Source organism: Xenopus laevis, chromosome 3S (assembly GCF_017654675.1).
Source record: "Xenopus laevis strain J_2021 chromosome 3S, Xenopus_laevis_v10.1, whole genome shotgun sequence".
Taxonomy (NCBI): domain Eukaryota; kingdom Metazoa; phylum Chordata; class Amphibia; order Anura; family Pipidae; genus Xenopus; species Xenopus laevis.
Genome location: NC_054376.1, coordinates 4,683,305 through 4,795,045, shown reverse-complemented (window position 1 = coordinate 4,795,045; position 111,741 = coordinate 4,683,305). Strand labels below are relative to the sequence as shown.

Here is a 111,741-nt window from a genome sequence, read left to right as displayed (position 1 = left end):
GGGGCCCTGGTGACTGCCAGGGGGGCACTTGGCGTTGCAGCACAGGTGGGCCCCCAATGCTCCAGTCCGACCCTGTCCATCTCGCTCCTCCCCTGCTTGCACAGCACCAAATAACTTATACCTCCTTACTGCTCCTTGACTGCTGTGTATGGGATGAGGGAGCATCATCAGCCTCCACAGGGAGCCACTCTGGGTTGGCTGGGCCCATAAAGGATAGGGACCATTGGGTTTATTTCTTGGTATCCTCCAACCCAGTCAGACCCTGCTGATGTTCCTCCAACCCAGTCAGAACCTGCTTATGTTCCTCCAACCCAGTCAGACCCTGCTTATGTTTCTCCAACCCAGTCAGACCCTGCTTATGTTTCTCCAACCCAGTCAGACACTGCTTATGTTCCTCCAACCCAGTCAGACCCTGCTTATGTTCCTCCAACCCAGTCAGAACCTGCTTATGTTCCTCCAACCCAGTCAGACACTGCTTATGTTCCTCCAACCCAGTCAGACCCTGCTTATGTTTCTCCAACCCAGTCAGACCCTGCTTATGTTTCTCCAACCCAGTCAGACACTGCTTATGTTTTTTTCCAACCCAGTCAGACGCTGCTGATGTTCCTCCAACCCAGTCAGACACTGCTTATGTTCCTTTAACCCAGTCAGACCCTGCTGATGTTCCTCCAACCCAGTCAGACGCTGCTGATGTTCCTCCAACCCAGTCAGACACTGCTTATGTTCCTCCAACCCAGTCAGACACTGCTTATGTTCCTCAAACCCAGTCAGACCCTGCTTATGTTCCTTTAACCCAGTCAGACCCTGCTGATGTTCCTCCAACCCAGTCAGACCCTGCTGATGTTCCTCCAACCCAGTCAGACCCTGCTGATGTTCCTCCAACCCAGTCAGACCCTGTTTATGTTCCTCCAACCCAGTCAGACCCTGTTTATGTTCCTCCAACCCAGTCAGACCCTGTTTATGTTCCTCCAACCCAGTCAGACCCTGTTTATGTTCCTCCAACCCAGTCAGACCCTGTTTATGTTCCTCCAACCCAGTCAGACACTGCTTATGTTTTTCTCCAACCCAGTCAGACCCTGCTTATGTTCCGTAAGTCTCCAGTCTGGAATTTAGGCTGCAGTGTGAATGAGAGATGGATAGGAGAGGGGCTGAATAGAAAGAAAGATGATCACCACCCTAAGACCAGGCAGATCTCACATCAAGTGCTCGCTGTACATGGACAATGTGACCATCTTCTGTGCAGTTGGTGAGGGCTCTCATTGCAGAGCTTCAGGTGTTAAAGTCAACTGTGGGAAGTCAGAGACCCTGCGGAGATTGGAACCTCACTTCTGACACCGTCCCCCTCTCCATCAAATCCAACTTCATCAAAATCCTTGGAGTTTGGTTTGGTGGTGACAGGGGTGATCCTGGGGTTGCTGCAGCCCCCCTCTCCCACTCCGTGCTTGAAACATCAGTGTTGGAGCAGCCTCCGGGCCCCCCAGTCTAACCCTGCATCTGCCAAAACGGAAAAGACTAAGGACTCTGCTGGCAGCTCAGTGTCCTGCTTATTTCTTCTCTCACTCTGGTGCTTGTTGGAGTGGGACCACTGGATCAATTCTGCCCTTACAAGTTACAACTGGAACACCCGATGGTTTTTACCAAGGACTAGAGAATTTACACAAAAACACAAAAAATTTTTAAATTATCTTTTTTGTCTTTGTGTCTTGGGCTGAGGGGGGGGGCTCATGATCTGATGAAATGTTGAGTTTCCTTTCTCCTGTTACTTTCGGTTTCTATTCTTCTCTCAGTCCCCAGTAGGAGGAGGCGGAGAGAGAGAGCTCGGAAGTCATAACAAATGAATAGACTGCTGGGAAACAAGAAGCAGGCGACGGGCAGAGAGACAGAGCAAAGTCTGCCTGCGAGTAACACAGAAAAGAGCCTGGATTAAGGAAAAGGCCAGAATCAATGGATCAGAAGTAGAAAAATCGGAGCAGATCCAGCAGCAAAAGAAGGAAGAGTCGCAGAAAAAGAAGGGTCACAGAGATCCAGCAGAGAAAAAAGGAAGGGTCACAGAGATCCAGCAGAGAAAGAAGGAAGGGTCACAGAGATCCAGCAGAGAAAGAAGGGTCACAGAGATCCAGCAGAGAAAGAAGGAAGGGTCACAGAGATCCAGCAGTGAATACAGAGGAGGAACAGTGCAGGAGGGAGGAAAGATCAAGCCTAGGGAGGTGCAACAAGGCAAAATAAAGAGGTATCAAGTTGGATCTGGAGAAATCCAGGGAAAGCCACAGAACCGACACAGAAAGAAAAAAAATAAAAAAATAAAATAAAAAAAATAAATTTAAAAAATAAAATAAAACAAAACGATTAAGAATTGCTGCTAAACAGAGAGACAGACTAAGGGTACAGGGGACATTACCATCATTCCACATGGGGGCAGAGCAAACAGTTATGGTCAATACCGAGGGTCTCGCTGCACGGGTGGCTCAACAGATTTGTTCAGCAGGGGGCAGCATGGAGCTGGGGCAACTGGGACGCTCTCTGGGGCTAAATGCCCAGCAGCTGGAGAGACTGGTGGAGGCGGAAGAAGGCCGCAGCTTGGTGTTCCGGGTCCAGGAAGGTGACCAGAAAGTGGCCGTGTATCGCAGTGCTTTGCGCTTATGCCAAACCCCGAAATGTGCCGGGGAGTGTGGTCATCTCCATCTGTGCCGCTACTATGTACTGGGCAGCTGCAGCAGGTGAGTGGGGCCAGGGCCATGGGCATTTGATAGCCAAGTCATTTATTAAACTGCATGTGCCACTCACGCACCCAACTGTGTTACACTTTCTATAAGTGATGCTGCTGCTGTGGAAGTACAACTCCCAGCACCCACTGACAGCCATTGATGTTCTGGGAGTTGTAGCCCAACAACAACAACTGCTGGGCCTGTCCTGGCATTTCTACTTTGTACAGAAAGATAGCTGTCTTTTGCTTCAACAGTCAGAACCAGTAGTGCATGAAGCGACAGACTATCAATGTACGGTGGAACCACATACAATAACATATTTTATTCTCTTTTGCTTGGGTCAAGCAGCCCTCCAAGTAGAAAGATGGTTGCTACGGTAACAGGGACCCTAGCAACCAGGTCCCTTGTTCAGGTCATTATAGTATATATATATACAAGGTGTATATACACCTTGTGTATTACTCCCTTCCCTTTAGAGTGTATGCCTATACATAGGGCCTTCCTCACCTTTTTGTACCGGTATTGATTGTGATATATGTAACTCCATATGTTCTATGTATAGAATTCATGTGACTTAGTTGTATAATCACATTTACTTTACAGCGCTACGCAATATGTTGGCGCTATATAAATACATGTTAATAATAATAAATGCATGAGCACAGGTGTGCTGTCCCTTTAATTAAATCCTTTAACCACTGCCACCTACTGGACAGTCCTTGCACTACAATGGACCCAGGAAAAGGGCCACGTAAGTGTCCAAATACAAGGGAAACCAGGGCCGGACTGGGGGGTCACAACCCCAGAGTTCAGGGAGCAGCACTAATAGGGGGGGTCTAAACCTGGGGGAAACTGCCTGAGTAAAACACTGAACCCTCAGGATCTCTATATTACAAAAATAAAGGCATCCGACCCTTTCTTAAAGTATTCCGATGTATCTGCCGGTACGACTTCTTCAGGGAGAGAATTCTACAGCTCTCGCTGGCACCTTTACAAATACGTTTCTCTGCCCTGGTGGATCAAAAAAACAGCTGATAAACCGACCGAACAGAGAATTGACTTCTGCTACATTGTTCTAATAGAGAGAAACTGTGGATTAAGCCCACAAGCAGGAAGCAGCATAAAGGATCAAAACTCCCCAAAACATAATATTCAACGAGATCCCCTTTGTAATTGCCGCCGACAGTTATAAAAAAGGCTTTTTTTTAATAATTGCTGCTTTGCCTCTGCAGGTCCCCCTGTAAATTTAATCACTTCATCCGAAACCAGCACAACCTCTCGGTGCTTGAGAAGCATCATCTGGACTCTGTGCCCATCGATGATCTGCGGCAACTTCTGCTACAGAACGACCCCAACCTGCTGCCTGTTGTGAGTACATTCCTGATTGTGTCTGAAATAGTTTAAATGGGAAATAAAGTCTTTTTCACATTTTTTCATATGTATGCGCTATAAAAATCCCCTAAATTTCATCACTCATATAGAGAGATCCCATAAAACTATGGCAGCATAGGTATTCCCTGTACTAAGCACAATTCAGCAGGAACAACCCCTAAGTTTGCTCATAGTCTGTACAGAGAGATCCCATAAAACTATGGCAGCATAGGTATTCCCTGTACTAAGCACAATTCAGCAGGAACAGCCCCTAAATTTGCTCATAGTCTGTACAGAGAGATCCCATAAAACTATGGCAGCATAGGTATTCCCTGTACTAAGCACAATTCAGCAGGAACAGTCCCCTAAGTTTGCTCATAGTCTGTACAGAGAGATCCCATAAAACTATGGCAGCATAGGTATTCCCTGTACTAAGCACAATTCAGCAGGAACAGTCCCTAAGTTTGCTCATAGTCTGTACAGAGAGATCCCATAAAACTATGGCAGCATAGGTATTCCCTGTACTAAGCACAATTCAGCAGGAACAGCCCCTAAGTTTGCTCATAGTCTGTACAGAGAGATCCCATAAAACTATGGCAGCATAGGTATTCCCCTGTACTAAGCACAATTCAGCAGGAACAGTCCCTAAGTTTGCTCATAGTCTGTACAGAGAGATCCCATAAAACTATGGCAGCATAGGTATTCCCTGTACTAAGCACAATTCAGCAGGAACAGTCCCCTAAGTTTGCTCATAGTCTGTACAGAGAGATCCCATAAAACTATGGCAGCATAGGTATTCCCTGTACTAAGCACAATTCAGCAGGAACAGCCCCTAAGTTTGCTCATAGTCTGTACAGAGAGATCCCATAAAACTATGGCAGCATAGGTATTCCCTGTACTAAGCACAATTCAGCAGGAACAGTCCCTAAGTTTGCTCATAGTCTGTACGGAGAGATCCCATAAAACCATGACAGCATAGGTATTCCCCTGTACTAAGCACAATTCAGCAGGAACAGCCCTCCAAGTTTGCTCATAGTCTGTACAGAGAGATCCCATAAAACTATGGCAGCATAGGTATTCCCTGTACTAAGCACAATTCAGCAGGAACAGTCCCTAAGTTTGCTCATAGTCTGTACAGAGAGATCCCATAAAACCATGACAGCATAGGTATTCCCCTGTACTAAGCACAATTCAGCAGGAACAGCCCTCCAAGTTTGCTGGGGGTTAATAAGAAATGTAACAACTTCTCCCTCCTGTTTCACAGATCTGCTCACATTATAATCGGGGGGACGGGCCCTACGGCTCCTGCACGTATAAGAACAAATGTAACAAGCTGCACGTGTGTCAGCATTTCCTGCAGGGAGACTGCAAGTTTGGGGAGAAATGCAAGAGGTGCCATAACCTCAGCGAGCAGGAGACCTTAAAGAAGCTGAGAATAAATGCCAGTCTTTTGCCGGGGCTTCTAGAAACCTACATTAATGCCCACACCCTCCAGAGCAGCTATGAAAGCCCCCCACGAAATGTTGTAAAATCTCCTGAAAAAAAGGGTAAGTTTAGCGTGCAGTCAGTTGGAAACATTGCTGCGATTCATGAACAAGCTTTCTCTTTGTTTAAGTTGCCCTTTAATGACAAAGTAGGCCCGTAGTGTTCTAGTAGTTCTAGATAAACTCACTGCAGGTGCAACAGGGTCTAGTTCCTATAGCAGCCAGTGAGACTGCAAACAGGTTCTAGACTGTGTATAATGAGAGAACCCCTTGTTCTGACCTCTGCTATCTCCCTGCAGCGACACCCCAATTGTCTAAGCCTGAAACACCCCAGAAAATAGAGGAGATCTGCTTGTACTTTATCCGCAACAGCTGCAGCTACAAAGGTGAGATTTCCATCACTTTAACTCCTTCCCTATACCGTTTATGTCTGTATGAGGGTCCCCCACCTCATGGTCTTCATATAATCATTACCCACTCTTACAGCCTGTACCTGAACTGTGTCCTCTATCTAAACCTGTTTCCGAATTTGACCAATTTATAATACACTAAAGTATATTGTTATTAAAGGGGCTTAGTTTTAATATAAGGATATTACTGGCATTCCATGACCTTTACAAAAGATTTTGGATTTTTCTAATATCCTTATCATTTACAGTAGGGGGTACATTATCCCTTATAATACATGAGTGATACTCAGAGTTCCCTGTATAACTCAGCCTGCAGCCTTGTGTCTTTATATGGTCACAGAACAACCCCTCAGTGACTTCTAATATCCTTATCATTTACAGTAGGGGGTACATTATCCCTTATAATACATGAGTGATACTCGGAGTTCCTTGTATAACTCAGCCTGCAGCCTTGTGCCTTTATATGGTCACAGAACAACCCCTCAGTGACTTCTAATATCCTTATCATTTACAGTAGGGGATACATTATCCCTTATAATACATGAGTGATACTCGGAGTTCCCTGTATAACTCAGCCTGCAGCCTTGTGCCTTTATATGGTCACAGAACAACCCCTCAGTGACTTCTGATATCCTTATCATTTACAGTAGGGGGTACATTATCCCTTATAATACATGAGTGATACTCAGAGTTCCCTGTATAACTCAGCCTGCAGCCTTGTGCCTTTATATGGTCACAGTCTACCCCTCAGTGACTTCTAATATCCTTATCATTTACAGTAGGGGGTACATTATCCCTTATAATACATGAGTAATACTCAGAGTTCCCTGTATAACTCAGCCTGCAGCCTTGTGTCTTTATATGGTCACAGAACAACCCCTCAGTGACTTCTAATATCCTTATCATTTACAGTAGGGGGTACATTATCCCTTATAATACATGAGTGATTCTCAGAGTTCCCTGTATAACTCAGCCTGCAGCCTTGTGCCTTTATATGGTCACAGAACAACCCCTCAGTGACTTCTAATATCCTTATCATTTACAGTAGGGGGTACATTATCCCTTATAATACATGAGTGATACTCAGAGTTCCCTGTATAACTCAGCCTGCAGCCTTATGTCTTTATATGGTCACAGAACAACCTCTCAGTGACTTCTAATATCCTTATCATTTACAGTAGGGGGTACATCACATGTACGCAGCCTGCAGCCTTGTTCTTTTGGGTGGCAGAGCAGGGGGAGATTTCTTGCACGTGTGATTTGTGTTTGGGGGGGCAGGGACCCCCGAATACACACCCCACACCCAGGTCTGCTGCTGAGTAGTTAGGCCACTGTGTTTGGTTGTTTTTATACATTATGAGCCAGACAGTTCTAAACTAATTCCTGTGATTTCAGAGAAATGTGTACGGGAACATTTCCACCTCCCCTATCGATGGCAAGTCTGTACCAATGGCACCTGGAAGGACTTTGATAACATGGAAATGATTGAAAAATTGTACTGTGACCCCAACAGCAGGTACTGCAGCACCAACCAGGGTATTCTCCATGAATAATCACACAACTATTGGAAAACGTCCAAACTACAGCTCCCTCCCATATGTATAAGTACAAATATACAGAGAAGGAATGTTCTGGGCACACATTAAGCTATACCCTCATACTGTACTGTCTAAGGGAATCAATATGGCACCTCCTCCTCCCATATGTATAAGTACAAATATACAGAGAAGGAATGTTCTGGGCACACAATAAGCTATACCCTCATACTGTACTGTCTAAGGGAATCAATATGGCACCTCCTCCTCCCATATGTATAAATACAAATATACAGAGAAGGAATGTTGTGGGCACACAATAAGCTATACCCTCATACTGTACTGTCTAAGGGAATCAATATGGCACCTCCTCCTCCCATATGTATAAATACAAATATACAGAGAAGGAATGTTCTGGGCACACAATAAGCTATACCCTCATACTGTACTGTCTAAGGGAATCAATATGGCACCTCCTCCCATATGTATAAATACAAATATACTGAGAAGGAATGTTCTGGGCACACAATAAGCTATACCCTCATACTGTACTGTCTAAGGGAATCAATATGGCAACATCAACCTAATCTTAATATTGCTTCTTCCCAGCGCTGTGGTGGTGAATCTGGACTTTGAAACCATGACGTACCAGTCCAATAAAGTGAAACGACTCTCCACTCCATCCTCAGCATCCAAACCTCCGCACTTTGTCTGCACAACGGACTGGAAATGGTACTGGATGGACGAAAGCAACAAGTGGGTCGAATATGGGACAGAGGTGAGACATGTGCCCCGTTTAAAGGGAAAGTAAACCTTGTGGTTATTCTTTGTAGGCCCACGGCACCCTCTCTGCCAGTTGAAAACTCACCTCATGCTCCAAGGGCCTAACTACCAAGCAATGAGTCTAATCCGAATGTCCCTTTCTTCATACAGAGTGACCTCCATGATTCTTCCACTGTGGGCAGCAGTGACCTGGAGAACGTCTATCAGTCCGATGATACGGCGGACATCAAATTTCAGGCTGGAAAACACGAATATTTGCTGAGTTTTCAAAGTGCGTTCTTTTTGCAGATTCAGTCTGACCAGCAAGTAGTCAAGGAAGTTGTCAGGAGAAAGAAAGAGGCTGCTCTGATGTTCTTCTGCTTAGGAAAACAATTAGAAACCTTTCTCAAATCTTTCCTAAGCAGCAGAACATCAGAGCAGCCACTATTTTAAAGGTTTACTCATCCTTTAAAGTAAGATGTTGAGTTGATTGTGAGGGTTGTAGTTGTACAGGGCTGCTCTTAGATTTGAAAAATGAGCAGACCCATCCATGGTCTTCCCCCTAAATTCTGTACTTTCTACCCCACCAATTGCCGTCTGTAAGGGAACATTGGGGACTGTAGACGCCTATAGGGCATATACGTTCTTACCAGATATTACATGTACAACCCGTCTATTGTAGATATGGTGCAGAGGAACTTGCACTATGGGACGAAGAGGAGGGTCTGCAGGAGGCCCGTGTTTGTATCGGGCAATGATGTGCAGAAGAAGAAAACCAGGTGGGCCGGGACTGGGGGTCGTGTAGTTGTAACGGCTCTTTCCTTCTGAATTAGGTCATAGGTTGAGCTTAGACTTCACTGGTGGGTTGTGATCCAATTCCTTCTGTGTTACAGCAAATCAGAACCCCAAAAAGGGGATAAAAACACACCAGCTCATTGGGGCAAGGGGCAGATGCCGGATGTGGGATTCAAGGTAAGTCACATGATGATCCCATGATTGTCCTCCTCTGTTGATTCTTGAGTCTTTGTTGTCCCATCTTTATATGTTCTCTGTGTCCTTCACAGCTGGTTCCTCTGTCTCCGTCATGTGAAGAATACAGCAAGATAGAGGCCATGTTTCGTCGTACATTGAGTATCCGCATCCACAGCATCGAACGCATTCAGAACCTGGCGCTGTGGGAGGTCTATCAGTGGTGAGTGAGATGCAACTTCTAGAGCAGCAACGCAATATGGAGTGGCTGGAGAAGAACCGGGTGTTTATCAATATTACAAAAATAGTTGGGTGCCACCAGGTTGTAGATATCAAAGCTGGGTTTTGTCTCCACAGGCAAAAGGAGCAGATGAAGAAGGTTAACGGGGGGAAAGACCCAGACGAGCGTCAGCTCTTCCACGGCACCAGCGACAAACTGATCGATGCCATCTGCCAGCAGAACTTTGACTGGCGCATCTGCGGGGATCACGGAACTGCGTACGGGAAAGGTGAGGAATGGTGTCACTGACTGGTTGCTATGGGTTACTGCCCAGGTTTAGTGTTTGTAAATGAACCCAAGAAGGCAGGAAGCCCAGGCAGAGCATCATGAGTTTAAGGCAGGTCCGGACTGAGAATTAAAATAGGCCCTGGCATTTCAGGTACACAGAGGCCCAATCAGCCCACACAGAGGCCCAAACAGCTCCCATCAGCCCACTAAATACTGACTTTCTATGGGACCTTATAGCAGCCCCTCTGGCATTTGCCAGAACCCACAGATTGCCAGTCCGGGCCTGGTTTAAGGTCAACTTTCCCTTTAATTGTATGTCTACTGATACCGTGTTTTTTCTCCCTACAGGCAGTTATTTCGCCCGAGATGCCTCGTATTCCCACAACTACTGCAGACGCTCAGGCTCCCAAACGCTCGTCATGTTTGTGGCCCGGGTGCTAGTGGGGGATTTCACCCGCGGAAACTCCTCTTACCTGCGACCCCCTTCCAATTCTGAACATCTCTCCACCTCCTTCTATGACAGCTGCGTGGACAGCGAGAGTAACCCCTCGATATTTGTGATTTTTGAGAAGCACCAGATCTACCCCGAATACCTGATCAAGTACTCCGATAACTGAGATCTCTGAGCAGGGACAAATTAGAGTGTCATCCCTTTGGCTGAGTCACCTGACCCCAAGCCCTACCTATACCATCAGCTGGTGCCTAGAATTGCCATTGTTTATGTTTAGGGTGAGACACAAATTACTCAATGACGGTTGTGTGGGTTCAGACCAGTTTATTCTTCATTTTGCTTCTCAGTTGCTTTTAGTAACCCAACTGATGCACTTTAACGCTTAGGCTAGACGCCCCATATATACTTCACATACAGGTGCCTACCATAGTTTGTTGGGGGGACCTTAAATATTTAGTTAAGCAAAACTCCCAGCATCCAATAGCTGAATTCTGTCATGGGTGGGGGAATGGGAAAGTTAAAGGAGAACTAAACCCTAAAAATGTATATAACTAGAAATGCTATATTTTATATACTGAAAAGATGAAAAGAAAATGGGGAGCTACTGGGGCATCTTTGGAGACACAGATCTTTATTGCTAAAGGGCTGTAGTTGCCTTGGGCTGGTACAAACGCCTCATAATGTATAACATTTCTAGCTATTTTTTAAGTTAAGCTTTAGTTCTCCTTTAAACTAACTTTTATGACATAGAGAGTGATATTCTGAGACAAATTGCAATTGGTTTTCATTATTTCTGTTTTTTGAGTTATTTAGATTTTTATTCAGCAGCTCTCAATTTGCAATTTCAGCAATCTCGTTGCCATGGTCCAAATTACCCCAGCAACCATGCATTGCTTTAAACAAGAGACTGGAATATGAATAGGAGAGGCCTAAATAGAAAGATGAGGAATAAATAGTTTTTTTAGATGAGGACAGTGCCCCCCCTATTTCAAAATAGGCTCCCCCCATCCAATCCCCTTTTACTGAATCTTTCCCTCGATCTTGGTGTAAATGATGAAGAATTGCTGTGGAAAATAAACAGTAATAATAATCCTGGGTTTCCGTAATTGGATTTAAAGTGTTTTTGTGCTCTGATCCCAAGGAGAACATTTAACCTATTAAAAAGCGCTGTTTTTTGGCGGGTTTGGTAAAACAGTCATTATTAGGGGCTGAAAATGAGACCAAATTTCCTAAATACACATTTAATGATTCTATTGTATTCTAATAATGTGCTTATTATCAGTGTGTGGTCTGCATTTCATCTTTGACTTCCTACCTAAAAAATCTTTTTGCTACATGTATCTCTTTCCTTTGCTAATTAATGTTTCCCCGACCCTCCCCCTGTAAGCTGCAATCAGAGTGTTCTAGACCCACCCAGTGCTGAAGTCACAGACTTCCTGCTCCTTCCCGTCAGAATGTTCTAGTCCCGCCCACTGCTGGAGTCACAGACTTCCTTCCCCTCAGAATGTTCTAGTCCCGCCCACTGCTGGAGTCACAGACTTCCTGCTCATTCCACTAAGAGTGTTCTAGTTCTAGTCCCACCTACTGCTGGAGTCACAGACTTCCTTCCCCTCAGAGTGTTCTAGTCCCACCCACTGCTGGAGTCACAGACTTCCTGCCCTTCCACTCAGAGTGTTCTAGTCCCACCCAGTGCTGGAGTCACAGACTTCCTTCCCCTCAGAGTGTTCTAGTCCCACCCAGTACTGGAGTCAGAGACTTCCTGCCCTTCCCCTCAGAATGTTCTAGTCCCGCCCACTGCTGGAGTCACAGACTTCCTTCCCCTCAGAGTGTTCTAGTCCCACCCACTGCTGGAATCACAGACGTCCTGCCCTTCCACTCAGAGTGTTCTAGTCCCACCCAGTGCTGGAGTCACAGACTTCCTTCCCCTCAGAGTGTTCTAGTCCCATCCAGTACTGGAGTCACAGACTTCCTGCCCTTCCCCTCAGAATTTTCTAGTCCTGCCCACTGCTGGAGTCACAGACTTCCTTCCCCTCAGAATGTTCTAGTCCCACCCACTGCTGGAGTCACAGACTTCCTTCCCCTCAGAATGTTCTAGTCCCACCCACTGCTGGAGTCACAGACTTCCTTCCCCTCAGAGTGTTCTAGTCCCACCCAGTGCTAGAGTCACAGACTTCCTTCCCCTCAGAGTGTTCTAGTCCCACCCACTGCCGGAGTCACAAACTTCCTTCCCCTCAGAGCAGTGTCGGACTGGCCCGGCGGGATACCGGGAAAATACCCGGTGGGCCCCGACCCTAGTGGGCCCCCGCCGGGCCAGACCCCCCTCTCCCAAACAGTTTTTTTAAAAAAAATAAACAAAATTTCGGCGGATCGCAGCGCCGTTTGCGCATGCGCGCCGTTTACACATGCGCGTCTAGCGCCGTTTACGCATGCGTGCCTAGCGCCGTTTGCGCATGCGCGATGCGCCGCCTGGGCGATTATGCCGAGCGGCGATTCGCCTAGGTAGCGAGGGTCAGAGGGGGGCCCTGGACACTAGTCCCGGTGGGCCCCGGGCCCCCCAGTCCGACCCTGCCTCAGAGTGTTTTAGTCCCAACCACTGCTGGAGTCACAGACTTCCTGCCCCTCAGAATGTTCTAGTCCCGCCCACTGCTGGAGTCACAGACTTCCTTCCCGAAAGAGTGTTCTAGTCACACCCAGTGCTGGAGTCATGGACTTCTTGCCCCTTCCCCTCAGATTGTTCTAGTCCCACCCACTGCTGGAGTCACAGACCTCCTGCCCCTCAGAGTGTTCTAGTCCCACCCACTGCTGGAGTCACAGACTTCCTTCCCCTCAGATTGTTCTAGTCCCACCCACTGCTGGAGTCACAGACCTCCTGCCCCTCAGAGTGTTCTAGTCCCACCCACTGCTGGAGTCACAGACTTCCTTCCCCTCAGAGTGTTCTAGTCCCACCCACTGCTCCATATAAGCTATGTATATTGCTTACACAGAATCACATTTTTCTTATTTTCTTAATTTTTATATTTTTTTGTTTACTTCCCCTTTAGAGGAATCAATCAGTGGCCCTCTGTGGGTCAATGAAATGATGACGTAACACAAGCTGCTTTTGCTGTCAGTTTTATTTGTGCTATTTGGTAGGGAACAGAGGAGACTTCTTGATGTGGATTTTCGGATGCTTCGGAACAGAAACCACAGTGTCTGATGGCTCATGGGAGTGGGGATCCCGCGCTCTCCTGGGTGGGTTTAACTGCGATATTCTGTAAGAAAGAAATCAGAATCAGGGTGTGACTTCAGTTAAATCAGCCACAGATACAAATCAGGCATTTCCCATAGTTGTACAACAGCGCCCCCTAGTGACAGAGCTGTTTGCTGCTATTCTATGGTCTCTAAACGAAATATATTAATACTAAACCCAATAGGCTGGTTCTGTTTCCAATAAGGATTAATTATATCTTAGTTGGGATCAGGTACAAGCGACTGTTTTATTATTACACAGAAAAAATAAATCATTTTTAAAAATGTGGATCAAATGGAGTCTATGTTAGATGGCCTTTCCGTAATTCGGTGCTTTCTGGATAACGGGTTTCCGGATAATGGATCCCACGCCTGTATCCCTTTCTGTCTATTTCTGAATCCTGAAAAATGTAGCCGGGGTCAGTTCTCCTTCAGGTGTCAGTGGAGCTGTAGCTATGACTGTTTCAGGAGTCAGAACCACCAGTTGCTGTCCTTTAACTGCTCATGCTGAGAGTCCCTGGCTGCAGCAGCAATGGGGCAGAAATGAGGCAGAGATTTTCAAATGCACAACTGCCAAACGGTACCAGTGAGGAGGCTGCTGCACCAAAATCAACCAAGAAATGGGCCCAAACCCGAAATAAAGGGGAAACAAACCTACACTACAGTCTGGGTACATCCTATAGCTGTGATGTAGGTTCCTATATTGCAATACAACCAGCACTGGGGACTCACATCACTTTATCAGGAACCTACCTGAGCCATAGGCTCTTGACACCATTCTAGTTAATTCAGCGGTACTGGTTCTGCGCCTTCTAGTACTGGTTCTGGCCCGTCTAGCGGTACCGGTTCTCCTGCTACGGCGCTGAGCGCGGTTACGGTGAGCTGCAGTTTGGCTGCGCCTTCCTCTCCGGTTGCCCATTGTCCTCCTGGCCCTGGTTCTTCTGGACCCGCCTCTCATTTTGCTCATTTTCTGGGGTTCGGTTCTGACAAAGAAGCAGCAGAACTTCTGGGTCTGTGGGAGAAGCTGGAAATGCTTTGCTGGTAATTGCAGGATCCCTCTCCTCTGTAACGGTTCTGCCAATTGTCCGTTGAAGATGTCACCCCCCCACTAAAGTCACATGGGACCAAAGTGTTAATACTGGACTGAACCAAACGTGGGGGGAAGCACTTGGTCTTGCCAGTAAGGAGTCAAGGGCATATAAAACTTTCATATCTCTGTTACTCAACTGTGGCTTGCTGAAATATATCTGGACAACTCCCAGTTTACTCCAATACATTATATAGGGTTAACCGTTAAAGCATAATGCTGTAGTTCAGCAACATCACCCCCACCCCTTTTATGCCCAGCAAATCCCCTGTCTATAGCACCCCCATAATGGTGGCACCTCCTCTATTTCAGTAATGTCCCTCTTGTGCCCCAAACCGAATCTGCATATTGTAACTAAAAGTTTTAAATAAAGATACACAAGAACACGATTACTGTATCGAGATATTTATTCACATGCCATTATTAATGTACACACAGAGCTTCCCAAATTCACCGTTAGTGCCCCAGAACAGTGTGACAGAACCATTGGAAAGACATAATAAAAAACTGATTGTGCAGAAAGGAGGATCATCAGCATGCTCAGTTTCCATGCTGCCATAGGGCTGTTCCTGCTGAATTGTGCTTAGTACAGGGAATACCTAGGCTGCCATCGTTTTATAGGATCTCTCTGTACAGACTATGAGCAAACTTAGGGACTGTTCCTGCTGAATTGTGCTTAGTACAGGGAATACCTATGCTGCCATAGTTTTATGGGATCTCTCTGTACAGACTATGAGCAAACTTAGGGACTGTTCCTGCTGAATTGTGCTTAGTACAGGGAATACCTATGCTGCCATAGTTTTATGGGATCTCTCTGTACAGAATATGAGCAAACTTAGGGACTGTTCCTGCTGAATTGTGCTTAGTACAGGGAATACCTATGCTGCCATAGTTTTATGGGATCTCTCTGTACAGACTATGAGCAAACTTAGGGACTGTTCCTGCTGAATTGTGCTTAGTACAGGGAATCCCTATGCTGCCATAGTTTTATGGGATCTCTCTGTACAGACTATGAGCAAACTTAGGGGACTGTTCCTGCTGAATTGTGCTTAGTACAGGGAATACCTAGGCTGCCATAGTTTTATAGGATCTCTCTGTACAGACTATGAGCAAACTTGGGGGCTGTTCCTGCTGAATTGTGTTTAGTACAGGAGAATATCTATGCTGTTTGTTTACTGCTACTTGTGGGTTTGACCCCCTCCCACAAGTCAGTCCCTGGGGGCCACAGAAGGTTTTGCATGATAAAATGAACTAGGCAGCAAATATCTGGTGAAAGAGAGGCTCTATTAAATGGCAGTTGCCTTTCCCAGGGAAACACAGTAACCAGCCTGTGAAATGCCCTGAACAGCTACATGGGCATCTAGGATGGCAGTTACAAATAACAGGGCAAATGTCCAAGGTATGGGGCAATATACAAATATTGGCCTTATTTTGAGACTCTGCGTGGTTAAGACCTGATTCCATTTATTTATAGTGGAAGAGACACTCCAATGATGGTGGGTTTTACCTATTAAAGGACAAGTATCTGCTTAATTGTTCCATCCAATGGGATATTCCATCTCAGAGGGGCAATAAATCGCAGCACAAATCACCAAGAGACTCAGGTCCTGCATCTGGTGGGAATTTGCCCCAGACATGAGTTTTTAGTCGCACGTGTATCGTCTGTATGTTAGCGCGCCACCACCCTCACATAAACGCCGTCCTTGGGTCTCAGCGTGGACATTGCACTGAGCTGGAGAGGGATCTGCAATGGAAAGAGAACAGACCATAATGACTTTCCTACAGGGGTTGTGTTAGACTATACAACAAGGTTTGTACCCCCTGGGGGTAAGTGGTATGCCCCACATTGAGTTTAATATACAGGGGTAGTAATGGGGTATAGGGGGTGTCTTTCCTTCTCACCTGTGTAAGGTCACATGTCTGGAAGCGGAAATTCTTCAAGATTCGGTACAGGGTGATCTTGGCTTCCAGTAGGGCGAGTCTCATCCCAATGCAGCTCCGGGGCCCGGCTCCAAACGGGAGGAACAGAAACGGGTGGCGCTTCTGCTTTTCTTCTGCTGTAAATCTGACAAGTGATGGAAACCATGATCAAAGGATAATGCCAAATTTGTTGCTCAAGCAGTGGGTGGACTCTAACACTCTGATGGAAGCTTACAGGGGGAGGGGTAAGGAGTCTGTGACTCAAGCAGTGGGTGGGACTCTAACACTTTACAGGGGGAGGGGTAAAGAGTCTGTGACTCAAGTAGTGGGTGGGACTCTAACACTCTGATGGAAGCTTACAGGGGGAGGGGTAAAGAGTCTGTGACTCAAACAGCGGGTGGATCTAAACACTCTGATGGAAGCTTAAAGGGGGGGTAAAGAGTCTGTGACTCAAACAGTGGGTGGACTAAACACTCTGATGGAAGCTTAAAGGGGGGGTAAAGAGTCTGTGACTCAAACAGTGGGTGGACTCTAACACTCTGATGGAAGCTTACAGGGGGAGGGGTAAGGAGTCTGTGACTCAAGCAGTGGGTGGGAATAAACACTCTGATGGAAGCTTACAGGGAAAGGGTCAGGAGCCTTAATTTAAAGGAGAAGGAAAGGCTTGGTGCACCCCCAAATGCACAGAGCCTTTCCTTCTCCTTTAAGGCATTGTGCTGAACCATCTAATTACAGTAACAGCAGCTCACCTGGGGCACTTTAGCCCAATCAGACGGCCAGACATATTATAATCATTACATTATTTCATTTACCTTTCAGGATTAAATTTCTCGGGCTCGTGCCAAAATCGCGGATCGTTCTGCAGGCACCCAATGGGAATTTCCACCACAGCCCCAGCTGGGATATTCAGCCCCATCACGGTGCAATCCCGGGCAGCTTCCCTGGCAAACCTGTGCAACAGAGACCAGAGGAAAAGCAGATACTTGGGCATCATTATTGAGTCTGCAATGGCATGACAATGGGTGAAGCACATCAATTGTGACATCATTCATTAATTACCAACACAAAAGGGACGGTTCACCTTTAAGTTAACTTTTAGTATCTTATAGAATTGCCAATTTTTCATTTGGTCTTTATTATTTATGTTGTATAGTTTCTGAATTATTTGCCTTCTTCTTCTGACTCTTTCCAGCTTTCATATGGGGGTCACCGACCCCGTTTAAAAAAACCAACTGGTGGTCCTCCTTCCCCTTCCATGGCTCCCTGTTCTTTTGGGGGGAATGAAGCCCCCCCAGGAGCATACCTTTCCCGTCTGCAGTTTCATATACTAAAACAGGTCTATAACACTAGTTTAACCATATTTAGAGACGCAGCCATTTCTCATTGGCTAGTGTATTTGCTATAATGTAGTCGTATATGCCCCACGGTACCTGTATGCGGGCGGGTACATACGCAGGGTCTCATTGATCACCATTTCCATATAGGGCAGCTCATGCACCGTATTGTAGTCGGCTTCTTTCTGCAAAGAGGAAAAATTCATATTGAGTGGTGACAATCCCAGCAATCACGGTGTTAACATGCCCCTAGAACGGCAAATGACTTCTCATGTCCTCGCGGCCAATTGTGCACCGATATCCGCTGGTTTAAATAGCACAGATACAGCCCAAAACCCCGAGATCATCAATCAAGTGCTTGCAATTTATTTAACCCTTGCAGTGCTGCATCAAAAACTGCTATTTCCCTTAATTAAAAAGCCCTTGTTTTTCATTGTCTGGGGAAGTTGTGAGGTGTTGCATTTCTTTCAGCCAGCAGAGGGCACCCCACGATAAATCTTAAATATGTTTCCAAATTTGCCATAAAAAATGTCCTATTTTATATAGTGAACTTATTGCACGAGGCTAAAGTTTGAGCTTGTCAATAGCAGCAATGATCCAGGACTTCAAACTTGTCACAGGGGGTCACCATCTTGGAAAGTGTCTGTGACACTCACATGCTCAGTGGGCTCTGATTGGCTGTTGAGAAGCTAAGCTTAGGGCTCGTCACTAATTATCCAGCAGAAAATGAGCTTCCCTGGCTGTAATATAAGCTGATGCTACAGGTTTGCTGATTATTCAATTCTGATGCTAATTGCACTGGTTTCTGTGCTGCCATGTAGTAATTATGTGTATTAATTACTAATCAGCCTTATATTGTGACATTTCTATTCTATGTGTACTGTATATTGTGAGTGGCTCCCTAAGCTCAGTAAGTGACAGCAGCACAGAGCATGTGAATCAGTGAATCAGCAGAAAAGAAGATGGGGAGCTACTGGGGCATCTTTAGAGACACAGATCTTTACTGCTAAAGGGCTGTGGTTGCCTTGGGCTGGTACAGAAGCCCAAAACATAATGTGCAATATTTCTAGCTACTTCTTTAGTTAGGCTTTAGTTCTCCTTTAAATGCCCCCTGAACCCGCCATCTATAGGATACAACACAGAATGCATATTGGCATTATTATTTAATAGGGGGTCTTTGGGAGAAGAAAGGCTGTACCCAGAAAAAAGGAAATCAATGAACTGTCAGCATTTAATATTCCCACCAAATCTATAAGGAGAATAAAAACAACATGAAGACATAGTAGCCCTTTAAAGTAAACCTTTAAAATAATTGAATGTAAAATTGATGAGAGTGTGATGCTGAGCACTTTTGACATTTACATTCATTTTTTATTTTCTTATTATTCCAAGATATTAAGGGATACATGTGCTGTTAATATGAATGAATTTTGTTCCAACAGCGCCACCTGCTGGTCAGTTTCTGACCAGTCTGACCACCAAGTAGTCAAGGAAGTTGTCAGGAGAAAGAAAGAGGCTGCTCTGATGTTCTTCTGCTTAGGAAAGATGTGAGAAAGGTTTCTAATTGTTTTCCTAAGCAGAAGAACATCAGAGCAGCCTCTTTCTTTCTCCTGACAACTTCCTTGACTACTTGGTGGTCAGACTGGTCAGAAACTGACCAGCAGGTGGTGCTGTTGGAACAAAATTCATTCATATCCTTTAAGACTAGAGGTTCTGGCCGTTACTGTTGTCTTTGCGGCACCCCTGGGCTCCCAGACGCACTCACATGCTCTCGGCCGAACTCATCCACCTCCCTGAGCAGCTTCTTCTGACATTCCGGGTGAGTGGCCAACAGGTAGGAGGCGAACGAGAGTAGGCTGCAAGTGGTCTCGTATCCGGCGATGAGGAAGATGAAGGCCTGTCCCAGTATCTCCTCTTCGTTCAGCTTTTTGGTGGATTTTCTGGGTGAATCCTGACCCCGGTCCTGCTTCTCCAAGGGGCTGTTCCGTGGTACCGAGAGATCTGCTTGGTTGACTATGTCAAAGTGATCCACCGTCACGTGGCCGGCCGAGTCCCGAGCATCCAACATGAGCTGCAGGAAGTCGCGGCGTCTCTGGGGAGAAATAAATAGATAATGCAGATAAAATTATACCTCAACAGTCACCAGTCACTGCTTTATACCTTGTTTTGTGCAAATTGCTGAAACTGGGCCCCAGGTGACCACTGTCAATGCTACTTGGCTACTGATGGGAATAAAGTGGACAACATTAAACTGCTTGGCTGAAGTTCATTCAGTTGGGTTTATGTTGGGCCCCAGGGCAGAGGGGGCCCGAAGAGACCTCAAAGTGCAATTTTTGGGGCCACGAAGGGGGCACTGCTTGTAGGAGAGCAAGTCGAATCAGGGTCATTGGTTGTGCTTGGGGCGGGGCCTTGCCACCTGTGACCTATGGGTTAATAATTGTTAGGGATGCAGCTAATCCTTTGCAAAAGATTCGCCGAATACCGAACCGAATTCTAATTTGCATATGCAAATTAGGGATGGAAAGGGGAAAACCTTTTTTTTTACTTCTTATTTTTGTGACGAAAATTCATTATTTCCCTCTCCACCCCTAATTTGCATATACAAATTAGGATTCGATTCAGCTGGGCAGAAGGATTCGGCCGAATCTGAATCATGCTGAAAAAGCCTGAATCCTGGCCAAATCACTAACAATTTAGTTCTGGCCCTACCGGTCGGTGACGTAGAGGGTGGAGGCGGGCCAGAGAGGGGCGGGGTCGTGAAGTTTCAGGTGGATTTGTGCCATTTTGTGGGCGGGGTTATGACATTTTGGGGGCGGGGTCAAGAAGTTTTGATGTCGGTTTCACCAGGAAGGGACTGCAGTGCTTGGATTAGGTGAGTAGAGGAGCTGAGAGGGGCAGATATGAGGCAGCCAGGGGTGGAACAATAGCGATCACAAATTGACCGGCTAATACATTGACAGTAAATTTGTAATACGGTTACTTTTTACCGGCTACTAGTTGGCAACTCACTATATAAAGCAGAGGTACAAGGTACAATGGTACAAGGTGAGGGAGGGGTTGTATGACACTGTGAGCCTAAGGAGGGGGTGGGGAGACAGATATAATTGTTCCATTCAATCTGTGCAATAAGGTATGTGTACAAACATACATTTATATTTATTGCTGCCAGCTCACACTGGGTTTATGCACCTTTTCTACGTAAGCCAAATGAATGCGCTCATATCAAAAAGGAGGGAATATTTTCCCTTTAATACAATATTTTTCACTCCCTGTCTCTTGTTCTTCCCCATCTCTCTTCGCCTCCCCCCCCCAGAGTTCTTGTATTTGCCGAGCCTTTGAAGTTTCCCCATCCATCAAACCGGCACAATCAAAGATCCCATTGAGTGAGGCTGAGCTGCCCCTTCTGTAACCTTGGGAGGCGCAATTAATTCAATTACCCCATTTTATTCTCTGCCTGCCAAACAACTGGTAATCAGATCTGTGTTCTTATTTGGATCAAGACTTCTATTAAACATCAGCAGGTAAAGAAAACAGATGGAAAACTTAACCGTGAATTAAAACCTGATGAGGGCGCTCTATACAAAGTTAGCTTTACATATAAAGGGTAAATAAACCACTTATAACCAGTGGGATTGTTTTTCTTTCTTTCCCCTTACACAACAAAACATGAACATGCCACTTATTGTGTGCCCAGAACATTCCTTCTCTGTATATTTGTATTTATACATATGGGAGGAGGAGGTGCCATATTGATTCCCTTAGACAGTACAGTATGAGGGTATAGCTTATTGTGTGCCCAGAACATTCCTTCTCTGTATATTTGTATTTATACATATGGGAGGAGGGAGGTGCCATATTGATTTCCTTAGACAGTACAGTATGAGGTATAGCTTATTGTGTGCCCAGAACATTCCTTCTCTGTATATTTGTATTTATACATATGGGAGGAGGTGCCATATTGATTCCCTTAGACAGTACAGTATGAGGGTGTAGCTTATTGTGTGCCCAGAACATTCCTTCTCTGTATATTTGTATTTATACATATGGGAGGAGGAGGTGCCATATTGATTCCCTTAGACAGTACAGTATGAGGGTATAGCTTATTGTGTGCCCAGAACATTCCTTCTCTGTATATTTGTATTTATACATATGGGAGGAGGGAGGTGCCATATTGATTCCCTTAGACAGTACAGTATGAGGGTATAGCTTATTGTGTGCCCAGAACATTCCTTCTCTGTATATTTGTATTTATACATATGGGAGGAGGAGGTGCCATATTGATTCCCTTAGACAGTACAGTATGAGGGTATAGCTTATTGTGTGCCCAGAACATTCCTTCTCTGTATATTTGTATTTATACATATGGGAGGAGGGAGGTGCTATATTGATTCCCTTAGACAGTACAGTATGAGGGTATAGCTTACTGTGTGCCCAGAACATTCCTTCTCTGTATATTTGTATTTATACATATGGGAGGAGGGAGGTGCCATATTGATTCCCTTAGACAGTACAGTATGAGGGTATAGCTTATTGTGTGCCCAGAACATTCCTTCTCTGTATATTTGTATTTATACATATGGGAGGAATGAGGTGCCATATTGATTTCCTTAGACAGTACAGTATGAGGGTATAGCTTATTGTGTGCCCAGAACATTCCTTCTCTGTATATTTGTATTTATACATATGGGAGGAGGAGGTGCCATATTGATTCCCTTAGACAGTACAGTATGAGGGTATAGCTTATTGTGTGCCCAGAACATTCCTTCTCTGTATATTTGTATTTATACATATGGGAGGAGGAGGTGCCATATTGATTCCCTTAGACAGTACAGTATGAGGGTATAGCTTATTGTGTGCCCAGAACATTCCTTCTCTGTATATTTGTATTTATACATATGGGAGGAGGTGCCATATTGATTCCCTTAGACAGTACAGTATGAGGGTGTAGCTTATTGTGTGCCCAGAACATTCCTTCTCTGTTTATTTGTATTTATACATATGGGAGGAGGAGGTGCCATATTGATTCCCTTAGACAGTACAGTATGAGGGTATAGCTTATTGTGTGCCCAGAACATTCCTTCTCTGTATATTTATATTTACACATATGGGAGGAGGGAGGTGCCATATTGATTCCCATTATTATAATGGAGTAAGCCTGTTCCTATGTGACTGGGGTGACATGTAAATGCTTAGGTTTTATATCTGAAGCCTCATTAGAAACTTCCAGGGAAATGATTTGGGCTTCATTATAAACTTCTATTCAAAGTATCTACAAACACGAGTGCCGGGGGCCACAGGGCACAGATACGGCATCAGCACAAAATGTCACGTCCATCTCGCTGCTCTCGATCAGTAATGAACTCAATTACTGGAGTTATTAAAGCAGCGGCGCAGGCAGATAGCGGAGCGGTGAGGAATGAGATGGCGGGTACCTCGTTAGGCGGCTGATTCTCTCGGAAAGCGATGATGTCCCTAATGACCTTGAGGAAGAAGCTGTTTATTCGGTCTCGCTGTTTATTGGGAAGCCGTCGGGCGATGGGGATCATGATAGACGGAAATGCCACTGGTGGGGGGAACAGGGGAGAGAGAAGAAGATAAGATTTTAATTAGCAGGAGAAAAGCAAAACATCAGTAATTGTATAACGTACATACAGAGAATACAGATACTTCCCATGTTATTTTGGGACTGCCATGTGTCAATACTGGAAAAATTATAACTAACTCCACTGATCCCCATTGTAAGCAGCAGCCCTGTCCTGCTTTATGGCAGCTGAGATTCTAGCTATCTGTATAACAGAACATTCTGTCCCAGTGGCTGCACATATCCTATCTGATCCCCATTGTAAGCAACAGCCCTGTCCTGCTTTATGGCAGCTGAGATTCTAGCTATCTGTATAACAGGACATTCTGTCCCAGTGGCTGCACAGATCCTATCTGATCCCCATTGTAAGCAACAGCCCTGTCCTGCTTTATGGCAGCTGAGATTCTAGCTATCTGTATAACAGAACATTCTGTCCCAGTGGCTGCACAGATCCTATCTGATCCCCATTGTAAGCAGCAGTCCTGTCCTGCTTTATGGCAGCTGAGATTCTAGCTATCTGTATAACAGGACATTCTGTCCCAGTGGCTGCACAGATCCTATCTGATCCCCATTGTAAGCAGCAGTCCTGTCCTGCTTTATGGCAGCTGAGATTCTAGCTATCTGTATAACAAAGTATTCTGTCCCAGTGGCTGCACAGATCCTATCTGATCCCCATTGTAAGCAGCAGTCCTGTCCTGCTTTATGGCAGCTGAGATTCTAGCTATCTGTATAACAGAACATTCTGTCCCAGTGACTGCACAGATCCTATCTGATCCACATTGTAAGCAGCAGTCCTGCCCTGCTTTATGGCAGCTGAGATTCTAGCTATCTGTATAACAGAGCATTCTGTCCCAGTGGCTGCACAGATCCTATCTGATACCTATTTATAACACTGCAGGGTTTAATGGATATAATTGAATACAGTTAATTGGAGAAAACGGAAAGGCACCAATTATAAATAGAAAACAATATATATATAAATACTTTAAAAGGTGGCGTATTGCGGTGATACTGAATCTGGCATCTAATGCTATTATATATCATACAGGGGCAGAAACAGTCATAGACTTTAAAGTTACACAATATCAGTTGGTGAGTTAAGGAGCCGATACAACAAAGGAAGATGCATGAGAACTACTAGTTTTCCCAGGATTACTTACAGCACAGTAGGACCAGGGGTTTGAAAGGGGTAAATTGTTCCAGGAACCTTTTGCAGTTCTGAACTAAGGGATGTTCGGGGTCTTTCTGAGAATCCACCTGAGTGCCAAACGCCACACTGGCAACCACATCCATGGTAAAGCAGGCATAGCATCTAGTGTATTGAAAATAAATAGGAGCTTTACTGACGCAACGTCTTGCAAAGTAACTAAATATCACACATGCTTTGAGGCTTGCAATCTGATAACCAGCAAGCAAACCTCTTCCTTAATTAAAAGGCCACGTTATACAGAGTAAATGGCTTTCAGGGCGGATCCAAATACAGAAAATGTAACTGCAGCCAACAGAGTAACCCATAAAAACTTCACCCGGAGTTGAAACTGCCACTGATCCAAGATACGCCATGACTCAGCGAGTGACTCAGAGATCCGGTAGGGGTTTTACATGACGTTTACATACATTTCCTACTGATTTTAGCTGAAGATCATCTGCTTATCTGCAACAACCAGGGCATCCCAGTCATTCAGCCACAGTGCCAAAAATAGAAAGTTTTTTCCTCCCAAATTTCACAATAACTGACCTCAAGCTAGGTTTGTAGTTGTAGCTAGCGGAGCCCTAAATCTCAACCCATTTAGCTTGAAGGCTGAACCCCTACCCCCTGACACATCTCCAAGCACTCCTAGGAGGGCTTATTAGACAGTTTGGGAACCAATGACCTAATACATATTATCCTGAGTTAAAGGGGTTGTTCACCTTTAAATTAAGTTATAGTATGATGTACAGGTATGGGATCCATTATCCAGAAATCCATTATCCAGAAATCCATTATCCAAGAAAGCTCTGAATTACAGAGCAGCCGTCTCCGGTAGACTCCATTTAAAGCAAATAATTAAAATGTTAAAAAAATTATTTCCCTGTACCTGTAGTACCTTATACTTGATTCTGACTTATATATAATTAATCCTTATTGGAGACAAAACCATTCTATTGGGTTGAATGTTTAAATACATTTTTAGCATACTTAAGGTATGAAGATCCAAATTAGGGCAGAGACACATGTGGAGATTCGGGGAGACTCACCTCTTCTCCGGATAACTAACCTTCTCGAACTGCCTTCCCGCCAGCTAGAATCTAAATCGCCGGTGGGATGGCACTCGGAGTTGCCTCACGAGAAAACTTTGGGCGTCTTTGGAAAATGAAGCGCTCTGAGTGCCATCCGGTTGGCCAGAATCGAGATCGTCGGCATTGTGGGGAGATTAGTCACCTGAAGAAGAGCCAATTTGTCATCGGGCGACTAATCTCCCCGAACCTCCACGTGTGTCTCTGCCCTAAAGGAAAGATCCCTTATCCGGATCCTGAGCATTTTGGATAAAAGGTCACCTACATGTAGAGAGTGATATTCTGAGACACTTTGCAATTGGTTTTCATTTTCTATTATCTATGTTTTTTTTTTTTATATCTTGCTTTTTATTCAGGAGCTCTCCTTTTTTCAATTTCAGCCATCTAGTTACTAGGGTCCAAATTCCCCTAGCAACCATGCACTGATTTAAATAAGAGACTGGAATATGAATAGGAGAGGCCTGAATAGAAAGAGGAGTAATAAAAAGTAGCCATAACAATACATTTTGTAGCCTTAAGCTGGCCATAGACTCAAAGATCCGCTCGTTTGGCGACATCGCCAAACGAGCAGATCTTTCCCCGATATGCCACTAACGGCATGGCTATATCGGGGGTAATTCGAAAGTTTGGCCGTATGGCGCCAACGGGCTGGTCGGGTAAAAATCAAACCTTCCCGATCAATATCGTGGCCAGATATCAATCGGGAAGACCCATCGGAAGCCCCCCATAAATTGGTCCAAACGACTGATATCGGCAGCTTTATCTACCCGTGTATGGCCACCTTTACATTTGCTTTTAGGTGGGGTCAGTGACCCCCTTTTGAAACAGTCAGAAGAAGTCTAGAACTTACTAAAAGGTAATTTAAAGGTAAACCACCCCTTTAACTTGGCCATACAGTGATTCCACAGGGAAAAAAAAAGAAATGAATCAATATTATCATTAAATCCCTCACGGGTAACTATTTACCTCTGCACATTACATGCCTCTCCAGAGCTGGCGTACTCCTGCAGATTATCCACTAAAACATCACAGCATTGGTTTATTAGGGGGCACATCTGCAGGATGAGAGAATAAAGCGAAGCGTGAGAAAGGTTAGTGAGAATTAACAGGTGAATGAAAATACTGAGATATTCAGATATTCAGGTCCTTGTACCACTGATTTACTGGGTCAAAAGAAAAAATGGAAAATCACATGCACCGTGCGTCGTTACAGTTTGGTCTGAACTCTGAACACTCGCTCATCACTAGGAATAAACACGAGGAAGCAATAAATCTACACGTGTAAACAAGAACTGCACTGCAGTAAACAGGAAACACCCAGGTGTAAACAGCACATGACTAAACAGGATGTTCATGGAAGAATCCCGGATATACAAGGAAGTAAAGATGAAATCTATGTGCCTGCAATTATCTAGTCTGAACTGGGAATGTACGAGTAAAATGCACTGTTACGCAGGAGTTATACAGACGTAAATTTGTAGAACACCATTACACAGGAAGTGCATTAGGGTAAACAGGAAATACACTGTTACGCAGGAAGTACATAGCTGTAAATATGTAAAACTCCATTACACAGGAAGTGCATGAGAGCAAACAGGAAATATATTGTTAGACAGGAAGTACACAGCTGTAAATATGTAAAACGCCATTACACCGGATGTGCATGAGAATAAACAGGAAATACACCTTTTCGCAGGAAGTACATAGATGTAAATATGTAGAACGACATTACACAGGAAGTGCATGAGAATAAACAGGAAATACACTGTTAGACAGGAAGTACACAGCTGTAAATATGTAAAACGCCATTACACAGGAAGTGCATGAGAATAAACAGGAAATTCACCTTTACGCAGGAGGTACATAGATGTAAATATGTAGAACGACATTAAACAGGAAGTGCATGAGAATAAACAGGAAATACACCGCTACGCAGGAAGTACACTGACATAAATATGTAAAACGCCATTACACAGGAAGTGCATGAGAATAAACAGGAAATACACCGCTACGCAGGAAGTACACTGATGTAAATATGTTAAACGCCATTACACAGGAAGTGCATAAGAGTAAACAGGAAATACACCGTTACATAGGAAGTACACAGGCATAAATATGTAGAACACCATTACACAGGAAGTGCATGAGAGTTAACAGGAAATACACCGTTGTGCAGGAAGTACACAGAAGTAAATATGTAAAACGACATTACACAGGAAGTGCATGAGAATAAACAGGAAATAAACCATTAAACAGTAAGTGCACAGGAGTTAACAGGAAAAAACACCATTACACAAGACAAGCACAGGAATAAACATAAACACACCATTATACAGGAAGTGCAAAGGAGTAAACAGGAAATGCCCCATTATACAGGAAGTGCAAAGGAGTAAACAGGAAATGCCCCATTTTACAGGAAGTGTGCAGTAGTAAACAGGAAATACAGCATACATTAAAGAACCCACAAGAAACATAAAGCAGCGTTACCTCTTTCATTCGTATGGCACTGAAAGATGGAGTCAGCACACTGCGCACGCGCTTCCACTTGTCATCTCGGAGACACAGCAGACTGTCACTCATGGGCTTGGTCGCCAAATTGAATTTCTGCACGGAGAAAAAAAGAGATTACGGAAGCAGAAGCAGGTGTTGCTCTTACCTTTAACTTTCATGACATGGCAAAATCATTTTTATTTTCCTCTACCATGTCCAGGGCTGAACTGGGTCGGAAGCCGAAAGCTTGGGGGATACCACTGTGTCTATCATCAAATGCCTGGGGCCACGGTGTAATGAAATGCTTGAGGGACACTCCTTGTCATGATATGAAATTTGGGGGGACCATAGAGTATCTGTTGTGTTTTTGCTCACGAGTGGTATTTGTTGTGTTACCCCTTTCAGTTTTTAAAACATTGAGTGGTATGCGCTAGATACCGCCAGCACATGGGGTAATTAAAGGGGAAACAATCATGAAAACAAAAATTTTATAGCAGCTTTATCATACTAAAATAAGAAACTTTTTTAAATATAATCAGTTAAAAAAATCTGCATAATTTCTGAAATAATCAAGTTTATCTTCCCTCTCTCGGCATCTGTTTCTCTTCATTCTGTCTTCATGCGGCAGTTGGGTGTCAGATAGTGAAGAGGGATAGTGAACATAAACTTGATTATTTCATAAATGGTGCATCATTTTTAATTGGTTGTATTTAGAAAGTTTCTTATGTCAGTATGATGAAGCTTAAATTGAATTTTCATTTTTGCGATAGTTCCCCTTTAATCCTCTACGATATCCCCGTCACTCAGAAAACTGCAGAGACCCCCAGCATCTCTATTGTTGCCTCAATGGGAAACATGTCTTTTATGGCTTATAAAATTCATTACGGAGAAATAAAGGATACAGAAAGAACACTAGCAGTCTGGCTTCTGAGGAATTGGGATTCGCTGGAATTTAAACAGCGACTCAGCCCCCCACACGTATTTACAAGAACATATATGTGGACAAATAATGCAGCCGGCACGGAATAACCATATGTCAGGACATCTGAGCTTCCTCTAAATTGTTTTTTTTCTCGCCTTTTAAGATGTAATTTGATTTGAAACCTAACAGAATTCAGCTCAGCCTTCACCTCCTGTTTTCTTTGTACTGTGGATTTGGGATTTTACTGTCCTTGTGTTCTCGCAGCGAGCAGACAAGGCCGCCTTATCTTCGGGAACAGTCTGCTGCTTTATTTGGTACAGAAAAACACGCAGGGCGAAAATAACTTTGCAGTGAGGCATCTAAAAAGGAGCATGAAAGTAATAAAGATATTCTAGGGTAGAGTTCTTAGTTTTTTTTTTTTTCTCCTGCAAGAACAACAAGCAAGTGTGTGAAGTCGTTGGGCAGCGAATGCTTTGGCACTGACGTAAAAGTTGCACCCCCTGCAGAGTGGCATGAGAGCTCTATTGTATTTGAGTTTTACTTCCCCTTTCAACCCCCCCACTACTCACCATTCGGTTAGTGAAGTTGACAAAATCTTTCTGCAGAACCTGTTTAATGGCATCTGGTTCCGCTATGACAATCATCGGGCGCCTCCCCATGTAATATCTGCACGAAATGAGACGCAGGTAGAGTTTTACAAACTATCTGATTATGATAGCTGGGTTCTATAACCTGTACCCCCCAACTAAATGCAATGAACTTAACAGCATTTCCATCCTGGCACTTTATGTAGTATACTGTATGTGGCAGAAAACCAGCAAGGTCCTACGGGTGACAGACAGCTCCCCTTAACCCTAACAGAGACTGGGTACCCAATACCACTATACTGGAAATACTGGAAATAATATGGCGCCTCCCACCCACAGGGTCGGACTGGGCCAGTGGGACACTAGTAAAAAACCTGGAGGGCCCTGCAGACCCAAGTCTGCTCCCTGCTCTGCTCCATAACATAACACTCCATAACACTCTCCATCATGGCCGTAACCAGAGGTAATTGAGATATGCCGCACATGGGGGGGGGGGGAACCAGTGTAAGTCGGCTCCAAGTTTCACGACTGGGGACCCTAAGATGCCAGCCCTGCTGGGCCCAGCAAATACCAATCCGACATTGCCCACCCATAGGTATAAATATACAGAGAAAGAAAGTTCTGGGCGCGCAAGACAATAAATCATTACTAGATGGGGCAGATAATCTGTTCCATCAAAGAGGGACTTACCCACAAATGGGACCATACGTTTTTAGAAGATGTCGGTCTCCTTCCCAAAATCCCTTTAAAAAAAAACAAAAAACAGTTATTTCTAAAGTTGGAATGAAAATGCATCAGTAAAGCAGTACAAAGAACCAATGGGCAGTCTAGGAGAGCAAACAGATATTCTATCCAAATCTTACCCTGACGTTACCATTTAGGCTGATTCTCCATCTGGCACTGCCAGCCCTGCAGCTTGGGAAACACTGTCGTACGAGATTCTCAGCTCTGAGATCAACTTAAAAAGTGTTGGATAGCGACGGCCGACTTCTTACCTTTTGGAAGAGCATGACGTTACCAATGAAGGGCAGAGGCTTTGGATGCTTTATCCCAACTTTCTCCAGCTGTGAGAATGCAGACACGGAGTACCTACCGAGTGACAAGATTGGCATGAATCACTGCTTGTGGGTTGGTGCACCGTATGCAAAATGTGGCAATTTACTGTCTACCTGCTGAGCTGGAAATCATACAGGGGGCACAATGTTGACTATTTCCCCATTGTTGAACAGTATGCATGGATGGTGCTATAAAATGTAAATGTTTTTTTCTGTGCATTGTTTTCTATGTCTTGAATGATAGAGCAATACATGGGTTCACTGACCCTGTGTTTCCTTCTCCTTTAAATGAGTATGGCTCAACCCATAGGCGCACTGTACAGTGCAATAGGCAGATATGGCAAAGGAGAGCCGGCCGGTGAGTCTGACTGTGGATATGTGTAGAACCTACCCACCGGCAGGCACAGCTCTGATCTTATTTATAAGAAAACAAAAGGATAAAAAAGCAAAAGGATAAGCTCTATTTCCATCATACAGCTCCACCAGGCACACGCTGTGCATTACAGTTATTAGGTTTATAATAAAGGGAATAAATATAATAAAGAACACATTAACACAAGGGCAGCTGGAGGCACCTAAGGAGAATAACACTCAGAATTGCAAATGCCCTCCTGCTTTATATTTAAAGGATTTGATCCAACCGGGAAATATTTTACCGTCTGTTGCCTACTGATGTTATGGTTCTTCCAAAATATTGCTCCCAACTTTCCCCTTTATATAGGGACTTATGGGAAATGCACAGTGCAGGGCTGTGCCGAAATCTTTGCCCCCCACATTAGGTGTATCGCCCAACATTCCCCTTTTTTTAGGAGTTTATAGGAAATATACTGTACAGAGCACTGCTGCAATCTCTCCCAATATTTTCCACTATTTTCTTTTGTAGGTTTAACTTCCCCTTAAAATATCTTTGATTGTTGCATATCAGTACCCCTATCTCTAGCTCACATCAAATTTCTGCAGCTATTTCAACTGCGCCGCTGCATGTCATCGCAATGATCCAGAGGACTTTTTTATGCAACGATGTTTAAACAGTATCGGCCTTCTGTAAATAACTGGAACAAGAACACTTTCATAAAACTTATTTAGGGAGACTGTATATTTTACTTCCAACTACACTCAAAAGAACCAGCTGTTTTTGAAATAGAAAGATTCTGATCCCCTAATGGCAAGTCTGACGGCTGATGCAAAGTCTGGGTCTGAATAACATGGAAACTGCATTTCCCCATAAATCAACATTCTTGCGCTCAAATCCTGGAATTGTTTCTATTCTGTTTATCCTAAAAAAGATTAACTAAACTTCCATGGAATCTACCCTGGGTACCCCTGGAACTATAGCAGGGTGACTGTTACCCCAATGTTTCTATATATCTGTAACCTTGTTATGAGCTAAGGGGGCCCAGTCTGAAGGTCAGTTAGGGGGAGATTTGGGGTGAGTGCTTATTTGTACCCTGGGTACCCCTGGAACTATAGCAGGGTGACTGTTACCCCAATGTTTCTATATATCTGTAACCTTGTTATGAGCTAAGGGGGCCCAGTCTGAAGGCCAGTTAGGGTGAGATTTGGGGTGAGAGTTATTTGTGCCCTGGGTACCCCTGGAACTATAGCAGGGTGACTGTTACCCCAATGTTTCTATATATCTGTAACCTTGTTATGAGCTAAGGGGGCCCAGTCTGAAGGTCAGTTAGGGGGAGATTTGGGGTGAGTGTTTATTTGTACCCTGGGTACCCCTGGATCTATAGCAGGGTGACTGTTACCCCAATGTTTCTATATATCTGTAACCTTGTTATGAGCTAAGGGGGCCCAGTCTGAAGGTCAGTTAGGGGGAGATTTGGGGTGAGTGCTTATTTGTACCCTGGGTACCCCTGGAACTATAGCAGGGTGACTGTTACCCCAATGTTTCTATATATCTGTAACCTTGTTATGAGCTAAGGGGGCCCAGTCTGAAGGTCAGTTAGGGGGAGATTTGGGGTGAGTGTTTATTTGTACCCTGGGTACCCCTGGAACTATAGCAGGGTGACACCCCAATGTTTCTATATATCTGAAACCTTGTTATGAGCTAAGGGGGCCCAGTCTGAAGATCAGTTAGGGGGAGATTTAGGGTGAGTGCTTATTTGTGCCCAGGGTACCCCTGGAACTATAGCAGGATGACACCCCAATGTTTCTATATATCTGTAACCTTGTTATGAGCTAAGGGGGCCCAGCCTGAAGGTCAATTAGGAGGAGATTTGGGGTGAGTGTTTATTTGTACCCTGGGTACCCCTGGAACTATAGCAGGGTGACACCCCAATGTTTCTATATATCTGTAACCTTGTTATGAGCTAAGGGGGCCCAGTCTGAAGGCCAGTTAGGGGGAGATTTGGGGTGAGTGATTATTTGTACCCTGGGTACCCCTGGAACTATAGCAGGGTGACTGTTACCCCAATGTTTCTATATATCTGAAACCTTGTTATGAGCTAAGGGGCCCAGTCTGAAGGTCAGTTAGGAGGAGTGTGTACTAGCCTGGGGGTGCTAATAGAATAGCCACTGGTACTCTAGCAGGTTAGTCCAACATTGGATCAGTACTCACCAGTAGACAAGGCCCAGGAACCCGGCAACAAGAGCGAAGGTCACCGTGCACCCATCCAGTCCCCATAACTTGAGCATCTCCATGGTTCCGCTCTCTCCCAGTCACACGTCAACCAAACTGAAGGTCCCAACGTCTGTGCGAGTGTCTGTGGGTAGAAAGGAAGGGAAGGAGGAGATGAGCAATGAGTGACCCAGTGTGTCACCAGATGGGCCGCAGAATGGGGGTGTAACCAGGGGACATAGATAAACAGTGTTTATAATCAAATGAGGCTTTTTGTTATCATTAGGCACAAAACTTCCCAACACTGCAGCACTTCCTCCAGCCCAACTTTATATATATATATATATATTTGCATCTGCAAAGGGGAAGTCAGTCTCTCCCCCCTCTTTAAAATAAAGAATTGTCAATGTACTTTAAAGGGGAACTGAAGCTCAACAAAGTATTAGGCTAGAAATGCTCAGGCTTATGTTTGGGCTTTTGTACCAAACCAACACATACCCTAAAGAGCTTTGCAGTTTATATGGCTTTTCAATTTCACCATTTGGGTAACAGACTGCACTTAAAGGGGATGTAAACCCTCCAAAAAATAGTTTGCACAGTGAAAAAGAATGTACCGCTTAGCAACTTCCCAATATCCATTCATTCCTCATTCTCACTGGGTTTATAGTTCTGTGTAACTGTCATTGTGTCTGTCCCTTTCTCTGCACTGCTGCCTCTGACTCCTGATACAACTTCCCAATATCCATTCATTCCTCATTCTCACTGGGTTTATAGTTCTGTGTAACTGTCATTGTGTCTGTCCCTTTCTCTTCTCTGCACTGCTGCTTCTGACTCCTGATACAACTTCCCAATATCCATTCATTCCTCATTCTCACTGGGTTTATAGTTCTGTGTAACTGTCATTGTGTCTGTCCCTTTCTCTGCACTGCTGCCTCTGACTCCTGATACAACTTCCCAATATCCATTCATTCCTCATTCTCACTGGGTTTATAGTTCTGTGTAACTGTCATTGTGTCTGTCCCTTTCTCTTCTCTGCACTGCTGCTTCTGACTCCTGATACAACTTCCCAATATCCATTCATTCCTCATTCTCACTGGGTTTATAGTTCTGTGTAACTGTCATTGTGTCTGTCCCTTTCTCTTCTCTGCACTGCAGCAATGTGGCTCATTTAGAGACCTGTAGGAGAACCACCTTGTGCTACATTGTCTTTAGAGTCGGAACCTTAGGAGTTAAGACTTAAGACTTCAAGAGACGGAGGCGCTGGGGGTGCAGCGGGGAGTTATTGTATACACTGCTGCCTGTCAGACTGCCATAATATTTGCTATTAAAAGCATCTCCTGCAAGAGAGTGAGTGGGCGGGCGGATCAGACAGTTCTGGGACTAAACAATATATTTTGCCTCTTGAGCTCAGTATCAGAGAATATATTTTGGGGGGGGGGTTTACAGCAACTGTATATCAATCAGAAATTACACCCCATATAGTGAAGCAATAAAGTAAATGACTAAGCACTAAAGCCTATTATAAAAGGTCAATTTAAAGGGGAAGTTCACCTTTACATTAGTATAAAATAACTGCTCCTCTTCAGTTGGTCTTTGTTATTTATTGTGCATGGTTTTTACAGTCTCTATTATTCTCCTTTGTCTGAAAATGCTGTCTGGTCATTGGTAGTCACTGACCCCCCGGCAACCAAACAACAGACTGACTGTAAGGCTTTCGGTTTTATTGTTATTCTTATCTTTTATAACTGCTTAGTGTTCGCCCCCTTCTTTGCTGATGTGAAGACTATTCCCAGGTTAATAAAGTAATTATCCCCCAAGCAACCAGTATTTTAAAGGGAAAGTGTCCCAAGTTTATTTTGACAAGTAATGCCATTATAGTAAATAATTCTGCCAATTGGCTGCATATTTAAAGTCAAAGGCTGAGTAAAAAAAACTGCCAGTTCTGACTACTACAACAATGTAGCAGAGGTCAGCTGATCAACCGAGCTGGAAGACAACCGCCTTCTGCTAAAGTAAAGGATAAGGAAATACTGCTTTTAATAGCGGTTACATTTATATATAGGTATGACTATTTAGCAAGTGCCTGCAGGCAGCGACATGACTAGGAATGTGAGACAGACAGGACCTTTAATTTGGTATCCGTATCCCTAAACATTCAGTCGGAATGTGATGAGGAATAAGAAGACGTGACAAGGGGTCAGCCCAAGGCACCAGGACCTGTTACAGCCTGAACCCCAGTGGGGCGTCAAGGAGGTTGCGAAAGAACAAGGAAAGTTATTTCTAGAGAATCAAATACTTCCCATAAGCTTTTACAAAAAAAAGTGCAGTTGAACTTCCCCTTGACCTGCCGGAGCTCCGCCCAATAACTAAATAAATAAATAAATGTCATTCTGAGCAACTTCCCGATGTACATTGACTGATCTAAGCCCTACTGAATGCAACATGCGACTCCTGACACAATGTAGCAGAAGCCAGCCGCTTAAACAGAACCCAATCTCTGCTACATTGTTTCAAGGGTCAGAACTAGAGAGGAGAAATGGGCAGTTACTGTCAATTTATAGATAAACTTTATGGAAAGCGCCGCGGAGAATGACGGTGCTGTAGTTATGGGGTAACAATGGCCAGAAGGCAACACAGATTTTCTGAGAATAAAAACATCGAGCCAAAGGGCAGAGTTTCGGGGATCCCTCATGGTGTAGTAAGTCGGCTCTCAGGGCCACAGGCAGTGTAGAATTTAGTGAATGTGTCCTTGAATAATTCAGAATTCGTAGGGAAAGAACTAGGGGTGCAGAAGAGGGCACTAGGACCCTATGCATGTACCTCTATTGCCTCTGCTCCATGGTGGGATCAGTTTGTGATTTAGAGGGTTGCCCCTGGTTGTGGCTAGGGATGCTGGGATATGTAGTTCAAGGACACCTGGTTAGCGATGGACGAATTTATTCGCCAGGAGCGAATTCACTTTAATGGGCGACGGCGTCAACTTTGACGCTGGCACCCGTTTTGTAACCAGCATCAAAATTGTTGTTTCTCGAATTTTTCGCCAGTTTCGTGAATTTCGTGTGAAATTCGTGGTGAAGCGAAACGGGACTAATTCGCCCATCACTACACCTGGTAACTAACAACTGAAGGTGTCTGCTCAGTGGACACAACTGGAAAGGTAGTTACCCTTTAAAGAAACTTTTACCAAGACGTAGGGAAGTGATATTCAGCGACAATAATGGGTATATGCGTTTTCACTTATTTAGCTCTTTGTTCAGCAGCTCCCTAGTTTGGTATTCAGCAGCTATGTGGTTGCTAGTGGTCAATTTGCCCTAGCAACCAGGCAGTTGTGTGAATGAGAGACTGCTCGTATATATATATATATATATATATATTAGGGATGCGCTGAATCCAGGATTCGGCCTTTTTCAGCAGCAAGATTAGGATTCGGCCGAATCCTTCTGCCCAGCTGAACCGAATCCAAATCCTAATTTGCATATGCAAATTAGGGGCGTAGGAAATCGCGTGAATTTTTGTCAGAAAACAAGGAAGTAAAAAATGGTTTCCCCTTCCCACCCCTAATTTGCATATGGGGATTAGGATTCGATTCGGTATTCGGCCGAATCTTTAGCAAAGGACTCAGGGGGTTCGGCCGAATACAAAATTGTGGATTCAGTGCATCCCTAATATGATATTATATATACACATATATAGCAGCGCACTCCTGGGATTTCTTTAACAATTAATATTATTTATTTCAACATGGTACAAGAATCAACGTTTAGGGTAGGACTCCACGAACGATTTTGTTGCGATCCGACATGCTGCGACAAAACGCTTGCGACAAAAATAAGGTAAGAGATAGAATTGTCACATGGTGTCGCAGCGTTGATCCGACGCGACACGACTGTCGGATGCAGATGCTGCGGGTTTGGGCATTATGTCGGATCGCGACAAAATTGTTCGTGGAGTCCTACCCTAAAGCTCACATCCAGAGCCTTTGTCAAGATATATCTATTTTTTTATATAAAAAGAACAAAAAGGAACAATAAAATTGTAGCCTCGCTGAGCAATAGGCTGCAGGGGGGAGGTCTGTGACCCCTATTTTCAAGAAATAAGTAAAAAAAAAAAAATGAAGACCAATTGCAAAGTTTCTAGGAATTCTATAACTTACTATAAATTAACTTAAAGAGATACTGACATATGAAATTAAATCTTTTTTTTTCCATCTATCATAACATTGTCTTGTAATTTTGCCATAAAAGTATTTACCTAAATCATCCCCCATGCTTCCATGCCAGATTTGTGCAGCAGTAATCTGTTAGCATTAGAATCTCTAACTGACAGTTTAGGAAGAGACAGTCAGGTTTAGGAACTTCAAGTAACAATGACTTACAAAAGCAGCTCTATCCGCGAAAGACAGTCAACGTGACCTATAGGCAACTTTTAATGTACATTAATAACTTTTTTAGTGTCAGTATCACTTTAAGGTGAACCACCCCTTTAAGTCTTTTTTGGGGAGGCATTAACCCTTTCACACGCCAGTGGCACCCAACAGAATCCCAGATATGTTAATGACGCTACAGCGACAACACTCTAGTACCTGCTGATAATGTCAACTCGAAAGGGCTAAACCCTCAGCACTAACACTCAAATACAAAGGGGGGGATTTATCCACCTACTGTAACTTTAAAACTACAACTCCCAGCATCCCCTGGGGGAATGGGGGAGGTTGGAATTGTCTAATGGGGGGGGGGGGGATTTTACCCTGAGATTTCCCTTAATCAGTGTCAGCCTCGCAGTGGGTACAAATAAATGTATAATAATAATAATAATGATAATAATAATAATAATGATAATATTAATGATAATAATAATAACAATATAAATAATTATAATAATAATGATGATGATGATGATGATGATGATGATGATGATGATGATAATAATAATAATAATAATAATAATGGTGATGTTAATAATAATAATAATAATTAAAATAAAAATTTAATAATAATAATTATAATAATAATAATAATAATAATAATGATGATGATGAAGATAATAATAATAATAATCCTAATAATAATAATAATGATGATGATGATGATAATAATAATAATAATAATAATAATAATAATAATAATAATAATAATGGTGATGTTAATAATAATAATAATAATTAAAATAAAAATAATGATGAAGATAATAATAATAATAAAATAATAATGATGATAATAATAATAATATAGGTTTGCGGGTAAGTTTTATAGAAATGATTAAAATAAAGCAAATTGTTATGTTTGAAGCAAACAAGCCCCAGAGCAGAGAGGGAAAGACCCAGTGAGACACACCCAGCGCTGAATGTGGCAGTTGGGCGCACACTCCCCTGGCAGTCAGGTGCCCACAGCAGTTATTTAGTAACAGGAGCAGATTTTGCCCCGAGCTGCGCCCACCTGCCCCTCCCCCACCGGTTTGGGACATTCCAGTGAAAGAAAAGACACCCCAAGTCACAGATCCCCCAGAATTCCCCGTCCTGTCTTACCTGCAGCTCCTGCCCGACTTGCCCGGCCCCCTGAACCCACCGAGGCTGCACTACCAACATCAGCCGCTGGGGGAAACGCGAGCAGCACCTTGCGCGGGCGCCGCCGGGAAATGTAGTTTAATCTCTTTATTAATCCGGCTGCGGAGAATGGGGAAAAAGACTACAATTCCCAAGAGCCCTCGACTTTCTAGTTTATAGCGTGACTTGTGGCTGTGGAAATGTAGCTTTTACAGCTTGTGTGTGGGATGGGATCAGAGGTGTAAAGTCATGTTCAGTGTGAGAGAGACAGAGGGGATTGGCTTGACTGGCTCCTGAGCATGCAGCTAAACCCTATCCTCCTCGGCAGTGGCACCGGCCTGCGCTTGGTTTATTGTTAGTAATAGGGGCAGGGTTGTACCAAATGTGTAGGTGGGGGTGTCTCAGCCAATTGCTCTTAATTTTTGTGCACTTTTGGGATGCCTTCAACACTGCACAATGTGCTGTAACAGTAATAATCTGTCATCAGCATCCTCTCTGGCCAATTTGTGGTTCCTTTAGGCGCAGTGTATGCATGGCGGCATAGAATTCAGCGCTGACTGCGGCGTGCATTCCAATGAATGGCTATATAGGGAATAATAATGTACCCCCCTGTTGTGAAATATAAGGCTATTATAAGTCACAGAGGAAATGCTAATATGGTCATACTTTACAACGGGGGAACGTTATTTCTCTATATTCCTCTATCTATGGAGGAAGCTGACCCCACAATCAGGGGCCCGGATCTTGGGATCTGTTTACTGTATTGTTGTAAAGAAATCTCCCCTCCTCGGGCAATTTCCTATCCGGCAGGGACTAAGCTGGCAGAGGAACATCAGGACAACGGTGTAAATTGCCGGCGGGATGCCACTCGGATCGATCAGTTTTCCGAAGTCGCCCGTAGTTTCCTACTTCGGGCGACTTCAGAAAGAGGAAACGCACCAACTGCCATCCCGCAGGCGATTTACAGGGGAGGCAGTTCCGGGAGATTAGTCGCCATGAAGAAGAGGAGATTTGTCGTCCGGCGACTAATCTCCCCGAATCTGCCTTTGTGCTCTGACCCTTAATAACATTGGGATCAACCATCATTTTTACATAAAATACCGGCCAGGGGGCAACCCTAGATCCAACCAGGGCTGGACTGGGGGCCCACCAGGGCTGCTGCTTCAGGGCCCCCAAACCCCACCGCAGCAGCAAAGACACCTCAGGCCCCCTGCACCGCATTTAGTGGGTTTGGGCCGAAGGGGCCATCAAGGGCCGGGCCCACAGGGTTTTTTCCTGGTGTCCTGCTGGGCCAGTCCGACCTGGGTCCAACTCTGAAGCTGCCCCTTCCTACCCGCATGTTCCTGTTCTGGGTTGTGGCCCCAATTAGGAAGGCAAGTCAAGGGGAAGTGCCCATGGTTCCAAGTGGGTCTGGGTTCCTTTAGGGGATGCTGGGAGTTGTAGTTCTACAGTCGGTGGATAAATTGTGACTTCCCCCGCCCCCTAGTATTTGAGTTTTAGTGCTGAGGGTTTAACCCTTTCGTGTTGACATTATCAGCAGTGTGCAGTGCAGTCGCTGTAGCTTCAATGTTTCAGGGTTAACATATCTGGGATTCTGTTGGGTGCCACTGGCGTGTGAAAGGGTTTATGCCTCCCCAAAAAAAGACTTAAAGTGGTGGCTCACCTTAAGTTAACTTTTATGTTATAGAATTCCTATAACTTTGCAATTGGTCTTCATTTTTTTACTTCCTTTTTCCAGCTTGACCTCCCCCCCCTGCAGCCTATTGCTCTGTGAGGCTACAATTTTATTGTTACTTTTTGTTCTATCTATATCTAGTAAATAAAGTACCCCCTATTGTTAAATATGTTACGAGGGGTTCCATGACCATACTCCGGCTGAGTGCTTTTATACAGGTCATATTTTCCAACAAGGGGTACTTTATTTATTATAATACACACGTTTTAGTGAGTCATGTGACAAAAATGACATCACTAAACTCTGTTTATAACTGATGACATCACTAAGAGCCGTTTATAAGAATATAATTTACAGGATATTCCAGGGTCAGCCTCTTATGCCTAAACCTAGTTCATTCTCTGTAGGCACTGACTAGTTACACCACTGAATTAGTCCTGGACTGGGATTCAAAATACATGTAGGTCCTGGCATTTCAAGTACAGAGATGTCCAAACAGCCCCCCAACAAGCCCAATTAATAGTGACTGTCCATGGAATCTTAAAGCAGCCCTTTTGGCATATGCCAGAATCTACAGATTGCCAGTCCATAAATATCCTGTTAATTATATCCTTATAATACACAAAAAGCCATAAATATCTTGTAAATTATAAACGGTGAGTTCTGATGTCATCAGTTATAAACGGTGAGTAGTGATGTCATTTCTGTCACATGACTTACTGAATCTTGTGTATAATAATAAATAAAGTACCCCCTTTTGGTCATGGTCATGAAACTCCTCGGTAACTTATAATATCCTTATAATTTACAAGAGGGGGTACTTTATTCACTATATAAATGTTGCTTAGTGATGTCATCAGTTATAAAGGGAGCTTAGTGATGTAATTTTTGTCACATGACTCACTAAACCTTGCGTATAATGTAAAGTACCGCTTGTTGGAAAATATGAGGAAATTAGAAGTCACCATGACTGGAACTGAACTCCTCAGTGAATTATAATATCCTTATATTTTGCAACAGGGGGTAATTTATTCATTATATAAGGACACAAAAAACAAGAGACACAGAGAAACTGCTTTCAATAGCAAAGACATTTAAAGTAGCAATCGGGGACATTGCAGAATAAAGGCATATTGGGAAGTTGCTGAATATTACATTTGATTTTTATAATGATGCAAAACTTTGAATTTTAATCAGGGTTGTTTCCAAGGAAAAGAATCCTTTATCTGTTTATAGGAACCGCACAGATGGGGGTAACAAGGAGCGAGACAATGGCGAACACTGTGACTTTACAATGACTACTTTGACTTTATAATTCAGGCAAAGATAACGAGAGGAATAGGTCCACTCTTTGTGTTCTGATCATACTAATGATTAACCCGTTCACAACAATAAAGACATTTGAGGGTGGTGGGGGGGTTGACATTCAACCTGCATATATGCCAATGTAACTCTCACTTTTGTGGTGGGTGTGTAAATCTGTAAATACACAACCTTTTCTTACTCATATCAGCCCTGCCCAATGAGCTTACAATCTAAGGTCCTTATAAAGCAGGGATCTGCAACCTTGGCTCTCCAGCTGTTAAGGAACTACAAGTCCCACAATGCAATGAAGGAGTCTAATGAAGGAGTCTAAAGGCAAATGCATTGTGGGACTTGTAGTTCCTTAACAGCTGGAGAGCCAAGGTTGCAGATCCCTGTTATAAAGGGTCATTGCAGATTCAGTGACCATTTTGCATCTGTCCCTCTTTCTGCCACTAGGGGGCGAGCCTACTTAACCCTTCGCTATAGTATGAGTTTTTCTTACATGACAATACCAGTATTTGTAGGTTTATACTTCCTTATACTGATACTAATATATATATATATATATATATATATATATATATATATATATATATATATATATATATATATATATATATTTAAAAAGTATCTGTATATATATATATATATATATATATATATATATATATATATATATATATATATATATGTATTGCCTTTATAAAACTAGAATGACAATTACTGCTCAGTGGAGTAAGTCTCCAAGGGATATGGGTGGGAGAGGGACCCGGGGGCCATGACCTAGATAGGTGGTGTTCAAAGAACCTCTTTCCAACTTCACTGACAAGCAGTTGCATAAACTGGTTCTGGTGATTGCCATTGTAATTAATGAGGATAAGGCTGGGCATTCTGACCCCACTTCCTATCCGTAGTTCACTCGTACATATTTACTAGGCTGGGAGCACTGACACCTATACACCTGCATTCTAAGGTGAGGATGCACCATCATAGCCAGAGAAGGATTGGTGCGGATAATTATGTTTATTTCTTACAGATTTGTTCACAGTAACCCAGGGTTTATTACATATATGATTCCATGTATAATACCCCAGAACAGGATAAATACAGGGCCAATTCCATGTATAATACCCCAGAACACACAGCAGATAAATACAGTGCCAATTCCATGTATAATACCCCAGAACACACAGCAGATAAATACAGTGCCAATTCCATGTATAATACCCCAGAACACACAGCAGATAAATACAGTGCCAATTCCATGTATAATACCCCAGAACACACAGCAGATAAATATAGTGCCAATTCCATGTATAATACCCCAGAACACACAGCAGATAAATACAGTGCCAATTCCATGTATAATACCCAGAACACAAAGCAGATAAATACAGGGCCAATTCCATGTATAATACCCCAGAACACGCAGCAGATAAATACAGTGCCAATTCCATGTATAATACCCCAGAACACACAGCAGATAAATACAGGGCCAATTCCATGTATAATACCCCAGAACCCACAGCAGATAAATACAGTGCCAATTCCATGTATAATACCCCAGAACACACGGCAGGATAAATACAGGGCCAATTCCATGTATAATACCCCAGAACACACAGCAGGATAAATACAGTGCCAATTCCATGTATAATACCCCAGAACACACAGCAGGATAAATACAGTGCCAATTCCATGTATAATACCCCAGAACACACAGCAGATAAATACAGGGCCAATTCCATGTATAATACCCAGAACACACAGCAGATAAATACAGTGCCAATTCCATGTATAATACCCCAGAACCCACAGCAGATAAATACAGTGCCAATTCCATGTATAATACCCCAGAACACACAGCAGGATAAATACAGGGTCAATTCCATGTATAATACCCCAGAACACACAACAGATAAATACAGGGCCAATTCCATGTATAATACCCCAGAACACACAGCAGATAAATACAGGGCCAATTACATTATAATACCCCAAAACAAACGGCAGGATGAATACAGTGCCAATTCCATGTATAATACCCCAGAACACACAGCAGATAAATACAGTGCCAATTCCATGTATAATACCCCAGAACACACAGCAGATAAATACAGTGCCAATTCCATGTATAATACCCAGAACACACAGCAGGATAAATACAGTGCCAATTCCATGTATAATACCCCAGAACACACAGCAGATAAATACAGTGCCAATTCCATGTATAATACCCCAGAACACACAGCAGGATAAATACAGTGCCAATTCCATGTATAATACCCAGAACACACAGCAGGATAAATACAGGGCCAATTCCATGTATAATATCCCAGAACACATAGCAGATAAATACAGTGCCAATTCCATGTATAATACCCCAGAACACACAGCAGATAAATACAGTGCCAATTCCATGTACAATACCCCAGAACACACAGCAGATAAATACAGTGCCAATTCCATGTATAATACCCCAGAACACACAGCAGGATAAATACAGTGCCAATTCCATGTATAATACCCCAGAACACACAGCAGATAAATACAGTGCCAATTCCATGTATAATACCCCAGAACACACAGCAGGATAAATACAGTGCCAATTCCATGTATAATACCCCAGAACACACAGCAGATAAATACAGTGCCAATTCCATGTATAATACCCCAGAACACACAGCAGGATAAATACAGTGCCAATTCCATGTATAATACCCAGAACACACAGCAGGATAAATACAGGGCCAATTCCATGTATAATATCCCAGAACACACAGCAGATAAATACAGTGCCAATTCCATGTATAATACCCCAGAACACACAGCAGATAAATACAGTGCCAATTCCATGTATAATACCCCAGAACACACAGCAGGATAAATACAGGGCCAATTCCATGTATAATACCCCAGAACACACAGCAGATAAATACAGTGCCAATTCCATGTATAATACCCAGAACACACAGCAGGATAAATACAGGGCCAATTCCATGTATAATACCCAGAACACACAGCAGGATAAATACAGTGCCAATTCCATGTATAATATCCCAGAACCCACAGCAGATAAATACAGTGTCAATTCCATGTATAATACCCCAGAACACACAGCAGATAAATACAGGGCCAATTCCATGTATAATATCCCAGAACCCACAGCAGATAAATACAGTGTCAATTCCATGTATAATATCCCAGAACACACAGCAGATAAATACAGTGCCAATTCCATGTATAATACCCCAGAACACACAGCAGATAAATATAGTGCCAATTCCATGTATAATACCCCAGAACACACAGCAGATAAATACAGTGCCAATTCCATGTATAATACCCAGAACACAAAGCAGATAAATACAGGGCCAATTCCATGTATAATACCCCAGAACACGCAGCAGATAAATACAGTGCCAATTCCATGTATAATACCCCAGAACACACAGCAGATAAATACAGGGCCAATTCCATGTATAATACCCCAGAACCCACAGCAGATAAATACAGTGCCAATTCCATGTATAATACCCCAGAACACACGGCAGGATAAATACAGGGCCAATTCCATGTATAATACCCCAGAACACACAGCAGGATAAATACAGTGCCAATTCCATGTATAATACCCCAGAACACACAGCAGGATAAATACAGTGCCAATTCCATGTATAATACCCCAGAACACACAGCAGATAAATACAGGGCCAATTCCATGTATAATACCCAGAACACACAGCAGATAAATACAGTGCCAATTCCATGTATAATACCCCAGAACCCACAGCAGATAAATACAGTGCCAATTCCATGTATAATACCCCAGAACACACAGCAGGATAAATACAGGGTCAATTCCATGTATAATACCCCAGAACACACAACAGATAAATACAGGGCCAATTCCATGTATAATACCCCAGAACACACAGCAGATAAATACAGGGCCAATTACATTATAATACCCCAAAACAAACGGCAGGATGAATACAGTGCCAATTCCATGTATAATACCCCAGAACACACAGCAGATAAATACAGTGCCAATTCCATGTATAATACCCCAGAACACACAGCAGATAAATACAGTGCCAATTCCATGTATAATACCCAGAACACACAGCAGGATAAATACAGTGCCAATTCCATGTATAATACCCCAGAACACACAGCAGATAAATACAGTGCCAATTCCATGTATAATACCCCAGAACACACAGCAGGATAAATACAGTGCCAATTCCATGTATAATACCCAGAACACACAGCAGGATAAATACAGGGCCAATTCCATGTATAATATCCCAGAACACATAGCAGATAAATACAGTGCCAATTCCATGTATAATACCCCAGAACACACAGCAGATAAATACAGTGCCAATTCCATGTACAATACCCCAGAACACACAGCAGATAAATACAGTGCCAATTCCATGTATAATACCCCAGAACACACAGCAGGATAAATACAGTGCCAATTCCATGTATAATACCCCAGAACACACAGCAGATAAATACAGTGCCAATTCCATGTATAATACCCCAGAACACACAGCAGGATAAATACAGTGCCAATTCCATGTATAATACCCCAGAACACACAGCAGATAAATACAGTGCCAATTCCATGTATAATACCCCAGAACACACAGCAGGATAAATACAGTGCCAATTCCATGTATAATACCCAGAACACACAGCAGGATAAATACAGGGCCAATTCCATGTATAATATCCCAGAACACACAGCAGATAAATACAGTGCCAATTCCATGTATAATACCCCAGAACACACAGCAGATAAATACAGTGCCAATTCCATGTATAATACCCCAGAACACACAGCAGGATAAATACAGGGCCAATTCCATGTATAATACCCCAGAACACACAGCAGATAAATACAGGGCCAATTCCATGTATAATACCCAGAACACACAGCAGGATAAATACAGGGCCAATTCCATGTATAATACCCAGAACACACAGCAGGATAAATACAGTGCCAATTCCATGTATAATATCCCAGAACCCACAGCAGATAAATACAGTGTCAATTCCATGTATAATACCCCAGAACACACAGCAGATAAATACAGGGCCAATTCCATGTATAATATCCCAGAACCCACAGCAGATAAATACAGTGTCAATTCCATGTATAATATCCCAGAACACACAGCAGATAAATACAGGGCCAATTCCATGTATAATATCCCAGAACCCACAGCAGATAAATACAGTGTCAATTCCATGTATAATATCCCAGAACACACAGCAGATAAATACAGGGCCAATTCCATGTATAATACCCCAGAACACAACACAGGATAAATAGAGAGCCAATGATTTTATCAAGCAGTGTTGTTGGGAGTTGCAGTCTAACAATATTTAGATGGAGCAACCCTACTATGAAAGGTTTATGTCCCATTCAGACAAGGTTGAACTCAGCGCCTGAAGCAGAGGAGCCGGGTTTGTTTTTATCCTGACACTAAGTACAGTATAAACCTTCATGTGTGTTTGTTCTGCCATTCAAGGGGATATTAGACACTGTACAAATAAATGATTTTTCTTGCTGTTTGATTGATCAAAGTCTGAGAGTGGAGCAGGTCAATACCTGAGACTCACACACACGCCCGGGAGAAATATACAAATACAGGCCCATGAAAATCCCCCATGATCCTTTAAGCTTGAGTTTCCAGATGTCATTGGGCGTCTGTTTTTGGCAGCTGTTTATATGGAGGATTCTGGGAGGTGTAGTCTTAACCCTTTACCTGTCCATGACGTTGATTCAACATGATTAGCAAGCAAGGTAACGGCCTGCCAAATAGGGTACAACACTTTCCCTGAGATGACCTTAAATGGGACGTATACCTTCATACCCTCCAACTGTCCCATTTTTCACGGGACAGTCCTGATTTTGACAGCTCAACCTGCAGTCCCGGATTGTTACTGAAATGTCCTGACTTTCTCTTTGATCTCCTACAATGAACAGCCAGAAAAAGATACAAGGTTTTTAAAAGAGAGCCCGTGGCAGGTGCACTCCGATACATTTGTAACAAATGTGGCAATCTTTTTTTGTCCTCTTTCTATTTCCAGAATGTTGGGAGGTATATGTACCTTCTATAGTAGTGTTGCTCAATCCAAATGCTCCTAGACTACAACTCCCAGCATGCTATTGCATACGAGCAATGGTTAAAGCATTATGGGAGCTGTAGTCCAGCATTGATAGATATTATATTATTATATGTTATATATTATATTATTATACATGGCACAGAGGCCCCTGCACAGTCAGATGACAGGGTCGGACTGACTTTATGGAACACCAGGAGAAATCCTGGGGGACTCAGCCGCCTCAACCACTGCCTATGCCCATGCCTATGAATACAAAACCTTTAGACTGTAAGCTCTTTTGGGCAGGGCTCTCTTTACCTCTTGTATGAATTATTGGCTGCTTTGTATATAAATCTTTACGTTCCATTTCTTGTACAGCGCCACAGAACATGTTGATGCATTATGAATAGATATATATATATATAGTACAGAGAGTGAGAATGGACTCAGGGCTGAGTCACCTATTATATATATATATATATATATATATATATATATATATATAAACAGGTCTGTGGACAGCACCAGCTTTCCCAATTAGCTACCTTGTAGCTGCCCCTGTGCACGGCGGTATATGTGTAGATAGATGAACAAAAACCAGCACCAAGGGTCTTCCAGTGATGAAAATATTGTATTGTTACATAGTATGCAAAACCGACGTTTCGGTCCCCATCGGGACCTTTATCTTGATAAAGGTCCCGATGGGGACCGAAACGTCGGTTTTGCATACTATGTAACAATACAATATTTTCATCACTGGAAGACCCTTGGTGCTGGTTTTTGTTCATCTATATATATATATATATATATATATATATATATATATATTTATATATATATATATTATATGAATGATTGAGTGACATTATCAGAGTCTCTTTGGGGGGGCTGCAAGACCCTGTAACCTGAGCTCAGTGGACTCTCTGTACACTCACTGACATCAGCCTGGGAGCTTTAAATGCCGCAGGCAGGAGCAAATGATTGCCGAGTGAGAGATCGGAGCACTGCCTGAAACCCTTTGTGTGCCAGCCTGACCTACCCGTATTGCAGAATTATACCAAGGCTCATTCTCATTATTATTGTTATGCTTAATTTAAATGTCACCTACATATCCCACAGCACTGCAAAGAGATTATACATCATTACCAACAGTCCCTGCTCCAGTGAGCTTACAGTCTAAGGTCCCTATCACATTCCTATCGGTCCCTGCCCCAGTGAGCTTACAATCTAAGGTCCCTATCACATTCCCATTAGTCCCTGTCCCAGTGGAGCTTACAGTCTAAGGTCCCTATCACATTCCCATCAGTCCCTGCCCCAGTGAGTTTACAATCTAAGGTCCCTGTCACATTCCCATTAGTCCCCCCTATCCCAGTGAGCTTACAATCTAAGGTCCCTATCACATTCTCATTAGTCCCTGCCCCAATGAGCTTGCAATCTAAGGTCCTTATCACATTCTGATTAGTCCCTATCCCAGTGGAGCTTACAATCTAAGGTCCCTATCACATTCTTATTAGTCCCTGTCTCAGTGGAGCTTACAATCTAAGGTCCCTATCACATTCCCATCAGTCCCTGCCCCAGAGAGCACCATGCCACTATCCAGCAAGGCTTAGAGTACTGCACTTGCACAATTGGGGACACCTCTCCAGCCAGCAGTTTTAGGATTACATTTCCTAATGGACTTTTTTGATTGGATACATACTGCTTTGCCGGCGACCAATCACATCCCTTTATGACCCACAGATCCCAAGAGCAGCATTTACACTGAGATGTGTTATACAGCACCTCTGTTGCATCCATAGAGCGACCATTGCTAAACTGTATTAAACAATTTTACATTAAAAAGGGTGGTAGTTGTTATGTGTATGGATCCAACGGCACCAAATTTACTCCAGTGGTTTTTTTTAAATTTTCTCCCCCATGTAATGATGCTCCAGTTGCATTAAAAGGGGTTGTTCACCTTTACATTAAGTGTTAGTATGATGTAGAGAGGGATATTCTGAGACAATTTGCAATTGGTTTTCATTTTTTATTATTTGTGGTTTTTGATGGAATATGACTGGAATATGAATAGGGGGGGGGGTCTGAATAGATGAGTAATAAAAAGTAGCCACAACAATTTAAATGTTAAAAAAAAATTTATGGAGTCAACGACCCGCCTCCCCATTTGAAAGCTGGAAAGAGTAAGAACAAGACAAGGTTGGACTGGGGGACACCAGGAAAAAAATGGGAGGCCCCCGCCGGCCCAGACCTGCACCCCCAATCGGACGATCAGCTGTTGTGGCGCATCTTTCGCATGTGCGCGTAAAGCAAGATTGGAGGTCGGTAGGGGGCCCCCCGTGGACTGCCAGGAGGACCCTTCATTTTGCAGTCCCGTCGGGCCCCCAATGCTCCAGTCCGGCCCTGGAAAAAGAAGGCAAATAATTAAAAAACTATAAAAAATATAAACAATGAAGACCAATTGAAAAGTTGCCTAATTCTATAACACACTAAAAGTAAATTTAAAGGTGAGCTACCCCTTTAAAAATCTTGAGTAAAGAGCAATTTTTCTGCTCGCAAACTGTGCTGAGATCTATTTTAACCCTTGATAAAAATGCCCCTTGGGGGTCCGTTACTGTGAAAAAAAAATGTTATTTTGGGTCTGAATGAGTCTGACCCTAGTGTGTGAATAGGATAGGGCTCTTAGATTGTAAGCTCCACTGGTGCAGGGACTTTAGTGGAAATACCTCCCCCTAGAAAGTGAGGCTTGCGGATAAAAACAAAAGGGAGCAAACAGTGGATTTTCTCGGCCAGGAAGCTCGCAGTAATAATTCCGTCAGCCCTTTTTAATATTCGTCCATTAGCCGTAATGCCTCCGATAACATCAGCCGCACAGTGACTTATGGGAAGCCAAGAGAAAAGCGGTGTAACTACCGGGACGAAATGTTCCTGGACCCAAAGCTGTTCTGCCTTGTCCCCTTCTTTATACAAAGGATTTCATTGAACTATAAATGTCCATGAAGGGATTAACACTTATTCTGCACAGGGAGTTTACTGTGGTTTATTGTATATTTTATTATAGATTTAATGTTACTATAGGGAGAGAAAAGCCAAAGGACAGTCTTATTAGGTATGGATACAAGCTCAACCAATCACAACCCTATTTATCTGCAGAGAAAAAAACAGCCTCTGATATCTTTAATGGGGTGTTTCACCTTTAAACTAACATTAAGTGTCAAATTTAAAGTGACTTGCAGTTGGTCTTCCTTTTTTAAATATCTGTAGAGTTACTCTTCTAACTCATTCCAGCTTTCAAATAGGGGTCACTGACCCCGGCAGCCAAAAAACGATTGCTTCCATGAGCCTATAATTTAATTGTTATAGCTATTTGATTACTAATCTTTCTATTCAAAACCTTGCCTATTCATATTTCAGTTTCTCATGCAAAGCACTTCCTGGTTGCTAAGGTAATTTGAACTCCAGCAACCAAAATAGCTGCTAAAATGCTAAACTGGAGAGCTGCTGAATGAAAAGCTAGATAATTAATAAACCACAAATAAAAAATAAAGATCAATTGCAAATTGTCTCAAAATAGAACTATCTGCATCATACTAAATGTTATTTAATGGGTAACTAACTCCTTTAAGAGCAGAATTTCAGTTTCAGGCAGTTTTGCAGTGTTCCCCTTGACCTGATCCAACCCCTATGTATAATACAGGAGAACAAACATGGAAGAATAAATACAGGGCCAATTCCATGTATAATAGCTCTATCCTTTTTGCTGTAGGAAATTCACAAGTGTAGGAAGGTCAGTGATCCCAATGTTATTAATAGGGAATAAAAATAAATATATAGGAAGGTCCGTGATATGATCCCAATGTTATTAATAGGGAATAAAGATAAATATATAGGAAGGTCAGTGATCCCAATGTTATTAATAGGGAATAAAGATAAATATATAGGAAGGCCAGTGATCCCAATGTTATTAATAGGGAATAAAGATAAATATATAGGAAGGTCAGTGATTCCAATGTTATTAATAGGGAATAAAGATAAATATATAGGAAGGTCAGTGATCCCAATGTTATTAATAGGGAATAAAGATAAATATATAGGAAGGCCAGTGATCCCAATGTTATTTATAGGAATAAAGATAAATATATAGGAATGTCAGTGATCCCAATGTTATTAATAGGGAATAAAGATAAATATATAGGAAGGCCAGTGATCCCAATGTTATTAATAGGGAATAAAGATAAATATATAGGAAGGCCAGTGATCCCAATGTTATTAATAGGGAATAAAGATAAATATATAGGAAGGCCAGTGATCCCAATGTTATTAATAGGGAATAAAGATAAATATATAGGAAGGCCAGTGATCCCAATGTTATTAATAAGGAATAAAGATAAATATATAGGAAGGTCAGTGATTCCAATGTTATTAATAGGGAATAAAGATAAATATATAGGAAGGCCACTGATCCCAATGTTATTAATAGGGAATAAAGATAAATATATAGGAAGGCCAGTGATCCCAATGTTATTTATAGGAATAAAGATAAATATATAGGAAGGTCAGTGATCCCAATGTTATTAATAGGGAATAAAGATAAATATATAGGAAGGCCAGTGATCCCAATGTTATTAATAGGGAATAAAGATAAATATATAGGAAGGCCAGTGATCCCAATGTTATTAATAAGGAATAAAGATAAATATATAGGAAGGTCAGTGATTCCAATGTTATTAATAGGGAATAAAGATAAATATATAGGAAGGCCACTGATCCCAATGTTATTAATAGGGAATAAAGATAAATATATAGGAAGGTCAGTGATCCCAATGTTATTAATAGGGAATAAAGATAAATATATAGGAAGGCCACTGATCCCAATGTTATTAATAGGGAATAAAGATAAATATATAGGAAGGTCAGTGATCCCAATGTTATTAATAGGGAATAAAGATAAATATATAGGAAGGTCAGTGATCCCAATGTTATTAATAGGGAATAAAGATAAATATATAGGAAGGCCAGTGATCCCAATGTTATTAATAGGAAATAAAGATAAATATATAGGAAGGCCGGTATTTTTTTTCAGAAAAGGTGGCAACCCTACCCCAAGCCCAACTGCATGAGACCAGCACAAGAATACCCTGTTGCTTGTTGTCTGTGCTGCTGTAGGGAAAGGGTTAAACACAAGGCCAGCTCAGTTGCTGACATTTCAGAGGGACAAGATAAAGTCCTTTACAGCGGGTAAGTCTCCATCCCCCCATCCAATCTGCTAAAATGGAAGCGGCAGACGCAGGATTAAACTGGTGCTTGGGGAGATTTTATTTTCATTTCTACAAGTGCTGGGCTGGGGGGGGGCAGGGATCTTCTTTACTGTAAGAACAAGCCGTATATATTTATATATATATTTACTTATTTCCCTCTTTTTGTTTCCATTGATTGAACAGAAGAATTCGGCAGTCCCTGGATCTGCAACAGTTGGGGGACAGACCAAACAGGGAAGGGGGTCAAAGCGGCAGCCCCCGAACCTTAAATTTGTGGAGGGGATTTGACCTCACTCCAGAGACTTCATTCAAAGACAAAGGAGTGGTGGATACAATGTCCCTTGTCTTCCGATCAAAGACACTTTCAATTCATCTGTAGGAGGGAAATGTAATAAAATTCACAAAAAGAGCCAAACTTTGAGAATTAAAAAAATCACCCTTCATAATGTAACATCCTTCATTAGGCTTTTGTTGCATTGTGAATCTTAATTGCGCATTTTCGAACCTTAAACACCTGCTCTGGAGTTTCCTTAAATATGGTTTTGACTTCTAATATCCTTATCATTTACAGTAGGGGGTACATTATCCCTTATAATACATGAGTGATACTCAGAGTTCCCTGAATAACTCAGCCTGCAGCCTTGTGCCTTTATATAGTCACAGAATAACCCCTCAGTGACTTCTAATATCCTTATCATTTACAGTAGGGGGTACATTATCCCTTATAATACATGAGTGATACTCAGAGTTCCCTGTATAACTCAGCCTGCAGCCTTGTGCCTTTATATGGTCACAGAACAACCCCTCAGTGACTTCTAATATCCTTATCATTTACAGTAGGGGGTACATTATCCCTTATAATACATGAGTGATACTCAGAGTTCCCTGTATAATTCAGCCTGCAGCCTTGTGCCTTTATATGGTCACAGAACAACCCCTCAGTGACTTCTAATATCCTTATCATTTACAGTAGGGGGTACATTATGCCTTATAATACATGAGTGATACTCAGAGTTCCCTGTATAACTCAGCCTGCAGCCTTGTGCCTTTATATGGTCACAGAACCCCTCAGTGACTTCTAATATCCTTATCATTTACAGTAGGGGGTACATTATCCCTTATAATACATGAGTGATACTCAGAGTTCCCTGTATAACTCAGCCTTGTGCCTTTATATGGTCACAGAACCCCTCAGTGACTTCTAATATCCTTATCATTTACAGTAGGGGGTACATTATCCCTTATAATACATGAGTGATACTCAGAGTTCCCTGTATAACTCAGCCTGCAGCCTTGTGCCTTTATATGGTCACAGAACAACCCCTCAGTGACATCTAATATCCTTATCATTTACAGTGGGGGGTACATTATCCCTTATAATACATGAGTGATACTCAGAGTTCCCTGAATAACTCAGCCTGCAGCCTTGTGCCTTTATATGGTCACAGAATAACCCCTCAGTGACATCTAATATCCTTATCATTTACAGTGGGGGGTACATTATCCCTTATAATACATGAATGATACTCAGAGTTCCCTGAATAACTCAGCCTGCAGCCTTGTGCCTTTATATGGTCACAGAATAACCCCTCAGTGACATCTAATATCCTTATCATTTACAGTAGGGGGTACATTATCCCTTATAATACATGAGTGATACTCAGAGTTCCCTGTATAACTCAGCCTGCAGCCTTGTGCCTTTATATGGTCACAGAACAACCCCTCAGTGACTTCTAATATCCTTATCATTTACAGTAGGGGGTACATTATCCCTTATAATACATGAGTGATACTCAGAGTTCCCTGTATAACTCAGCCTGCAGCCTTGTGTCTTTATATGGTCACAGAACAACCCCTCAGTGACTTCTAATATCCTTATCATTTACATTAGGGGGTACATTATCCCTTATAATACATGAGTGATACTCAGAGTTCCCTGTATAACTCAGCCTTGTGCCTTTATATGGTCACAGAACCCCTCAGTGACTTCTAATATCCTTATCATTTACAGTAGGGGGTACCTTATCCCTTATAATACATGAGTGATACTCAGAGTTCCCTGTATAACTCAGCCTGCAGCCTTGTGCCTTTATATGGTCACAGAACAACCCCTCAGTGACTTCTAATATCCTTATCATTTACAGTAGGGGGTACATTATCCCTTATAATACATGAGTGATACTCAGAGTTCCCTGTATAACTCAGCCTGCAGCCTTGTGCCTTTATATGGTCACAGAACAACCCCTCAGTGACTTCTAATATCCTTATCATTTACAGTAGGGGGTACATTATCCCTTCTAATACATGAGTGATACTCAGAGTTCCCTGTATGATCTATATCTATCTATGTAAAATGTAGTCTTTTCTTTTGATGTGTTGGAGATTCAGGACGCTGCATTTTACTCGTATTACGCCCCATAATCCATGCTTTTCCTTGTGCAGTTACATGTTCCGGGATTATATAGAGCAGGTGGATATTCCTTGTAGGAATTGGATTTTTTTCTTTGCTTGGAGCTTGATTTTCAGTCACCTTTTTTCCCCCACTCTTATTGATTTTTCTATCTGGTGCAGCAAATCTCAAGCATCGGGCCCATCCACTGATAGGAATTCCTGGAATGTGTCTGAAGGAGCTGACCCTGCAATCTTCCAAATATGAAACCTCACAAAGCTTTACACTGAATTGCTGTATCAGGATTGAAACATCCTCTCAGATATACATTATACTGCCATTGTTATACAGAGAGGCCAAGCACTGCTCTCAGCTTCTATTTGCTAATTATATACTCGTTTATGTGTGTGTTTGACAGTATTTCTTTTATACCCCCTACTGTAAATGATAAGGATATTAGAAGTCACTGAGGGCTTGTTCTGTGACCATATAAAGGCACAAGGCTGCAGGCTGAGTTATACAGGGAACTCTGAGTATCACTCATGTATTATAAGGGATAATGTACCCCCTACTGTAAATGATAAGGATATTAGAAGTCACTGAGGGGTTGTTCTGTGACCATATAAAGGCACAAGGCTGCAGGCTGAGTTATACAGGGAACTCTGAGTATCACTCATGTATTATAAGGGATAATGTACCCCCTACTGTAAATGATAAGGATATTAGAGGTCACTGAGGGGTTGTTCTGTGACCATGTATGTATAAGTAAATAGACTGTACCTATATATACAGGACCTGCCTCAGGTCTGTGTGGCACATGGAGATTACACACACACACCCCCCTTGTTACACATAAATTGTATTTCGTTGCTTCTATGGAGAGGTTTCTTCTCAGAGGAGCCAATGAAAACGTCTCTCTCCAGCTACTGCAAATCTTCCTGTGCAACAAAGTGGCACTAACCGTAAAGTGCAATTCGCGCTTATCAGGGAAGTCAGTGATTTCTTACTGTAAGTGACCTAATTTGCTACAGAATCCCTAACTCCAAGCAGGGGTCCCATGGGGTCGGTGCCTGGGCTTCATTGACCTGTTTAGTCTTGTGACTCACGTGCAGTGCTGGTGCCGGGCCTCTCCTCCTTAAACTGAGAAACTGCAGGAGTGTCAAACCCCCTCCATCAGGAACCTCTTTATTATTATAGGGCCCGAAGCCAAAAGGTTGCCCATGACTTACAGGGCAGTTGTTGCAGCTATTGGGATGCCATTAGTAATCATGGGGGCCCTTTACTAAAGGCTCTTCATTCAGCCTGCAGCTCCCAGCATTCTCAGCTAGCCAGGCCGGCAAGTCTGACATGTCACATGATGTTCCAGATGTGGATCAAGAGAAGTTGGACAATGCAGTTGGTGGGCCAGAAACTGATTCTTCAACAGCAAACAATCCCTCTTTATTCAGCCTGCAGCTCCCAGCATTCCCAGTTAGCCAGGCCGGCAAGTCTGACATTCCTGGATTTCACCTTTCCTGATTATCCAGTCTGCTTTCCTGGTTGGCTTTCTCCACTCTCCACTCTCCACTATGGAGAATTATACTTAAGGGGGACAACTATTATATATATGGATTCATATAACACCAAGATTCGGCTGTACTGTACAGTGGATGGATACAGGTTACAAACAAACATACAGGATCTCTGCTCCATGGAGCTTACAATCTAATACATACAAACACACTGCTTCTCCCCTCTCCCACTGCTACAATAATAACTGCAAGGTTGTGGCACTGCCTGGGCGCAGATTAACTCTGTAATAATGATTAAACCCAAATCCAGGAATCTGAAGTCACGAGGATTCTGCAGGTCTTTGGCAACACAAGGAAGTACTTTTTTGTTTTTTACTGCCAGTTTTGGGCCTCGAGTCATCGTCAGAGGGAGGACGGGGCAGAAATCCCACTAGAAGTGACATTGGCCAATGGTACAAATAATAAAGGCCCAATGGGCTTTATTGGAAGCCACTATGACTGGGGACTATGGCACTTTTATTAATTTAACCAAAAACAGCAAAATATGCCCCTGTGTTGGGTAGAGAGATTAGCCCAATGCTCATTGGACACAACTGCGCCCCACACTGGACACCGAAAGAACTGCAATATATATATATATATATATATATATATATATTCAAGTCCACATTCCTTATCTACACCTACATCCAGGCCCAGTCAAAGCCAACGGAGGACCATAGGCAACCTGGCCAGACACCTTGCTCCCCCCCACCCTGTGACATCATGGGCTGTGACATCATGCAGGGGGGCGTGGTGAACATGGACTAGGTGTATTTCTGAACTAACTAAAGGGTAAGTATGATGTAGAGACTTTTTCTAGACATTTTTTATTTGTATTTTTTTAAATTTCAGCAATCCGGTTGATAGGGTCCAAATTCCCCTAGCAACCATGCATTGATTTGAATGTTAGGCTGGAATATGAATAGGATAGGCCTGGATAGAAAGACGAGTAATAAAGAGTAGCAATAATAATATATTTGTAGCCTTACGGAGCATTTGTTTTAAGCTGGGGGGGGTCAGTGACCCCTCCACGAAAGAGCCAGAAAAAAGAGGCAAATAATTATAAAAAGATACAAAATAAATAATAAAGACCAATTGAAAAGTTGCTTACAATTTGCCATTCTATAACAAAATAAAAGGAAACCTGCCCAGCAACTAAACCTACCTTTATTTCTGGCCCTTCCTACATCTGATTCTCTGCCTCCTTAGGGCCCTAATAATGTCTTCATGGGCCCTTTACACCCCAGGGTCCCCCACATATAAATGTTCTGCTGACCAGGTTCTAGGCTGACCATGGACCCTACTGTCTTCAACTGCTGTCGACCTGCTGGTTCCTTAAAGGGGTTGTTCACCGTTAACTTTTATTATGATATAGAGAGGGATATTCTGAGACAATTTGCAATTGGTCTTCATTTTTCATTATTTGTGGTTTTTGAGTCATTTAGCTTTTTATTCAGCAGCTCTCCAGTTTGTAATTTCAGCCATCTGGTTGCCAAGGTCCAAATTACCCTAGCAACCATGTACTGATTTGAAGAAGAGACTGGAATATGAATAAGAGAGGGACGGGATAGAAAGAGTTGCAATAACAACAAATGTGTAGCTTTTAGGAATGCACCGATTCGGCCGAACCCTGAATCCTTTGCGAAAGATTCGGCTGAATACCGAATACTGAATCCGGATCCTAATATGCATATGCAAAATAGGGGTGGGAATGGAAAACATTTTTTACTCCCTTGTTTTGTGACAAAAAGTCATGTGATTTTCCTCCCCATCCCTAATTTGCATATGCAAATTAGGATCCGGATTCAGTTCGCCGGGCAGAAGAATTCGGCTGAATCCGAATCCTGCTGAAAAAGGCCGAATCCCGAACTAAATCCTGGATTTGGTGCATCTCTCGTAGCTTTACAGAGCAGTTGCATTTGAGATGGGGGTCACTGACCCCCCCCCCATTTGAAAGCCACAAAAGAGTCAGAAGAAGAAGAAGGGAAATAATTAAAAAAATAAAAAAAATGAAGACCAACAGAAAAGTTGCCTAGAATTAGCCATTCTATAACATACTTAAATATGAACCACCCCTTTATATCAAAAATTTTGTCAGAAAACCCAAATGACGGAACAGAAACAAAAAAAAAAAATTGTAAATTTTTGGTGAGAGAATATTCCATGTTGGCTGGGGAGGGGGGGTACATTAGGAATATCAGGAAGAAGCAGCAGTGATTACAGGTTTGTGTTACACAGAACTCAGACCTAATTAATCTCCCCGAGAGGACCTGAGGCTGCATTAACCCCTTTGCTGCATTGCGGGGCGGCGTCTAAAAGGTTAAAAAGGCCAGGGCTAATTTAGCTGAGCACTTATCATGTTCCTATTGGTTATAACCTACCCAAACCGGTCCCTAGGTTCACGCTCCAAATGATTCAATCCGATGTATTTTAATATTACACTTACCCTTTACTTTTGCTAGAATTTTTTTAAAAAAAGGGGGGGGATCAAAGGTGCTCCATAAAGATCCCCAAACATTGCCTGTAAATAATTCATTAATATGGGGCCCTAAAGGCAGAAATTTTCCAGGGCATCTATGGGCCACAACCAAATTCCCTAGAAATCTATCATGGGATATAGAGCTGCTCAAAGTGGGTCTGTACCCTGTACCAGAACCCCAATATTCTTCTGTATTATGTGAAAATATTCATATTAATAAAAATAGATTTTTTCTTTTTTTTTCTTCTAATTTTCTAAAAAGAATAAAAATAGGAACATCTATATCTATCTGTCTATATATAGGTATGTGATCCAGAAACCCGTTATCCAGAAAGCTCCGAATTACGGAAAGGGCATCTGTGTAATAATAAAACAGTAGCTTGTACTTGATCACAACTCAGATAAAATCAATCCTTATTGGAGGCAGAACCAGCCTATTGGGATTATTTTAGGGATGCACCAAATCCAGTATTCATCTTAAAATTCAGCCTTTTTCAGCAGGATTCAGATTCGGTTCGGTATTCGACCGAATCTTTCGTGAATTATTTGTGGGGTTCGGCCGAATCCAAAAAAGTGGATTCGGTGCATCCCTAGTTTATTTAATGTTTACATGATTTTCTAGTAGACTTAAGGTATGAAGATCCACATTACGGAAAGATCCATTATCTGGAACACCATAGACTCCCAAACATTCTGAATAACAGGTCCCATACCTGTATAATAATCACTATAAGATTATTATTAACATGTATTTTTAAAGCGCTACAATAATTATTAATATATTAATAAAGGTTAATACAAAGAACTTACAGAACCACATACATAAGGGCCAATAACCGATACAAAAGGGAAGAGGGCCCTGCACAAAAGAGCTTACAATCTAGAAGGAGAAGGGGCTGAGGCACAAGGCGTGGGAATGGGTCAGATCAGATTTATTACTAGTATTATTACTAATAGTTATATAATCTCATCAGGGGGTCGAATATTAAATAACTCAGGGATCCTGCTAATGTACAACCCCCCAGTGTCCCCTGATTGAGCCTGTTGGTGGGATGCTGGGACTTAAAGAGCAGCAGAGGGGCTGCAGGTCATAATTAGCTGTATATGTAATATATTATTATTAACATGTATATCTATACATAAAATACACAAAAGCCATGAATATCTTGCAAATGATATCCTTATAAACGGTGAGTAGTGATGTCATCAGTTATAAATGGTGAGCAGTGATGTCATTTCTGTCACATGACTCACTGAAATGTGTGTATTATAATAAAAATAGTACCCCGGGTTGTAAAATATGAGGATATTAGAATTAAACTTGGAGTTTGATAACCTGTATATTTATATGGTCATGGAACTCCTCAGTGACTTATAATATCCTTATATGTTACAATAGGGGGTACTTTATTCACTATATACATTATACAAAGTAATCTGATAATATAATATTCCCTTTGTGGTTATACTACTTGTGTTTTTCAGTTCAGGTTTAACGCTGTCTAGCGATGGGCAAAGAAATTCGACAAGCACAAATTAGCGTCGAATTTCTACGCCGGTGTCAAAAAATTTTTATACAAGCGCTGGAAAAGTCGCTCATGTCAAAACCGGCGTGTGTCAGCATTATTCGCACATCCGTTGACTTTAACGCCGGTGTCAAAATTGATGCGGGAGTCAAAATCTGCTTTTCGCTGGAAATTCCCAAATTTTTTGGCGAAGCAAAAACGGCACAAATTCGCCCATCGCTGACGCTGTCTCTTGCCTGAGCCCCAAGAGCTTGCACTTAGAAATCTACAGCCTAATAAGTGGGAGGGGGGGCTGCCTCGCTAAAGATGATGGCTCCTTTTGTGTGAGCCCATAAAGGGTTAAAAGCCCCCCAAATTCCTGATTGAAATGTGTTGGTTAAACAGAAATCCAGCAGTGAAGGAGAAGGAGAAGAAGAAGAGGAGGCAGAAGAAGAAGAGGAAGAAGAAGAGGAGGAGGAGGAGAAGACGAAGAGGAAGAAGAAGAGGAAGAAGAAGAGGAGGAGGAGAAGACGAAGAGGAAGAAGAAGAAGAGAAGGAGGAGGAGAAGAAGAGGAAGAAGAAGAGGAGGAGAAGGAGAAGAAGAGGGGGAGGAGGAGGAGGAGAAGAAGAAGAGGAAGAAGAAGAGGAGGAGAAGGAGAAGAAGAGGAGGAGAAGAAGAAGAGGAAGAAGAAGAAGAGGAGGAGGAGAAAAGGAAGAAGAAGAGGAAGAAGAAGAGGAGGAGAAGAAGAAGAGAAGGAGGAGGAAGAGGCTGGGGGGGGGGGGACAGTTTGAGAAAGTCCGGCCTCATCTCTCCCAGTCCAACACCCCCCCCACCCAAATCCATGATCTCGGCGCTCGGCTGAGGCAGGAGAAAGAGACACAGAGACAAGAGTCGCACCCCCCTCCCTGCGACCCCTCCTCCTTCTCTGCCTTTTCTCTTTCCTAAATCCTAAATGCAACTTTTCCTACGGCTCTCTGGGAGGGTGCAGGGAGTCGGCACAGGGTGCAGGGAGTCGGTACAGGGCTCGTGGCTGTTCGGGGGGAGCAGCAGAGTGAGGGTCAGACAGGGGGCTGGGAGGCGACCCTAGGAGGCTTCTAATAACAGCAGGGGGGGCTGAGTGTGACTCCAGGATCCAAAGCAATCTCTGTATTTACCCCCCCTGCAGTATTCTCTGTGCCCCCCCCCTCCCTCCACTGCTGCTGCTTCTTCTTTGCGGAAAACCTGGAGCCGCGGGGTCGGCGAGATCTGCAGAGGGGTCGGGGAGGTGATTGATCAATGCGGGAGACTCCGGGGTCGCACGTCTGTCCCTTTATTGTCGGTGTCTCAGCGCAGGGTCGGCTGGGGGGGCCCCAAAGAGCAGAGACACAGGCCCCCGTTATGGCAGCGGTGGAAAGACTGAGAATTCTGCGGTAAGAACCAGTTTTATTTATTCTAATCATTCCCCTCCCTCAATAATAATCCCCCTAATTAACCCCCTAATAATACCCCTAATAACCCCCTGCCCTGCACTGGGGTCACATTGTCCCTTTAATATATTCCACCCCCCAAAACTCTTCATTATGTTTATTATAAGAAACTGTATCCACCTTCCTTACATCTCTATTTATTTATATTTATATCTCTATAGCTAATATTTATATCTATATTTATTTATATCTCTATATATTTATATCTTTATTTATTTATTTATATATAAAATGTATGTATTATTTATTTATATATATCTCTATATCTTTATTTACATCTCTATTTCTTCATTTATATCTATATTTATATTTATAATATACAGGGGACGTCTGCAAATCATTTATTATTATTATTTATTTATTTAATTATATATAAAATGTATTATTTATTTATAAATCTGTATGTATATCTCTATATATTTATGTATATATATATAATATACAGGGGGTGCAAATAGGGGTGTGATAGGGGTGAGGGTCTCAGCGGGGGTTAAACTGAACTTGACTTTTTTTTTTTCCTCCTTGTTTCTGTAGGAAGGATGGGGTGGGTGGGGGGCTGCCATTGTTTTATTATTTTAGCTTGGCCTTGAAAAAACAAAAAGCAGTGTGCCTGTATGTGTATACGTGTAAATATAGTAGGTTCCCTGTGTATATAATATAAATCTACGTTTATTTGTGTATTTATATCCCCCACTGGCACTGCAAGGGTGTAGAAGCAATGCCGATTAACCCTTTGGCTCCCAGGCAGGCAGGGACACAATACAGTGTGTGATACAGTATTGTTATATATTCACATAGAAACTGCCCAGGAGAGAGATATATATATATATATATATATATATATATATATATATATACACAGAGAGAGAGTGTGTTACTCAAGTTCTTGTATAACAGGGAAAGGTTATTTATTAACTGCTTTTTATGGAAGTGCCATAAAGCGAGCCCTTCCCTGGGTCCCCTTGTCTCAACGTTTAAAGAAAAAAAAAATCCTCTTTAACATCTTCACCGCTGCATGAATTTGTGCTACCCCCCCCCCGTGAGTTTTTTTTTGAGGCCTCAGTTTGCGTTCTGCGTCAGTCCGACTGCAGCAAGAAATAGAGACAAATGATTATATTATTATATATACTGTATATATATATATATATATATATATATATCAAGAAAAACATCACCGGAGATCCCACAGTCCACTACACTGTCTGTCTGGGTGATTTAGAGGGAGACTTTAACTTAACCAAATTCCTTATTGGGCGCCCCCTGCTGGCAGTGAGGGGGAGCCCCCTGAATAAGGGGAGCCCTGATTTATTTTTCTAAAGAGCACCCAAATCTGTTGGGTTTCTGCACAGAACTAGAATATAAAATAGGATTTTTTTTAAGGAGAAGGAAAGCTACGGAGGCATATCATTGCCAATAGATTAGCTGCAATAGTGCAAGCTAGAATGTTATATTTATTCTGCAGAATGTTTTACCATACCTGAGTAAAAAGCTCTAGATGCTCTCTGTTTGTTTAGGATAGGAGCTGCCATATTAGCTTGGTGTGACATCACTTCCTGTCTGAGTCTTTCCCTGCTCACTCATAGCTCTGGGCTCAGATTACAGCAGAGAAGGGAGAGAGGAACAAACTGAGCATGCTCAAGCCCTAGCCCTGGAGGTTTAAGCTGAAAACAGTTAGTCTGATACAGAAGCCCATGAGTACACAATAGAAGGAAAGAAATGTGATGTTTGTTTTGACAGAGGACTCAGAGCAGCATTACTTTGAGGGTTTACTGGTGTATTTATATAGACCTTTCTGATAAAGCTTACTTACTTTTAGCCTTTCCTTCTCCTTTAAAAGAAAAGACAGGAGTGGATTGAAGTGTCAGCTCTTGGCTCCTCAAACTTTGGCCATCTTATTTGCCCAGTGTAAGGCCGCATTATTTTAAAAAACTGAGATGGGTTGATATACAACTCCCTGCACCATGGGGGACACTGGGGTTTCAAGAACAGACGGGGAGCAGTTTTGAAAGCCCTGGGATAATGTGCTGCTTTTCTTTACCTGGGATTTGGTCAAACCAGAGTTTTTGGGAAAATCCAAGTCCCCGGCCAAACCATATCTGGGCCTTTAAAATCATGTGACTTTTAGGGGCAGGTTTATCAAGGGTCGAATTGAATTCGAGGGAATTTTCGCAGTAAAAAAATTCGAAAATCAAAGTAATTTTTAGGATACTTTGACCATCGAATAGGATACTACGACTTTGACTTTGAATTCAATTCGAAGTAAAATCGTTTGAATATTCGACCATTCGATAATCGAAGTACTGTCTCTTTAAAAAGCTTAGATTTCAATACTTCACCAAAGTTTTTGGAAGTCGAAGTAAAATCATTCAATCTGTCGCTGAAATCCTTCGAAACGTTAGATTCGAACGATTTAATCGTTCGATCGAACGATTTTACTTTGACCGCAAAACGGTCACATTCGGTGAAAAAAACGTTGACTTCGATATTCGAAGTCGAAGTAAAGCCATTTGATGATCGAATTTAGAAGTATTTATCACTTCGAAATTCGACCCTTGATAAATCTGCCCCTTAGTCAAGTATTAGCGCCAATTTTGTTCTTTTTACCCCCTTTCCTTGCCCTAATTTGTGAATTCAGTTCGGGATTCTGCTGAATCCCTAACGAAAGATTCGGGATTTGTCCATAATACCAAAAAAGTGGAATTGTGGCAATCTCTAGTTATTAGAAAATTGGCAGATTCACGTGGATCACAGGTAAATGCCCTGCTGCCGTTTCCTTGCCATTTAGTCATTTCCATTGAATTTTCTCGTTTCAGTGGAAAATGACTATTTACAGAAATACGGAAATATATTCTACCCGGATAATATTATGGGTCCAGTGTATAAACATTCAAGATTGTGAAAAAAACATTTATTTGTTTTTTTTACATTTTCGAATGATCACTATTTCAAATGTTTACATAAGTAGAATCCTACTTTGAAATAAATATCTTTTTTTTTTTTTTTTGACTCGGGGACAGGTTCAACCATCTTGAATCATTTGAGTCTGTTTATGAGAAATTTGGACCAAATTTACAGTGAAATTTGTTCTCTGGCAAAAGCAATCATTTCAAGTATGAAAATAATTGCCAAATAAAGGCATAGGACCTGTTACCCAGAATGCTCGGGACCTGGGGTTTTCCGGGAAACTGATCTTTCTGTAATTTGGATCTTCATACCTTAAGTCTACTAGAAAATCATATAAACATTAAATAAAGCCAATAGGCTGGTTCTGCCTCCAATAAGGATTAATTATATCTTAGTTGGGATCAAGTACAAGCGACTGTTTTATTATTATTCCGTAGTTCTGGACAACGGGTTTCCAGATAAGGGATCCCATACTGTACTCAAAAATGTTGTTGCAATTTATAAATGTTTTTTTTGTTCAAGGAATTATGTTTTCTGACAATTCTCTGCACATTCAGATTTTGACTCTTTTCTTTCATAGACGTTTTTTTTTAACCACAATTTCAATGAAATCTGTTCTCTGGACTAAACTATAAAGATTTTTTTTTTATTGCCAAGCAAGAGGGAAAAAAAGATTTCAAGATTTTTAAGGGCAGAGACACACTTGGAGATTCAGGGAGTTTTTGTCGCCCGGGGACAAATCGACTCTTCTTCGGGCGACTAATCTCCCTGAACTGCCTCCCCGCCGGCTAAAATCGAAATTGCAGACGGGATGGGCCCCCCTATTTTTTATAAAAAAACAAAAGCAAGAATGTATTTTCTATTTTTTAAATATCAGAGGGGAAACAAATGTAAACTTTTTTTTTGTTATTGAAGTTTTCCTAAATGGTTTGAAATTGGGACTTTTCCTCCCAAATGAGAATCTAGTTCTGACTTTGAACAGTTTGTCCCGTGTAAAATGCATCAAAATGTTTTCTTGGAAATCAAAGGGAAAGTTAAATAGTAATTTCAGTCAGTACTGCCGCCATTGCTTTTATTCCACAACAACAAATGCGTTTTCCTAGATGCTTTTGAGTTATTTAGCTTTTCATTCAGCTGCTTTTCCGTTTGCAGTTTCAGCAGTCTGGTTGCTAGGGTCCAGGTTACCATAGCAACCATGCATTGACATGAACAAGAGACTGGAATAGGAATAGGAGAGGTCTGAATAGAAAGATGAGTATTAAAAAGTAGCAATAACAATACATTTGTAGCCTTGCAGAGCATTTGATTTTTTTAGATGGGGTCGGCGACCCTCATTTGAAAGCTATCGGGTTGCATTAATGACATGCTGGAAGGAGCCGGGCCAACAAAAGCTTTCGTAAACACATCGCACCTCTTCTTTTTAACCACTCGCTTCCTGCTGCTCTCTAGCCAGAGCCATGCACTACATGCTATCTCAAGCTATACTGGGTATAGCCATGCTCTACAAGGGTATCTAGAACCATACTGGGTATAGCCATGCTCTACAAGGGTATCTAGAACCATACTGGGTATAGCCATGCTCTACAAGGGTATCTAGAACCATACTGGGTATAGCCATGCTCTACAAGGGTATCTAGAACCATACTGGGTATAGCCATACTCTACAAGGGTATCTAGAACCATACTGGGTATAGCCATGCTCTACAAGGGTATCTTAAACCATACTGGGTATAGCCATACTCTACAAGGGTATCTAGAACAATACTAGATATAGCCATGCTCTACAAGGATATCTTGAGCCATACTGTGTATATACATACTCTACACGGGTATCTAGAACCATACTGGGTATAGACATGCTCTACAAGGGTATCTAGAAGCATACTGGGAATAGACATGCTCTACAAGGGTATCTAGAAGCATACTGGGTATAGCAATGCTCTACAAGGGTATCTAGAAGCATACTGGGTTATATACATACTATACAAGGGTATCTATAGCCATACTGGGTATATACATACTCTACACGGGTATCTAGAACCATACTGGATATAGCCATACTCTACAAGGGTATCTAGAACCATACTGGGTATAGCCATGCTCTAAAAGGGTATCTTAAACCATACTGGGTATAGCCATACTCTACAAGGGTATCTAGAACCATACTAGATATAGCCATGCTCTACAAGGGTATCTAGAACCATACTCGGTATATCCATGCTCTACAAGGGTATCTAGAGCCATACTGGGTATATACATACTCTAGACGGGTATCTAGAACCATACTGGGTATAGACATGCTCTACAAGGGTATCTAGAAGCATACTGGGAATAGACGTGCTCTACAAGGGTATCTAGAAGCATACTGGGTATAGCAATGCTCTACAAGGGTATCTAGAAGCATACTGGGTTATATACATACTCTACAAGGGTATCTATAGCCATACTGGGTATATACATACTCTACACGGGTATCTAGAACCATACTGGGAATAGACATGCTCTACAAGGGTATCTAGAACCATACTGGGTATAGTCATGTTACAGTCGTGACTCCCAAGTTAAATAAGAGCCTTTATTTGTATTTGGTCTATATACTAAGGAACAATGGCCTAAGTAAAGCTGAATCTGCTAATCTGTTTGGGAACAGCTATATAGAGGTTCTCATTGCTGACTTTTCACATTGCATTTCATATCCCTGCTACGGATTTGGTTGCTAAGGCTTAATGACCCTGGCAACTACAAAGCAGATTGGACTTTTTTTTTGTAATTTATATATTTTTTTAAGTTTTTCTTAAACAAAATACACATGGATATCTGTGCCCGCCCCCATTCTCCTTCCAGCATGTCATTAGTGCAACCTGATAGCACTTAAAAAAATACCAAACGGAAAAACAAACCGTTAAATAATTAACAAGCCTCAAAAAAAAACCTTCCCTGTCCCCTCCATGGAAGAAAATCCCCAATACCATGAAAAAAAAGTATGCCGTCTACATCTGAAATAAAGTGGGGTGTCTCGTTTAATGGCGGCGCTGCGCTGGTTAATGCTGAGCGAGGGCCTAATATAGAGTTTATTTTACCTTGTCCTTTGTGACATTCGCTGTGCCAAAACCTGTGTGATCTCAGATTAGGATTTAATCCTCGTTAGGATGTTTTTTAGGATAACGACCCCCCATGAGCGTCGGTGTGCGTGCAGATAGGGGCTGTTTATTCCCAGCTTCTTCTGTGACCTTGGGGAAAGGTCAAAAGCAAGAGGCGAGAGCAGTAGATTATCAGCTCTTTGGAACACGACTCTTTTACGGAGGAGGGAGAACAGGGTGGATTATGGTTAGAAACTTTCAGCAAGTAACATTTAATGGTCCCCTGTTTGAAAGCAAATGTCTGGTTGCTATGGGTTACTAGACCTGGTGCAAAACCTGGAATTTTGAAGCAATTTTTTTACATAACCCAAGGAGGTGATAAACTGAATCCAAGTCTAGTAACCCATAGCAACCAATCAGCTGGTAGTGAATTGTGGCCTGCTGTTTGGAAGTTGACATCTGTCAGTGGAGGTTTTGTGGGGGAAAAGACCCATGTGCCATAGCCATTATCCTTCAAATATAGGGGGTGTGTTTGGGGGTTGCACTGCTGGTTCACCCCCTTGTTCGGACATTGTCTTGTGATTAAAGGGCAAGTAAACCTCAGTAATGTAATGGCAGGGTTAGCAGACTCCACTGAGCAGTGTTTGCCATCTGTCCCCAACCTCCAGTTAAAGTCCCAGCTCCAGGCGGGAGGGGGAGCAGGATGTGCCCCGGTTTTGGAGATTTGTTTGTTGCTGGATAATATTCTGGAGCCGAGGAGAGAGGGGAGACGGGCAGAGCAGGATATGGATCAGCAGTTACAGCGGGGCCCGGCTCTGCCTGATAACAAAAGCTTTCGTAAACACAGCGCACCTCTTATTAACCACTTGCTTCCTGCTGCTCTCTTCATGAGCCACTACACACTATCGAGAGCCATACTGGGTATATATATGCTCTACAGGGGTATCTAGAACCATACTGGATATAGACATGCTCAACAAGGGTATCTAGAACCATACTGGGTATAGCCATGCTCAACAAGGGTATCTAGAACCATAGTGGGTATAGCCATGCTCAACAAGGGTATCTAGAACCATACTGGGTATAGAAATGCTCTACAATGGTATCTAGAACCATACTGGGTATAGTCATGCTCAACAAGGGTATCTAGAACCATACTGGGCATAGACATGCTCTACAAGGGTATCTAGAACCATACTGGGTATAGCCATGCTCAACAAGGGTATCTAGAACCATACTGGGCATAGATATGCTCTACAAGGGTATCTAGAACCATACTGGGTATAGCCATGCTCAACAAGGGTATCTAGAACCCTACTGGGTATAGACATGCACTACAAGGTATCTGTGCTATACCAAAGGTATACTGTGTATATATGTAGAGTCAAAGGCATGTAGTGTGGGGGTTCCTAGAACTGTGCTATAACCTATGGCATGCAGTAGGAATGAGTCTAGAACCAGTCTGGTCAGGCTTCTTTCACAGGTCTCCTGCAGAGCCCTGCAGCTGTTCATTTAGGCAGGGAGACAGGGTGCAAAACATTTGCACCCATTTTTTAAAATAAAACTTTGCATCCTGCCTAATAAGCCCTGTTGCGTTTCCATCAAATGCAGTGGGGTGGAATCTAGAACCCTAGTGTGTAACCAAACTCCTCTAGAACCAAATTGAGCTATAGCCAAAGTCTTGCAGTGGGGCGAAAGGAAAGGGATGAGAGAAGAACCAAACTAATGCCAATGGCAATGCTGGAGAATTAAACTAGAGCTGAATGGGGCAGACACATAGTGCCAGGACACCCCGGTGCAGTTCAGCAGGAACAGCCCTTTAAAAAGTATGATTTTTTCCCTTGAATTAACCCTATCCTGTCTCATTTCTATTGCTGCATTCATTCTCTAATACAGAATTGCGCATTACAACTCCCGGGCTCTTCTTAATGTTCCCTGCGTCCGACCAGAGTGTCAGCTCCCTGACTATCCAGCAAAATGACTTGGCTGCACATAAACTGACCAAATATGACCAATTTAGCCTTAAAATAACCCCCCCCCAGTACATCGTGTTCTTTGCTTTACCAAGTAACAGAGTTTGGACAATTCTGACATAACCACAAAGCTCTTATTGTTCCCTTTAAACTGGGGATTCGAGGAAGAATTTTTGCTCTGTCGTTCGGTTTATTTAGAGTGCGAGTCCCTGAAACCTCAACACTTTATCTAATGTTTTTGACTGCTGACCCCAGTGATTCACAGACTGTCAGCTAAACTCTCTATTAATAAATGGAGCAGAAAGTATGGCATCTCCCTCTCACGCAGGCGCCCCCTACTCACACCTTGTCCCTCCTCCCAAACCCCCTTCTGTCTCAGCACTCGAGATATTAATCTGTATCAGACAGGGAGGAAAATGATATCAACTGTCACTTACACCAGGGACAACTTCAGTTATTGTGGGACACGGGGTGCAGAACATTGTGTAGCTGCCTAACTATTAGTTATAAATAGACCTGTCAGACCTGTGGCCCTTCCCAGAGACTATTATCCCAATTTTACTATAGGCACCATCTCTCCCTACTATACCTGCTATCCCACAGTCACACTCCCTTCCCAGAGACTATTATCCACTGTTACTATAGGCACCATCTCTCCCTACTATACCTGCTATCCCACAGTCACACTCCCTTCCCAGAGACTATTATCCCACTGTTACTATAGACACCATCTCTCCCTACTATACCTGCTATCCCACAGTCACACTCCCTTCCCAGAGACTATTATCCACTGTTACTATAGACACATCTCTCCCTACTATACCTGCTATCCCACAGTCACACTCCCTTCCCAGAGACTATTATCCACTGTTACTATAGGCACCATCTCTCCCTACTATACCTGCTATCCCACAGTCACACTCCCTTCCCAGAGACTATTATCCACTGTTACTATAGACACCATCTCTCCCTACTATACCTGCTATCCCACAGTCACACTCCCTTCCCAGAGACTATTATACACTGTTACTATAGACACAATCTCTCCCTACTATACCTGCTATCCCACAGTCACACTCCCTTCCCAGAGACTATTATCCCACTGTTACTATAGGCACATCTCTCCCTACTATACCTGCTATCCCACAGTCACACTCCCTTCACAGAGACTATTATCCACTGTTACTATAGACACCATCTCTCCCTACTATACCTGCTATCCCACAGTCACACTCCCTTCCCAGAGACTATTATCCACTGTTACTATAGGCACCATCTCTCCCTACTATACCTGCTATCCCACAGTCACACTCCCTTCCCAGAGACTATTATCCACTGTTACTATAGGCACCATCTCTCCCTACTATACCTGCTATCCCACAGTCACACTCCCTTCCCAGAGACTATTATCCCACTGTTACTATAGACACCATCTCTCCCTACTATACCTGCTATCCCACAGTCACACTCCCTTCCCAGAGACTATTATCCACTGTTACTATAGACACATCTCTCCCTACTATACCTGCTATCCCACAGTCACACTCCCTTCCCAGAGACTATTATCCACTGTTACTATAGGCACCATCTCTCCCTACTATACCTGCTATCCCACAGTCACACTCCCTTCCCAGAGACTATTATCCACTGTTACTATAGACACCATCTCTCCCTACTATACCTGCTATCCCACAGTCACACTCCCTTCCCAGAGACTATTATACACTGTTACTATAGACACAATCTCTCCCTACTATACCTGCTATCCCACAGTCACACTCCCTTCCCAGAGACTATTATCCACTGTTACTATAGACACCATCTCTCCCTACTATACCTGCTATCCCACAGTCACACTCCCTTCCCAGAGACTATTATCCACTGTTACTATAGACACCATCTCTCCCTACTATACCTGCTATCCCACAGTCACACTCCCTTCCCAGAGACTATTATCCACTGTTACTATAGACACCATCTCTCCCTACTATACCTGCTATCCCATAGTCACACTCCCTTCCCAGAGACTATTATCCACTGTTACTATAGACACATCTCTCCCTACTATACCTGCTATCCCACAGTCACACTCCCTTCCCAGAGACTATTATCCACTGTTACTATAGACACATCTCTCCCTACTATACCTGCTATCCCACAGTCACACTCCCTTCCCAGAGACTATTATCCACTGTTACTATAGACACCATCTCTCCCTACTATACCTGCTATCCCACAGTCACACTCCCTTCCCAGAGACTATTATCCACTGTTACTATAGGCACCATCTCTCCCTACTATACCTGCTATCCCACAGTCATACTCCCTTCCCAGAGACTATTGCTGATTTTACAGTAAGAGATCTTTGTGTAATTCCCAATTAGATTTATCTGGCTGTAACCTCCGCCTACGAGCACGGAGTATAAAGATCATCATGTTTATTTCTGTTAGATAAGTCATCACCCAGCTGACACCACCAGAACTATAGTGTAATTCTCTCCTATTAATGAGTCACAAGTGCTGACTAAATATGACATCATGATGACATCACCACCATGGAAATGCCTCACTGCTCACTAACTGATCCTTGTAAACAAGATGCTACAGTCATGTTTATGCATTTATAACTTTACCTTATTAGTAAAAAGGGAAACTTTCCCCAAAAAACATTAAAACCATTTCTGTGTTATTTATATCCTGCTGGGTATTTATTTATCTTGGATACAAAAACCTGTTTTATTCTCTGCTTGTGAGACGTGGCCCCATATTCCTATGAGCCGGTGCTTCTCTGACTTTGATGTGGAGCCCAGCTGGATTTCTCTCCTGTCTGACCGAGGGGCCACTTCAAGATGAAAATCATTTATGTTGACTAACTAGAGCGCGGAGATCCCCAGGGAATGGCAGTGATTTTGCTGAGTGCGGGGAGAGAGAGATGTTAAAGGGCCAGCAACGGATAAAACCTGGAGCCCACTGGCCAAGGACTCACAGATTTCAATAGCAGGAACAGAACTATAAACCCAGTGAGAATGAGGAATGAATAGATATTGGGAAGTTGTATCAGGAGTCAGAGGCAGCAGTGCAGAGAAAGGGACAGACACAATGACAGTTACACAGAACTATAAACCCAGTGAGAATGAGGAATGAATAGATATTGGGAAGTTGTATCAGGAGTCAGAGGCAGCAGTGCAGAGAAAGGGACAGACACAATGACAGTTACACAGAACTATAAACCCAGTGAGAATGAGGAATGAATGGATATTGGGAAGTTGTATCAGGAGTCAGAAGCAGCAGTGCAGAGAAGAGAAAGGGACAGACACAATGACAGTTACACAGAACTATAAACCCAGTGAGAATGAGGAATGAATGGATATTGGGAAGTTGTATCAGGAGTCAGAAGCAGCAGTGCAGAGAAGAGAAAGGGACAGACACAATGACAGTTACACAGAACTATAAACCCAGTGAGAATGAGGAATGAATGGATATTGGGAAGTTGTATCAGGAGTCAGAGGCAGCAGTGCAGAGAAGAGAAAGGGACAGACACAATGACAGTTACACAGAACTATAAACCCACTGAGAATGAGGAATGAATGGATATTGGGAAGTTGTATCAGGAGTCAGAAGCAGCAGTGCAGAGAAAGGGACAGACACAATGACAGTTACACAGAACTATAAACCCACTGAGAATGAGGAATGAATGGATATTGGGAAGTTGTATCAGGAGTCAGAAGCAGCAGTGCAGAGAAGAGAAAGGGACAGACACAATGACAGTTACACAGAACTATAAACCCAGTGAGAATGAGGAATGAATGGATATTGGGAAGTTGTATCAGGAGTCAGAAGCAGCAGTGCAGAGAAGAGAAAGGGACAGACACAATGACAGTTACACAGAACTATAAACCCAGTGAGAATGAGGAATGAATGGATATTGGGAAGTTGTATCAGGAGTCAGAAGCAGCAGTGCAGAGAAGAGAAAGGGACAGACACAATGACAGTTACACAGAACTATAAACCCAGTGAGAATGAGGAATGAATGGATATTGGGAAGCTGCTTAGAGTTACATTTTATTTCATTGCAAAACATATTTATACATATGGGAGGAGGAGGTGCCATATTGATTCCCTTAGACAGTACAGTATGAGGGTATAGCTTATTGTGTGCCCAGAACATTCCTTCTCTGTATATTTGTATTTATACATATGGGAGGAGGAGGTGCCATATTGATTCCCTTAGACAGTACAGTATGAGGGTATAGCTTATTGTGTGCCCAGAACATTCCTTCTCTGTATATTTGTATTTATACATATGGGAGGAGGAGGTGCCATATTGATTCCCTTAGACAGTACAGTATGAGGGTATAGCTTATTGTGTGCCCAGAACATTCCTTCTCTGCATATTTGTATTTATACATATGGGAGGAGGGAGGTGCCATATTGATTCCCTTAGACAGTACAGTATGAGGGTATAGCTTATTGTGTGCCCAGAACATTCCTTCTCTGTATATTTGTATTTATACATATGGGAGGAGGGAGGTGCCATATTGATTCCCTTAGACAGTACAGTATGAGGGTATAGCTTATTGTGTGCCCAGAACATTCCTTCTCTGTATATTTGTATTTATACATATGGGAGGAGGGAGGTGCCATATTGATTCCCTTAGACAGTACAGTATGAGCTTATTGTCTAGGCACCCGCCCCCAATTTGCCCTAGTCTACACCTGCATTGTTGTTGCTGGCCCTTTAAAGCTTGTATTGCGCTCGCATTGCTGTAGCTCCATTGATCAGTTATTGATCAGCTGAGATTTATTTCTGCAGCGGATCCCGAGAATTTCTTTCTTACTAAAGCCAAACTGGTTGACCCATTACTCATGATCTCTTGTTTTATTCATATAGGGGGCTGCCCATTGTGACCTCCGCCACGGCTCCCGCAGGGTTAACAGTTGCTGCAGCTCAGGAGGAAACAATGGGCCTCGAACCCAGAGAAACGTTTGTCATGTGACAGTTGCTGGTAGAGAGGCGGCATTGTGACTGGTGAATGGGGCCGGGGACGAGATGTCGCTCATTCTCCTCCCGTGCAGAGAGTGACAGTTCAGCTGCTATTCCTTCTACAGAGGGATGCGCTAAATCCAGAGTCCAGTTAGGAATTCAGATCCCTTTAAAGTCACATGACACTAAATTGCTCAATAACTCAAAGCAACATTTTGAAATTTCAGATTATACTCATTTTTTTAAGAGAATTTTTCCAAAATTTAAATTTGCAAATTCCGTTTGGTATTTGGCCTGAATTTTTTTTTTTTTTTTTACTCTAAAGATTTGTTACTGAGGGGAAAGGAAATTTTCCATTGAATTTATGTCTCTTTGGATCCGCGGGAAATGCGTCGATAAATCTCCTGTAAATGACTTTATGTTTGTAGATAATTAGGCAGAGACAAGATGTCTGGGAGGTTGTTTATCCGCCGGCCAGAAAGTATAGTCTTTGGGACTGAGCAGTCGCTGTTTGTTCATAATCAGTTGTCTTTTAGTTCAATTACTCAAATTTTTGGCCTTCATAGACTGAGCCCAGCCGGTACCTCTACTCCCCCCCACACTCAAAGTATGTTGGGATCGTTTCATAATATCAGTACAGACTATGAGCAAACTTAGGGGACTGTTCCTGCTGAATTGTACTTAGTACAGGGAATACCTATGTTGTAATAGTTTTATGGGATCTCTCTGTACAGACTGTGAGCAAACGAAGGGGACTGTTCCTGCTGAATTGTGCTTAGTACAGGGGATACCTATGCTGCCATAGTTTTATGGGATCTCTCTGTACAGACTATGAGCAAACTTAGGGACTGTTCCTGCTGAATTGTGCTTAGTACAGGGAATACCTATGCTGCCATAGTTTTATGGGATCTCTCTGTACAGACTATGAGCAAACTTAGGGGACTGTTCCTGCTGAATTGTGCTTAGTACAGGGGATACCTATGCTGCCATAGTTTTATGGGATCTCTCTGTACAGACTATGAGCAAACTTAGGGACTGTTCCTGCTGAATTGTGCTTAGTACAGGGAATACCTATGTTGTAATAGTTTTATGGGATCTCTCTGTACAGACTATGAGCAAACTTAGGGGACTGTTCCTGCTGAATTGTGCTTAGTACAGGGAATACCTATGCTGCCATAGTTTTATGGGATCTCTCTGTACAGACTATGAGCAAACTTAGGGACTGTTCCTGCTGAATTGTGCTTAGTACAGGGAATACCTATGCTGCCATAGTTTTATGGGATCTCTCTGTACAGACTATGAGCAAACTTAGGGGCTGTTCCTGCTGAATTGTGCTTCATATAGAGAAAAACCTATGCTGCCATAGTTTTATGGGATCTCTCTGTACAGACTATGAGCAAACTTAGGGGGCTGTTCCTGCTGAATTGTGCTTAGTACAGGGAATACCTATCCTGCCATAGTTTTATGGGATCTCTCTGTACAGACTATGAGCAAACTTAGGGGACTGTTCCTGCTGAATTGTGCTTAGTACAGGGAATACCACTGGCTGTGCCTGTATGCGGTTGCTCTGTCCAAGTGTGAACCCAGCAGAACTGCACTGGGGGGGGATACACAATGACACAGCTCCCTCTTGCAACAAGACTCCATAGCAGTGGCAGATGGAGTTATATGATCCGATATATGAACCTGTAACAGGTTAGTCCCATCCTCATAAAAACAGCATTAAACACCCAATTTCTATTTAATGTTTATCTGCCAGTTGTCGCCGTTGGCATCAGAGGTTGAATATAGTGTCTCTGCCTAGACAAAAACATGCTGGGTATTAAAAGGAACAGTAATGCGGTGTTGCCCTGCACTAGTAGATCTGTTGTGTTTGCTTCAGAAACACTGCTATAGTTTATATAAACAAGCTGTGTATCCTGTGCTTGAATGGCTGCCCCCATGGCTACACAGCAGCTTGTTTATATAAACTATAGTAGTACTTATCTGTTATCTACTGTGTATCATGTGCTTGAATGGCTGCCCCCATGGCTACACAGCAGCTTGTTTATATAAACTATAGTAGTACTTATCTGTTATCTACTGTGTATCCTGTGCTTGAATGGCTGCCCCCATGGCTACACAGCAGCTTGTTTATATAAACTATAGTAGTACTTATCTGTTATCTACTGTGTATCCTGTGCTTGAATGGCTGCCCCCATGGCTACACAGCAGCTTGTTTATATAAACTATAGTAGTACTTATCTGTCATCTACTGTGTATCCTGTGCTTGAATGGCTGCCCCCATGGCTACACAGCAGCTTGTTTATATAAACTATAGTAGTACTTATCTGTCATCTACTGTGTAACCTGTGCTTGAATGGCTGCCCCCATGGCTACACAGCAGCTTGTTTATATAAACTATAGTAGTACTTATCTGTTATCTACTGTGTATCCTGTGCTTGAATGGCTGCCCCCATGGCTACACAGCAGCTTGTTTATATAAACTATAGTAGTACTTATCTGTTATCTACTGTGTATCCTGTGCTTGAATGGCTGCCCCCATGGCTACACAGCGGCTAAACGAGTGGAGCTTTAGTTGTAGACAACCTAATTAGTGCTGTTGCTGTCTGTATCCATGTGGCATCACCCATAGAAAACAATGAAAACTATTTTTTTTTTCCTTCCTACATGTCTTTTTTTTTTTTTCCTTCCTACAAGCCGACGATGTGTTTTGTTTTTCGGGCTTCTCTGTGGAACATCCTGCTGGGGGCTATAAATATCCATCCCGAGGCACAAAAAGTTATTGTAATTCACTGCCTGCTGTTGTTGCTAAGCAACTGACCCTAACAGAACTGATGGAATGTTGGTGGAATATTGCACCAAAACAAACAATTTGTATAACAAATTATATATATATATATAAGGACCTCTGTGATTGACAGCCAGAATCAAGTCCAGTGTTTAGGGAACAGAACCTTATCCGGCAGTCGCCTATAAACAAAAGGGCTGGTTCCTTAAAAAAAACGAGAAAATGCAGATTTTTAAATATATTTGAGCTGCCGTTTTTTTTTTCTTTTTTGGAGTTCTCTGGGAAATTGATATCACTTGATAAATAAACAGGAATCAATTTTGTGTTGGAGGAAACGCCGCCGCCATCTGTTTTGCAAATATATAGAAATAGTATTTATGGGAGCCGCGTATTTGCAGACAACAGACTGCGCCCGTGGTAAATCTTCCCCAATCTTCTTAAACAAACAGTGATTCTAAAATAAACCCTGCTGGTATGGGAAAAGGGGGGACGGTTTTTAGTTAACCGTCTCAGTGCCGTGGGATATCAGATATTGGGGCTGCCGTGTTACAGGACTTCTAATGGGACCACTAGGACCCTATAGGGAATACCAAATTCCAATGCACCCATCCGCCAATCAGCTGATCTTAAAGCTACAATTATATTCTTTAGGGCATTGCAAACATCTCTGGGCCCCCAAGGACCCACATTAAAGCAGTTATATATAAAAATATAAAATAAAATTTAAAAAAAAACCCCAAAAAGGCATTACACTTCTCTTCAACTGATCTTCCGGTCTTTAGGGCATCTCGAATATAAAAGACATTGATGGACCTCATGGTTGTCATAAATGAGAATTTCTATTTAAAGGGAAATAAAAGAAAACTTCATTTAAACTCCTCATCTCATCTTAAAGGAACAGTGACACCAAAAAATGAAATCCATGAGCCCAACAAGGTCCCCACATAGGAGCCATTTAACTTATCTAGGGACCTAGTTGGGCTACTACGTGTCCTATGGAAAGGTGCTTGTAGCTTTAAAATTGGTTGGTTGGGGGTATAATGGGCTTATTGTTCCTCTAAATCTAAAGGATAAGTAAAACCTTTAAATAAAGTGAATGTAAAATTGATGAGAGTGTTATTCTAAGCTCTTTTGTCATTTACATTCATTGTTTATTTTCTTTTTATTCCAAGATATTAAGGGATACATGTGCTGTTAATATGAATGAATTTTGTTCCAACAGCGCCACCTGCTGGTCAGTTTCTGACCAGTCTGACCACCAAGTAGTCAAGGAAGTTGTCAGGAGAAAGAAAGAGGCTGCTCTGATGTTCTTCTGCTTAGGAAAGATTTGAGAAAGGTTTCTAATTGTTTTCCTAAGCAGAAGAACATCAGAGCAGCCTCTTTCTAAATAAAAAGAAAATAAATAATGAATGTAAATGACAATAACACTCTAATCAATTTTACATTCAATTATTTTAAAGGTTTACTTATCCTTTAAGAAGACTCGCATTACACCCCTCCCCAAGTAATCTTTAAAACTAAAAAGGGTGTTTCAAACTAGGGATGCATTGAATCCAGTATTCGGTTCGGGATTAGGCCAGAAGGCCTAATCCTTCTGCCTGGCCGAACCGAATCCTAATTTGCATATGCAAATTAGGGGTGGGGAGGGAAATTGCGTTACTTTTTGTCAGAAAACAAGGAAGTAAAACATTTTTCCCCTTCTCACCCCTGATTTGCACATGCAAGTTAGGGTTCGGATTCGGTTCGGTATTCGGCCGAATCTTTCTCAAAGGATTCGGGGGTTCGGCCGAATCCAAAAAAGTGGATCCGTTGCATCCCTATTTCAAACATAAGAGGCAGTCACCAGGTCCCCACATGTAAGCTGTTCTATTTATAAGGAAAATAAGAAAACTCCATGGAACCCACTTCCCTTGTTGGATCTTAAAGGTACAAACACCTGACTTTAAGGCAGTTTATAAATAGGAGACATCTATGGACACCAATATGTCCCCAAAAATAATATTCACTTTTTTTCCATATTATATGGCCAACCTTTGCTGCCACCTATTAGGTTCAATCTATTGTTGTTCTGATGGCAAGATGAGTCCTATCTCCTCCTGCCTCTGAAACTGGCAGGGGCACTTACATTGAGCCGTGCATCTCTGTGGCAATTTTGTTAGTATCCATCATGGAGGCCCCCATATGTAATAAACAGATGCACTTAAAACACAAAGATGCCAAATGTAGAAATAACTGGTGTTAGAATAAATATTTAGATATGATCAAGATGTGATTATACAATATGCCTCCATGCAAGTGTCAATTTTTTCTAAAATGTCAGTTTCTAAAATGTCTGATTGTGGGTTTCTGTATTTCTCCGCAGGGATGGCCTCTCATTTGCAGATCTTTTCCTCTCATGACCTCCCATTGAGGGCCTTTTGTAGCGTGAAGAAGCCGAAGCTTGAACTGAGCCCAGGCTGGGATATGACCGGTTACGGTTGCCACAGCAAGGTCTATAACTCGGGCAAGAACAGCTCTACTTCTGACCAGCCGGTGCTCAGCCACGCCTCCCTCCTTGAAACATCCTACGAGCAGACGGTCATCTTTCCCACCAGTGTGGGCCACATTGTGGTGACCTCCTCCAGTAGCGGTTCATCAGCAGAAACGGGTCAGGCCCTAGGTGGCCCTCAAACCAACCTGATGCGTCGCAGTACGGTCAGCCTTCTGGACACCTACCAGAAGTGTGGGTTGAAGCGGAAGTGTGAAGAGCTAGAGAATAACAGTAGTGTACAGATTGTAGATGAGCATCCCCCCATCACCCAAAACAATGCTACTGCCACCACCACCTCCACGACCACCTCCAAGAACAGTGGCTCCAGTGAAGGGGATTACCAGCTTGTGCAGCATGAAGTCCTCTGCTCCATGACCAACACTTACGAAGTGTTGGAGTTCCTCGGCAGAGGCACGTTTGGTCAAGTGGTAAAATGCTGGAAGAGGGGAACCAACGAGATTGTGGCCATCAAGATCCTGAAGAACCACCCGTCGTACGCAAGGCAAGGCCAGATTGAAGTGAGTATCTTGGCCCGGCTCAGCACGGAGAGCGCCGATGACTACAATTTTGTGAGAGCCCACGAGTGTTTTCAGCACAAGAACCACACCTGCCTGGTCTTCGAGATGCTCGAGCAGAACCTCTATGACTACTTGAAGCAGAACAAATTCAGCCCGTTGCCCCTCAAATATATTCGGCCGGTGCTCCAGCAGGTGGGAACTGCTTTGATGAAACTGAAGAGTCTGGGGCTTATTCATGCCGACTTGAAGCCAGAGAACATCATGCTGGTCGATCCTTCCAGGCAGCCGTACAGAGTCAAGGTCATAGATTTTGGTTCTGCAAGCCATGTGTCAAAAGCTGTGTGCTCCACCTACCTACAGTCCAGATATTACAGGTAAGTTGCCTGGAGAAATGTGGTGAGGCTACAAGACATACTTAGTCCCAAGGCATAGCTTACCCACAGAGCCACCCACATAACTCCTCCTAGTGGTTTATCAAAAGGAGTCTACATGTTCTAGGTCAGATCCGCCACTTTACAGGGGGAGGCTGTTTGTCACTCAAGTAGTGGGTGGGGCTAGAAGAATTGGATGGCAGATTACAGGGGGTGGGGCAGAGAGCCTGTGGCATGCAGTGGGTGGAGCTATAACAATTTGATGGCAGCTAACGGGGGTGGGGCTATAACAATCAGATGGCAGATTACAGAGGAAGGGGCAGAGAGTCTGTGACTTGCAGTGGGTGGAGCTATACAAATTGGCAGATAATGGGGGAGGGGTTATAACAATCAGATGCCAGATTACACGGGGTGTGACAAAGAGAGAGTGACAAGTAGTGGGTGGGGCTATAACAATCAGATGTCAGATTACAGGGGGTGGGGTAGAGAGCCTGTGACATGCAGTGGGTGGAGCTATAGCAATCTGATGGCAGATTACAGGGGGTGGGGCAAAGAGCCTGTGACTCAAGCAGTGGGTGGGCCTAAAACAATATGATGGTAGCTTACAGCTTATCTCAGGCAGTGAGGCAGACTAGAAAGCTGTGATTAGAGGATATAGGACCCAAGGGGTGTTTAATTGCTAATAAATGCTGCTCTAAAGCATGGGTGGAACTAAGATTCACTGATTCCTTGATCTACATAATGTATAGTGCCCCCCTCTGCCAATGAAGCTCTTACACTATCTCCTTATAATGTGCGTTGCTTAGACGTTTCGCCATACGTTCTATTGTCTCATTGCTGACATAGGATACTTCAGAATTTTTCCTTTATTTTAGTCACTGGTTTTACTACTTTCCCTTTATTAGTTGTTAAATCCGGACATTGGTATAGGACTAGAAAGGAGCATTTTGCATTTTCTTAATAATTTTATGGATATTATTTTGAATCCCCAGGGTAGTAGTCAGGGCAGTTAGGGGACCCGGCCCAGTACTATTGACTCATTGTTCATTTTCAGCCCTGAGGTTGTTGGTTTTCCTTGTCCTTTAATCTCACTTACCAGTGAGTGACGGGTACCGATGCAGTGCTTGGAAAAGACGCTTATTTGCTTAATAGGCTGCAGGGCTGGGGCTTGGGTGCTTAATGCTGGTGCAGAATCCATCACATGTGCCATGAGCCTAAATTCTTATAGTTTTGTTTTTATAACAAGCCATAGCCTGCAACCGGGGACAGAGGGGAGGGGGTTTGATTAAAACTGAAGGAAAACTAGACAAAAATAAAGGTAAATTACATAAGTGCTTTAAGTGACCCATGCAGAAGTAAATAATTCTGCACATTCCCCTGGAGCCATAAAGCAGGACAGGACTGCTGCTTCCAATGGGGATCAGATAGGATCTGTGCAGCCACTGGGACAGAATGTTCTGTTATACAGATAGCTAGAATCTCAGCTGCCATAAAGCAGGACAGGACTGCTGCTTCCAATGGGGATCAGATAGGATCTGTGCAGCCACTGGGACAGAATGTTCTGTTATACAGATAGCTAGAATCTCAGCTGCCATAAAGCAAGACAGGACTGTTGCTTACAATGGGGATCAGATAGGATCTGTGCAGCCACTGGGACAGAATGTTCTGTTATACAGATAGCTAGAATCTCAGCTGCCATAAAGCAGGACAGGACTGCTGCTTACAATGGGGATCAGATAGGATCTGTGCAGCCACTGGGACAGAATGTTCTGTTATACAGATAGCTAGAATCTCAGCTGCCATAAAGCAGGACAGGACTGCTGCTTACAATGGGGATCAGATAGGATCTGTGCAGCCACTGGGACAGAATGTTCTGTTATACAGATAGCTAGAATCTCAGCTGCCATAAAGCAAGACAGGACTGCTGCTTACAATAGGGATCAGATAGAATCTGTGCAGCCACTGGGACAGAATGTTCTGTTATACAGATAGCTAGAATCTCAGCTGCCATAAAGCAAGACAGGACTGCTGCTTACAATAGGGATCAGATAGAATCTGTGCAGCCACTGGGACAGAATGTTCTGTTATACAGATAGCTAGAATCTCAGCTGCCATAAAGCAGGACAGGACTGCTGCTTACAATGGGGATCAGATAGGGTCTGTGCAGTCACTGGGACAGAATGTTCTGTTATACAGATAGCTAGAATCTCAGCTGCCATAAAGCAAGACAGGACTGCTGCTTACAATGGGGATCAGATAGGATCTGTGCAGCCACTGGGACAGAATGTTCTGTTATACAGATAGCTAGAATCTCAGCTGCCATAAAGCAGGACAGGACTGCTGCTTACAATGGGGATCAGATAGGATCTGTGCAGCCACTGGGACAGAATGTTCTGTTATACAGATAGCTAGAATCTCAGCTGCCATAAAGCAGGACTGGACTGCTGCTTACAATGTGCAGCCATGCAGAAGGCATCTAAATTAAAAGGATCCATTTACTGGGGGGGTCGTTTGTTCAGTATTAAAGGGATGACGTAGCAAATTAAATATAAATAATATCCCCCACCCACTGCTATTGTGTACCAGGGGATGGGGCAGTGCAATGTGGGTATATTTGGCATTACATTGATTACATTGTTCCTCGTTAGGACGAAGCAGTGGAAAATGTATGAACTAACGAGTTTGCTGAGATCATTTCTAATTAAGGAATTGCAGTTAAATAAATGCAGTCGGGTTTTGCACCAAAAACGTGGCTGGTAAAATATCTGGACGGGGGCCCCACTGCTGGCAGCTGTATGGGCTCTGCTCTTAAAGAGACAGTCACTCTGCAATGTACGCTACCCCAAAAAATTACATTTTTAATAAATGTAATTATGTTTCGTAATAAATAGGAGTGGGAAATAAGGTTTAAAACACAAATCACCCTAACAACGTGTATGTCGGGGGGGGGGGTTGGTTATGTCTCTGCTTGCTCCCTTTTTTTTAATAATGAGCAACACAATGGCTTAGTCGGTGCAGAAGTAATTGAAGCATCTGCTCTCATGGGAAATCAGATCCGAGTGCTCACCCCTGCTCTTAGCGTGTGCGGCTATTCATTTCTATATGGAACGGGTTAAAGGGGATATAAACCCAAAAATAACATTTTGCCCAATGAAAGAAAATGCCCTTGTTCCTTTGTAGGTGTAGGGGCTATTGAAAGTTGTATCTGTCTGGCTTTTTATATTCTCTGCACTGCTGGTTCTCGCTCTTTAAACAATGTAGCAAAAGTCGGAAGATCCCATGTTTTGCAGGATAATCAGCAGTGCATGTGCAATGGACAGTGGGGGGAATAGCGCTTGAGTTTTTACTTGGTCATAGAATTAAGGGCGACTCTCCTGACAAGCCAGTGATTTATTGGCCTTCGTATGGGGGGCCGGCCAAACCTATATCTGTAGCCCTGGCCCATGGGCCAAACAGTTGGATCAGCAAGAGGTGGCCAAATTGGGCAAAGATCTATTTGTGCATGGCCAGCTTTAAAGGGTTGGTTCACCTTTAAATTAAGTTTTAGTATGTTGTCTAATTCTAAGCAACTTTTCAGTTGGTCTTCATTATATATTTTTTATAGTTTTTTTAAAATTATTTAACTTCTTCTGACGCTTTTCATCTTCGAAATGGGAGCGACTGGTCATATTTCAGTCTCTCATTCAAATCAATGCATGGTTGCTAGGGTCATTTGGGCCCTAGCAACCAGATTTTGGAAACGGCAAACTGGAGAGCTGCTGAATAAAAAGTTCAAGAACCAGAAATCATAAAAAAAAAGGAAAACCAATTGCAAATTGTCAGCATACAACACTCTACGTCATACGAACAGTTAATTTAAAGGTGTACAACCCCTTTAAAGGGGAAGGGAATTACCAAATGGCAGATGTGCTATCAATGAAGTTTGGCAAGTGTGTTGGTTGGGGGATGGGGGGTATATCATTAGTAAAGTAAATATATTGAATGCAGAATAGATAGGGTGGGGTTTGGGGGTCATAGATCCTTGACTTTTTGCATTAACCCATTGTTATCCTGGGCTTGTTTCTGATTGGTCTGCCTGGGTTTCTGCATGGATGCACATCTACATAGGGTTACTGCATAGGGATCTATAAATCCATTTGCTGCTGAATATAAAAAGCCTCCCTTTTGTTAAATGTCCTGGCAGCGCTGAAAGGGTTAACTCGCCTGCTTTAGTAATTGCCCCATCGGAGCCCTGCGAATGGCAGAGGGGCTGCTGAACTGCTAAAGTAAATTCAGGAATTCGGCTTTTCCCATTTAATCCCCCTCCTCCGCCTCCTCCCTCTGCTGGTTTTGTGGTTAGAAAAGGAGGTCAGGAAAAGTTCTCCCATGGAAAATAAGGCAGAAAAAATGTAATTTCCTAAAGATCCCCAATGCCGCTAAAGGGCCTGCGCCTAAAGGGACGCAATATGGATTGTCAGTTGTTACAACGAATATCTGTAAATGGTTTTTCTTGTGCAACTTAACAAAGTGGCACGGCCATGGGAGACCCAAGCTTTATTTAAAGGAGGAAGGAGGTGCCATATTGATTCCCTTAGACAGTACAGTATGAGGGTATAGCTTATTGTGTGCCCAGAACATTCCTTCTCTGTATATTTGTATTTATACATATGGGAGGAGGTGCCATATTGATTCCCTTAGACAGTACAGTATGAGGGTATAGCTTATTGTGTGCCCAGAACATTCCTTCTCTGTATATTTGTATTTATACATATGGGAGGAGGGAGGTGCTATATTGATTCCCTTAGACCAGTGGTCCCCAACCAGTAGCTCGTGAGCAACATGTTGCTCTCCAACCTCTTGGATGTTGCTCCCAGTGGCCTCAAAGCAGGAGCTTATTTTTGAATTCCAGGCTTGGAGGCAAGTTTTGGTTGTATAAAAACCAGGTATACTGCCAAACAGAGCCTCAATGTAGGTTGATAATCCACATAGGGGCTACTAAATAGCCAATCACAGCACTTATTTGGCACCCCATGAACATTTTTCATGTTTGTGTTGCTCCCCAACTCCTTTTTCTTCTGAATGTTGCTCACGGGTTCAAAAGGTTGGGGATCCCTGCCTTAGACAGTACAGTATGAGGGTATAGCTTATTGTGTGCCCAGAACATTCCTTCTCTGTATATTTGTATTTATACATATGGGAGGAGGAAGGTGCCATATTGATTCCCTTAGACAGTACAGTATGAGGGTATAGCTTATTGTGTGCCCAGAACATTCCTTCTCTGTATATTTGTATTTATACATATGGGAGGAGGAGGTGCCATATTGATTCCCTTAGACAGTACAGTATGAGGGTATAGTTTATTGTGTGCCCAGAACATTCCTTCTCTGTATATTTGTATTTATACATATGGGAGGAGGAGGTGCCATATTGATTCCCTTAGACAGTACAGTATGAGGGTATAGCTTATTGTGTGCCCAGAACATTCCTTCTCTGTATATTTGTATTTATACATATGGGAGGAGGAGGTGCCATATTGATTCCCTTAGACAGTACAGTATGAGGGTATAGCTTATTGTGTGCCCAGAACATTCCTTCTCTGTATATTTGTATTTATACATATGGGAGGTGCCATATGGTTTCCTTAGACAGTAGACTACACATCCTGGTGTAGATACTAAAGGAATATTCCGTCAGGCAGAAAACATTCATTATTGCCTCATTTGTGATTTACTTTATAGGAAATTGCTCCGTTCAACAGATAGAATGTGTGATTCAAGCTCAGTGGGGCCGTTCCTGCTGAAATGTGCCAAACTCAGTGACAAATACAAGGGCAGTGAGTGGCAAACTCTTTTCCTGATCAATCTGAAGGAAGGATAATGGGTTTTCTCAGTAGAAGCGGCTTGACCTTGAGCCGGTCATTCCTTTCCACACTGTGATCCTGATTAAAGATTAGATTGTAAGCTTCATGGCTCAGAAGGCATATATTAGTTTGGCTGTAAATCATTAGCATTTTTATGCTGCATCGCTTTAAAAAAAAAAAAATCCTCTGGTTTCATATTTGGGCAATAAAAGGGTTTGGGCAATAAGGTTTATTCAGAGGCATTTGTTTTGCGCTGGAAACACCTGCATTGCAGCTTTAAATCTCCGGGGAATCGGCGGGTATCCGCTGCGCCGGGAGATTTATGCGCAATTATGGTGCATATTTTTTTTCTTTAAAGGGGAATGCGTTTTTTCTACAGCCCATGTGCCGGCTCCGCTGGATTCTGTGTGCAAGAATTGTATGCAGCAGGGGGTAGAAGGGGACTCGGAGGTTTCAGCTGCAGCAAGCAGCAGTCCGATCTCTTCTTGGGCAGCTGGCTTCTGCTACAATTGTTTCGAGAGGGAGAACCAGCAGTGCAGATATTGCTTTCAACAGCAATGACATTTATGTTAATGTATATTGGAAGTAGGGATGCACCGAATCCACTTTTTTGGATTTGGCTGAACCCCCGAATATTTTGCTAAAGATTACCGAACCAAATCCGAACCCTATTTGCATATGCAAATTAGGGGTGGGAAGGGGAAAACATTTTTTACTTCCTTGTTTTTTGACAAAAAGTCACACAACTTCCCTCCCCGCCCCTAATTTGCATATGCAAATTCGGATTCGGATTTGGTTCGGCTGGGCAGAAGAATTCGGCTGAATCTGAATCCTGCTGAAAAAGGCCGAAAAAGGCCGAATCCTGGCAGAATCCCGAACCAAATCCTGGATTCAGTGAATCCCTAATTGGAAGGTTGCATAGAAAGTGATATTTCTCATGGGAGTACAATTTTTGTGAGCCCCCGAAATGTGTAGTATTGACGCTTAGCCCCCCAGTGTAAATTCACATTACGACCCCTAAAAAAAAAATCCTGTCCCATCCTTAGCATACAAATTTGGGTGCAGCCTTTCAGCACTTAGTATATCCAATGCAGTGCCAACACCTGACAGCAGGGGGCCCAGATGAGACGCAGAATTGCAGTTTGTGGGTCTCGTAGAAGGGGGAGTTTGTGTGCAAGTCAGCAGGATTTGGGGGGATCATGGGTGGGGTTTTAGTATAGTGGGTAGTGTCCAAGGGGGATAAGAGGTGTGAAGGCATTATTTTTTAGGGGGGTCCTATTTAAAGGATATGTACAGCTTTAAAATAAGTGAATGTAAAATTGATGAGAGTGTTATTCTAAGCACTTTTGCAATTTACATTTACTATTTATTTTCATTTTATTCCAAGATATTAAGGGATACATGTGCTGTTAATATGAATGAATTTTGTTTCTGACCAGTCTGACCACCAAGTAGTCAAGGAAGCTGTCAGGAGAAAGAAAGAGGCTGATGTTCTTCTGCTTAGGAAAGATTTGAGAAAGGTTTCTAATTGTTTTCCTAAGCAGAAGAACATCAGAGCAGCCTCTTTCTTTCTCCTGACAACTTCCTTGACTACTTGGTGGTCAGACTGGTCAGAAACTGACCAGCAGGTGGCGCTGTTGGAACAAAATTCATTCATATGTATCTATTAAGGTAATACACGGTGGGATACATAATTGCTCATGCCCCCACCCTGTAAACCTCCAATTAACTAGTTCAGGTGCAGAAGTAGATAGTGAATTAAAACACAACTTTTATTAGTCTCACTTAAAAGATCACGCTACAAAGACACATCATTGTGGATCCTCCTCAATGAAGCTGGACCATGTCCATAAAACAAACACATAGCTTAAAAACACATAGGTTGGAACAGTGGGGGAATAGTGCACTGATATCCAATCAGCCACTATCACTACAAATATCGTCAGTAATGGGGTATATCTAAGTAAGTGAATTCCCCTATTATTATCTGTACACATAAACAGATAATGCAGCACCCAGTTTTAGTTCAGGTATTTAACATTTAGTTCAAAAAAGCCTCAAAGAAATGGCACTCGCTCCTAACCTTAGAGCGATTGTATATTGAATTAGCCAAAAGACGTCTGTTCCAAACGCTGGTCAGAAGTCTAACCAGCCCTCCCAGACCACCCTTCCATTTGCCCAGAGTAATTCTGCCTAGCTACGTAGGGAGCAAATGGGGGCTGGTCCCCCACTGTCCACCTATGCCACCCAACGCGTTTCACCGGAAAACCGGCTTCTTCAGGGGCATAAGTGAATTTCGCGTGTCTTGTGAGCGTTTAAATAGGGTATGCGCAATACATGCGTCTTGACTTCCGCATACGTCACTTACGTCACGTGACGTGCGTCTCTTCGTCGTCCAATGAGGTCCATGCAATGGACGCGCCCCTATTTCCGCATGTGTCACCAGCTTACCGTGACGCGCGGCTCTTTTCCTTAGGCTACAATTTGCGCTGTTCCCTCCCACTGAGCACTGCCTCCTTGTGCGTAATCCGCATCACAGAATGCTATGTGTAGGCACTCCCATTTCTCCCTGTCCGGTTGCTATATGTCCGGTAAGCTATGTGTTTGTTTTATGGACATGGTCCAGCTTCATTGAGGAGGATCCACAATGATGTGTCTTTGTAGCGTGATCTTTTAAGTGAGACTAATAAAAGTTGTGTTTTAATTCACTATCTACTTCTGCACCTGAACTAGTTAACTGGAGGTTTACAGGGTGGGGGCATGAGCAATTATGTATCCCACCGTGTATTACCTTAATAGATACATATGTTTGTTACAATTGTTATAAATTAACTTGCGGGTGCACTGCTAACGTTGTTTCAATTTTGGTGCTCGGTCACTTTGTGTATAACAAAATTCATTCATATTAACAGCACATATATCTCGGAATAAAAAAGAAAATAAATAAATAAATGTAAATGACAAAAAAAAACAAAGAATAGTGTTGTCATCGTTTCTACATTCAATTATTTTAAAGGTTTACTTATCCTTTAAGTTGTTGATAGGCCTTCCAATCCAGTAGGGCCAAGTGACCAGTAGGGTTGGGGGCTCTGTTAATTTAATACTATGAGGCCCCATGATTGATGATGGCGGCCCTGGTGTGAGGCCTCCTAAATGCCAGTTTTAGTACAATGGTGCACAGCATTGGTTCCCAAGGTAATACTTGGCATTGTGTTAATGTAGGCCTGGGTACCCCCACATTTTCTGGGTCTGCTGTATACTAGTTACGACCCCACTTTCCCTGAGACGGTTGCTACGAAACCCCCAAAAACCCATTACCAACGAGTGCACGGATCTCTGCAGTACGGAATAGCGCGTGCATGTAGTCAGGACCAGCAGTGCAGGGCATATCAATAGAAAACACATTTAGCAATACCTTAAAGAGGCAAGTTGCTTAGAATTGCATTTGCTTTCTTAATGCAAAGATTTAGATTTAGCTTTACTTCCCCTTGAAACACATTTCAAGATGATTTTTTTCTCTCTTCTCCCTCATGCTGTGCCGGGGCTCGGATGGGGTGGGTTCTCTCCCTGTCGCTTCTCCTTCACATACGCTGAATAATGGGCCTGGCACAGCAGGAGCCCCAGCTCTGGGCAATGCACGTATTCGCACTGGCGTAGGCTTTCTACTTATAAATAGCAGCAGTGTGAGCAAAACCTGAGCCCCCGGCAGACAGTATGTGCCGTTATTATCAGGCAGCAGCAATAGGTTGGGTTGTACTGGGTGGGAGCTGCTGCTGGGGGAACTTTGCTTGGCACGGGGGCATCAGGAGGAGGGTAAATCTTTATTTCCATTACGGATGCACCAAATCCAGGATTCGGTGCGGGATTTGACCTTTTTCAGCAGGATTCGCATTCGGCTGAATCCTTCTGCCAAGCCGAACCAAATCCAAATTTGCATATGCAAATTATGGGCGGGGAGGGAAATCACGTGACTTTTTGGCATAAAACAAGGAAGTAAAAAAAGTTTTTCCCTTCCCACCTCTTATTTGCAAATGTAAATTAGGATTCGGTTCGGTATTCAGCCGAATCTTTCGCAAAGCATTCGGCCGAATCCAAAATAGTGGATTTGGTGCATCCCTAATTTCCATGTAGATCTGACTTACTTGCCCCATGTGGGGTCACACAACATTTGAAAATCTGACACTAAGGCTGTTGGAACACTGGCATTATGTTGGGTGAGGGATCTGTATTTATTAGGCATGCACCGAATCCACTTTTTTGGATTCGGCCGAACCCCCGAATCCTTCGTGAAAGATTCGGCCGAATACCGAACCAAATCCGAACCCTAATTTGCATATGCAAATTAGGGGTGGGAAGGGGAAAACATTTTTTACTTCCTTGTTTTCTGACAAAAAGTCACGCAATTTCCCTCCCGCCCCTAATTTGCATATGCAATTTAGGATTCGGTTCGGCTGGGCAGAAGGATTCGGCCGAATCCGAATCCTGCTGAAAAAGGCCGAATCCTGGCCGAATCCCGAACTGAATCCTGGATTCGGTGCATCCCTAGTATTTATGTGGGGCGTAAAGTTTGGGGTCTGTAGTTATGTAGGGTGTAGAGTCGGGTATCTATAGTTTGGGTGGGTTTAGGATCAGGGACCTGTTTATCTTAAGGGAAGAGACACACGCTGCTATTTGGGGAGATTAGTCGCCCAGCGACAAACCGCTTCTTCTTCGGGCGACTCTCCCCGAACTGCCTTCCCACCGGCTAGAATGTAAATTGTCAGCGGGATTGCACTCGAATCACATAGGCTTTCCGAAGATGCGTGAGGCAACTTTTGGCGACTTCGGAAAACTAATCGATTTACATTCTAGCCGAGGGGAAGGCAGTTCGGGAAGTTCAGTCGCCCGAAGAAGAAGCGGTTTGTTGCCGGGCGACTAATCTCCCGAAATAGAATGACTAATTATAATCAACTTTTCAATTGCCCATCATTATTTATTTTTTATAGTTTTTGAATTATTTGCCACCGTCTGACTCTTTCAAAAGGGGGGGGGGTCACTGACCCCATCTATAAAACAAAAGCTGTGTAAGGCTACAAATATATTGTTGTTGCTACTTTTTAATTACTCGTCTGTTCAGGCCTCTCCTATTCACATTCCAGTCTTTTATTTAAATCAACGCAGGGTAACCAGGGTAATTTGGACCCTAGCAACCAGATGGCCGGCATTACAAACTGGAGAGCTGCTGAATAAAAAGCTAAATAACTCCAATAAAACCACAAATAATTAAAAAGCAAATTGTCTATGAATATCGCTCTCTACATCCTACTACAAGTTATTTTAAAGGTGAACAACCCATTTAAGTGTAGGTTTGGGGGATCTATGGATTGCCAGTCTGGGCCTAGTTATGGACCTGTAGTTATTCTGGGAGTATAATTACTCTGATTACACTGAGTTTAGGGTTAGGGATATGTGCTTTATGTTTGGTGTAGGGTTAGGGATTGGTACCATTAGGGATGGGGGTCTGTACATATATTTGGTAGGGATGCACCGAATCCACTATTTTGAATTCGACTGAACCCCCGAATCCTTCGCGAAAGATTCGGCCGAGTAACGAACCAAATCCTAATTTGCATATGCAAATTAGGGGTGGGAAGGGGAAAGTATTTTTAACTTCCTTGTTTTGTGACAAAAAGTCATGTGATTTCCCTCCTCGCCCTTAATTTGCATATGCAGGAGGATTGGTTATGAATCCGAATCCTAATATTTCGTGTAGGGTTAGAAATCTGTGTATGTTGTGTATAAGGGTTCTGGGCTTATATTAAATGTGTGAATATTCTATTAGTAATATAGATAGCTTAAAATATGTCCATTTATTGCACAGAAGGTCGTTAAAGGGAACGTTTTGCTGTGGTGGGAGGGGGTCAGGGTGCAGGATCACCTAATTGTAGGTTTTTGGAGAGGAGCTGATTTCAGGGTGGGGAAGATCAATATGCACTTGTACATGCAGAATTTTGGGGTGATCGTGCTTGTCATAGGGTTGGGTAGGTGACATTGTGCTTATGGTGGGTGCACACAGTGGGTGCTCAAGCTGAATACAGGATGGAACAGAGGGGGTAAAGGACATGGGTATTTTCTAGTGATGGGTGCAGGCTTGGCTTGGGTGCAATGAGGCTGCTTGTGGCGTATGTTTGGGGAATGGCTGGAGCGCTGCTAATGATAACTCGGAGAGATCCAGATGGAAGAGAGAAGAGATTTGCATACTAATAAGATTGTGGTTGGTCAGGACTGAAGCCTCATTTAGTAACAGTGCAAATAGGGGCGGAGGTGTCCGAGAGTCTCCTGTTCTTCTGCTCAGTCCCCCGGGTGCTGTTGAGCTGAGCTGGCTTAACCCTTTCCTGTCCAGCTATATAGTACTTAGCTCTCAGCAGATCTGGTTGCACTTATTCCAAGTAAATAAACACTTACCTACATTGATTTCCTTTTTATTTGCCTTTTATTTCCTTGTGGTTCACATACAGGCCCCTCGCCCCTTATCTCCATTAAATAATGTGAAATAGTTCTCACAGCCGCCTTTTTATTCCCCTCCTACAGGGCTCCTGAGATTATCTTAGGGTTACCTTTCTGCGAAGCCATCGACATGTGGTCTTTGGGGTGCGTGATAGCCGAGTTATTCTTGGGGTGGCCTTTGTACCCCGGAGCATCGGAATATGACCAGGTATGTGAGCAGAAATCCAGTGCTTTTATATATTGTTTTTTTTTTTTAAGAAACAAAAATGTTACTATTTGGAAAGGAGTGGGAGCAAATATCTGACCGATTAAATAAATAACTGCTGATTGGTTGCTATAGGTTACAAGACCTGGTTTATATAATGACTTGAACCATTTTATTAGACGTATGGCAAGCGAATTCCAAACATGAGCACAGTTCGCCCCAGACAGGCCTACTTTGGCTAGTACTTTGGCTAGTAAGGGATCTACACATTGCTCCAGTTTGCACATAGCAGTGTAAATTCTGCACCCCTTAGGGCCCATACACTTTTCAGTTGTATCTGGTGCAATGTCTATGATTATACATAGGGCTCCCCTCTATCTTGGGAACCTGGCACTCCCTAAACTGCCTGCCTTCGGTTAGGGGGTGTTCCATGTGACCCAACCACCAGCCTCAGGGGACCCCACATCTGCAAAGTCATCTCTACGCCGGGCGCACAATCGCTGCCAGTGTCTGATAGCCGGTTTAGGAGGGAGTACAGGCAGTGAGTCTGGGCTCGTAGGGCCCAAAAGAGCCTGGGACAACTGGGTTTTTTCCCGGTGTCCTGTCGGACCAGTCCGACCCCAGACTTATTGCACTCAAAGTCGCTAATGCTAAATGCAAAAAATCCAGAGGTTGCCCCATGTATAGTAATTGAGGGCCAAAATACAGTCCTGGGTGACGAGCACAGAGCAGTAGGGTGCAAAATGTTCATTCTTCTCACCCTGGAGCAAAGTGAATGCAGCCGGCTTTAGTACAGGTGGGTAAGTGGGTGCAGCCTGAGGCTTATACACAGCACTACTTTCTCCAGGACTTTTGTTGCTCTTCCAACTATGACATTTGCCCGTCTCTCCCCCCAGATCCGCTACATCTCCCAAACACAGGGTTTGCCTGCGGAATACTTATTGAGCTCCGGTACCAAGACCACTCGTTTCTTCAACAGGGATGGCGACTCCCCGTACCCACTGTGGAGTCTCAAGGTGAGTAGCAGACCCAACGCTCAAGCTCCCAGCATTCTCATCCCAACTGTCCGTATTCCTTTAATTCCTACCCAGATCCGCAGCTTCCGGAGTGGTACAACCTCCTCTTTTATAGGTTTATTTTATTTATTTTTTCCCTACGGGTCGTTAATAATTTCTAACACGCAGAGGGAAAACATATCCCAGTGCGGGGCAATTGAACGGTACATCTCTTGCTGTAGTTCAACTCCAACTCCCATATCCCTCTCCCTATTGGGATTGTGTGCAAAACAACAATGTTTCAAGTAACTGCAACTGTTGCATCAAGATTGACAAGCGATTGAATCTTATCACGTTCTCTTTTCCCCCTCACGCAGACCCCCGAAGGCCATGAGAACGAGACTGGCATTAAATCGAAAGAAGCCAGAAAGTACATCTTCAACTGCTTAGATGATATGGCACAGGTACCAGCAACATATTCCAGTGGCAAAACTGCTGTTCCTGCACGTAGGGATTTCTGTGTCATTCCCTGAAATGAGCTTTATGAAGGAGTCGGTAGGAAAGTTATGCATTTCGCATAGGGCTCCATATACCCATCTCTGTGCAGCTCGTGCTGTGTCCCCTTTCAGTGCCTTTACCCATCTTTATTTTTAAATTTGATTTTAAAATAGCGCATTTTATGAAGAAATAAGACAATCGTCTCTTTAATGGATTTTAATCTCCTCCATTTGATTTTAGTGCGTATAATTAAAGTTACATTTTCACTTCGCTGCATTCCAACCCCGGTATGTCGCATTCCTTTTTATGACTGCGTATCGGGTTGCTGCTCTGTTTCTACGTGCAGAGGCTTGGTTCAGGGTTCGAATCCCTCTGCATATCATACAAAAAGTCATTTGTATGATTAACTTCCCCTTTAGCTTTTATTGGTTAACTTCCCCCTTGGAAAGGAGAATAAAGCCAACCTTGTGTTTTGATTGGGTCGCTGATTTCCTTGCAATCTTCCAGGTGAACATGGCGTCGGATCTGGAGGGGAGTGACATGCTGGTTGAGAAAGCGGACAGGCGGGAGTTTATTGACCTCCTGAAGAAGATGCTGACGATCGACGCAGATAAGAGGATAACCCCGATCGAGACCCTGAACCATCCCTTTGTCACCATGACGCACCTCTTGGATTTCCCACATAGTTCACAGTATGAAATGTTCCTCATGGCCTGGATTGGGGGACAGGGGAGGGGATTGGGAATGGGGATAGAGATAAAATTTTGCAAAAATCCTTGCAAAATGGCACTGCTGCAAAAGCTCTGTCCGCATTCATTGCTCCCCCTCTTGGTCAGGCATGATACAATGGGCCAGTTGATTTTGGCGAATCTTAGAGCGGACTACTTTATTTCTAAGTGGGGCTGCATATTTGCTGAGAGATAGAGCAGCATATGAGGGGTGAACAACTTTTTTTTTAGAGTTTATTATAAATGAAGATTTGCAACGCCTCCTGCTTGAGTATATTAAGTTTGCACGCACTCCTGCAGAACGCCTTTTCAACTGCCAGCTCCAAATAAACCCAAGAGCCAATTGTTAGATTTCTTAAACTGGCCATAGACGTGCAGATTTTAGCCTTGTCCGACAAACGATCGGACGTCGCAATCTTCTGACCTGCCACTAACTATTCAGATTAAATAGACAAGTAAAAGAACAAATCAGACGATGTTCGACAGATAGAAGTGACAGTCACCCATTGATATGGTCAGAAAAGCGTCATGCAGAGAAATTATCGTTATCCGACAAAATCTTCTTACATGTCCGATCGACTAAACGACCGATCGACATGGTACGAAAAATGTTGGGACGATCGCCACGTGGTACGAAAATCGGACGAACCTTAGATTTGTATGACTTTATCTTTGCGTCTATGCACGTAGAAAAATCACTGGCACACAGGAATTCAGTTAGCAGGGCAAGCCCTTGCAATTTTATCAATGCAGTGCTTGGCTGGGTGGTTGCCGATTCCCCTACCACCGAGCACCAGTACACGCTGCTTGGGTTTTGTGAGGTGTGCGGTCTCTCCAATTGGCTTGGATCTTTGCGTCTATGGCCAGCTTTAGGGTCAGACTCAGACCTGAAGGAGTCTATGGCAGGAGAATGGCAACAAGAGAGAGCGAGTTGCTGTTTTTCTATGTTTGAATGCTTTTTTTTTAAGTTCATGTTAAACAGGTGGTTCACCTTTAAGTTAACTTATCGTATGTTATAGAATGGGCAGTTCTACAAAACGTTTCAATTGGTCTTTATTATTTAACTTTTAAAGTTATTTGCCTACTTCTTCTGACTCTTTCCATTTGCCTACTTCTTCTGACTCTTTTTCATGGACCCCATCTAAAGAACAAATGCTCTGTAAGGCTACACATTTATTGTTATTGCTACTTTTTATTACTCCTCTTTCTATTCAGGCCTCTCCTATTCATTTTTCAGTCTCTTATGCAAATCAGTGCATGGTTGCTAGGGGAATTTGGACCCTACCAACCAGACGGCTGGTTGAGCTGCTGAATAAAAAGCCAAATAACAAAAATGAAAAACCATTTTTACATCATACTGACCCTCTCTACATCAACAGTTAATTTAAAGGTGAACGCCTCTTTAAGTCAGGGGTACAATGTATAGCACCTGAATAAAAACAGAAGTCTGTAGGTGGCAAGAGCTCGGCAGACTGGAGGGTCTGTCTCTTGGGCGGAAGGTTTACCGCATCGTTCTTCAAATTTGTGACTATTCATTTCTTCCTCATGTGATCTCATTGGCATCCATTAACGGTGTGTATCTCTCTCTCTCTCTCTCTTTCCTCCCCCATCGTTTGCTTTTCATTCCTCTCCATCTCTCGTCGGACTTGTGTTCTCCTCCAACTGTCTGGGCCGCGTTCCTGCCCTCCTTCTCCTCTTGCTCTGCCTCTTTCCTCCCTCGTGCAGCGTCAAGTCGTGTTTCCAGAACATGGAGATCTGTAAGCGGCGGGTGAATCTGTACGACACTGTGAACCACAGCAAAACCCCCTTCATCACTCACGTTGCCCCGAGTACGTCCACCAACCTCACTATGACCTTCAGCAACCAGCTCAACACTGTGCACAGTCAGGTAGGGAATGGCCTGAAATGGGCAGACTTTGAACATATTTCCTAAGGAGGTTTTCATGAGCAGAGGAGACGTCTTCCCCCTCAGGCAATGGCGGCTCCTCTATTCAGCGTATACTTACCGCCGGGAAATGAACATGTCCTCACACACAAACAAACAAAGAACAGACATACCTGCTAGGTGACCTCAGCCAATGAACGGGCAGGGCAGTGTCTTTTCCACTTCCTGTTAAGGGTTAGAGCCTGCGTTACTTCCTGTCAGGTGATCAGGAAGTGTCTCTCAGAACAGCACAAGATGGTGGCTTTGTTATTCTATTAGACACACAGTGTTAAAACTATAACAACTGGGAAATAATAAATACAAACAAATTGCAGCCTAACTCCGCTGTTACGGCTCAGGCAGAAGGAATAAACCGGGCGTAATTTTTAGGGATGTACCGAATCCAGGATTCTGCCTTTTTCAGCAGGATTCGTATTTGGCCAAATCCTTCTGCCCAGCTGAACCAAATCCTAATTTACATATGCAAATTAGGAGCAGGGAGGGAAATTGTGGGATTTTTTGTCACAAAACAAGGAAGTAAAAAATGTGTTCCCCTTCCCACCCCTAATTTGCATATGAAAATTAGGATTCGGTTCGAATCTTTCGCCAAGGATTGGGGGGCTCGGCCAAATCCAAAACAGTGGATTCGGTGCATCCCTAGTAATTGTACTAGGTTGATTTGGATCTGACAGAATGGTTGCACGCAGGGTGCAGGGAAGGGAAGCAGGTGATTTCTAGGACCCTCGAAGTTCACTGTTGGGTAGTTGCATCACTGGGGAAGTGCAGTCTTCCCCTTTTATTTTCAAACGCATCAGTTAATAGTGCTGCTTCAACAGAATTCCATTTTTCAAAAGAGCAAACTGATTTTTTTTTATATTTCATTTTGAAATATGACATGGGGCAAGACATATTGTCAGTTTCCCGGCTGCCCCAAGTCATGTGCCTTGTGATCTGATAAAATTCAATCACTCTTTACTGCTGTACTGCAAGTTGGAGTGATATCAACCCCTCCTTTTCCCCCCCAGCAGAACAATGGGAAGGTAACCAGATAGCAGCTCCCTAACACAAGATAAACCTGGCTGGTAGATCTAAGAACAGCGCTCAATAGTAAAATCCAGGTCCCACTGAGACACATTCAGTTACATTGAGTAGGAGAAACAACAGCCTGCCAGAAAGCAGTTCCATCCTAAAGTGCTGGCTCTTTCTGAAAGCACATGACCAGGCAAAATGACCTGAGATGCACCTACACACCAATATTACAACTAAATACACTTGCTGGTTCAGGAATGACATTTTATATTGTACAGTGAATTATTTGCAGTGAAAACAGTGTAATTTAGAAATAAAAATGACACCATAAAAATCATGTTATTGTTAAGTCCCCTTAATGCGGCGCAGGCAATTGTGCATTCTGTTTGAACTGGATAAAAAAATGGTTTTACACTACACTTGGCTGACTGCGTTCGAGCAGGTCGTTCTGTAGCTGTTTGGGGAAGACACCCTGCCATGTTTCTCCCATCATGCTTTGCAACCCAGGCCGTTCTCTTTCTATCTGCAAATCTTTCTATCCTGCTAACCTTCACTGCTTCAATATTTTCTAGCCTACGGCTGCATCCATGGCGGCGGTGGCCCAGAGGAGCATGCCTCTTCAGACCGGAACTGCCCAAATATGTGCCCGAGCGGACCCCTTCCAACAGGCTCTCATCGTGTGCCCGCCGGCATTCCAGGGTAAGCTCTTTCACTGACCTTTCATTATAAGTGTTTTTATGGGACATCAGCTGTCTCAGGGGGGTATGTGTGATATAACATTCCATCTCCCGCTCTCAGGCCTCCAGACCACTCCTTCCAAGCTTGGCGGGTACGCGGTGCGAATGGAAAACACTGTGCCGCTGGTCACTCAAACGGCTGGTGCTCAGGCTCTGCAGATCCAGCCTGGGCTCCTGACACAGGTACAAGCTGGGGTGGAAAGAAGTGGGGGACTTGGGGCAGCTCCCACCTGTAGGCAACTGTATAAATATATATGTATGGAGGTATGGGACCTGTTATCCAGAATGCTCAGGACCTGGGGTTTCCAGATTATGGTAATTTGGATCTTCATACATTAAGTCTACTAGAAAATCATATAAACATTAAATAAACCCAATAGTCTGGTTTTGCTTCCAATAAGGATTAATTATATTTTAGTTGGGATCAAGTACAAGCGACTGTTTTATTATTACACAGAAAAAGGAGATCATTTTTTACAATTTGGATTATTTGGCTAATATGGAGCCTATGGGAGATGGACTTTCAGTAATTTGGATCTTCATACCTTCAGTCTACTAGAATATCATATAAACAATAAATAAACCCAATAGGCTGGTTTTGTTTCCAATAAGGATTAATTATATCTTTAGTTGGGATCAAGTACAAGCTACTGTTGTATTATTACTAGGGATGCACTGAATCCACTATTTTGGATTCGGCCGAACTCCCGAATCCTTCGCGAAAGATTCGGCGCAGTACTGAACCAAATCCAAATTTGCATATGCAAATTAGGGGTGGGAAAGGGAAAAAAATGACTTTCTTATTTTGTGACAAAAAGTCACTCCATTTCCCTTCCCGCCCCTAATTTGCAAATGCAAATTCGGATTTGGTTCGGCCGGGCCGAAGGATTCAGCTGAATGCAAATCCTGCTGAAAAAAAAGACAAATCCTGGCCAAATCCCGAACCGAATCCTGGATTCAGTGCATCCCTATTAATTACTACCTTGTGATTAGTTGCAATGTGCAACTATGGGAAGTTTTTTTCTTCCTTGTTTTGTGACAAAAAAAAATCACACTATTTCCCTCCCCGTCCCTAATTTGCATATGCATATTAGATTCGGTTCGGCCGGGAAGAAGCATTTGCCCGAATCCTGCTGAAAAAGGCCGTATCCCGCACCAAATCCTGGGTTCGGTGCAACCCAAATTATTACACAGAAAAAGGAAATCATTTTGAAAAATTTGGATTTTTTTTTTTGGATAAAGTGGAATCTATAGAAGACGGCCTTTCCGTAATTCGGAGCTTTCTGGATAACGGATCCCATACCTGTCTTGATAGCGCATTATGGTTAGGTCCTACCAATGTGTATATGTGTGATTTGGATCTGACAGTTTATTGTTTCCTCCAACAGCAGGCTTGGCCCAGTGGCACGCAGCAGATCCTTCTTCCACCGGCCTGGCAACAACTCGCAGGTGTGGCCACTCATACGTCAGTTCAGCATGCCACAGTCATCCCAGACAGCATGGCAAGCGCCCAGCAGTTGGCTGACTGGAGGTAAGTCCTGGGCAACATTATTAGTGTTGGTGAATGATATTGGGCACCACTTATTTACTGGGTGCAACATGTTATCCCTATAGAACCTGATACGTAATTGTTTCTTTTAGGAATACCCACTACAATCCCATCATGCAGCAGCCGACTCTCCTCGCCGGTCACATGACCCTGCCTTCTGCGCAGCCGCTGAATGTGGGCGTGGCTCACGTCATGAGGCAACAGCCGACCAGTTCATCCTCCTCGTCACGCAAGAAGCATCACTCCTCAGCCAGGTTCGTCCCCTATTAGTATCCGGGTTGTATCTCAGAAATAAATCCTGGCGTTGCTGCTTTAAAGGAGAACTAAACCCTAAAAATGAATATGGCTAAAAACGTTATATTTTATATAGTGAACTTATTGCACGAGGCTAAAGTTTGAGCTTGTCAATAGCAGCAATGATCCAGGACTTCAAACTTGTCACAGGGGGTCACCATCTTGGAAAGTGTCTGTGACACTCACATGCTCAGTGGGCTCTGATTGGCTGTTGAGAAGCTAAGCTTAGGGCTCGTCACTAATTATCCAGCAGAAAATGAGCTTCCCTGGCTGTAATATAAGCTGATGCTACAAGTTTGCTGATTATTCAATTCTGATGCTAATTGCACTGGTTTCTGTGCTGCCATGTAGTAATTATGTGTATTAATTACTAATCAGCCTTATATTGTGACATTTCTATTCTATGTGTACTGTATATTGTGAGTGGCTCCCTAAGCTCAGTAAGTGACAGCAGCACAGAGCATGTACAGTGAATCAGCAGGAAAGAAGATGGGGAGCTACTGGGGCATCTTTGGAGACACAGATCTTTACTGCTAAAGGGCTGTGGTTGCCTTGGGCTGGTACAGAAGTACAAAACATCATGTACAACATTTCTACCTACTTCTTTAGTTAGGCTTTAGTTCTCCTTTAAATCCAGTTCATATTTTCCCTTTATTCTCCTGCAGGAATGTTTCTGCCTATGAGGTGACCTCCTCTCAGTCGGTGAACTCCCCCCAGCGATCGAAACGGGCGAAAGAAAACACCCCACCTCGCTGCTCTGTGCCCCAGAACACTGCTCCCTGTGTCCCCTCTATCACCTGTGGATGGGGGGAAAGTGCCGTGGGAGGGCCCCACAAGCAGCAGCGTCAGACAATCATCATTCCTGACACACCCAGTCCGGCTGTGAGCGTTATCACCATCAGCAGTGATACAGATGAGGAGGAAGAGCAGAAGCACGTGGCACCCAGGTGAGCAAAATGTACCCATTTATACCTGTAAAATAGTATTTAAAGGAACAGTAACACCAATAAATGAAAGTGTTTTAAAGGAATGACAATATAATTTAGTGTTGTCCTGCACTGGTATAACTGGTGTGTTTGCTTCAGAAACTCTACTATAGTTTATATAAACAAGCTGCTGTGTAGCCATGGGGACAGCCATTCAAGCACAGGATACACAGTAAATAACTGATAAGTACTACTATAGTTTATATAAACAAGCTGCTGTGTAGCCATGGGGGCAGCCATTCAAGCACAGGATACACAGTAGATAACAGATAAGTACTACTATAGTTTATATAAACAAGCTGCTGTGTAGCCATGGGGGCAGCCATTCAAGCACAGGATACACAGTAGATAACAGATAAGTACTACTATAGTTTATATAAACAAGCTGCTGTGTAGCCATGGGGGCAGCCATTCAAGCACAGGATACACAGTAAATAACAGATAAGTACTACTATAGTTTATATAAACAAGCTGCTGTGTAGCCATGGGGGCAGCCATCCAAGCACAGGATACACAGCAGATAAGCTCTGTAGTATACAATGGGATTCTTCAGACCGTATCTGTTATCTACTGTGTATCCTGTGCTTGAATGGCTGCCCCCATTAAATTCTCTCCTTGCACCCTGTCTCCCAGCTCTCCCTCTTCCTCCGACCCCCGCTGATATATACCATTGAATCCTGATTACCTTCCTATGGTATAACATCCGATGCCCTTCCATCACTCTAAAAAAACTTTGGTTGCCATAACAACATAATGTAATCATTGAAAAATAGCAGATATTTGCCTTCTGTCTTGCTCAGCCTTGTGCTGTCATGGGAATTGGCCTCTTCTGAGCAAGCAGCACCTTTCTCAAATCTTTCCTAAGCAGAAGAACATCAGATCAGCCTCTTTCTTTCTCCTGACAACTTCCTTGACTACTTGGTGGTCAGACTGGTCAGAAACTGACCAGCAGGTGGCGCTGTTGGAACAAAATTCATTCATATTAACAGCACATGTATCCCTTTAATATCTTGGAATAAAAAGAAAATAAATAATGAATGTAAATGACAAAAGTGCTTAGAATAGCACTCTCATCAATTTTACATTCAATTCTTTACTTATCCTTTAAAGGAATACAAACTTCACAGTGCAAACGTAAATCTCGTCAAATTCCCATTCTCCCTTTCTGTTCACTGGTTCTGACTCTTGAAACAATGTAGCGGAAGCCAGTTCTTCTCCAGGTCTGTGAATCCGTTGGCTTCTACTACATTTGTTTGAAAAGTCATCAACCACCAGACAGATGTATTTTTTTGGGGTTTAGGAGCCCTTTATAGAAGTAACTATAGAGGAAGCAGACCCAGTAGTTGCAGGGAGGCCCGGACTGCCCCAGCCGCTCTCTTACCTGCGTTGGACAAGTCAGCACGGGGTCGGAAGTGGGTGGGAGGGCTGGGATGATGGGGGTCAGAGTGTGCCGGGCCCCTCCTGCAAGAATGAGCGTCTGCTGCTAATCCTCCCTGTCTGCGGGGGTAATAGCGGGCCCCTCGTCGTGCATAATATTATGTCTGGCAGCAAATAGAATCACATGCTGCCACCCCCGTCACACTACTTCCGTGGTACATTCTGTTCTCCTGCTCCGATATGGGCCGACGTAAGGGGAAAGGCCTGATCAAATGAACAGAGACAAATAAAAGAGAAGCATGCAGTGAAAATAAAAGGGGTCATAGGAATCGACCTAATCATGGTGCTTCTTTGAACATGTTTGGAAAATTTAAAGGGCCAGTAACACACAAGACATATTGCCGCATTAAAACTACAGTGATCCCCCTGGTAGGGCTTTTGTTAAATTCAGTTTTGTAACCCCTGTCCCTCCAGCCTCCCCAAACAGCGCAGGAACGTAATCAGCTGCATCACGGTCCACGACTCGCCCATCTCTGATTCCTCAAGCAACACCACAGTTATGTTCCGTATACATGGCAGAGTCCACCAGACATATGACAGCCGGGGGACTTACACTTCTCTAGATCAGTGAAGAGCAGATTACATGTCAGGCAGTTATAACCGCTTGCCCAGGCCCCTAACCCACCGATACTTACTATTATCATATCGTGCGCAGCCTCTTAGACCTTCGAGCCAAGCTGAAGGCCCTGAGCAGAATGTTGAAAGAGAAGCAGCTCAGCGTTGGTAGAATTTTTCAGACGCATTTACACTTTTTGTGGGTTGTGTGTATGTGGCTATTATTGATCTAAATGATATCTGTGTCCTTATCTGGTATGACTCCCACCATATGTATATAAAATACAACTTATATCAAGAAAGATATGTTCTTGGGCACTTCAATAAGTATCTACCTATCCTCTCAATAATAGTACTGCTCTAAGGATTGAATTATGGCACCACTGACAGTCCTACCTCTTCCCCGGATAATTGTACTACTATACAACAATTATACACGAGAGCCGATATTCTGAGGCCACACATATAAGACTATACATACATTATCTTGCTACCTAGTCTACTGGGAATCTCCATATCGCCGCACCATATGGTTCCTTCCTCGACATACTTAGCTATATAAGTATAACATGAGAACGGATATTGTATCTAGTGCACACAATATAGAATTCAATTACCATCTAATTACAAGTACATCTGTCTACAGATCAATAATGGACACCAGCTTACAATTTCACCTCCTCCAAAATGTAGTATTTCTAATACATATACACGAGAAGGATATGTATATAGAGCGAACACACAAATAGTCTATAACCCTTCAATAGTATTTCTGGGGTACTAGTCTAAGGGAATTTCACTTATTTGGCACACTTCCTCTCCATATGTATAATTTGAATTAAAATATATTCAGAGAACGCGCAATGCTCTGTGTTGCACATATTCGTATAGATGGGTAAGTTCAAACCAATCAGCAAATTGTGGTATGTTTAAAGGGAGTAAATTTGTTTTATTTGTGCTTAATCTTTACGCAGACACCACCAGCCACCAAATATACAAAGCAAAGTCATTGTCCTCCTCAGTGGCATCTGCCTCTCATTCGTCTGCCAGTTCCGCGGGCACAGTCGCCTATCGGCAATCTCGAGCGCCAGGACACTCCTTCCAGCAGCAGCCGCTCAATCTCAGTCAGGTGAGGAGAAGGAATGGCGGGGCACCTTGGTGTGAAAGCCAATGGGATTCAAGCTGTCCTCAATTCTCCAATTCCAATTCTCCAAACAATACTTTATTATTTGGCTTATAAATTCTAAATGTGTTTAATGTTTGCTTTGGAGATCTCCAGTCTGCTATCCTGCAGCGCCCAAAGCCAGGCTGCTGGGAGTTGGAGCTGGTGGTTTAATACAGCTCAATTTTTTTTGTACATCTGCCAGGAGTGTTTAATATTAACACTCGTCCTGTGTAGCACAAATAGTTGAAGGATAAGTAAACCTTTAAAAGAAGTTTATGTAAAACTGATGAGAGTGCTTTTCTAAACCCTTTTGTCATTTACATTCATTATTTATTTTCTTTCTATTCCAAGATATTAAGGGATACATGTGCTGTTAATATGAATGAATTTTGTTCCAACAGCGCCACCTGCTGGTCAGTTTCTGACCAGTCTGACCACCAAGTAGTCAAGGAAGTTGTCAGGAGAAAGAAAGAGGCTGTTCTGATGTTCTTCTGCTTAGGAAAACAATTAGAAACCTTTCTCAAATCTTTCCTAAGCAGAAGAACATCAGAGCAGCCTCTTTCTTTCTCCTGACAACTTCCTTGACTACTTGGTGGTCAGACTGGTCAGAAACTGACCAGCAGGTGGCGCTGTTGGAACAAAATTCATTCATATTAACAGCACATGTATCCCTGAATATCTTGGAATTAAAAGAAAATAAATAATGAATGTAAATGACAAAAGTGCTTAGACTAGCACTCTCATCAATTTTACATTCACTTTGTTTAAAGGTTTACTTATCCTTTAAGGCTGTACAGTTGGCCAGTGCTTTATAACAGCGCCCTCTCCTTTCTTGCAGGTGTCTCAGCATATCAGCACAGAGCGAACTGGCAGTCACCGGAGGCAGCAAGCCTATATTGCGCCGACCCTCGCCCAGGCACCCTATTCCTTCCCGCACAACAGCCCCAGCCACGGAGCTTTACACCCACATCTGGCTGCCACCGCTCACCTACCGAGCCAACCTCACCTCTACACATACACTGCCCCGGCGGCTCTGGGTTCCAGTGGCACCATCGCTCACTTAGTGGCATCACAAGGCTCTGCGAGACATGCTGCGTATCCTGCCAACATTGTGCCAGTCAGCATGGCAGCACGGCTACTTCCTTCTCCTAGCCTCCACCCAAGCCACTACCAGGCTCAGTTTGCTCACCAGACTTACATCCCTGCCTCCCCAACCTCTACCGTCTACACTGGATACCCTCTGACCCCACCTAAGGTCAATCAGTACCCCTATATCTAGACTCTGGCAAGGGGGGAGGGATAAGGGGAGGTCACCGAGGGCCACCGGCGTGAAGCAGAGTCGATGTCGCAGCCGGGTGCTGGAATATGTTTCTCCACATCCCTTCTATTCAGGAGTTGCATCAGGACCCTCAGAGTTAAATAACAGGGACCCTGTATGAATTATAGATGCCAATTCTGCCCATAGGACTGGAAGCTCCTCCCCCGAGGAGCCAGTGACTGTGTTCCCTTGGGGATGAGACCCCCAAACAGAGACAGGAAACCTCCTCTCACTTCCACTGGATTTAACAACTTGCTGCTCGGTTTCCGGGTGTGTGTGTGTGTCATAGTGAATGTTGCTGGAGCTGCCCCTAAAGGCTCACTAGAAGTTCATGTATTTATTAATCTCCGCCCCCGAGTTACTGAGAACGGGCTTTTTATTTGGTTTGTTTCTGACATAGCGAGAACCTTAGGATCTGATCCAGAGTTTTATAGGTTTTAGGTTTCAACCGTAATTCTAGGGTTTTTTTTGGTTTTATTTAAAATTTTTACAGAGGGAGGGCGTGGCCTTGGGTGTGTCCAAGAGGGCCCAAGTACTTTTATGTTGTGTTTGATAAGCAGACCTCTAATAACTTTACCCCCTCTCCCTCGTTAGGTTTCACGCTCATTTCCCCTCGTTCAGCACTAATTGTCCTTATTTTACTTTTTGGTTTTTTTTAGTGTTGTCAATTTCGTTCTTTTTTTTTTTCGTTATTATTGTAACGTTAACGATTTTATCAGGATAACGGAATGATGTGGGTAGGACGCCTCTTCTCAAGTGTGGGCGTGGACTGTTTTTATTTTTAAAGAGGGATTATGGGATGTCGTGAAAGGGTTTTGAGTAGGAACAGAAGTGACCGGTGGAGCCGACGGCAGAACCGAGGGAGCGGACGAGAGCGAGTCCTCACGTTGGATCCAGGAATAGAACAATATGGCGGAAGGACAGAGACTGTTGCAAGGACTTTATATGGACTAAGCTGCTAACCTCTCACTATTTCAAGTCACTTTAAAGCCTTTGCTAAAAGAATTGTCCCTCCCCCCACACCGTCTGTGCTACAGTGTAGTGCAGTCACATGTACCCTGTTTTATAAGCTTCACCAATAGATCTCTATTTTCTCCGTTATCGTTGCGTTGCACTCGGTAGGCTAGAATTTGTTTCCCGCCCAATCCAAACACATTATGGGCATCATGTGATCTAAAGATATTGGCATGCAACTGTGACGCTCCCCATACGTGTGTTATCCTTGAGCCTCACCCCCACTTCCGCTCATAGTGCCTTAACAACCATTTGATGGTGTTTGGCAGCTTGTGTCCCCGGAATTGTCCTTGTCCCCGGCACTATCCCCGTATCAGATACCATCGTATCAGTTTCCTGGTGCTCAAATTCGTTTGGACTATAACCAATGTTTTCTTCTAGCTTGGTCGTGACTGATATCCCGTCTTGGTATCTGCACACATCTTAACACTAATGAAAAACTCGTTAAAGGGGAACTAGACCACAGATTTTATCCCCCACCTAATGTTTAGTTTTTTTTTAATGACAAAAAAGAAATGTATGTGTTTCATTTAAAAGTTTCTGTTGGGAAACACAGATTTGACTTCTCTTCACGCAACTATAGACTTTGACATCTAACAGATTCAAAGGGGGAACATTAAATTAAATGTAAAGGAAACAAACCAAAACAGTAATGGTAGAGCCACGGAAGTTTTTCATTTAGGCAGCGGTGTAACTAGAGAGGAAGCAGGGGGGGTCCACGACATATAGGGAGTCCCATCAGATGCTGTTTAATGACAATTTTAACATATATTGGTTAAACAGGACAACCGCTGGAGATGTTGGGGGCCCTAAATGAATGGTTTTATGATGGAGGTATTTGGGCGGGAACATCATAAGGCTATGATTGGATAGAGGTTGATTTTGAAGGGAAAGTAAACAGAGCCATAAAGCTAAACGCTAGCATGCTAACCTCAAGGTTAAACATCAATATGACACCTCCTCCTCCCATATGTATAAATACAAATATACAGAGAAGGAATGTTCTGGGCACACAATAAGCTATACCCTCATACTGTACTGTCTAAGGGAATCAATATGGCACCTCCTCCTCCCATATGTAGATAATACAAATATACAGAGAAGGAATGTTCTGGGCACACAATAAGCTATACCCCTCATACTGTACTGTCTAAGGGAATCAAGTATGGCACACTCCTCCTCCATATGTATAAATTACAAATATAACAGAGAAGGAATGTTCTGGGCACACAATAAGCTATACCTCCTCCTATGTCTAAGGGAATCAATATGGCACCTCCTCCTCCATATGTATAAATACAAATATTAACAGAGAAGGAATGTTCTGGGCACACAATAGCTATACCCTCATACTGTTACTGTCTAAGGAATCAATATGCCCTCCCTTCCCATATGTATAAATACAAATATACAGAGAAGGAATGTTCTGGGCACACAATAAGCTATACCCTCATATACTGTACTGTCTAAGGGAATCAATATGGCACCTCCTCCTCCATATGTATAAATACAAATATACAGAAGAAGGAATGTTCTGGGCACACAATAAGCTATACCCTCATACTGTACTGCTAGACTCTAAGGGATCAATTATGGACCTCCCTCCCCCAATAATACATTTCTTGGCACAATACAATGCTATACCTCTGTATCTGTATAAGGCAATCAATATGGCACCGTCCTCCTCCATATGTATTAATATACAAATATAACAAGAAGGAATGTTCTGGGCACACAATGTGTACCTGTCTGGGCATATGTATAAATACCAGAAATGTTCTGGCACACAATAAGCTATACCTCATACTGTACTGTCTAAGGAGTTTACTATAGGCACCATACTTCCTCCTACTTAGCCCTGCTATCCAACAGTCCACCTATTATCCACTGTTACTATAGACACTATCTCTCCGCTACTATACCTGCTATCCCACAGTCACACTCCTTTCCAGAGACTATTAATCCACTGTTACTAATAGACACCATCTCTCCCTATATATCCTGCTATCCCACAGTCACACTCCCTTCCCAGAGACTATTATCCACTGTTACTATAGACACCATCTCTCCCTACTATACCTGCTATCCCACAGTCACACTCCCTTCCCAGAGACTATTATCCACTGTTACTATAGACACCATCTCTCCCTACTATACCTGCTATCCACAGTCACACTCCCTTCCCAGAGAACTATTATCCACTGTTACTATACACCATCTCTCCCTACTATACCTGCTATCCCACAGTCACACTCCCTTCCCAGAGACTATTATCCACTGTTACTATAGCACCATCTCTCCCTACTATACCTGCTATCCCACAGTCACACTCCCTTCCCAGAGACTATTATCCCACTGTTACTATAGACACCATCTCTCCCTACTATACCTGCTATCCCACAGTCACACTCCCTTCCCAGAGACTATTATCCACTGTTACTATAAGCACTATCTCTCCCTACTATATGTACTATGCTACAGTTATGTCCAGTTTGCTCATAGCCTGTACAGACAGATATAGTACCTATATATTTCAATGTTGGTGCAAGCAAAGTTTTTGTTCTCTCTGGTGCCTCCATCTATTTATAAGTGTCTGGATCATTCGTGGGGCTTTGGTAACTATACAGGAGGAACAACAGAAATCACCTGGTGCACTGCCCTAATGTTCCCACCAGAGGTCGCCATTTGTAAAAAGATTCATAGGTTCCCAGTCGGAGTGGTTGGGGAATACTGTAAGGACTATGTGAGGAATATAACATGATATGACACAAAGGAATTATGGGAAAAATAATAATTGCACCATCATATACTGATGTGGCACATCCCACCCCTCTCCCACCAATGTGCATACAACCTTTTCCTTATTTTTACTAATGATAGTAAAGGGCAACTATCATCTCAGAATATAATTATGTAATTACTGAGCAGTGTCCTTTTTTATACATAAGTCACAGGGTGGAGTGAGTCTGGGTCGGCAGGGCCCTCCAGGTTTTTTTCCAGCTTGTCCTGAAGGCCCAGTCCAGCCCCGATTGGACTTATTGTAATATATGGAATAATTGCTGTTGCTTTGCAGCTTTGTGGAATTAGCCGACAATAAGGCACATCAGAGCTCTATAGGCACCAGAAGTGAAGGAAATAGGTCAGTGCCTGGAACACACAGTTGTGCTGAACTTGTGCTGCCATAGGACTTGACATTGCGCTGCTCCTGGGCGCTGCAGTTTATTGTAGGGCTCTAGTGTTATACTCTAGTGTCTATGGGGAACAGTATGGCAGCCCCTGCCAAGTCTCCTGGT

At 43.0% G+C, this 111,741-nt stretch overlaps 3 protein-coding genes and 1 non-coding gene across 4 annotated transcripts; 2 read left to right on the top strand and 2 right to left on the bottom strand.

Moving 5' to 3' along the window:
• The first annotated feature begins 1,025 nt into the window (after nucleotides 1-1,025).
• On the top strand, nucleotides 1,026-10,806 carry parp12.S (poly(ADP-ribose) polymerase family member 12 S homeolog). Its single transcript, XM_018254803.2, has 12 exons — nucleotides 1,026-2,717; nucleotides 3,938-4,073; nucleotides 5,341-5,623; nucleotides 5,860-5,946; nucleotides 7,366-7,486; nucleotides 8,115-8,283; nucleotides 8,439-8,559; nucleotides 8,950-9,046; nucleotides 9,161-9,239; nucleotides 9,332-9,459; nucleotides 9,594-9,745; nucleotides 10,093-10,806. Exons 1-12 carry the CDS (start codon nucleotides 2,410-2,412, stop codon nucleotides 10,359-10,361), a joined length of 1,950 nt encoding a protein of 649 aa, XP_018110292.1. The 5' UTR covers nucleotides 1,026-2,409; the 3' UTR covers nucleotides 10,362-10,806.
• Nucleotides 10,807-13,290: 2,484 nt separating this feature from the next.
• On the bottom strand, nucleotides 13,291-14,622 carry LOC397862. The gene is made up of 2 exons (XR_005966533.1): nucleotides 14,177-14,622; nucleotides 13,291-13,446 (listed from the first exon to the last, which is right to left on the bottom strand). It is a non-coding gene; the product is annotated as a sperm-specific basic nuclear protein like (transcript).
• Nucleotides 14,623-15,952: 1,330 nt separating this feature from the next.
• Nucleotides 15,953-38,864, bottom strand: MGC68990 (thromboxane-A synthase). Its single transcript, XM_041587900.1, has 14 exons — nucleotides 38,767-38,864; nucleotides 33,243-33,387; nucleotides 30,617-30,710; nucleotides 30,312-30,364; nucleotides 29,604-29,700; nucleotides 28,110-28,226; nucleotides 26,589-26,677; nucleotides 24,506-24,657; nucleotides 23,197-23,327; nucleotides 19,530-19,856; nucleotides 17,861-17,949; nucleotides 17,243-17,380; nucleotides 16,413-16,575; nucleotides 15,953-16,254 (listed from the first exon to the last, which is right to left on the bottom strand). Exons 2-14 carry the CDS (start codon nucleotides 33,323-33,325, stop codon nucleotides 16,180-16,182), a joined length of 1,608 nt encoding a protein of 535 aa, XP_041443834.1. The 5' UTR covers nucleotides 33,326-33,387; nucleotides 38,767-38,864; the 3' UTR covers nucleotides 15,953-16,179.
• A 22,986-nt stretch (nucleotides 38,865-61,850) lies between these two features.
• On the top strand, nucleotides 61,851-108,535 carry hipk2.S (homeodomain interacting protein kinase 2 S homeolog). The gene is made up of 16 exons (XM_041589020.1): nucleotides 61,851-62,481; nucleotides 80,633-81,692; nucleotides 94,099-94,222; nucleotides 95,116-95,235; nucleotides 95,592-95,678; nucleotides 96,220-96,404; nucleotides 98,166-98,328; nucleotides 99,966-100,092; nucleotides 100,192-100,313; nucleotides 101,519-101,661; nucleotides 101,772-101,933; nucleotides 102,639-102,920; nucleotides 104,811-104,963; nucleotides 105,052-105,119; nucleotides 105,926-106,080; nucleotides 106,955-108,535. The coding sequence occupies exons 2-16, from the start codon at nucleotides 80,635-80,637 to the stop codon at nucleotides 107,393-107,395; spliced, it is 3,390 nt and encodes a 1,129-aa protein (XP_041444954.1). The 5' UTR covers nucleotides 61,851-62,481; nucleotides 80,633-80,634; the 3' UTR covers nucleotides 107,396-108,535.
• The last annotated feature ends 3,206 nt before the right edge of the window (nucleotides 108,536-111,741 follow it).

Bases quoted from the DNA above. Each gene is read 5' to 3' on its own strand.
- parp12.S (XM_018254803.2), top strand. From the start codon at position 2,410: ATGGGGGCAGAGCAAACAGTTATGGTCAATACCGAGGGTCTCGCTGCA. The intron at 7,487-8,114 runs GTACTGCAGCAC...GCTTCTTCCCAG, and splicing joins TACTGTGACCCCAACAGCAG to CGCTGTGGTGGTGAATCTGG. The intron at 9,460-9,593 runs GTGAGTGAGATG...TTGTCTCCACAG, and splicing joins CTGTGGGAGGTCTATCAGTG to GCAAAAGGAGCAGATGAAGA.
- MGC68990 (XM_041587900.1), bottom strand. From the start codon at position 33,325: ATGGAGATGCTCAAGTTATGGGGACTGGATGGGTGCACGGTGACCTTC. The intron at 19,857-23,196 runs GTACCCGCCATC...ATTTCTCCCCAG, and splicing joins AGAATCAGCCGCCTAACGAG to AGACGCCGCGACTTCCTGCA. The intron at 16,576-17,242 runs GTAAATGAAATA...ATCACTTGTCAG, and splicing joins GAGAAATTTAATCCTGAAAG to ATTTACAGCAGAAGAAAAGC.
- hipk2.S (XM_041589020.1), top strand. From the start codon at position 80,635: ATGGCCTCTCATTTGCAGATCTTTTCCTCTCATGACCTCCCATTGAGG. The intron at 81,693-94,098 runs GTAAGTTGCCTG...CCCCTCCTACAG, and splicing joins CTACAGTCCAGATATTACAG to GGCTCCTGAGATTATCTTAG. The intron at 98,329-99,965 runs GTAGGGAATGGC...AATATTTTCTAG, and splicing joins TCAACACTGTGCACAGTCAG to CCTACGGCTGCATCCATGGC.